General features: G+C 45.4%; 2 protein-coding genes across 2 annotated transcripts; one reads left to right on the forward strand and one right to left on the reverse strand.

Annotated features, from left to right (window-relative positions):
• The first annotated feature begins 29,677 nt into the window (after positions 1-29,677).
• Positions 29,678-91,774, forward strand: MYO7A (myosin VIIA). The gene is made up of 48 exons (XM_066175562.1): positions 29,678-30,227; positions 33,339-33,452; positions 34,456-34,608; positions 41,093-41,277; positions 42,744-42,865; positions 44,623-44,765; positions 44,855-44,968; positions 45,790-45,943; positions 46,602-46,678; positions 47,895-48,014; positions 49,237-49,379; positions 49,751-49,961; positions 50,446-50,581; positions 50,988-51,094; positions 59,666-59,803; positions 61,877-62,035; positions 62,384-62,476; positions 63,820-63,914; positions 65,034-65,118; positions 65,987-66,205; positions 66,359-66,466; positions 67,015-67,224; positions 67,766-67,969; positions 68,775-68,951; positions 70,599-70,688; positions 71,919-72,046; positions 72,554-72,680; positions 75,980-76,099; positions 76,811-76,984; positions 78,173-78,400; positions 78,825-78,995; positions 79,997-80,114; positions 80,396-80,522; positions 80,638-80,807; positions 80,911-81,101; positions 81,653-81,777; positions 82,499-82,656; positions 83,154-83,307; positions 83,422-83,577; positions 83,936-84,041; positions 85,732-85,845; positions 86,898-86,985; positions 87,749-87,855; positions 88,048-88,233; positions 89,109-89,225; positions 89,701-89,784; positions 90,317-90,436; positions 91,143-91,774. Exons 1-48 carry the CDS (start codon positions 30,096-30,098, stop codon positions 91,230-91,232), a joined length of 6,648 nt encoding a protein of 2,215 aa, XP_066031659.1. The 5' UTR covers positions 29,678-30,095; the 3' UTR covers positions 91,233-91,774.
• A 2,830-nt stretch (positions 91,775-94,604) lies between these two features.
• Positions 94,605-121,390, reverse strand: GDPD4 (glycerophosphodiester phosphodiesterase domain containing 4). Its single transcript, XM_066177384.1, has 16 exons — positions 121,354-121,390; positions 117,405-117,613; positions 116,701-116,804; positions 115,847-115,940; positions 110,286-110,345; positions 108,445-108,543; positions 106,266-106,359; positions 104,588-104,733; positions 104,019-104,101; positions 102,999-103,149; positions 102,138-102,362; positions 101,172-101,329; positions 98,927-99,074; positions 97,736-97,818; positions 96,056-96,138; positions 94,605-95,570 (listed from the first exon to the last, which is right to left on the reverse strand). The coding sequence occupies exons 2-16, from the start codon at positions 117,585-117,587 to the stop codon at positions 95,539-95,541; spliced, it is 1,743 nt and encodes a 580-aa protein (XP_066033481.1). The 5' UTR covers positions 117,588-117,613; positions 121,354-121,390; the 3' UTR covers positions 94,605-95,538.
• Between the last annotated feature and the right edge of the window lie 14,465 nt (positions 121,391-135,855).

Consider the following 135,855-nt stretch of genomic DNA (forward strand, 5'->3'; position numbering starts at 1 on the left):
TTTGGGTTGAAAGAGACTTTTTAGATTATCTCATTCCACCCTCCCTGCCATGGGGACAGGACATGAACACCTTCCACTAGACCAAGTTGTTCAAAGCCCCATCCAACCTGACCTTGAACACTTTCAGGGATGGGGCATCCACAGCTTCTCTGGGCAACCAGTGTCTCACCACCCTCACAGTAAAATGTTTCCTCCTAACATCTAATCTAAATCTACCTTTTTATATGCCCTTTAGCCTAACTCTGCTTTGACCTATATGGGTGACTTCAGCTCAGCCAGAGGATGCCCTTTAAAGCAGAGTATCTCATGCACTGAACAATACCCAGCAAGGAGAGCAGTAGATCAGCAGCAAACAGCCCCTCTGACTCAGAATCCCCAGCTGAAAAATTAATATAACTTTTTGCATGTGCAGCCAATGAGTCAGGGAGTGTCTGTCCTCCTCTCGTCCGGACTATTACAGGGCTGATGTCTTCCAGCACTGCCTGATACTGCCCTGAGGGGTGTGATGGTGATTGCACCAAAGCCACCCTGAAAGGGCAGAGCAGAGTCTCCACTTAATTTTACAGTCCCAGTCCAAGCAAAACAACCTCAGGAGTCAGCAGGAGTCTCAGCAGAAAAAACAGGGTTGGTATCTTATGATTTGAACCCACTTCATCCTAACAGCCCTTACATTTGGTGGCTGACCCGAGCCTCTTGAAGGGCCACCCTGAATTTCTCCAGGACCATGAGAAGTGAGAGGATAGTGTTAGGGCAGGCGGAAGGAGGATTTCACAGAAAAGCCCAGCAAAAGGGTTCCTGCTGAGACAAAAACCCTCACAGGATTACAAGAGCTTGCAGAAGTCCTGCTCCAGCCAGCATTAGTAGCACCAAAAGGATAGAACCAAGGCCAGATCATTAGGGACCAACAAGAGTAGAGGTGGGACAGCTGGGTATTATGCCGATTTAAGGATAGAGAAGAGTAGAGGAGCTGCCTTTATTAAAGTCATTCTGATCTGGAGTCTTAGGCACAGACTTAAGTGCCCTGGTTGGTTCTACTGCATGACCTGGGGGAAAGTGACATCCTCCCTCCATGCCTCAGTTTCCTTCTGAGGATAGCATTAGCCCCTCCTCCATAAATAGACTGGGCTTCAAGAAGGAATAACACTGGATAATATATTGTTAGAGTGGTTGCTGGAACAGTGGCTGTGGTAAAGACTCCCTTTAGAGAACATTTCTATGGAAAAAAAAAAAAAAACCAAACCAGAAGTGGGTTAGTAATTAATTTACTGAGCTAAGTTCAGTAAATCATCTCTGCCATATATTGTCTGGGCAGTGGAGGGTCATCTAGAGACTATTGTAAAATGGAGCACCTTTACTTAGATTTCTGGTTCCCAAGCCTTTGCAACAGGCTGCCCAGATAAGCTGTGGATGCCCTATCCCTGTTGGCTCTTTGAGCAACCTGGTCAAGTGGAAATGCTCCCTGTCCACAGCAGAGGGGTTGGAATAAGATAATGTTTAAGGTCCCTCACAAGCCAGATCTTTCTAGGAGTCTATGACCTTTACAGAGTTGTTTTCAGATTACAGACAGAGTCTTTGTAGGTGCCTGAGCAATACAGCCAAAGGGTTATACCTGCATCTAAGCTAAGGGCTAATGTCTGTGGTTCCACTGCGGGGCTGGCAGAGCCTGTGTGGCTCAGAAGGTTCCAACCTCCCAAACCTGGCCCAAAACAGGAGGTACCACACATGGATCTCCTCCCAAATCCAAGCATTCAGTGTAAAACACATCAGGCTGAAGTCAACCACCACATCTGTGTGAATCGTTTGCTCTATAAACAGCAGGGATTTACCAGCCCATGAAGGAGCAAGCCCACAGTGACCATGGTAGTACATGGTGGCACTTGCTGGTCTGCTCAGTCCAGGCTAGTTGGGCTTCTCCGAATCACAGGTAGGCAGGTTCTGAGCTCCGACCTTGGCACAGTGCTGTCCAGACATCCCAATTTGCTCAGGGCAGGCAAGAAGGCTTCCAGTACAGCCCAGCACTGTGCTACTCCAAGGAGGAGAATCTTGAGAGCATTTTCATGTCTCAAATCACCCTCAGTTTCAAACAAAGGCTCTACTCCTAATTTGTTCTTGTCATGTGCTGGGCCCTGTGTGTAGGGGCAAGACTTAGGAGTTCACATACAGGTAAAGAGGAGATGAAAACAGTTGCAAACACCATTCAGCAAACCTGCAAGTGCAGCATTTTCCCTAGCTCAGCTCAGCCTGCTGCGTCTGGATTATGCTGAAATTACACCTGACCACCTTGCAAAAGAATACTTTATTTGATTAATTATTGTGGCAGTTGAAAAATACTCCATGGCTGGCAGAGGTTGGTGCACAAAAGGAAATTGCCCTCCTCGGGAGGCTGTGCTGAGTGCTCTGCAGAGAGCTGGGATCGGATGCCACCGCGGTCCATTGTTCTGCTTGGGCTGTGTGAAAGCTCAGTGAGGGAGAAAAGGTCAGGTCTTTTGTTCAGCTCCTCTACCTGCCAGACTTTTTGAGGTGATTGAATGCAGAGCAGATCTATTGAACTTCCTGCTGAAGGCTTAAAATATTGATGCCTGTTTCCTGACCACTCTCAGATGAACAGAGGCTACTACGTATCGATTCTCTGACTTTCCAGAGGGTGGAGTTTTCTGTGATTTCTTGCTTTAATGTAATATTTTGGTGGGGACTCATTCAGCTGAGGTGTCTCTTTCCATGGCGCTACTACCAAAACCCTCCAGAGAGAGGTTTGGGGACGCCTCAGAGTCAGCTAAGTGCTCTTTTTTGGTATTCATAGCTGCTCAGGGATGGGAGAAAGGAGGGGACATAAAAATGAAACCAGTCACCTCAGGCTTCTTCTGTAGTCTGTGGAGATAAATAATCCTGACAGATGGTATGAATTGGGCCTTGGAAGTACTAGTGTGTCCCCATCATCATGGAGGTGATCTTAGGGAATCATAGAAAAGTTCAGATTGGAAAACATCTCTAAGATCATCAGTTCCAACCATTAACCCAGCACTGCTACATTCACCACTAAGCCATGTCCCTAAATGCTCTATCCACATACCTCTTGAACGCTTCTAGGGATGCTAATTCCACCACTGCCCTGGGAAGCCTGTTCCAATCCTTAAAAAGCCTTTCAATGAAAAAAAAAAAATCCAAATATTCAATTTAAAACTCCCCTGGCACAACTTGAGGCCATTTCCCCTTGTCCTATTGCTTGTTACTAGGAAGAAATGACCGACCCTGCACCTGGCTGTAGCCCCCTTTCAGGGAGCTGTAGGAAGAGATAAGGTCACCCCTGAGCCTCCTTTCCTCCAGGCTAAATACTCCCAGCTCCCTTGGCTGCTCCTCTTCAGACTTGTGCCCCAGACCCTTCACCCTTCCAGTCTTTGTTGACTTGGTCAAACCCAGTGTCTGCATATAAACAGCTCAATCCCACTTTGGGTGCCAGGTGGGACTTGGAGCATGAAAAGAAAAGGTTGGGAACCACAAAGACACCTAAACAACAGCACTGTCACGGGAGAGGGAAAGATGCATGCTGATGTGAGGCATAAAGCCACAACAGAGAGATACACTAATGGACTCCCATTCTAGGATTTGCATGCTTCTGTCTTACTCCATGACCCCCAGGCTTGTGTGGATAAACATAGTGACAGGTATTCGCTCCCAGATGTTCTCTGATCTGTAGCATGGCCAAGAGGAGGCAAGGACATGTTCAGGCATCGCTTTGCACCATCCCTAGGTAGTGAGTGCATCGCAAATCAGGCTCTTGGATTTGTGGACACTTTGGTTCTGTCTTTAGTTCTGTTTAAAATCACATCCTGAGGGCCACAGTGTTTTGGGGTTAGTTTTTGGAGTTAGCTAGTTTATCACCTTTTGGGACGTGGTGTCAACTCAGAGTGTTGCACTCTTGCACAGAATAACAGAATCAATTTGGTTGGAAAAACCTCTGAGACCCAGTCCAACCTGTGACTGAACACCGCCATGTCAATAGACCATGGCACTAAATGCCATATCCAGTCTTTCCTTAAAAACCTTCAGGGGTGGTGACTCCACCAACCCCTTGGGCAGCCCATTCCAATGTTTAATCATCCTTTCAGTGAAGAAATTCTTCCTGATATCCAACCTGAACCTTCCCTGGCACAGCTTAAGACTATGTCCCCTTGTCCTGTCGCTGGTTGCCTGGGAGGAGAAACTGACATCTGCCTGGCTGCATCTGAGGTAGTTCTAGACTATAGCTCACAATGCACCCCCAACATAGCTAAACACGCAGGGGATGTCAGCCCCTTTGGAGAACTGTCTATATTTTCCTCACCTGAAACATGAAAGAGTTTGGATGAGTTTGGTCTCTGTTAGAAGATTGGTAGTGACAAAGCAGAGGATCAAATGGGCAGAGCAGAGGTCCGTGAAGACACTCGGAGGACTGGAGCACTTCTCTGTTGAAGACAGGCTGAGAGGAGAAATTTGGGGTTGTTCAGTCTGGGGAAAAGAAGGTTCTTGGGAGATGTTAGAGCCCTTTTCAGTAATGAAAGAGGCTACAAAAGAGCTGGAGAGGGACTTTGTACGAGGGAATGTAGTGATAGGACAAGGGGGAATAGCTTTAAGCTGAAGGAGAGTTTTTTTAGACTAGATATAAGAGATTTCTTAAAATGAGGATGATAAGGCACTGGAACAGGCTGCCCAGAGAAGTGATCAATGCCTCATTGATGGAAGTATTTGAGGTCAAGTTGGATGGAGCTTTTAGCAGCCTGATGTAGTGGAAGGTGTCTCTGCCTGTGGCAAGGGGTTTGGACCAGATGACCTTTAAAGGTCCCTTCCAAATCAAACTATTTTATGATTCTAGAAAAGCTCTGAGACCCTGCAGCTGGAGAATGAGTCTCCATGGTCCTTTCACTGACCAGTGCAGTGCTTTGAAAAAGCAAACAGTGTAGCACAGCCTGGAGCTGTCATCACAGGCTCTGATTAGTGCTGCACATCTTGGTGGAGGAAGGCACAGAGGATTACATTCCTTCCCTTTGCTGTCTTTTCAAACCCTTCACAGTCTCAACAGAGATCACCACCTCAGCATTTCATGGTGCCATGGTGCCACAGCTTGTGGAAATCAGTACAGTTTAAACCAAAGTCATTTTATCTCAGTCACTCGATACTGCTGGGGATCTGGTTGTTGAGATTTTTAGCTGGGTCAAAAGAAACTACACTGTTTGCATTTTTAGCTGATCCCCAGTCAGCCTGACCAATGAGGAGAGCTCAGCACATGGTTTATAAGTGCTTGGTTTTCAGAGAGAAGCCATATTTTTCATATTGTTCTTCTCTACCCAAGGTCTGTTGAAAATCATACCCTATTTTTGGGTAATGAAATCTTTGGCTGGAAAGGCTGCACAGCTCCTGACGCTCATCTGTCACTCATGCTGTGTAGATGACACCCTGTTTATTGGTGGTTTCAGTTAACAAGCATCATTTCCCCAGGTTTCAGTTGCACTTGCAGTATGACAGATTGCAGTGTGCATTAGCGCTGCGCTTTCTTCCTGGTGCTACTTGCATGGAAAAAAAAAACCCAACAAGCTCTAATGTACAGAAATACAAAGTATCTGTGTATGTATTGCAGCAAGGCTGCTCCCGTGCTGGGCTGTTTTACTACAGAAAACCACCTTGGTCCCTGTGGTCTTTTCATCCTGTAGTTATTTGGATAATTGATTAGCAGGTTCACTGTGTTCTTTTGTGTAGAAAAGGTTGTTTTTACCCCAAGTAGTGGGAATTTTATGGGTTTGAGGAGTCCAGATCTGTATGGCTGGAGAATCTCTTTTTGTAAATAAAACCAAAACCAAACCAGCCAAACAAAACCCCACCACAATAAAAAAACTACCAGGTCTTCCCTGCAAACAGCATCCGCCCCCGAGAAGGAGAAGCCTGACAGGAGTACCCTCAAATCTAATTAGCACCTAATCCTGTGCCTTTCATCACTGTAAGGCTGAGTGTTGGAGGAACAGATAGAGAAAAAGCTGCACATCTCCAAAAGAGCCCTTGCAGGCTGGTGTTTAGTTGCACAGTATTGCACACCAAGGAGCCCTTCTGAGGATCCAGGGCTTCCCAATGGCTCTTTACCCACCCTGCTATCAGGTATACCTTTACATGTCAGTTTGCAGCTCGGCTTGAATTTGTCTTTTTCCCTCAGTTGGGAAGTTCCCAGTCCGGGAAGTTGGATTTGCAGCTGACAGGGAGGTAATTCTTTACACCAAAATACACCTCTTGTTCAAGCAGCTATTCCTCTCCTGAGACCAGCATTCACTGAAAATCTGATAATCACTCAAGTTCTGATCCAAAAGCTGTAGGAAAGGCTGTTCTTGACCTTTAGTGAATTTGGGTCAGAGCTTTTCCAGGAAGTCAGGCTCTGTGCTGATCAGGGTGCAGGCAGAGCCCGCAGGCAGGCTGTGTCATGGATGCGCCGCTCACATGAGCAAAGGTAATTCCAATGTTTTCTGCAGCTTATTGCTATTGTGACCTGCCTTGCTGAGGTGAGAGCTCCCTCGCATTCCTCACGTCATTTGTCAGCATGACCTCAAGCTGATCTGTCTGTGCGGAGGCGGCAATTAAGGCATAAATAAGGGAACTTTCTCAGCAACATGTGGCCCGGTGGTGCTTGCCGTGTCCCCACATCCCCGCCACGAGAGTCTTGTACTGTTTCCTCACTTGCAAAAACTCAGGGTGTGCTGTCCTGTGTGTAAAAAAAAAAACAGCAAATACTCTGGGTGAATTCCCCTTGCTATTTATTGCACTCCAGGCAATACTATTGCTTTCCATGGGAATGCATCTTTTCTCCGCGTTAAAGGAGATAATGGCTAACAAAACCAGAAGGCTGGGTTTTGCTTTTCTGGAGAAGTTAGAAATGACCATTTCTTCTTGCAAGGATGAAGATACTTGTGCCATGGGAAGGGAAGGTGTAAGTGAATGGTCACTACTCTAAGACTTCAGTCCAAAACTCAGATGGGAGAAATGCAGGAGATCAGAGTCCTGGAATGGGTTGGGTTGAAAAGGACCTCAAAGATCATCTATTTTCAACCCTTTTGCCATGGGCAGGGACACCTTCCACTAGACCAGTCAAAACCCTCCATGTGGGCCTATCTATGCAGTCAATTGTAGTTGGTAAGTTGTGACTGCCTCAGGTGAGAAGCTGAAGGCAAATACAGAGGATGAGAAGATACTTATATAATTTTTAACAATAAGAATTGTTTGAGCTGAATCTAATTACCTAGAGGAGTAGTGCGTTGTCTCTGTTGAGAGCTTGCTCACTGATCAAGCTAGCAGGGAAGATTCCTGTTAGTCAAGGAGAAGATGAATGGCTGCCATATTCAGACTGATACCTTCTGACCTGAAATCCCTGCTTCCCATTCAGGGCTCTAGGAAAGTGCAAAAAGCTGACAAGCTGTCATAGCTTCACAAGCATGCCAGCTTCCACATGGACAAAGTCTAGGTGACGTAGTACGTAGGGAGTGACATTGCATTCCTCCTTTCTGCTCACTGTCACCCACAGTCTGTGGTTACAGATCCCAAAGACTGGTGGGGTTTGTCAGCTTAACCACATTCAAGAGCCATTGTTTTCCTTCCTGATTGTAACCCTGGTTTTGGTAAGGACAAAGGTATCAGAGGGTGTAGGTCTGACCTTTTTATTTACTGTTTCTCAGATGAACAGTAAAATACACTGGAAAACCCTTAATCCTTCTCAGATCCGTTGTAGGAGGGCAGGAGGTGAAAGCAGTAGTGTGCAGAGAGCGCTGACGTGTTAAATCTCTTTGCTCAGCTAAGGTGACACATGTTTCAGCCAGTCAAGTGAAGTGGACACAAGCTGAATGAAATTCCGGGCTTTTTACAATTTAAAGTGCACCAGGTATTCTCAAAAGACAAGCTCTACACCAAGATGGGTACAGCTGGGGACAGGCGTTGAATTTGAATGCACCCCATAAATTATTCTTTTTTTTCACTGCACTTGCATTCAGGAAAATCATTTAGGGTGTAGAACTCCAGGAGAAAGAAATAGATTTTACATTTAGAGCGAAATACCTGAATTTCTTCTGATGAATGCTTAATAAGCATGTGCTCTGGAGGATTAACACTGTGGAGTGATCCCTCAGGTCATGTGGTTGGTCATTCTGGACCTGTAGTGCCAACAAGGGGCACAGAAGTGCCAGTTAAAGAGATTAGAGTAGCAACCCCTTTCTTTGCAATTGCAGGGTAATGGCTTTGTCCAGGTTTCTCAGACTTTCTCCCTCCAGAGCCGAACTCTGTCGGGTTCCTTTTGTATTGAGGATCTCTTCAGAACCAGGAAAGCCCTTGTGGAGATCACTCACTGTGGTGCAGACCTCATACTGAAGCACTCCTTGGCTACTGTTGACCACAGCTTGCAAGCAAGTGGCATGTATAGTTCCATGTCACACATCACTCTACATGCAGATGTAGTTAAAGCCCCTTCAGCCTCACCCCACTGCCTCCCTCAGATGATGCTCAAACAGTGATGGCCAGAAAGTTGCAAAATGAGCCACATTTACAAAAAGTCCACTTTCCAGAGGGTCGTCTCTGTGCCATTGTGCTACAATATGAGTGATTTGGGAGAGGTGCTGGGTATGTTTTGTTTAGCCTAGCTCATTTCCCAGACCATCTGTAGAGCTTCTCCCAGAATTGGGATTGAAGTACCCTACACTCACCTGCCAGTGAGGGTCAGAGGGTCCAGATGGCTGTTTTGTTCCACCAGGGCCCTCATGAATTAGTAGGCAGCTGATCTCTCTGGTGCTCAGACAAGCCCAATCCTTCTTACTGATCCCTGTGGGAAGAACAGGCAGGGGAGTTTGCTGCTTCCCATTTGGGGTGTTCCCTGCCAAGCAAGCCATGGGGAAATCTGGCTCTCTGTTGTGTACAACCTCTCTTGCAAAGGCTTCATGAAGGGACTTACAATGCACTGTACAAGATCAAGCCTGGTGGCTTGGGCTGAGGCTAGACTTTCAGAAAATAAAAATAAAACCAACCCACAAAAGATTCTGGGCACCAAAGCCCTGTTTAAAACCAAACTGGATTTCGTATGTAAATACTCTTCCAAACCTGGCGCAAGTTTTGAAAGAGTATTCAGCATCATCACAGGCCAAGCTGAGCAGGATGTCCACTCACTAGGTAGTTTCAATGCTGGGAACCTAGATAACCATAGAAAAGTGCTTTGCTTCAGCAGCAGCAGGACAAAAACTGAAGGAGCAGTTCTGAGATGTGGACTTGTGGGTTAGCCCAGCCTGTTGGAATAGATGTCCCATGCACGGTTTTTTTGCAATATGGACCCCCAATGGGGCCAGCTCACCTAGGTCACTTAGCTAATTAGCATAAAATTTATGCTTGGGATACTTAGGAGCTCCCTTGTTGGGCAAGATCTGTTTTTCAGAGAGAAAAAGGGAGGAAAGGAACTGCTAGATGACTTGTCCATAGCAGATGTCCTTCTGCCAGGGAACTCCAACTGCTATCCAGCTACCCACCCTAGTGTCCAACACTGACCCCATGATCATCATGTTCAGACCTCTGAAGAACCTCCCCCAGTGCCTGCTCTGAGCCTGGCTAAGATTTCACTGACTATTCCCAGTGGAATAGACTCCTCAGCATCCCTAGGCAGTCTGCCTCAGGGCTCGCTACTTGGCAGGGTTAGAAAGTTATTTTCAATCCATGTGAATTAAAGAGAAGAGTAATCATTGAACGTGCTACAGAGAAGGTTCAATCTTAGAATTAGGAGAAGTGCCTGACAGCCTTTCAATTATTAAAGTGTACATGTGATTTTCCACCATTCATCTACCTTCTAGGAAAAGTAAAATTAATTCATTAAATATGGCCTGTGGCCAGAGTTTGCCTAGTGAGTATTTCCTAATGAACAGTGATGCCCTGGCTGCTCTTAGGACACCAGTTCCTTTCCTAGGCAACGCCAAGGGTTTGTGGATCATGTAGATGGTTTTAGCAGATGGATATTTTCATTAAGGTGGTTGAAGGCACTTTGATGGCAAAAGCCTGAAAATTTCAGTGGAGTAGTTGTCTACTTTGTATATGTGGTCTGTGAAAATGTAGAGGTGGTGCAGGCAGCCTGGTGAGGAAGAGGGAATAACTGGAAATTCTGTTTAGCCTTTAGAGTCTCTGCAGGAGCTAATAGAGATAAATCCTGCCTTTCTAGCTAGCACGGGAACACCTCTGTTTTCCACTGCAGCTGAGAGGCTACAGAAAATTCAGCCAGCAGGATCAGCACCAAAGGCCAAGTCCCTGCTTTGCTGAATGGGATGCAAGCAGTTGCTGCTGGTGGGGAAGAGAGATCATATACCTTGCCATGAGGAAAGTGTGCAGGGACACTGGCATGGGACTTTATTGTACCTTTTTTTTTCACGAGACTGTCTCTTTGGGACATCACATCTGGAGACGATTGTGGGAAGGCTGGAAAGACTTCTCCCTCCCATCCCCCTGAGATATGTTTGCTTTTTAGTGGGGGGAGCATAAAAATGAAAATTATGGCTAAAATTTGAAACACAGTATTTAGGTTTTTATGATGAGTGCAGATTACTTTGCTGCTGTGAACGGAAATATCTTGTGTCCTACAAGATTATCCTTCACCAGCCTTCAATGTCTAGTGTCCTGTGGGAATTGTGTCTCTGAGATCGAGAGCCTTTCCCCCTGCTTCTCAAGACATGAGTATTTTTATTATGCTGGAGAACATTCCACACCATAAATACAGCCATTATTGATTGCCATGTAGCAAGGATGACTCAGGGATTAAAAGCTGCAGAAATTCAATTCTTTGAAAGCATTTTTCATTCATACAAACCCAACACTTTTAATTTTGGGAGCCATGAAATGGCACCAGAGCAGCAAGCACAAACTCAGGAGCAGCATGGGACCTTCCCATGTAAATCCCACAAAGATACAATTTGCACAACAGCTGAAGCAGAGAGTGGAAATACTCCATCCAGTCCAGGTCTTAGTTTCAGGCTGTGCTAGGGGACTTGATATTTTCTTTCCTTTCTTGAAAGCAGTTTGGATAGAAAGATGAAAATCCATCCAGCCTTGTGATCTGCTAAGGACAGTACTGTGTCCATCTGCTTTAGTTCATACCACAGGATCCAAAGACACATGTAATAAATCAGTATCAGTGTGTTTGCTAGGTTAATCCTTGGATAACTTTCTAGGACTCAGTTTACAAAATATTACTTGCATAAGCGACCTCCAGTCCCAGTCTCATTCACCACAGTGCCAGCATTAATCTGGATGTATTTAGAGGATTGTCTCTCGCTGTCTGGAATTAATATTATGAAAGCATTGGGAGTTTCAGTGCTACTAGCTCTCTTCCACACCTAGGGCTGTGGAAATACTGTAGGGTTGGGACAGTCCCTGAGCTGGGTCTCTTGAGCCAGAAAGAGGGTCATTAATTGCTGGCTTCTTTTGATTTAGGTCCATTCCTGGTGATTGCTGATGTGTTTATACAGGAACCATGGTCATCCTACGACAGGTAAGTGAATCATTCCTGTCTTCAGCTTCTCCAGTTTTTTACTCCATCAGCACAGGCACTAATAAAAATATTTTTTTGGAGGGGAAGGGTCAAGTCAGGTTATTTTTGTCCTGTCTTGTTTCCCTAAAAGGACTGTTACAAGATGCAGAGATACTCATTAGCCTTAATCCTTGATTGGCTTAGAGGAAATCATTGCTCTGTGTGTAGTCCAGATTAACCTCACACAATGTTCCGCTTCTATTTTCTCATCTGGGATGGCCCTAAAGCTGTACATGAATCCTGGACATGCCAAAGAACAAAACAACTTACTGCCTAACTTAAAATAGGATCTGGTCAAAAATTGATTTTCAGTTTCCAGGAATAATTCTGCTTTGGTTGTGTAAAAATGGACTCTTTTTGCACATTTAAAAGAAATTGAGGGATATGAAGACAGTCTGAGAGGGTTGGGTTGAGAAGAAGTTGGAGAAGAGAAGGCTCCAGAGAGAGCTTTTGTCACCTCACAGGACCTAAAGGGCGCTTGTAAAAAAGGAGGAGAGCAACTTTTACATTGGCCTGCAGTGATGGGACCTGACCAGAGAAAGGGAAGTGCTTTTAAACTAAGAGAAGACAGGTTTAGATTAGATATTAGGAAGAAATTCTTGTGAGAGTGGAGAGGCACTGGCACAGGTTGCCCGGAGAAGCTACCTCATCCCTGGAAGTGTTCACAGTCAGGTTGGATGGGGTTTTGAACAATACGGTGTAGTGGAAGGCATCCCTGCCTGTGGCAGGGGCTTTGGAACAAGAAGATCCTTTAAGTCCCTTCAGACACAAAGCATTCTATGATTCTATCAACTGGAGAAATAAGTTGTGTAGCAGGTCTCATGTAGGTTCTGCAATAATTTAGGGCTTCATGTTGTGGTGTTTTCCCTTTGTCTAGGTATAACATGTCTCACTCTCAGCTTCTCATTACCATGTCTCACCTGGGGAGGACTGACAGTCCCACCACATGTCCTGGGTTGGGGCTGCAGAGACTCAAGTGTATTTGTCAACACAGTCAAGCATTGATGCAATGGAGCAAATCTGCCCAACAATTTCAATTGAATTCTGTGTCTTGCTTGGTAAATCTGCTTTTGTTGAGCAGAAAGCACTGGACCTTTAAAGGAACTCACATAGTTCCAGTTTACAGCAGTGACAGAAAGAGCTGAGGATAGCTTTGAGTGGAAGGAATGCCAGAGATCTCGTGGAGCAACTGAAATGCTTTTTACAGCATTTCCTCAACCTGCCAGAACCTGAGCCCAACAAAAGCAGGCTGTACTTTGGTAGGGGTGTGTAGGAACTTGGTCTTCCTTCCAAAGGCTCCAAGGCGTTGGCCCCTTAAACAAACTGACTGATGCAGTTTGTGATGCCAAGGAAAATGGGTGTGGAAATTGAAACAAATTAGGCAAAAGGGTCAGAATAGCAGTGGAGAAATAGCCTGTTACAGCTCTGTCTAGGATGGTATCACTCCAGGCTGCCTTTCATGTCTCTTTCTGGGGGCTACTCCTCTGTGGTTCAGCTACTGGATCATAGTCTTCTGTACCAGTCTGAATTCACCCTTTGCAGAGCTGTTACCAAATTGAGCACCTTGCTCATTATCTAAAAACAAAGTGTCTTGTCTAGGCAAGGCTGCATCATGCTTCTGAGTAATTCTGGGCACTCTCCCTGTGGGTTCAGATGCCAAGCAGTTGCTGGTCAAAATCAGGGAAATAGGTTTGTGTTGAATTTGTTGCTTACTGCAGACATCTCTGCAGCATGGATGAGGTGAACAAGGACCCCTCCATAATGAAGTAAGGTTACCCACTTGTTAGCAGGCACAGTCCCTTTCTGAAGTCACTTTATACCAGTTTGTCCCATCTACAGGTCCTTTATAAGTCACGTAGGAAACACTCTGCTCTCTGTTGCCCTAAAGACTGCTGTTTATGTGATGCCTAATGCAAACAGCAACAATATTTGTATTTTGCCTCCTTCAGTTTTAAAGTAAGATTTTGGAAATGCATCTGTGTTGTTCATGACCTGTATTACATTCCAAGGAGCTTTCTCAGTCTCTTTTTTTTTCTCTCTATTTGTTTTTTTTCTTCTTCTTCTTTTTATTTTTTTTTTCCATTCTTGAATCTGCACAACATGCTTACAATCCTGCCATCCTACCCCTTTTTTCCTGAAAACTTTCTCCAGCGAAGTCAAACATAACCCCAAATCATCACCTGGGACAGATGAGCACAGAGTATTTGGCCCCTACTGCTTGGTTTCCACACAGCTATAAATCCAGGATTCTTGAAGATGAGCCTGTAACATTGCTTCTCTTCCATTCTCCCATCAGAACAATTCATACCAGGGTCTCCCTTAGGGAGAAGTGAGCACTGAGGCCAGCAACAGCTCCACCGAGGAGGAGAAAGCACACAGAGCTTTCTGCCTGCCCTGTGCCTTCCACCCAGTAATCCAAAAGAAAAGCCAATATTGTTCCCCAGCAGGGGCCTGCAGGGAGCCAAACATATCAGCTTTAGTCGCTAGCAAATTACTAGTGGCAAGTCCGTTTCCATGCACAAAGAAAGGGAAGATGGAAAAGGAGGCCTTCCCGAATTCCTGCCTTGGCAGCCTGACAAGTTTGTTTGGCTCCACGGCACAGCAGCGTTTCGTTCATGCACCTTCTGACTGTTACTGAAAGCAGAGACATTTTTGGAGCTGGAGTGGAGACAGGGAGGGTGTGGTGGTCCTGCCCACAGCTGACCGCACAGCCTGGCCAGGCAGAGGGCTTTCCTGGCAAATGGTGACAGGCTGCTGCTTGCTGCAGGGCTCTTTTTGCCAGATCCACCTTCTCTCTCTTGCAGGCAGCCCTCAGATAACCCAGTCTTAAATCCAACGTGCTGCAAATTTGCTCTTGCTGGGCCAGCCCAATAGAAATCAAACCCACTTATCTCCTGGAGAATAAAACATGCTTCAAAATTTAAGTATTTCGTGGAGGACTGAGTTCTGCATCAGGAGTTGGACTGGATGATCCTTATGCATCCCTTCCAACCCAGGATATTCTGTGATCCTGCAAATCTCATCCATTAAGCTAGACTTTTCAGATTATTGTATCTGTGTTACTATGTCCAGACCACATGAAGAGCATCACTGCTGTTGCAGTTTTCTCCCATTCTTAGTGTCCCCCTAACCTGCTCCTGCAGTTACAGGGAGAAAAGTGGAAATAAGAGCTAAAAGAAAGAGAGGAGACCTAATCCAAGCAGATAAAGAAAACCAAAGTTCAGTCCAATATTAAGGTCCCGAGGAATCAAGCACAGTGGATGCCTCACACTGTAAAGTTCTTTTTAGCTCAACAGCAAAACAAAGAAGTTTTTCCAACTACTCTAAAACTTTGCAGGAGCCAAGGCTTGGTCAGAGACTTCAGCTCTGCTCTCCTGGCTTGTCAGAGCTGCTGGGGAGGTGACTCTTGGGGGCAATGCCAAAATCTCACAGTTTCCTTGCTGCTATCCACTCTGTGTCACCTCTGGCATTTCTTTGCATGTAATGTCTGTGGTACAGCTCCAGCTTTAAACTCCACAAGGCCTACACAAACAAGATGGTCCTTCATGTCCTTTGTACCTTCATGTCTCTGGTTTTTGAGGATATTTGTGGCTTCCTGCTCTCCTATCAAGAAAGGCCTTTACACAAAATTGTCCTTTCTCCTTCTTGCCATTTCTCAGTGTTTATGTACAGAGTTATAGTTTACCTCTGTACCCTTGGAATTAACCAAAATTCTACAAAACCTTTTCCCCCCCGCCTTGTAAAACAAGCTCTGCAGTCCTCCTGTGATGGCAGCAGCCCTTTCTTCACTATTCTTCACAGTTAATTTCTTCTTGTTAAGACCAGAATTGCCATTGCAGTGCAGGTGACGGGGATCTGTGCAGTTTGTAAATGAGCAGAAATAGATGTTGTGACTGCCAGAGTTTACAGAGTGTGTCTTATGCTCCAGGAGATGTTTTTGCGTGCTGGGGGTAAGAATAGCAGAGACCAGGTTTTGAAATCTTTCACAGACATCTTCCACTTGGGCTGTGTGAGCACTGGCTTTACCTGGAGCTCACATACACTGTTTTGAGCACGCATTCAGCTTTGCCAAGTGATTCACTGTGCTGTATATTTTGCTAGCAAGGAGGAAGGAGCGGAGGAGAAAAACAATGCTATTGTAGGTCTGCTTGGGGCTCATCTGTAATCATGTTATTATAAAAAGCAAAGTGTAACTCTGCTGTTTGGATTCTCTTTCTCATAAACACTGAATAATTTAAGTCTTCTCCCATTTATGCCTTGTATCTGTCTGATCTATGAGTCTGAGGCTTCCCTGGATAGCTGTAATGCAGCAGTGAAAAGTCCAGCACAAGCCAACCAAAGGGCACATTTGCATATAGATTGAAACATGAATCGTTGGGAGCCATTCATTAGTTGCAGTGCTCAAGACATTTGGCATTTTAACAGCTCTTTGCATCAAATCCTTTCCATCACGTTTATGGGACAATTAAAGTGCTGGAGTTGCTGTGTGCAGAAAATGAAGCTGCAGGCTAGGGAGATGTTCTTGCAGTGCTGTGGCTGTGGAATATAAATTGTGTGATGTCAAATAAAGGTAGAGCAAGCAATCTCAGCCCTGCCATGGAGATACCTTCTGAGAGAGCCTGTCTGAAATGCACTCATTCCTGCTTCTTGATACCTCAGGCAAACCCCCAGGATCCATCTTCCCTGAAGTGTATGCCCTGAAACCTTCATCTATTTGAATTCAAGACAGAGAAGGCTTGGAGTATGTGCGGCTGCATTTAGTATTGCTTTTCTAAGAGGCAGTAACAAAACACCCAGGCAAAAGGACATTCATTCGAGGGTATAGGAAACTTCAAAGGACTCAATCACAAATTTTACCTTGACTCAATCTTGGAGCCACATGTTTCCCCAGGGAGAGCTCTTGCAGAACAGCCCATATATCATCTTGATTTTAACTTCTCCATGACTGTCAGAGCCCATAAAGATGCATTTAAGTTGCTGAGACCTGTTATCTGGAGCAAAAAGAGAGGAATTCAGCTCCTCAAACTTTGTCTTTCTCTTAAACCCTCCCACTCATCACAACCTCAGGTTGTGCCAGGGGAGTTGAGATCAGGTATTAGGAAAAAAAATTCCTCACCATAAGGATGGTCAGGCACTGGAATAGGCTACCCAGGGCAGTGGTGGGGTCATCACCCCTGGAGGTATTTAAAAGATGTGGCACTTGGGAATGTGGTTTAGATCGTTAGGGTAACAGTTGGAGTTGATGATCTTAAGGGTGCTCTCCAACCTAAATGATCATTCTATGATTCTGTAACCTGACCCTGAAGAAGTCTTATTGTATTTACATGCTTTCTGTAAGAAAAGAATGAAATCCTGTCATGAATCTTGAACCTCAACTGGCCACTCTGCACCAGCTGGTGGAGCTGGGGTCTGCCAGCCCATCTATCAACATCTTTTTCAGGAGTGAGCACTGGGGAGGGAGATCAGAAATCCTTCACTCTCATCCACCCTACATCTTATCCTGCTGCTAGGGACCAACACCAGCATTGATTTCCCTTGGTCATCCAGCTGTGGAGTCTCTGATTACTGTTCCTAATGGGAGGAGGCATCTTCATCCCAGCTGTGCAAGCAGCAGAGCAAAGGAGCTCCCATCCCATCCCCATGCCCTCATACCCACCTCTCTCTTTCTGCCCTCCACTCTATCCCAGATGTGTGAAACAGCTGTTAGCTGCACCACCTTGTCCATAATTTTGCCAAAATCATATGATTCCCATGTACTTATAAAAATCTTTTATGTAAGTTATAATTTCTTTTTTTTCCTGTTATTTTTACTCAGGTCAGTTCTCAGGTGGGATATATAGGGACTGACAACTGGAGGGATTTGAGTAAAAGGTAGACATTTAGGCCAACATATCTGCTGTAAGGAGTGCTTGTGATGTGACATCCTCAGTTTGGGACCACGTTTGCTGTCTTCTCCTTGTACAAAAGGCTGTGCAGCAGGCCGGTCTCTCTCCCTGTTCAAGGTGACCTTCCTCTTCATCAAATTCCTCTTGCAAGGTTGAAAAATATTTGACAGCAAGGCATTAAAAAAGGAACCCTCAACATTTCATGGATTTGGTGTTACAGACACTTCTGTGGAATGACTCTGATGTACACCAGTGAAAGACTTAGCTCTTACGGTGTAAACTCAATTCCCTTTTCAAGACACAGCATCCTTTGCTAGCACAGAGTAGACTTGACAGCAGTTTTCCTAAAGAAACCCACTTAGCTCTGGCTTTTGCAATCAGGTTCAAGAGGCTGAGCACATCTCCTGGGGCCCAGGGGAAGAAAAGCAATAACAGACCTTTTCCAACAGCACAAATTGAAAAATGGCATTTCTTTCACAGGGGAAAGTTGAGATGGGGATATAGAGAATATCTGTCAGGATGTACTTTCCTAGTCAATAAATAAAATAGTTCTATTGAAATGAAAAGCTGAATTTGGAGACAGAATTCCAATAAGCACATCAAAATTATACTCTCCATGTCAGACTTCAGTGAAATGCAAATGTTTTCCCTAAAAGCTTTTGTTTATATGTTTTTCCTGTTGCTTTACAGGTTTTGGTGAAATGGCAATCTCTAAGGAAAATTTATAGTGAGAATTTTTGGAGAGTAAATCTATTTTGGATTGGCTCATAAATGTAGCCAAAATAGTCAGACAATTTAGATGTCTGTTTGAATTCACATAAGGATACTTCTGAAAAAGAATTCAAAATCTATTTAAGAACAAAGAAAATTCAGTACTGGGAGTGAAATAACATGAGATAGGCCAGTGAGCCAGCTGCCACTTTAGACAATTCTCCTGGGGCTTTTGACAATGGGGGAATGAGATGAGTAAGTGTGGACTGGGACTTGGGAATTTGTATTCTGATACTTTAGCATTTCCGTTTTGCTACTCTTGGGTATATTTACAGATACTGCTCTAGTGGTCAGCAGTACTGCCCAGCTGGTGCAGGGGTTGTGCATCAATGTTGCAGTGTAAGGGATGTTGCCCTTTCCCTGTTGGCCACATCCACATGGATAAATTTTACAAGCATGGGAAGGTGATAGGACGGTGGATCAGTCCTCTCCTTCTCTGCTTCACAAACCAGCCCCGTCTGGGAGGTGGCTCAAGGGAGATGGCATTGACAAAGGAAACCAGCTGCTTTCTTGCATTGGGCAAAGGTCAGTCTTAAAAGTTTACAAGGATTTCATCCTGCTTAAGGCAATTTTTGTGAAAGGAGAAAACTTCACCAGCTGTAAATTATAAGGACTTCTGTTCCTGAACAGAAACTATTTTAAAATTCTTAGGAGAGTTTCAGTGGCCTGAAGTTGGGAATGTATATCAAATGTTCAGATTTGTTTAGATCCAGTTCTGTCCCACTTGGCATTCTGTATCCGAAATGACTGTTGTTGAACACCAAGGGACTAGTAAGCGTACACTGTTATTTCCCCAAAATATTTTCCTATCCTGCTAATTTTCTTGCCTTCACCTCTGACTTTTCAGCTTGGTTATTTCCCTAGCCTGATACGACTTACTTAGTTAGCAGTCCCTAATGCATCTCCTTTCCAAACACTTGTACAATGTCTTTACTTCTCATCCACCTCCACGGCTCTTTTCTGAACCTACCCACCACTGAGTTTGATATCCCCTTAATTTTGGACCAAAGGAGTATTTATAAGAAGTATCTCATCTGACCTGTGGTGCTCTGCCCTAGGCAACCCCATGAGCCACTGGAGAAAGCAAGATGCTACCTACCATAGATAGTCCTTTGGTGTGCCTTAACCTTGCACACCCATTTGCATGTCCTCCCTGAGGCAATCCCACTTGCATCCTCATAGTGCTGTTCCCTCCTAACTCTTCTACCAAGAAGCAGATGTCCTCCATCCTTTCCTCAAAGCCACTGTAGCAGAACCCAGGAGAAGAAGAGGTTGACTTATCCTGCGTGCTGAAGAAAGAACCAAATGATGCTTGGTTTTAAGGTTAGGAAAAACACCTTTCTGGGACATTGATTTGCCCACCATGACTCAGAAGCCTTTTGTGCAGCCAATGTGAATGCAACGTGAGCAATTTTTGTGCCTCCCCTACCACCCAGCCAGGCGTTTTATTGCGAGCACCGTTGCCGGCAAATTACTCTTAAGGTCACACACCACATGTTCATGACCTACAGATCACTTTGTGAGGGCATTTTACTGCCCCTTTGCGCCATTAAATTGCCAGATTTAGTGTGAGTGGAACAGGCAGTCTTTCCAATTATACAGATGCTGGAAATTAAACAACATTTGCATCCAGCAAAATGCAGCGGCGGCATTAACGGTATTTCCATGCTGATACTGTCAGCTAATTCCTGAAACGTAGGCTTAATTGGTGTATCTATATGATAATATTCTTGGCAGTCTCAAAATTAAAGCTGTATGGCAGTTATTGAGTTTCTCAAAGCAAGTATAAAATTGATGAGTATTATTCACATGAATTAATTTCCCTTCACATGATTTTGATGCCTTGGGAAGCCTGACCTGTAACAGAGACTGGACAGAGCTAGAGAATAAAGCAGATATTTATTGAAAGGCCTCTAGGATACCCCTTGGGCAGCAGAAGAGTCTGGCCAGGGCTACACCCAAGGTGGACTTGAAATGGTCACAAAAATGGATGACTGGTCCTGAGGTCTTACACTTTTGTAAGTTTTGGTCCATTTGCATATTGGGGTTTAATCGTCTAATTACAGCTTCAGGTTTTGAAGCCTCATCCCTCTTGTTGTCTCTCTTCAGTCCACCATTGTTTATGCTTTTGGCCTGATACTTGTACTCATTGTCCTTGGCCTTCAGCAGGAAAAGGATTTGTTTTGTCTACCTACTCTGTGAAGAGAGCTTACCGGCACTTAGTATGAGGCTCAGAACTGCACCCCTAGGCAGCACAGAATCTGAAAAACATGAAAGTTAAAACTTAAGGCATCAGTTTGGGTTTGCATATGAGTACCCATTAGCTGCCAGTTTCTGAACAAGCCTCTATGCCATGCTAGGCTCCCTGTAAACTCCCCAGCCAAACCAAAATTTTGGTTTCATGGGTAACATTTAAGAAAACTTATTTGTAATGCAACCTTTCTCAAAATGGGATTTGGAGACCATATCCCCCTTGTGCAGTATATGCAGAATGGACTGTCCATGTAATAAAATATCCATGAGGAATATAAGAAGTAGCAAAACTAAAGGAATTATTTGCTGTGCCAAGATGCCGAGCTTATTTCTTTTATGGTTTTATTCTTCTAGCTAGTAGAGTTCAGGATGCCCAAATGAGTCTTATCCCACTGACAATCTTACCATCCACCATTCCTTAAAAATTTCATGTAAGAAATAGGTCCAACTTCCTTTTCCAAGCTGTGACTATTGCTTTGTTTGCAGTAGCTGGCAATTATTTCGTGGCACTTGGATTTTGAAACAGCTTTCTGGGCTCATGTGTGTAAAAAGGACTGATGTCTGGTTCATGGTCACTTTCTGAAGGCCAGGTTTCTTCAGTGTGTGCCCAACAAGCTCTAAACTATTAGTGGTAAAGCTGTTCCAAGCTCACAGTTTGAAGGCATCCACAGTGCACATCTGTGTGTGTCCTGATCCAACAAGTCGACTGTTTCTGCTGGGTCTGGCAACTGCAGGTGTGATTTGAACAGTGATGTTTGTCCCAACCTCTAGTGTCTTGTGCCAGCCTAAGAACTCCACTCCACCTCTGTTTGCAACCTCTAGGGTTTGTCTAGCTGAACTTGCCAACTGGTCCCTTCAGACCCTTAATAAGCCAGGTTGTCCTCTGGAGTCTCTGCATTGTTCCAGAGCCTTCTGGAATTTCATATACTATTAGCATCAAAGTTTAATTAAAACCCATGGAGGAATCATCAGAAACAAATCTCCTGATGCATTTGGTAATTCCAGAGAGTTACAGTAGATGGGGCTGGTATTGTGCTGCGCAGGTCTGCTGCTAGTCCACCTCCTCCCTCAGAGGGACCCACCAATGGCACTTTGGTAGAGTTTTTCCAGTTCTGCAGACAGAGGGATTGAAGAATCCAGGCAAGAGGTTGCACTTAGCAACCTGCTCTGAGTTTGCTTTTCAAGGTGATCTTGTATGGAGACAACTCTGGAGTCTTCAAAACCACAAAGCAAGCAATGAAATATGGATTATTTTTCTGAGTTTTGATAAGTACTTGCAAGATTCTTTTGTTTTCTATTTCATTATGAAAAAAGAACCATGTGCTTCACATTCTCAAGACTTTTTTCATAGAACCATAGTATCATAGAATGGTTTGGCTTGCAAGGGACCCCAAAGATCATCTCATTTCAATCCCCTTCAATGGACAGGGACACCTTCCACTGGATTAGGTGGCTCAAAGCCTCACCCAACCTGGCCTTCGACACTTCTGTGTTTGGGACTGCCACACCTTCACTGGGCAACCTCTTCCAGTGCCTCACCACCCTCACTGTCGAGATTTTTTTTCCTGATACCTAACCTAAACCTAATCTAAACTGAAGTTTTTTATGTCTTGGAGTGTCTTTTTCCCTTTTGAAAGGATGCTACTTGTATTGCAGCATCTCTGCAATTTTGTTGTTGGCACCTAAGGAACAAAGACCAGTACTGAGATCTCCTTTTGAATTGCATCACAAGCATTGCCAGCACAGTTTGTTTCTAGTTATGATTTCTCCTGCCATCCATTCCTCTCGGAATGGCTTGCAGGGGCTGGCTTTTCAAACACACCCCTGAAGTAGTCAGCTTCTCTCTTCAACAGTCATATCACAAACTCCTTTAGGATGCTACTCTCTGAGGTGCAAAATAATCTCCCTCCAGAACCCCTCACTCTCCTCAGTAATCATCACAACCCTTGTTGGGTAAGCATAGATGGTGTGCAAAAAGGACAGATCTGCTCAGATCTGGTGTGGCAATCAAGGAAAAGTAGCATTACTCCCTTTTCATTCAACATTTACAAAGATGAGATATTCTGTTTAAGTAGTAGGGTTTATCTGGACATATCAGTGTGACTTTGGCTAATGCAGACCCTTAGCACAGACACATTTCTGCTGGGAAAATTGCATTTACACCAGTATAGACTACTACTATATAGGAAAATAATATATTTGCAGTATGATTGAGTACTCCTTTGTACTAAGTGTACACCTTTGTTTATGCAGGAATTGCTGTGCAAATTACAATTAGTCCCGCATCTATTTGGTACACAGGAACTAATTGCAGACTAGGTCTCAGTGAGGTGGTGAAAAGGCAGGGAGGAGCAAAGGAGAGCCTGAAGTAAAGAAATTAGGCAGAAAGCATCTTTCCACAGCGTGGAAAATAAAGCTAAAACTCTGAAAGGCATTTTGACAGGTTGCGTGTGAAAAATAAAAGATATTTTTATCGCAGATGGTGGAAAAATATTATGTGTTTCCAAAGGAATAAAATCAGCCAAAACAATTAAATTCATGTGGTTGTTTTTAGGCTTCTTTGAACAGTCTGCATGAGCCAGGATTAGAAACATCCCTTCCAATTTACATTTCTGTGTATCATCTTTTTTTTTTATTATTTTCCCCCTTAATCAGTACTGTACAGTGTAATTCAAACTGTCCTTTGTGTGAATCATTGTGATCTTGAAAAGGCTGTATGCCTCTGAGGCAGAGCAATGTTTTGTAGACATACCTATTTACCTCCATCTGTTACATAGCTCTGTAGCTCTCATGCTTATCAGCTGGGATTCTGCTTTTGTGAATCAAATCAAACAGTCCTCTCTGCCTTCATCCAGGGAATAAAGCTCATCCGGGAGTGTGGCGGAGCCTCCAGCAGCATTGCTCTGTGTTCTTGCTGCTCTCCCTGCTCCTGCACTGGGCCTTTGCTTTTTGCCTGGCGGGGGGTCAGTTCAGGGACTAAACCAGCAAAACACTTTGCAGAAACACAAGAAAATGATGCTGCTGGTGATGCCTTGGGAAGCCTGACCTGGAGCAGAGACTGGGCAGAGGTAGAGAATAAAGTAGAAATTTATTGAAAGGCCTCTAGGATACCCCTTGGGCAGGACAAGAGCCTGGCCAGGGCTACACCCAAGGTGGACTTAAAATGGTCACAAAATGCCTCACCAGTCACAAGGTCTTACTTTTTTATAAGTTTTGGTCCATTTGCATATTGGGGTTTAATTGTCCAATTACAGCGTCAGGTTGTGAGGTCTCATCCTTCTTGTTTTCTCTCTTCAGTCCACCACTGTTTATGCTTTTGGGGCTGGGACTTGTACTCATTGTCCTTGGTCTTCAGCAGGAAAAGGATTTGTTTTGTCTACCTACTCTGTGAAGAGAGCTTACTAGCACTTAATATGAGGCTCAGAACTACACCCCTAGGCAGCACAGAATCTGAAAAACATGGAAGTTAAAACTTAAGGCATCAGTTTGGGTTTATGCCCTCAGCTGGTCCACTGGGGATCAAATGAAAGAAAAAATCACAGATTCTCTAAGGCTGATCTAGTCCAGAGCCTTTACAATGGGCCCAGTCAATTCCTACTTCAATTGCCCCTTGTCATATCATTATGTGCCCTTATCAAAAGTTCCTTTCCAGCTTTCTCTTGGATCTTCTTTAGGTACTGTAGAGGCTCCAAGGTCTTCCTGGAACCTTCTCTTCTCCAGACTGAACACCCTGACTCTCTCAGTTTGTCTGCATAGCAGAGGTTCTCCAGCCTTCTGAGCATTGTCATGGTCTCCTCTGGTCTTACTCTGACAGGTCCATGTCCTTCTTATGTTGGGGGCCCCAGAGCAGGCGGGTGAATAGAGGTGAGGGGAAAGAACCCCCTCCCTTGGCCTGCTGACCACACTGCTGGGGATGCAGTCCAGGATGCAATTGGAATTCTGGGCTGCCAGTGCACATTGTTGGGTAATGTTCAGTTTCTCGTCCATCCTGTCCCTCTCAGCGTTGCTCTCAATCCCTTTATCTCCCAGCCTCTATGGGCACTGGGGATTACTCTGACCCAGGTGCAGGACCTTGCAGTTGGCCTTGTTGAACCTCATGAGGTTCCTATGGATGCACTACTTGAGCTTGTCCCTCTGGTGGCATCTCATCCTTAGGGATCTTATCCTTAGAGCTTGGTAGCATCAAAGGGATGGGAACAGATACCTAAGTGGTATTGTCCAACCTTAGGGACCTGTTGGAACCAGCATCCCTCCCAAACTATGCTTGAAGAAGGAGATGGCATTCCCTTAATACCATCTTCCTAAAACTTGACCTATAGAACAACATTCATTTATAGAAAAATATCCAAAGTATTTAATTCATGATGGGTAAGGGCAAGGAGTTTCTGTCATCCCTGCTGTTGCAAAATAAGGAAGATTTAGCTGCACCCTTGGTTCTCTGGGGCTATGGGGCTGACTGTTCCTGGAAGATTTTGAGTGGATCTGAAAGTTCCCAGAGTGGTACCGGGCAACCTCTTACTCCTAGGACCTGAAGGAATATGTCTTGGTGAAACAGTACTAAATTATGTGCTCCCATCCTAAAGTGCTCCTCTTCTGATTCCTCCTGTTTTTATTTTCCCTCAATCCAGTTTTCTAGATTTGTACTTCTTATGATTGCTCTGTTTTTTTCATTTGGATTTCGTCCATTTGCATTTAGGACAGGACCCGGCCATGAGGCTAAAAGGCTCAGTCCTAATTTCCTGTTCCACTTCTGCATCTTAGCAGATTTTTCAATCACATCCCAAGCAGCATCCATCAGCTTTTTGTATGAGACCTGATAGGCAGAGCTGTGGCATGGCTTTTGGGTGGGTGACACCCAAGGACAGCCTAATCTGCTTGTAGCATCAAGGGATTGCCGGATTCTCCACCCATGACAGTAATGCCATAGGAGTCACGGATTAAATCTTCTATCTCCGTGTTTGTCTGCATGCTTAAACTCCTCTACTGAGCCAAGAGGTCCCAAACAGTCAACAACAAGCTCCTTGCCAAAAGCCAGGGAAGAGGTCAAGCATCACTGGGAGCTGAGCCTCATTACACCACATTAGGTTGCACCCTGGTAAATCCAACTAAATCCATCATTTTTGCTCCCAGAGCCTTTGACTATCCCTCAGCACCAAATGGGAAAATGTTGGGATGGCTGCCACATTTGTGGGAGGTTTTTTTCACTCCTGTCAGTATTGGAGTTACAGGGTGAGTAAGCAGTTCATCAGTTATTGAATTATTTAGCAACTCCTCTTGTATCTCTCCCCTTGCTTCAGGAAGCCTTTGTGTGTAGCTCATTACCTTGACTGAAGGCTGGTGCCTGATGTGCTACAAGAAATTGTGAATGGAATCTACTTTGAAACAGGAAAATTATTAGTGTTCCCAGCTACCAGCATGTGCACTTCTGCTCTATGTTATCATTTGTTATCAAGCAGAAATGCAAGCTTTTTCTTCCTCTTCCACCTCTTCTTGATGATAGTGGCAAATGTGCAACTAAAGATGAGTGTAAAGAATAGAGCCGAGCGGTCCTGATTCTCCCTTGGGTCACACAGCTGTGAATCCGGGAGGAGCTCCATTAAACTGAGCAGGGTACACCTGTGTAATTGAGAGCTGAACTGAATCAGACTGGTGATATCTAGGGGTGATGATATGTGTTTTTAGTACAGCATAGGCATTCTACTGCCTGGAGGATTCAGGTAGCTGCTGCAAGTCCTAATTGGCATAATCGGCTGCAGTGCACCAGTACATTTGGATTTCAGTCTGCTCTCTAAATCACACAGAAATTTGGAGCTGGGGGAATACCCTATGTTTGCACTGGTGTCATGTGCATTAAGGATTTTCTTTCTTTAAAGATGAGCAGGAAGGGAGTGAAGGACTCAGCTCTGGAAGCCTGACTATGTGATTGTGTCTGTTTTCATAAGAAAAAAAAAAAAACCAGCCAAACAACAGCACAAACACACAGACAGGTTGGTATACAACAGTTGTCAGAGGTATGGCCCACAGATAACATTTGGCCCTCGCAGTGCATCAACAGTCGTTCTGCAGGGTATCATCTTTCTTATTTTAGAAAAGCAAGTTTTAGAGCTGCAGAGAGTAGCTGCTGGCCTGAGTCCATAGACAGCCTCTGCTTACCACTGATTTTTCCATATCCTTCAGCAATTTACCTGATTATCAGCCCTTAGGGTTTTTCAGTATCCATGCAATGGGTAGGAGCCACCTTAGCTAGCCTTGGACACATGTACTGCAGTTTTGTAGCTCCAAACTGTCCTCTTCACACACTCCTTTAGGTCAGCATCGTCTGACCTAGTTTAATTACCTGCTTTGGCGACCGTAGAAGTTCCTCTTTTTTGCCCTTGAATGTGGAATAGGGTATGCTAGGCTAGGATATTTCATTTGAAAGGGATGATCATCTAGGAAAGGTCTGGATGTCTTGCTGAGAGGTGAACACCGGGTTAGTTGAGTTTACATGACCTTTTGTCACTGAATAACTTAGCTTTTCAGTGCTAGCTGCAAAATAATTAATTCGAGAACACTTCTTCAGCCCTGGTAGTGTCTGATGCATATTCTTTGGGACTGAAAAACAGTCTGGGACCAAGAAACCCAAGCTTTCATTAAATTAGGTGTTTCGCCTGCTGTGAGGGTGCTTCCTGCAGGTGGAATTTCCCTTTTTTCTCCAGAAGTAAGGTCCATGCCATTGCAATAGCACTTAATGGGAGCTCAGGCCTCAGCAGCAGCGTAAACTTATTGCCTGTGTCACATCAATTATTTAGGATAAACATTTACCCCTTACTATGAATATGCACAAAGCATGTCACAGCAGGACCTTGATCTCAGCTGTGCCTGCTGCTGCAGAGGTGTACTAAATCATCAGAGCAGGGTCCAGCATGGCTCTTTTGGCTCATACTTCTGTCTCTGCAGGGGAGGGTCTAATGTTACCCTAGGGAGCTGTAATCTAAACCGGATGGCATTGCTGACAGGCTGCCAGCCAGCTAGAGGTTTATTTTCCTCCACCGTGGCCCTCCCCTTATTGTACTAAGTGTGTTTATTTGTTTCCCACATAAGGCATAGCACATCCCCTCAGAAAACACAGGCTGACCGGGAGGTTTAGTGTCGTTGCTCTGCCTCTTGATGCATAGAGAAGGGAGGCTGGTTTCCAAGCCGGGTCATCCCTTCCAAGGAATGGGGTTTCCCGTTTCCAGGAGGCAGCACACTCAGGTCATCCAGGCAGACCTCACTGTAAATGCCAGGTGTCTCTGGCTGACACAGGTGACTCTGCCTAAGTGTCCCCAGAAAATCTGTTGCTAGCAGAGGAGTAATGCAAAAATATAGTGGTAGTGTGTGAAATTACAGATCTTAAGCAGCCCCATTGCCAGAGAAAAATAAGGACATTCATATAATAGGACTGCAGAGGCAGGATTCAGCGCCCTAGGGTCCCATCTGTCCTTTGGATTCTATTCCAAGGATGACCTAGGGCAAATCATTGCAGTCCTCTGCTCCTTAGCTGACTCTTTGGCAGCACACTGGGAAATGCAGCCTCAGAAATATGGTGCAGGGTATGGCTGAGCAATGATGGCATTGTCTGCTCCAGTGCAAGGTGAGATAAATACTCCAGCTTCTCTCTTGGATCTGCTGCTCCCACACCGCTCCAGTTTCTGTGGCACAGCAGTGAGGAAAAGTGTTTTGGTGAATAAAGAGCTTCTGTAGGACCCCACTCAAATCCAAAGAGCCGGTCCTGTGGGTCCCTTTATATATATTTAATCAGTCTTTTTCTTCCACATGGATCTTCTCATTGTTTTCAGCTTTGATTTGACATCTGTCTTCTACTTTCTAGGGGAGCAAAACTGCAGTCATTTACAGCACTGTGTGTTCAGGTTGTGCTGGAGGTAGACATCTCCCTTGGGATTGCTGCGTTCACTCTGTCCTCTTCTCCCTGCATTGTTGTCATGCTTCATGTACATTTTTACTTGCTTCTTTGGTGCGCATCCATCTAGTTAATCTTCACCTGGCTTCTTATCCATGAGACATGATCTCTTCCTTACTTTCCCTGCACAGCTACAAGAAGTATACACCTTATTGTTCCAGGGCTGTGTAATACAGCTTAAACCTGCAACGTCACCTGCCTTTTGGGTAAGGGTTGCCTCACTGTTGTTGCTGCTGCTCATGGATGAGCAGAACTAGCTCATTCTGAGTTTAATGTACCCATCACCTGCTGTTGTCCTTGGAGACTGTGTCCTATGAAGGGTACTTATGAAGTCCTCCTTCATCTAAAAAGCTTTCTTCCAAGCATATAAAATCACAGAATCATTATGGTTGGAAAAGACCTCTAAGATCATTGAATCCAACCATTAACCTAATGCTGCCAGGCATACCAATCAGTTGTGTTCGTATAATACCAAAACCATGTCCCTATGCCCTATTCTTTATGACCAAATAGATTCAAAACCCCATGGAACCAAGGCATCAGTAGAGCTTTGCGTCAAAACAGTGATAAATGAGAATGTCTTAGCAGCTGCACTGTTTTATCTAGTCATGCATTGCTCTGGTCTCTGTGAATGGCACTGCCTTAGATTCAAAGTTTTAATGGAAGAAATTGGGGAAGAAAAATGTCTGAAATTCTCCAAATGACCAGAAAAGCCTTCCGTAGATTAAAATGAAAAATTTCAAGTGCATCTAATATAGGAGAAGAGAAAAGCAAATCTGAAGTGACTTTAAAATGCCTTGTGCTTTTCTGGTTTGGCCAGTGGTCCTGATTAGTCCTTACTAGAACAGTCCTCCCTATATAGAAGGAGCGATCGCAGAAATGGGTCTGTGGAGCTAGCAGGTGTAGAGTCAGAGCAACCTCATTATCTCTGTGGTCCTTGTATTGAGCCCATTTTCACCCACAGCACAGACTCTCCTCTCACCTATAGGCACAGAGGCTGTGCTGCACTGAACACCTTCCACTCAATTATTTAAAATTCAGTTGCTATGGATCTACTCAAGGCGATCAGTTTAAAGAAAATGCAGATGGCCTCTGGTTTTGAGTTCCCACTACGCTTTGGTTAATTTGGTATGTAAAGGTATTAGGTTAATTAAATGCCATGTGTTGCATGGGGACTGACTGCATTTGTGGATTAATAAGTATCCCGGAGTGTTCTGTGCTGAAAGTCCTCAAGCTGGCAGACAGTTATTTCACTAAGAAAGGAAGGTAACAGAGAGAAGTCCTGGGGAAATGAAGAGGTTTTCTGTTAATCCTGCAGTTGTTTTTTGGGTAGTTGCAGTGTCCTTCAGGTACCTGACCGAATATCAGCCCTTGCTGGAGAGACTGGAAGAATTTAAGTGAAGAGAAGCAAAGTTGTACGGTTTGTTTTGAGGTTCCCACAGGGCTTGTCATATACCGTGATCATGTCAGCTGGCCAGAGGAGGACCATGGCTGGTGCGTGGAAATTTTCCTGCTAGGAGAAGATCTTTACCAAGAGCCATATTGTGAATCAGGTCAGAGGGTGTCCTGTGAGCAGCAGGCATGGTTGCGCCGCAGGTCTAGAGCAAACCGGCCACTGTGCTTGGGCATTCATGGTGGAATACACGTAGAAAGCAGAGAGAGGGACAAATACCACCGCAGAGTTCTGGAGATGTTGAAGAAGAAGAAAGTCGTTTTCGTGCAGCCATGCCCTGAGGTGGTGGAAGATCAGGAGAGAGACCAGGGCAGATGGACACTACTTCGCAATGTCAACCAGGTCCTGAAGCCCACAACCATGTTAGCGGTAAGATAGGGGGTCCCAAGCCCTGAGCATGGCTGGAAGCTTTCAGGCTGCTTTGAAATCTCTCTTGCTGTTGGTGGGATCCTTGTACTGCTTGTGTCAGCTTCTCTCACCTTACTCCTTTGTCTCCCCCCCAAGCACTGTAGCTCCCCTGCAGTGCAACCTCCTTGCTCTTCACATTTGGAAGCTCCTCCTAAAGATCCTCTTTGTGAATTGTGTGGATCTGTGTGTGGTATTTCCTCCTCTTGCACCACTGTTTGGTTGTCATTGCCCCCAGTTTGTGAGGTCCTGAGGGTCTTCCCCAGAGCAATTTGGAAGATTTTTCTAGTTTGGAAGGGTACTAAAACCCACTGGCTGCATTGAGGAGGAAGAGGGTGACCATGTTGATACTGTAAAGGGTCTGGTGGCATTCTCACTTCTCCAGTACTGTCATGTATTTTGGGAAATAAACTGCACCAGTGTAGGCATGAGGCAGGTTATGCAACTCACAAGCCACAGCTGGTAAATGCATGAATCACCCAGATTTGCCCTGAAATCCCCAATATATCTGCTAGGTTTGGGGCTGATCTGAAGGTGATTGCTTCAGCAGAAGGAATGTAACTGGCTTCCATGGGGTTTATATGAAATTGATTAAAGTCAGAAAAGGAAATAGGTCGGCACTCTTAATAAGTGATGTTATTTTATAACCCCCCCTGACCTTCCTGAGCTTACCAGCTTAGCCCATCCCATAAGACTTTTTTCACCAGTATTAAGAACTGCACTTTAATGGGTTTAAAAAGAGCAGTTTGAGGGGATGAGCACTCTGTGCATTAGGCAGACAAAGCACAGAAGTTGTCTTAGTGGTAGCAGAATATCAATTTACCTTGGAGAGGGCAGACTGCCTTTTATCTGAGCTGTGCGGTAATACACCATATGAAGCAGGCTGCTTTTACAGCTACTTGATATTAGAGGGTTTAAAAAAAAAAAAAAAAACCAAACAAACCCAAAACCAGCATTACAATTCTTGGATTTTTGATCAAGAGCAATTTTTACAGAGCTGCTACAGTGTTGGAAAGGTTTTCTGCTGAGCAGAAACTGAGCAAGCCGGCTCGACTCTTGCTGACACCTTGATCAGGTTACCCACTGTGTGCATGAATTTGCCCAGTGATGCAGAGAGGATAACAGTGATGAACATTCTGAAATGCCTTCAGAGTCTTGGATCAAAGGAGCTAAAAAATAAATATTAATATAAATGGATTTATAACATATCTGCTCCTGACACTGCCTTCATTGCTTGTGATTTTTTTTTTTGCCTTTTTAACTGTTATGAGATGTGAGGATAAGACAGTTAATGAGAAAAATATATTAATATTATATTTTTATGAGCTGGATAAAGATACTTAGAGCTGTAGCACAACCCTGTGAGGAAATGAAAACCCAAACTAAGGACTTGATCCTGAGCTCCATAAAAGCAGGATGACTTTGTTGATATCCTAGTGGAAACCTAACAAGCAGCTGCCAAGGGTAGAGTCTGCCACAAAATGGTTGTGAATTCCTGGTGTGTAGTTTCTCCATGTGTGGATCCCTGAGTGTAACCTTGCATCCAGATGGTACTCACAGGTTTGTGTCTCTTGGAAATCTTAGTGAATGATGACTTGGATGATGATGTCTCCCGTTCCCACCGTCCAGCACAGAGATGAACGTTGTTTGGCAGCCTGTTGGGCCAAACCAAATCTATAAATATGCCCTGTCCAGAGAAATGGTTGATAGTGGATACACAGGAAAGGGGTTATATCAGAGCACATGCAAAGTGATACATGCTGATTCTCCCTCTCTCAGCAGTTTTTCAGGACTTCAAAAGGAAGATACAGCATTTGCATCACGCTTAATAGGTACAAGTGGAGCTGGTCCCCAAGAATGTGGTGTCAGGTGGGGCTACAAGTCCACAGTATTAATCTCAGCTGCATGAATGAAAACACACCTGACAACTAGATTGCTCCCAATTTCAATACCTTTTCACCTTGAGAATAGGGGTGGGACACAATTCTGCTTTGTTCCAGTGTGGGTCCTGCTTGGGGCTTTAGTTTGTAGTTATTTTGGAGTTTGCTTTTGTATTGAGGAAAACAGCTTCTTTAAAAGGTTTTTTTGCATTTGAGTAATTTAATATCCACAGATCTGATGAGCAGATAGTCCCTGCCCAGCAGGACTGACAAAGGTGTGTAGGATCAGTAGTGACATGAAGTGAATGGATAGGGGTCAGCTGCTTGCTGTGTCTTTCAAAATGAAAACACAGAGGTCTGAAATGAAAGAGGTAAAACGTTTGAAACATGTAAAAGGACACAGCCTTTTGCGATTATGGATGCTAAAACTTTGCACAGCTTCAGGACTCAAATGAAAGTGCTCACAGCAGATAAAATCCACTGAGAAGTATTAAATACAAACAGCCCACCTACACATTTCTGAAGCTGGAAGAACTCCTGAAGAAGAACATATATCTGCCTCTCTGTTTATGTTCTTAACCCATCTTCAGTCATTCCCTTTTCAGCAGTCTCCGAGGAATATTTGATAGTGGTTATCTGCAAGTAAGAAAGGTGCCACAAGCGTCCAGATAAGGCTTAGCAGAGCTCAAAATCATCTCCTAAATGTGACTTCCTAGGTTTGTACATTACACAGAGAAAAAGCTCTACCTGGGTGGGTTTTTCTCCCTGTATCACTGTTCTGTAACCACTCTGCCCAATAACCACTCATGAGCTTGAGAAGCTCATGAGAGTTAGGGCAGTGGGACAGCAGAGAGTCAGGTCCATATGCTGTGTGAACCATGTCCTGCTTCCGGCACCTTGCAGGGGATTTCACAGAGTCATGGAATCATTAAGATTGGAAAAGATTTCTAAGATCTTGGAGCCCAACCATTTACCCAGCACAAGCATGTTCACCGCTAAACCACATCCCCAAATGCCACATGAAAAGCATCTGCTTTCCTGAGCCTCTCTGTAGGAAAAGGGGTGGTTTGAGGTTTGTGAGGAAAGTCATTTAACTTGTGCTAATGACTTGGGTACAAAACATCAACAACTTGTATCCCAAGGGATGCTGAACTCCCTGCAGCACTGAGTGTAACTATGCTGTCTTTGGTTCCAGGGGGATTATGTGTGGATGGACCTCAAAACCGGACGGGAATTCGACGTCCCCATTGGAGCGGTGGTTAAACTGTGTGACTCTGGACAGATCCAGGTTGTGGATGATGAAGGCAATGTACGTTCAAAGGCTTGTGATGTCCCTTCTTCAGCTCTGTGGCCTTACTAGGCCAGGGGTTCCAGGGCCACGATAATTAACTTTGTTACGGACTTCCCATATGTCCTCGGAAATCAACTGTACCATAGTTTTTCTATTTGTGAAGACAAGACACTGTTGTGTCCCTGTTTTTGTGGCTGTACTGGGAGTGCAAAATTGAGGACCTTCTTGAGAACAGTGATAGCAGAAACCCCCAAAATACATTTAGGTACTTATTTGAGCAAACCCGCCTGAACCTGAGGTTCCTCTGTTGTTATCCAGTCCATCATGTCCTTCCACCTATACCTGATGTGCCCAAACACTGGTTGTCCTTCAATTTGCCACCTCTATTTTTGTGCAGTGTTGGCTTTTTTAGAGTAAGGTCTGTCTCAAGGTGGTTCTCTGTTCTTTTTTTTTTTTTTTGTCTTGCACTCCCTTAAAGGGTAATAGAGATTTGGTTTGGCAGAGTCCTTGTGGGAAATTTGTAGTGGCTTTTGAAGCCTTTAGAAGTGGTATATCTAAATAACACTGCCAATAAAAGTATGATTTTGCCCCCCCATCCATCCCTTTCTCCTTTTCTAAATCATCTTCTCTCTGTTCAACATTATTTTGTGTCAGAGGTTTAATCAGTAATGTGAAAATGCATTTGTGAAGAGGAAAGCAAATCTGCTATTTGCTATAAACTCCCCTGATGTGCTGGATGACCATGTTGCCAGGGGAGGAGGCCCCTGGCAGGATGGCTTGTGTCTCCTGTCTCTTGCGGCTCTGATAGGACTCCAATAAAAAGATGTTTTCCTTCTTCTGTTACAAATCTTTGAAATCCATCGCTGCCTTGCCCCAGCAGTAGAAGCTGTGGCACATGTGCTGATGATCTCTTGTGTATGTTCTTCTGTCTGGTCCTTCTCTTTGGGGTGGGCTGTTTGTGTCTTTCATCCAAGTGGTCTCTCATTTGACTTACCTTTCTCTGGTCTTGCTCTTTTCCCAGGAGCACTGGATTTCCCCACAGAATGCCAGCCACATCAAACCCATGCACCCCACCTCCATCCATGGAGTGGAGGACATGATCCGCCTCGGGGACCTGAATGAGGCTGGAATTCTCAGGAACCTGCTGATTCGCTATCGGGAGCACCTCATTTATGTGAGTGTCCACCTCACCTCCACCTCTTGTTCTGCACTCCACCCCCTGCTCTCCTTAGCTCTGAGGAGCCTGTGTTGGGGGGAACCCTGATTGAACTGAGTATCTGGGTGTCTTAGTTTAGATAGACAGGTATGTGCCAGGGAGGGTTGGAGTCTCCTTTGAAATGTAAGCTCCTCCCCCCCTTTTCCAAATTATCATAACTTTGCAATTAAAAGTCTGTCAGGCAAAGATTTTGGGAATAGGTATAGCAGTTCTTTACTAGGGATATAAAAATACAGATGTTGTAGTACAGAAGAATAAGCAAACAAATAAACAAACAAGAAATCCTAGAAAACCCTGACAGAGTCAGAAATACGACCTGACGCCCTGTTGGTCAGGGTGTTGGAAGCAGTCCAAAGTAAGCTCTCCTGGAGTGGCAGATGTAGTTTTGTTGGAGTAGAGATGGTCCCGTTGTAGAAAAAGGGTCCAGCAATGGTGAGATGGGTCCGGTCTTTCTCTAGGGATCCGGTGGAAAAACTGGATACCTAGTGGGACTGTGGCTCCTTTTTATCTAGGTGAAGATGATTTGGCTCCTCCTCCCTGTGTGGAGCAGCTTACAATAGTACAATGTAATGTGTCATGTCGTTGATGAGCTCTTAATGGTCCATTAGCAGAAGACATTCCCATGGAAGTAGTGAAACAATGAAGAGAGATAAGTAGCACTCCACCATCTGATAAGTGACACTGACCCTTTTGGGCAAAGATAAGCAATTCTGCTCCACCCAGATGGAATAGAATAATATGCTGTTTACAAAACCCATGACACTGGGTTTCTACCTTGTCCCAGATGGTGAAGAGCTTCTGACTTTGGAAGACATTGCAGAGCTTCTAGATGCCCCAGTGAAAGACCCCATAAGTTAGGTGATGGGCAAAGTCCATGCCATCTTGCTGTCCCATCCCTGTAGAAGTTTGGGGCATGTGCATTAGCTTTCTGCACACAGAATAACCAATTCAACCCAGGCCATGGGCATGTTGTAGCCATCCTAAAGCAAAAACTTCTGTGGTGGTGTAAACTACATGCTCAATGAGACCCTCCTGCCCTCTCCCCCTGAACTATTAACTTATTTAACCCAAGGGAGTGAAGACAACCATTGCTGAAGATGGAAGCAGTGGAGAAAGGATGGAGGGGCATGCATGAAATAACAGGGAGCAAAGAAGAGAACAACTCCCAGAACACTTCTAAAAAACCTTCCCAGTCTGTGTTCATGGCTTACTACCCCTGGGTTGCCTGGAATCCTGGCAGTTGCTCTCTGAGGACAGCCATGTCCTTCCTTAGGTCAGCTCAGTCATGTCATGCCCAGTGGACCCAATGCAGCCTTGCCAACCCAAAGAGACATTCACAGGTTGAGGGGTTTTCAGGGAGCCAGTCAGAATAGCCAACAGGCCATCCCCTGCCCCCCCCCAGGCAGGAAAGGAGTCAGCATTCAAGTTTCTGTGCTTGTTTTATCAGTGTTCTCTATGTTGTGTAGTCTTCTGCACATTCTTCAGACAGAAATTCAGAGTGCACATGTGTTTGCTGCTAGATAGATAATGTACTCAAACATCCTCTGCAAATACAGAAAATTTGCTATTACTCTTAAATCCTACAGTTTTCAGATATTCAAGTAAGTGTCTGCTGTGCCTTTGAAGGCCTTGTCAGAACCTCCTGGTCATCTAATTTCTAAAAGGCTCTAGAAACTACTTGATTTTCAGGCCAGAGGGAATTGCAAGACAGACTTCACAGATAAAATAAGCTAACAAAGTATGGGTGGGATTTTATCTCTCAAGTCTGTTTGTTCATCACTGCTTGATGTCCAGCGCTTTTTGATGAAATGGTTTTGGATTAGGGCTGAGCAGTGATGGAGAAGACACGTCTCTGCTGCACAGGCTGTTAATATGATTGACAGCTCCTTTTTGGGAGATACCCATCTCTTCTTTCAGAGATGGAGTCCAATCCTGGAGGAAGGAAACATGGGTGCTGAAAAGGCACCCTTAAGTCCCCAAATCTTGGAGGAGAATAGAGAACGAACTCCAAATGAATCTCTCACTCAGACACTTTATTTGTTGTGCCTGATGCCCAAGTCCCCTGTACTGTCAGTTATGACAAAAAGAGTATAACCAGGAAATTGTTCCCACATTAGATGAACTGAATTTCTCCCTTTATAATTAAAATTTCTTGCCATTCATAATGATAAATTAGCAAGTTAACAGCCCAAATTCATACTTGAGGTGGAGTCTCCATGAGCCTCCATGGCAGTCACTAGTGGTGTGAATAGAGCCAACAGAGACAAGATTGCCTTCCAGCTATGCAAACCGAAGTGCCTCTCAGATGCTTTAGAGCTGACTGGAACTTGAATATCATAGAGGAGTTTATGTTGGAAGAAGATTTTAGGCTGGAGGTCTACAGCCCAATGTCCCCCAGCTCAGAGCACATCAATCTTCAAGGTTAGGTGCAGTACTCATGTGGATAACTGAATTCAAGCAACCTGAATGCCACCCAAGAAGTACAGATGGCCAATACTTTGTAGCTGATTGGCTCATTCAAGGAACTTGAATTTACCCATTGAGCATTGCCCCTTTTTCCCCTGCTTATGGGCACCCTGCAGTGGCACAAAGTGGATTCCTGCCACTCTCTCTGAGAAAGTTTGGATTGTGTTGGAAATTTTTTCAGTGGTGTCCATGTGTCTATTTTGGGGTGCCTATGTTATACAGCAAGTGCCTGTTGCCTCTCCTAGTGACCAGAGGTCCTCAGATACAACCCTGTGTATACAGTATCATCAGATTTCCTGTGAATTCACCAAGGTCCTTCGAAAAAGCTCTGTCTCTGAGTTCCCTTGCCAAGCTATTCACAGGCATCCAGGAAGATTAGGAACACAAACAAGCACTGGGCAAAGTGTTGTTTGGCAACATCATCCTAATAAGGGCTGAAGCAAAGGGCAGCTTTTAGCCTGGAGGTGAGTGTGGGTGGTGATTTGGGCTGAAGTGATGCAATAACCACATCAGTTTCTCTACAAGTTCTTCTGGTCCGATGGTGACAGTGCAGTGTGTCCTGCAGAGTTCCTGCCTAAGGGAAGGCCACATCCCACAGAGACATTTGCATCACAGAGGTTCCAGGTTGCTGTGTCTTGATTGCTCCACACCACTAATGGCTTTAGAGTGCCAGCCCAGGAACTGGGCACAGCACAGCAATGAGTGCAGTCTCAAAATCAGAATGACACTCTTAAAATGACAGTGTGCATAGCTTGATAAAGAGGTATGGAAACCACTTCTGTCTACAGGTGTGTAGTTGGAGGCTCAGGAACCCAACCTTAGATCTCAGCTATTAGGGGTGATGGCACTAGGAGGAGTGATTTGTGTCAGATGTGCTGAATATTGATGACATTTTTTGCAAAGCCAAGGTACCATAAGGATGCCATGTATTCAAGGGACACCTACTCCTCTGAGGTATTTTTTTCTGTGGTATAATTAGCACTGTCTTAAAGGTAGTGAAGTTTCACTGCTTAAAAGGATTTCTGAGTCTGTTGAGTAAATGATTACTTTTCCAATGGGACTTCAATTCCTCTTGTTTCCTTGTGTCCTTAGCTTTGTAATTCTTCTCTAATAAAATATAATTTCCCTTTTTCTTCTCCCTCACATTTTACTCATAAGACAAACTGCGGCGGGAGGGTAAGTATGATGCTGGGCAATGTCATTTGCAATTGCTGTCACGCCTTCCACTGGATCACCTTTTTCTGTTCACCATTATGGCCTTCTCATTTACTTTGCACCACCATTGCTGCTGCTTCATAAATGCACTGAGAGCATCCATCTGCTTTGGTGCAGAGCTTGACCCACATGGTGAAGTTGTGACACTTTCCCAGAGCTGGAAAATTCCCAACCTGTGAATGGGGTTAAAGCTTTAAGTGCTTCTCAGTAATGACCTTAACTTGAAGGGAAGAAACGTCTGCAACAAAATCTGAAAAACTTCAACAAGGGTTTCTTGCCCTTCGTTTGGCTTGTACACAGCAAGAGAAACTATGCTGAATAGCAAGAGAGTCTGGTGAGGAGTTTGGACTTGTGAGTAAGGTTGTATTTCTTTATCTGCAGATGAAACCAGTGCCTGCTGCTGCTCTCTAAGGGCTGCCAAAATGCAGCAGTGTTTGGTAGAGCTTTAACCCCATAACAATCCAGATGAAGTCAGCCATGGTGTTCTGGGTAGTGAGGGAAGCAGGCTCAGAAAGGATTTGTTTGGGGCTAATTAAAATGTAGGTCATGCAGGCAGTAATGAATTTGCTGTGAGATGCGGTTCCTGTGGTCAGCTACGGCAGAGTCCCTGCTCTCAGTAAAGCTTTATTTTTCCAATAGAAAAGGGCTTTGACATCACCCAGCAATAGAAACCAGTGAGCTACTATTTCCTTGGAAGTGCCCTTTGGCCCCTCATCAACTGAGTGAACAAAGTTTTGCCTGCTGTCAGCTGTGAGAATTGGGCAAATTGTGATTATTTATCAACTAGGAATGACCTACGAAAACAAGCAATAGGACAACAGTTCATGCTGACAAAGTGTTTTGTCGATCACAAGGGAAGGGTCAGTGAGAGCATCCCGAAAGCATTCCTAATGGTTAACACCTTTGAAAGCCTCTCTGTTTGCATTTGTGGCAGGGCAGACCAGTGTGACTGAAATGCAGGAGTTTTAGAAACTTCTGAAAGAAGTTACTTAAAAAAAAAAAAAAAAGGCTCAAAGAAGGTGAGAAACGTCCCTAAAATTAACCTGGAATAAATTTTAAAGAGGAAAAGAGTTTTCCAAATATCTCAGCTAGGGCTCAAAGGTGTCTTCATCAGGGATCTTGGTGTCATAATCCCATTCAGAAACTGAGCTCCCTCCTTCTCTGAGCACTGAGGTAACCGGTTCTGTCGCCTTTGAAGGCTTCTCTGAAATATCTCTGCTCCCTTATTTCAATGCTTTCTTCTTTTAAAATCCAGTCTACCTGATTTCACAGCCAATTTCTACCCTTTGAAGTTGTGACAACATTGTTCTGGAGCTCAAAGAGCTTTTCTCCCTTACTGTCACATAATCCCCTGTTACAGAGAAGAGTATTGTGTCCTTTCTCAGTTACCACTGTAAAGTCAAACCTCGCATTGGACTGAACTGAAAGTTGCTCTCTTGTGTTGGCCGTGAGTCTGGAAGGTGAGGAACCCCTGATAGCTTTCATCATTCCTGCTACGGGACACAGTTGCCACCTACTGGCTGCCTTCAGGAAGCCCGAGCTGGTGGCAAGTTTTGCCTAGATGGTGGCAAATTATTTCTTCTGTCTCACAAGCATCCTTGGCTGTGCCACTTTGCTGCTTTGTGCCAAAGCCTTACTGAGTTTAGGCCATACAGTTGAAAACCCATAAGGATTATATGAATGTTGAAATTATTTTGTTTCCTAAAAAAATATATGCAGTAATGGGAGCACTTCTCACAGCTGGTTCCACCAGGAAGGTAAGGTAAGAGTGATTCTTGTAACTTCAGTTGTTAAAAATTGACCTAGAGAAAGTGACTTGAATTCTTTGAAGCCACAGAGTGAAAGTATCCTTCATCTCATGCCCCTTGGCTAACCCAAGGTGGAGGCCCATTGACTCACCTGCTCTAGACACTGACTTTTGGACAGATGAAACAGGGGAAGGAGATCCTTTTTATTTGCTTTGAGCTTGGGATGCAGCCAAACCTCATAACCTCAGCACTGCATCTGAGGAAGATAACAAAGTTCATGAGTCCTTTGATGAGAGGCTTGAGAGAAACAGCTTCTGGAAGGGCAGAAATGAATGAGCAAGATATTACAGAGGAGTTTGCTACCCAAGGCCTAGGACAGCTGGACCAAAGGCCATTTACAAAATTTCAGAAATTGATGAAAAGGGAGGGAAATGTCAGGACTTTGTGGGCAATATCCATCTGCACAGGACAAGGTTTAAACTGAAGTATGGAGAGATTTGGTTAGGCAGATATGGTGGAGAAGAATGCATTGCAGTGGGAAATTTAGCAGCTGCTCTGGATTGATAAAAACAGGTTAGATATTCAGAATGGTTTGGATCCAGCTGGTCCTGCCTTGAGATATGGGAATGGTTGTCAGGTTTCTTTCATCCATGGTTTCTCATTGTACATGCAACGCAGTAGATGTGTATGGATATATGCTGGCTCTGGTGTTATTTTTGCAAGCATGAGCTTCTCTTAGGACTCTGAATCTTAACTGAGCATACAAAATATGTATTAAGGCTTGAAACCATGCTGTGCATGAGCAAGGCTGATGAACTGTTTTGGGTATTTTGGGACTTCTGTTCCCATTTTACTCTAGGCTCCCCCTGCAAGCATCTGACTCGAGCATCGTCTTTCATCTAGCTTTTAAAAAGCCTTGATTTTTCTGGCCTCCATCCACATCCCATCCAAGCTCCAAAGTCTCTCAGCTGCACCTCACTATCCCCATAAACCTTCATGTGCTTCTCCTCCAGACATACACTGGTTCAATACTGGTGGCAGTGAATCCCTACCAGCTCCTACCCATCTACTCACCTGAGCAGATACGCCTCTACACCAACAAAAAGATTGGTGAGATGCCGCCACACATCTTTGCAATTGCTGACAACTGCTACTTCAACATGCAGCGCAACAACAAAGACCAGTGTTGTATCATAAGGTGAGTTGCTGAGTTTCCAAATGTGCCATATCCTGAAAGCAGATGCTGAGCAGATGCAACATGCTTGATTTGGAACAACTTGTCAGGTAGAACCAGATATTGAATGACTGACCATGTCTTCCATCCACATATTCCCAGTGCAGAGGTGATCTCTGTTCACAGTCACCCTGTTTCTAGTAAAGGTGCTTTATCAATACTTTGGTATTTACCCTTACAACCCAATGGATCTCATATTCTTTTTTAACCTCCACTTTTAAATTCAAGCTCAGTATCCCTATAGACATCAAAAATGCAAATATGGATACTTTCTGCACAAGGAAGGGTCAGGGACAAGCTTGGTCACTGGGCCTGTGGTCATTCACACTCCCGAGCAGTGTCTCCCTGCATAGCTCTTGTCTGGACCAATCAACCTTGGGCACCAAGAAGTGCCTTGTCACAGTTATGGGTATAGTTCCCTCCAGTATCTGTTCTAGATGGTGGTATGATCCAGATTTGATGTCCTCAGCTCTCCAACATGATCCTATAAATTCTGAACCCAGTCTTTTTCATTTGAGGCACTCTTTTCCCCAAGGCATGCCTACCCTAAGTTTCATTGAATAAAAAACCATAAGTCTGGAACATCCCATGTGCAGTCTTTCAGATACATGAGTCTGAAAAGGCCATTCAGTATGGCTTTTTTTGCTGGTCTAAAAAAGCATCAGGTAGGGCCCATAGGAGAGTCAATGCAGTGTGCCAATGGCCTGAAAAGTGAAACAATTTGCCCATGAGGCCAGGGTTGGATACTCAGTGTCAGGAAGGTCTGTTTCGGTCACTTATTTTGGCTGCCCCCTGTATCAGACATGCCATAGACTCACCCAAATATTTCTGCCCAGCCCCTTCACAAGATGACAAAGTTATCTTTCGGTGAAGAGAAAAGTTTGAGGAATAACTCTGGCTCCCTGCCCCATAAGCTTCTCATCTTCCATCTTCTCCCTGTTAGAACAAGCCTAGAAGCCCTGTGGAAGTCCCTGCTGTTAAAAGGCTGTATTTCCCAGTCTGCCTTATCGCAGCTCAAGACTGGTGATGAAAATGTTCCATGGGAACCTCTAGACCCTGCACCACAGGGTCATGGTCTGGTGATCATACCAGAGCACTGGTATGAAAAGCACTGACTGAAAGTACTTCATGACCTTCTTAGTGCTGATTGAATGATGTCATTTGCTGGCCATACCCAAACTCAGGCAACAGCTTGGGCCAAATGAAACAGAGCAAATCTGGATCTTGGCTGGAAGCTGTCTGGTACCATATCCTACCATTTGTCCCACAGCCAGTCCTTGGGATGCTGGAAACCCATCCTTAGTGGTCTCATCCTGCCTTCACTAATGAAAGAGACACAGAGACAGAAGTTCCTTTGGAGACGGAGGGACACTGACAGGGAAGGGGTGAATCATGGCTTTCACTGACCTCCCCTCCTGTTGTCTTTACAGTGGAGAATCCGGAGCAGGGAAGACAGAAAGCACAAAACTGATTCTGCAGTTCCTGGCAGCAATCAGTGGTCAGCACTCCTGGATTGAGCAGCAGGTCCTGGAGGCAAATCCCATCTTGGAAGGTGAGGCCTCAGATAATAAAGAATTCTTTTGCTGGAAAAAATGAAAAACTGATTCAGGAACCGTAAAATATAACCAAATGTAAATCCCTTTTGTCACACTTTGAGTTTCCAAAAAAGTGACAAAACTTTTTTTTGAAGTCCACTTTTGCTAAGCAACATGTTCAGATTCTTTCAATTTGAATTTATTTTTCACAAGACTAATATTCTCTGATTTGAGCCCTCAGTGTTTCCTTTAATATTTTTGACAACTATTGTTGAAAGCTAAGCATTTCAGCTCACCTGAATTATTTTTGCAACTGTTTTGTTACTTTAAAAAATTGAAAAAAAAAAGTACTTAAAACAGTACTTTTTTCCCCCAAAAAAATCTATACAAACCCCTGAATTTTACCTAATTCTCTGTGTAGTATGTAAAAATGCTGATCAATACTTTTTTGAATATTTGGTATCCAGTCAAAGCTCTTTTGAAAAATCTCACCATCTCTTCCAGTGCTGGACTGCATGCAGAGCATCAATATCCCATCTGTGCTGCACTCAGCTAATTATTTGCATTTTTTGGCCATAGTTTCAAAAATCCTATTCCTATTCTTTGATGGTTCCATAAAACATCAGTTTAATAGGACCTGAGCTTTACGACACCTGGTGCTGGATCTATACAATAGCAAATCCCATCTTTTCCTTCCAAGATAAGAATGGCAGCAAAACACAGGAGAAGAAATAGAGTTCTTCCAAGAAAGAACCAGATAATGAGAATCAGCTTGTGGCCTTAATAGGTTCATTGGCAAGCTGTTACTCTGATCAACCCCACTACTTTAATTGGATACCTTTAAATTAAATAGGTTATCTGACCCTCTTGACCCAACATGATGCCAGATGTACCTTTTATGCTTATGCAGAAAAATTGCGTTTTCCTTAAAGAATAACACTGGGGTTGTTCTCTAAAGATTGAGGTTTGATCAGCCTGGTCTAGTGGGAAGTGTCTCTGCCCTTGGCAGAGGGGTTGGAACTAGATGATCTTGAAGGTCCCTTCCAACCCAAACCATTCTACGATTTTTACCTCCTCTGCTCGGTAAATAACCCTCTAGGAACCAACTGAAATGTGACAAGCACACAGGGCATTATTGAATATGCACTTGGTCACTGCTGAGATTCAGGAAAGTGGGACTCTGTAATTCAAGCTCATGTCCATCACCTGCCAGAAATCCTGGAGCAGAAATTGAAGGATATGCTGGCTTAGGGCATTCATCCACACCCAACAGAGGATGGACACGGGTACCTTTCTTGGCACAGTCTGTTTGCAGGGAGAAGTCTCCTGCTGGAGGTTGGCTTAGTTGTCTGTATTTCCCTTTTGGATGTATTTTCCCTTTTCTTTCCCTCTCAGTCACTGAATCACTCACCAGCATCTCTGTCATTTTCTGCACAGTGTTACCTTTCACACTGCAGCCACTCTTGCTCAACTCTCTTCTATTCCATTGGCTGCCACCAAAATCCTGCTGTCCTAGCCCTTCTTCCTGGATAAGGTCGCCCCATTCCCAAGCTTCCTCCTCTGTGCTCCTCTCTGTATTTCCAGGGACAGTCATCTAATTTACATCTTGTTTCCTCATATTGAGATGAAATTGATCCAGCCAAACTTAAGCGAAGGCTTTGGGGCTGCTTTTAACCCTCTCAGCCTCACTCTTTTGACTTTTTCCCTGCCATGAGACCAGATCCATCATCCTTCCCTGCGTCAGATCCTCTCTAACACATCATAATTCTTGCAGCTTTTGGGAATGCTAAGACCATCCGTAATGACAATTCCAGCCGATTTGGGAAGTACATCGACATCCACTTCAACAAAAGGGGAGCCATAGAGGGGGCAAAGATTGAGCAGTACCTTCTGGAGAAGTCCAGGGTATGCAGGCAGGTAAGGTGATACACCTGCAAGGCACGGGAGCTGGTGACCTTTGCTGTGCCATTCTCCTCACAGAGCTGACACTTGCTCTTCCCCTGCAGGCCCAGGATGAGAGGAATTACCACGTGTTCTACTGCATGCTGAGAGGAATGACCCTGGAGCAGAAGAAGAAGCTGGGTCTTGGGAAAGCCACGGACTACAACTACCTTGCCATGGTGAGAGAGCAGTGAAACAGAGGTTTGGTGGGGTGATGTGGTGAAAGGTTCTAAGCAAGGGAGAAGGAAAAGAGAGGTGCTTCTGCAGCCAAGAGCTGCTTTGCTGGTTAAGACCTTCCTGAGCCTTAGCCACAGGGTTTGACAGATCTCTTTGTCTCACGACCACAAGGCTCATAGTCTTAGTGGAAATCCTTAATCCCTGCGTCTAGACCAGGCTATTTCCACACTTTCTGTGAAGTAGGACACAGTGTTAGATGGGATGGTGTACGGTGCCCGTGCCTCGTGTTTGGAAGTAACCAGGGTGTTAGATAAGACCTGCTGCTCTCGAGGCAGTGATGGGTATAGAGGAGTGCTTGTCTGGATGGCACATTCTCAGCAGAATATGGGGCTGAGCTGTGTGTGCTCCAAGTGTCTGACTGAGCCAGCAGTCTCCACCCCCATTTCCTACATACCAGTGTTGATGTCCAGGCAAGCTGTTGGAAGCAGATGTAATTAAGGCTGGTGCATCATCAGCAAGGCTGGGACCCAGCTTTCTGATTGGACCAGTGGGAGCCTCCAGCTCCCTATCCCCATCTCAGAGAGCTTTTTCTCTTCTGCTGATGGCAGTCGGACACAGGGTACCTGGGGACTACTGGTTAAGTGTAGGTTACAAGGCTGAGCACTGAATCATAGAACATGACAAAGGGCAGAGCCAGATCCACAAGTTCAGCATCATCCCTTAAACAAAACATTGCTGGTTATGAGGGAAGCCCAGCTTAGGGTTACACCCCAGTGCTCCCTGGCTTTGCCCCATGCAGTGTATGCCCTGTTTGCCTCCCCAGGGTAACTGCACGACCTGTGATGGCAGAGATGATAGCAAGGAGTACGCCAATATCCGCTCTGCTATGAAGGTCCTCATGTTCACCGACACCGAGAACTGGGAGATCTCCAAGCTGCTGGCTGCCATCCTGCACATGGGCAACCTGCAGTATGAAGGTAAAAGGACAAAATACAGGGACATGGCCCAGTGCACTGCTGCTCTTTATTCCGCATGCTGACAGAGAGCCAAGCTTAGGGATGGAGGGCTGTATCCAGAACACCTGCCATGGTGCCATGCCAGGGACTCTAAGAGTTTATTGTGGCATTGTAAGGACAAGGAATAAGGAGTAATTACACCTCCCCTCAGCAGGGTACCCGGCTGCAGTGTTCTCAATGACATCCACATTTTCTGAATGTTGTGAGGTTGGCCACAGTCCATTCAGTACACTCAGGTTTTACAAAATAAGATTAATGGAGTGTTTGACAGGTGCCTGTGTGATTGGATATGCCTTTGTAAATGTACCAAACAGCTCTGCTGTCAGAAATGACACAGTGATTCAAAAAGCCTCTTCCAAAGACAGAAGCCTGAAGCACCTAGATGCTAGAAACAGTACTACATTCTTTACTGTCTGGTCCGGCAGAGCAGAGTACAGGTCCTTTGCAGCCAGCAGCAGGACTCCAGCAGATGCATGAACTTTTCTCTTCCTTCGGATGGCCAGATTTTGCCAAGACATCACACAGAGGCAGTGGAGAAAGACCCTTTCCCTCACTCCATCTACTTTCTGGAGCGACACGTCCCTTGCTGATGGCTTTCCCTCTGCCTTTCTTTCCCCAGCTCGGACCTATGACAACCTGGATGCCTGTGAGGTTGTTCAGTCAGCGTCACTCATCACTGCGGCAACATTGCTGGAGGTCAGTGGCCCTGCAGTGCTGCTGTTCCCCCCTTGGTATTCTAATCCCAAGTTTTTAGAATTGTGGCAAAGCTTTGTCTGAGCCAGCCTCTCCTTGCACCACCAGCTCTAGGAGGCTGAAGAGGTCTGCATAAGCCATATTGTGTCCTGCATTGGCAGCATGAAAGTGAAAGTCTACATCTGGGCTGAGTAGCCAGAGGAGACTACAAAGGTGCTCAGAGGGCTGGAGCACCTCTTTTATGGAGACAGGGATTTGGAGTATTTCAGCCTGGAGAAGGCTCTGGGGACAGCTTAGAGCCCCTTTCAGTACCTAGAGGGGCTACAAGAGTGCTGGAGGAGGGACTTTTGACAAGGGCATAGAAGGGTAGGACAAGGGGGAATGGCTTCAAACTGAAAGAGGACAGGTTTAAATTAGATATTAAGAAATTCTTCACTGAGGGTGGTGAGGCACTGGAACAGATTGCTCAGGGATTTTGTGGCTGCTCCACTTGTGGGAATGTTTAAGACCAGGTATGATGAGACTTTGAGCAACCTGGTCTAACAGAAACTGTTCCTGTTGGGGGGTTGGAACTAGAGGATCTTTAAAGATCCTTTCCAACCCTTCCAACCCAATCTATCCTATGATTCCATGATCTGTTTATCTGAGCTTCTCTTCATACCAACCTCTGGAGGCACATCGTCCTAGAAAAGGCACCCAAAATACCTTAGCCCCTAAAGCAGGTGCTTCCCTCACTGATACAAAGAGAGTTCATAACTGTACTTGAGATAGATGCAATATATATTCTGTGTATCTGAAGTGAGGTGAGATGACCCTCACTGAAACCATCCATGCAGTGACTAGAGCATTCTTCAGTGGCCTTCCAAAAGCTAACGGATCCCTCAGAGACAGCATCTTGTCTCTATGGGTACTGCTGGTCCCAGAGTGTGATCCACAGTTCTCTGTCCACTTAGGGAGTTGACATTTCCCTGAAAAGGTATAAAATGGGTCAAGGTGATGCAAAGCTTTGACCCATGCTGGTTGCATACAGCTTTGCAGGCTTTGCTTTGCTTTCTCATCCTGTCTTCCTACACCTCATTAACATCATGCTAAGTCCCAAGAACACCTTCCAGATTAAAATACAATATAAAAACTGTGATTTTTCTCTCCGAAAATGCCTGAGTCTTCATTTGAGGCACCTCCCCTGTACAGCAGCTGTGTTTGGTGTTTCCTGTGCCAGGTTGAGCCTCAGGATGTGATGAACTGCCTCACCAGCCGGACTATAATCACGAGGGGCGAAACTGTCTCCACCCCTCTCAGCATGGAGCAAGCACTGGATGTGAGGGACGCTTTTGTAAAGGTAAGTCTTAGAGCATTTCCTTATGCCTTCTGTTTATAAGCTGAAGAAATCTGCCCCTTCTGAGACTGGAGCATCCGCTACGCAGGAAAAGGTTCTTGCTTGGTGCCTGTGTGAGCTCCGATCAGCAAACGCCCTTGAAACTATGTTCTAACTGGGATATACATAGAGTTGACATGAAAGGAGTCTAGGTAACCTGCTCTGCAAGGGATTTGCAATCTGGACTGGAGGTTGTCTGTACTCAAAGGGGACCTGCAGAAGGACCCAGCATTCTGAAATGACTTTACCTCAGCTTCAGGAAAGATCCTCAGCTGTTGTAAATCAGAGCAGCTCTACCAACGTCTCTAGCACCCACACCTAAATTTCAGGATTTGGGAACATAAACAACAATAAATTCAACTGAATGACAGAGGGTCAAGGGATAGAGCAGTCCAGAAGCCATCAGAGCACTGAGAACATCTTGAGGCTTTGGAGTGATGAAGGTTGGTGGGGTGGGGGTGTGCATCACTGCTGTACTGTTTGCAGCCCCATATAAAACCGTGAGACAAGCATTATTGGCATGCTTTGGCCAGCTTGGGTCCTCATTTCATCTGTGGGGAGTTAGTAGATCAAGCTGATTTGATAGTTAACTAGCTGGCAAATCCTGGCAGTGTCTTCTCTAGTGGTGACAGACCTTTGAATTTGGCTCCCCTCTCGGTTGCACTGCTGTAGTTTATAAAATAAAAATTAATAACAGTTTAAAACATGAAGTTCTGGAATTACTGAAGCAGCAATATCTGTGTCATTAGATGATCAGACTGTTCAGCCAGTGCTGCAATGTTTCAGTGAGCACCTTGTTCAAGTGATCAGGACATTCTTGCAGTGTAACATGTCTCTGCTCTGCTGATCTGTAGACAGAAATGTGTGCGAACCAAGGAAAGGACTGTCTGGCTTCACAGCAAGCCCACAAATCCCAAGTTTAGCACTATCCAAATCTGGGGGTTTGCTCTCAGTTGTCTTTTAGCTAGGCTTTCAGGTCTGTTTTCCTTGATCTACATAATGGTTCTTGAAGCTTTAAACCATGCCAAGAGTCTGTCACAAAGGTTGGTGAGCACATCCTCAGGGGCTGCCTGGTTGTTGGCCATGCTTTAGAAGAACCTGTGCCATCAAGGATGAAGTGGTGACGCAGACTAGTGGGACAAACTGCTGAACTGTCTCAGTGAACTCCAACTTTGGGATGTTGCAGGGAATATATGGGCGACTTTTTGTGTGGATCGTGGAGAAGATCAACGCTGCAATTTACAGACCTCCTTCCCAGGAACTCAAAAGTATCAGGAGATCCATCGGCCTTCTTGACATCTTTGGCTTTGAGAACTTCACTGTGAACAGGTATGGAGCCTGCAAAAGGAGAACCAGGTCTTAATCCTCCTTCACAAGCCCAAGCTCAAGGTCTTCCAGTCCTTTCACCTCTCCTGAAGTGAACTGGACTGGGTTGGACCAAGCCTTTTTCTATATGAGAAATTATCAGAGCTAATCAATTACAGCAGACAGTGGAGTTCCTAAACTGATTTAGACCATACACATAACATTGTTTTGGGAGAAAAACTGAATGTCTGAACCAATAAGAAAATTCTCAACCAACAGCAGCCTTATTGAGTAGTTGACAAGGTCTGAGAGTAATGAACCAAGTGTGGAGAGAGATGTAGAAAAATTAACCAGGGTGGATCTACAGTGACCTTTTCTTGACTTTTCCTCCACAGTTTTGAACAGCTTTGCATTAACTTTGCGAATGAAAACCTGCAACAGTTCTTTGTGCGCCACGTCTTCAAACTAGAGCAGGAGGAATACAACCTGGAGAACATCAACTGGCAGCACATTGAGTTCACTGATAACCAGGATGCCTTGGACATGATTGCCATCAAGCCTATGAACATCATCTCACTCATTGACGAGGAGAGCAAGTTCCCCAAGGTGTGTTTTGGGCTCAGCCTTACTGCCAGTGACTCTCCTGATTTTATCCTCTTTGCACTTGCATACTGGCACCCTGTGAGAGATCTGCTCAGCCCCAAACACACATTCACTGGTGGCCTCCCTATTTATAGTGTTTGTTGCTCTCTTAAATTTTCTTCTGTCAGTGTCACAGCCATGCTAAAACAAGTGTTTCTGATGGGAAAATATGCCTGCAGGATGCTCAAAAATATCTATTGGCAGAGTTTAAGAGAAAATAATGTTAAATATACTCCTTTTGGAGCATTATTTTGAATACAGCACTGCATACCAGTGATATTTAATCAGCTTCAGTTATTTCTGCACTTCACATATCTTCTCCAACATACCACTTCTCAACATAAATGCACGTCATCACAAAGACAAGAAAGAAATGTGCTATTGACTGGAAAATTATTTCAGTGGGAATAGCTTTGGTTAAATGTCAGGTCTTTTCATGCACGTACAGGGTACAGATGCCACCATGTTGCACAAGCTGAACTCCCAGCACAAGCTTAACACCAACTATATTCCTCCGAAGAACAACTACGAAACCCAGTTTGGCATTAACCATTTTGCTGGAATTGTTTACTACGAAACAAAAGGTATGGGGCAGCTCCCTGGGCACTGCAGGGGGTGAGGGGATGTTCACAGGCAGACAAGCTGCTGCTGTGTTGGAGCAGGGTAGGGTGGTAGTCCACAGAGTGTCAATATATTCCTTTTCTGTCTGCAATGACTTGACCTTCCAGCTGTGCCCATGAGCTGCAGAGTTTGGTGCTGTTTCATCTGTGTGTGCCTGTGACAGAATGGCAGTGCTTTGCACCACTGCATCTTCAATCCAGTGTGAAGATGCGCCTCTGTCTTCCTTCTCATGATCCCTCTCTCTCTATTCATTGCTCCCATTACCTCACCAAGAATGTCCAGTAATCCAAAAACCCAGAAGCTGCTTGCAGCTCACATGCTGACCATGTTGCACTGTGTCATCTATGTGTTGTCCCATTATTTCTCTAGGTTTCTTGGAGAAAAACAGGGACACGCTGCATGGAGACATCATTCAGCTGGTGCATTCCTCAAAAAACAAATTCATCAAGCAGATCTTCCAAGCAGATGTGGCAATGGTAATGCAGGCGGGAGAAGATCTTTATTCACGAGGAGGGGTGTTCCTGGAAGGGGTGAAAGATTTGCAGAGTCATATTGCTCTGATGCTCTTTGGGATGTTTCAAACCTGTTAGTGAGAGCCAACCATCAGGAAGTGTTAATGCAGTGTCACGGGTGCATCCACACATTTAGTTCATCAAATATTATTTTTTTTCTGTGATTGCCCCTCTGAATTGTGTAGGGATCAGAACAATAAGGTTTGTGATTGTAGAAATCTGAGAGAAAACTAACTGTGCCTTCCAGTAAGGTCATCCAGATGTGTGTATAATAGAATAAGAAGTAAACCAACAGAGGGCAGGTTTAGATTAGGTGTTAGGAAGAAGTTCTTATCTGTGAGAGTGGTGAGGCACTGGCACAGGTTGCCCAGAGAAGCTGTGGATGCCCCATCCCTGGAAGTGTTCAAGTGTTCAAGCAATCTGGTCTACTGGAAGGTGCCTCTGCCTATGGCAGGAGGGTTGGAGCTATGTGATCTTGAAGGTTCCTTCAAACCCAAACCTTTCTTTGAGTCCAAGTAAAAGCTAAAAGCTTTTCTACCAGAGTAGAACAAAAGGACAGTCTTGTTGGTCCTTAAGCGCTGCAAGAGGACTTGGAGGGAACAGTTGTTTTTTACTGTCACAACAGCAGAGAGAGGGAACACCAGTTATGAAAGCTGAACTTCAAAGCTCCTCTTTTCACATCCCAGGCCTCCAGGAGGTTATGTGCTTACTCCATGCTCAGTGTGAGACCCCATCTGAGCATTTATTACTGAGATACCAGCTTAAATGCTGAGATTAGTGACCATTTCACATTTAATAACACAACAGCATGATATTTTCTTCAGGAAATTGAACACCTAAATCTCTCTACTCAGCCCTGCTCCCAAAATTAAAGTAGGAGGTGTTTTAAAATATCAGTCTTGCAGAATCTGAAGGTCTATACAGATCAGTCACTATGGCCAAATCCCCCTGTCTTTCCCAAGGCAAAAGCCGTAGGACTGCAGAGGGTGCAGGGATAACGTTTTTCAAAGCAAACAAATTTTTTGTCAGTCGGAGTCCCATTTCCAAATGCCAGCCAATGCCACTGATGGACCAAGGGACTTAGGGACTTTCAGGAGTGCCAAGTTGTAAGTCCTGAATTCTTTTACTTGCCAAGGGAAAGAAATACTTACATTCCCAAGACATTTCTTTGAATATGCTATGTGCTGTTTTGCAAGCCTTTTTCATAACCCTTAGCCATTCAGTTTTGCTCCTGCTGAAATTAATGATCATTATCCTTTTGTCTTCATTAGGAATAAGAGAACATTTATCAATTACTAATCAAAGTACCAATTGGCATTGGTACAACACTCCTTGTTGGGTTCAGAGCTGTCCTCAGAAGTGGATACTCCTGTTGAAGTAGACACTAACTCCCTTAGCATCAGTGCTGCTGCTTACTTTGCTTTTTATTGCTTATTCCTTGCTGCTTTTTATTTTTGGTGTAAGCTTTGCAGTTGACCTTGGAAGTGATTTATTTCTTCTTTGGGCAGAGCAGAGATGCACTCTGGGGCATCAATGAAAGGGTTTACACAGTCACACAAGCTTTCTCACAGGGATCCCTACCAAAGCATCTTTAAAAGATGCTGGAAGTATATAATAGGAAAGTTGAGATGTCTGCCTGGATGTTGTCTAGGATCTGAGAACTGAACCCTTCAAAAGCATCGGAACCTTTTTTTTTTTTTTTTGTAAGAGTAAACCGTTTGGGGTTTTTTTTTATAATTTCACTAGACATCTTCAAAATCTGTCCCAATTGGTGGTCTCTGTGCTTTGATACTTTAATGATCTCTGGTTTTCTTTTTGGAATGAGAGAATATTCAGCCTGATGTGACAGTTCTGGCATAAGCCTGACGCCGTGGAACTGGAAGAAGAGCCAACACTGTGTACCAGCTCCCCTAGTCATGCACAGTGTCACTGTGAACCTGGAGAGCACTAATTCCCTGAACACCACCACACAAAAATTCTCAGACAAGCAGGATCCAACATGGGGCTGAGACACTTTTGCCATTGCTTTCCATCAATGCTCAGTAATGTTTGTAGCCCCTTTCTTAGGACATGTGCCCCAAAAGAAGGAGCAAGTGAGCCTGAGTCACAGAAATTGACTGCCTGTAGCAAGGATCTGTGGTGAAGTGTCCTTGGAATGTCTTGGAACTGTGCATGCCTTCCCCAAGCTTCAGTGTGGAGGAGCTTCCCAGAGACACTCAGGCTTGGTCAATCAAATATAACATCTCCTCTTAAAAAGAGATAAGTGTCTGCTCTGCTAAGGGCTAAATCAAATCGTGAGACATTTTGCTCAACACCTTCCAATCTTTGGTCCTCAGGATCTTACTGATGAGTTGGTAAGATTTTGTGAGTCACTTACAAAAAAGTCCACATCTGCTTTACATTCAGTCTTTCAAATGGGGTCCTTATATTCCAGAAACTTGAGAAAGCCACAGATCAGAGAAATTTGAAAACTGATTGAGATTGTATATTTGAACATTGTAGTAACTGTTTTGTCCCTGAAAGACCTAATATTTCGACACAATGAAAGCTGTATGATGAACTGGGTATTTCTGGAACACATGGGGATGTAAAGTCTCTTTTATTCATGGTCATCACAGAGAAGGCTTATCTGCATGTGTTTGCTGTTTGCTGAACAGCGATGTTCCTGTTCAGCAGAGTGGTGCCAGGTGAAATTATGGATTGAGTGGGAGTTGTACACTGCTCCTCTGAGGAATCGGCTGATATGGTCTGGCAGCACTGCTTGCTCAAGGAACAGGTAGAAGGAGCAGTGGAGGATGGAACCCTGTAAAGTGAAAAACAAATGAGAAACTGGAGGGGTGGGCTTTCCCCTTGGCGAAAGTTTAAATTCTATCAAAAATACCTGATTTTTGGAATTAAAATTAGGGAGGAAGGGAGGGATTTTTTTTGGAATTTTTGTGTTTTGTTCCTGGCACCTTCCCAACCACTGTATATTGAGAGCAGAGATGTGTGAGGAAGACGAGTGGGAATGGCTGAAATTGTATGGATAAAGAGTGAGGTTAAGAAATGTACAAAATTTGTTTCCAAGAAGCAAGAGCTGAACACTGGCAGTTCCCTCAGATTCAGAGAAGTAAACATCAAGACAAAGGAGAAAAGCCAGGAGAGGTTTAGACAAAAATCTAAGAATTAATGCATTTTGTTCATGAGATATATAACAGCTGGACTTCCAAGATTAAAAATGTCAGGCTCCCATTTCGGTTATTCTTTCTTTTCACTATTTGCTCTTCTCTGTCTCTGTTTTGTGTTTTGTTTTGTTTTGTTTTGTTTTTTTACCTGTGCTTCGTGTAGTTTCTCTGTGGCTATGCATCCAGCACATTTGGCCAGTCGCCCACACCCACACCAAAGGTAAACTGAATACATGAGTTCCTGTTTTATACTCACCTCTCTTTGGCAAGGATTGTGCTTTACTCCTGTTGGTTTATTCCTCTTCCTGCCCTATCCATAGAGGACCCATTTCAAATGACCAATGTGTTGGAGAGCACTTTTACAGCTTGTTGAATAGGTACAGGTATATGACTGTGTCACTTAACTCTAGGACTCAACTCAGAAGAACTTTGTAATGATGGAAATTTTGTTTGGATGAAATCAGAACCAGGCTCAGTGAAAGTTTTGAGGATTTTTTTCCTGACATTTGAAGCATTTTAAATAAGTTCAGATGGATCATCTGAGATTTGGCTGTTGTTTACCATGGTGCTACCATTGCCTTCAGTAGGAAATTATTCCTTGAAACAATGGCAAATCTGACCCTCTTTTGCACTTTTTGAGGCAAGACAGCTCACGAGCAAAGAGAGACCACTGGACTGCACTTCTGGGTTGTCTGGAAATGCTATCATTTTTCAAGGTGGAGGGTTAGTTCTTGTTCAGGGGGCACCTCCGATTCAAGCCTTCAGAGACAAGATAATATGAAATTTTGGCATGGTCATTGAAACAGGGTTTTGGCAGCTTTTTTAGGTCTTTGCTACTGCATCTCATCTGCTGACTGGTTCTGATAACTTCTCAAACCTTGCTTGCTAGTTATTTGGCCATAAGGTAGCGTATTGTGTGCTAAAGATTTTATGATATAAGCTTTGTGATTCTGCTCGCATTTCCACAACCCCTTGATAACCAGAGGATTAGCCTGCTTTTCAAAATTCAGCTCTTTGCATGGGGCTGAATTTCATCCCTTTTTACTTCTGCAGTATCTTGGATGTTTGGATTTGGAATTCCAATGAGGGGGATCTGACCCAAAATGACTGAAAGCCATTAATTGCAGAGGTGGAGTCCTTCCCCTCTGTATCATGGTTTAAACTATTTCAATTTGAGCATATCACTGGGCCTTGCTCTAGAATTGTACCAAAAATAATAGTATTTCCTGAGTAAGGATACAAGAGAGACAGAGAGGGTTTTTTGACAAGGGCCTTGAGTGATAGGACAAGGGGAACGGCTTTAAACTGAAAAACATTTTGTTGAGGTATTAGGAAGAAATTCTTTCATGTAAGGGTGGTGAGACACTGGCACAAGTTGCCCAGAGAAGCTGTGGATGCTCCATCCCTGGCAGTGTTCAAAGCCAGGTTGGATGTGGCTCTGAGAAACCTGGTCTAGTGGAAGGTATCCCTGCCCATGGCAGCAGGGTTGGAACTAAATGAACTTTGAGATTCCCTCCAACCCAAACCATTAATAATTCTGTGATTCTATGGTGGGATTAAATCCAGGAGAAAAACATGCCAAGTCTGCCAGAAATGTTTAGACCAGTTTTTCCCTCTGATGATGACAACAGGTGATACAAGGAAATGGGAGTTTTGTTGTTGTCATAGTTGATCTTACAACTAAACTTCATGTTTTGTAGGTTTTCTAATGAATAATAATTGTTCATATTTGTTAGACACTGAGGTAAAGGTGGAACAGGCAAGATAAAAATGATTTTTCATATATATATATATATATATATATATATATATATATATATATGTATACACATGTCAATAAGCTTGTAGTTCAAAATAGGGATACTTGGCACTGTTATGTAGCCCATGTCAACTCTGCATTGGAAGGCACTTTCCAGACTGCACAACCTTTAGGAGAAAGACTCTCTTCACTATATGACGCTGCTGAATGAGGTGGCCTCAGCTTTCAGTGGTCACCCGAAGGCCACCCCAGTGGCATTTCATATAAAAATGTATCAAAGAAAAAGCATAATTTTGCCCAGAAACTGCATGTCACTTTGGCATGGCTCAATTTAGTGACCTGATAATCCTAACGAGATGGGAGGATAGTCCTTTGTCCAGAACCTTTCCCCAAAGTATTGCTGGTGTCACATGCTTTGCCTTCCTTCCCTAACTCTCCTCAAGTATTTAATCTTCCTGCATTTCCACTGAAGCAGGCTGCCATCTCCTGATGGTGTTTCTGGTGCACCAGCAGCCTTGTCCTTCAAGGAGAGAAAGGTGCAGAGGGACAGAAGGAATAATCTCTACCATTTTTGGCTCAGTGACATTTCTCCTTGTAGCTGCCATTCTCCTTGCCTTTTGTCTTGGTGTTGCTGCAAACAGCCATGTATGAGTTTGCACTTCCAAAGTTCAGACTGGCTTGAGATTGCAGAAAGAAGCGGAATTGAAACATGTCCAGACATCATGCTGGTCTGCACATAATTCTAAACTCTCTTCTGCATGCTCCCTCTCTGTAAATCATCTAAATCTCTTATTTTTCTTGGTTTTCTCTTCTGTTTTTGAGTCTTTTCCTTCTTTGATGTTGGGTACAGGCTGAGTGCTCCAGTCTGGGGTACAGCACCTGTGAATCCTGCTCATCCCTCCCCATGTTGCACAGGTCTCATCCTCCCTTCTGCTGGGCTTTGTATGGACACAAGTGAAGAGATAGTCTGAGTCCCAAGGATGTTACAGTCTCAGAATTTGAAAGCTAGGAAGGGACAGGGAAAAGTAGAATGCACCAGTTCTTTCTCCATCAGGGTATGGGGACTGGGTCTGGTTTTAGCTTAAAAATGCTTCTCCTCTGCAGTAAATCCTGTATTTTCAGTGCCTTGCTAGGCTGTGTTGAGTGGCTGCTTCTCTCCTTTTTTGGGGTTGTTTTGTTGAAGTAATGGAAGAGGTGGGATTCTCTCCAAGCTGGTGTTGAGGTGAGGCAGAAAAAACCACAATTACTTGAGTGGTGTCACCCATCCCTGAAGGATGAAGCTGATGCAAAACACTTGTCAGAGTATTTATTGTGTATCTGAGAGCTCAAAAAAGTGCCCACAGGGGTGGTGCCCACCATTGAGAGGGGTCTGTGCACAAATGTCAGACCCTGAAATGTCCTGAATGGGATGATGTGGTCTTGACAGGGGGAACCCAGCTCACTCTGACTATTTGGACAAGAAGACAAGCTGCTGTCTGGTCACTGCCCCTTCCTTCCAACCCCTCCCAGCAAAAAGCTCTCAGATGTAAGGGTGGAGATGGCACCACTGCTTTTTGCCAGATCTGGATGCATGCAGGAAAGAAATGCAAGGCACCAGCAAGCTGGAGAGGCATTTCTTGCTGTCTGGGAGCAAACCACTCGTGCATTCCCTTGTAGACCCTTGTAAAAAGTTTTGCTCCATTCCTAACACTATGGCTTTAAAATGATCTCTCCCAGCCAAGCCCAAACTGACTAAAATTCAGCTAATATGCAATTGCTTCTGACTGGCAGCCCTGCTCCTGCATCTGTTGCTGCTTCTAACCCCTGTGGCTATCCTTCCACATCTCACAGAGGTGACCTCATGTGCATAATTGGCAATGTGATAAGAGAACATTCATCAAAGCCTTTCAAACCAGGATTCTTGCTGAAACAGCCTTTTCCTTAGAAAATCTGCAACAAAATATGAAGATCAGACTCTACAGTGTTCTGCAGGTAGCAGCTGTATCTGTTAATTACTCTAGATTTGTTAGCAGTTTGTCCTTCCAGGGAGGATTTTGCTGGGAGAGATCACTGGTAGCTCCCTGTGCTTTTCTTGACAAGCAGGCCAGGTTTTTGTGGTGTTTGCATGAGCTGGGTTTTCTCTTGTTGGAATTCCATGACAGCTTTGTGTTTGTCTTGATTGGGTTTGTCTCAACATCACGTCCAACCTGAGCTGGATAAACGCCCTGTTTGTGGCAAAGGGGTTGGACTAGAGGGAATTTGTCATCCCTTCCAATCCAAACTATTCTGTGATTCTATGGAATTCATCAGTTTTGAGGGGTGGGAATGTTAAAGGTTACTAGTGCTATGTGATGAAGCGCGTGTAAAGATTTTAGCAAAAGTAGAAATAAACGTGGCAACAAAAATGTGTAAATATGCACTGCAAAACATGGCAGCAAGGCCAGTGCAGATGAGGGTTTTGTGACTCCACATGTGGCTTAACCACCTGCAAGTAAGTGGATGTTTGGAGGAAAAAATGCATTAAAATCCTTCCAGAATTCTCCCTTTGGGAATTCTCTAGTCATCAGGTCACGTCACAGGTCATTTTATACCTTCACCCTACCTTCACCCTGTTTTTAATTGAGAGGGGGTTGCCTCCTGGTGCCCAACTCTTCCTCCAACCCTCCAGCAATACCTGCTGCCCCACAAAGGCTCCCTGAACACCAGACCCCACTAGACACACAGCACCACTGTGACTGATGTGTAATGAACTTAGGTAATAGTGGCTGGCACATGAAATGAGCTAGGGACTTCATTTGGAGGTGGTTTAACAAGGTTTTCCCAGAGCAGGGAGAAGGGACTCTTAAGGGAAACATACACATTCTCATTTAGAAACACTTGCCCCAAAACAGAGATTGAATTATTAATTTGATCAAGGGAGCTAAACCAAGACAAATATTCCAAATCATCCTGATTCCCCCTAAATACTCACCTCTTTTAGTCTACTTAATGTTCTTTTCCAAAAGCAGCTTGAATCTGTGGTAGTACAGGCTGAGCAATCTCAGCAGAAGTTTCTGAAACTGTTACAGAAACGCATTCTTCTGGATTTTTTTTTTTTTTTTTTTTTTTTTTACCCCAAGTGAGTCTCTGGTTCTTGTTCCAGGGAGCAGGAGAAGCCCTGCCTGATACAAGGAACTGTGACAGAGGGTTTGGCATGCCCATGCTGCACTGCATGGGGAGAGGGAAGCCCACACTCCTCCTGAGAGCATCCCTGGGCAGGTGCATTGCCCCACGCTGTAATACAGAGAATTTTGATGGCCAGAAGACGCTGTTTGCTCTTTTGGGCAGATCTTCCTCATGGCTCTGCGTAGGGAAGATGGGTTTTCCAGTCATACAGGGAGGTTCAAGCAGGAGAAATTAAATCGCGGCACTTTTCCTGCCTGAACAGAGCCGTATGGAGTCGGCTGCCGGTGCCCGGCCATTGCAAGTTCACAGGCTCTGCCCTTCCCCTCTCCTGCCACAAGTTTCAGCCACCTCTGGCCCCACTCCCCGCTCCAGCCCCGGCTGTTGCAGGAGGTTCCTGGGGACGCAGCCAGAGGGGAAAGGCAGTGTTATCCTTTCATTTCCTGAGTGTGCTGCACTGCGGTTTTGCAGGGAGCAGAGACGAGGAAGCGCTCGCCGACACTCAGCAGCCAGTTCAAGCGCTCCCTGGAGCTGTTGATGAGGACTCTCAGCGTGTGCCAGCCCTTTTTTGTCCGCTGCATCAAGCCCAATGAGTACAAGAAGCCCATGGTAAGCCCTGCTTTTCTCTCCTGGTTGCTTTTTATAAGGGACTGCCCGTAGGGTCATTGTGCCCTGGAGCTACTGTCAAAACTCCTTTGGGCATCAGTGGAGTCAGGATTAACCCTGCACACTTAGAAAACCAACCCACAGCCTGCTGTGCAAGCAACAGAGTCACAGAAGGGTTGGCAAAATCAGGCACTTGCTTTGCAGTCCAACAGCACCCCAAAACTTTTTGCAGGGGGTAGTTTCTGACCCGGTCTTTCTTCCCAAGGACGATCTCAAGGAATTCGTCCTGCAGCCCTTTATCCTATAGGAAATGCCTCTCTGTTTCCATAGGGGGTAGGCTCCTTCCTGCCAGAGACTTCAGCTGAGCCATGGGTTTAGTTCTGTGACAGAGTTCAGTGCTTTCTAAAAAGCACCTTCCCGTGGGTGTTCTCCTGAAAATCTTTGCTCCCAATGGATCTCCTTCTTTTTAAATCCTGTTTGGTCCTTTCCACTGCCTTTTTATTTTCTTCACCAATTACAAAAGCTTGGTTCTAAAAGCAGAGGAGAAAAAGGCAAAATAGCACAGAGGAAATGTGAGAGGAGTTACCTTGCTCCAAATCACAGTGATTTGCTTCAAAAGCAGTGAACACTATGGAGGCAAACTTTTAGGAGCAAATGGAAAGTCAGGAGAGGGCTCTCAACCCCCCTCACCACAAACTGCTCGTGGAAGGGACTCAGAGTTTTGCAGCAGAAGGCAGGTGATAAGGTGGGTGCTGCACGCCCTGATCCCACTCCCCACACCTTGCAGGATCAGACACTGATGCTGGGAGCAATCACTGTTTCTTGCTCGCCACACTTAATAGTGACACTGCTTGGAAAGGAAGAGCTTTATTTAATAAACAATCTAGCCAAGCCTGGAGCTTCATCTAAAGTCAGTGTCTGTTAGCAAAGCTCAGCTGAGTGCAAAAAGCATAAAATACTGAATTTCAGAGCTGTTATGCACAAGCAGTGTTTGTTTAAAACTTATTTTTGATGTTCAGTGAACCTAATATGATGCAGAGTAAAAGGTTTGGTGGGTCTCTCAGATCATTCTACTCTTCTCTCATCCTGGTTTTGGTGAGAGTAAAAAGGCACCTATTAGCCTGTTAATGGAATATATTGGGTAAATTTTTAACAGTATGTCTGATCTGTGATTATCATCTGAGCAGAGAATAGATCAAGACCTTCTTTTTGAACATAGGTGATGTTGAGAAATAGGTGTACATCCTAAACTGACATTAGCAAATTATTCTAAATGCCCCGATTCTGAGCTGTTTTTACACCTGGATGTCTGGAATTCAGTCTGGTATTTTGTGTCCTGCATAGGAAGTATGTATTTCATCAAGTCTTGCAAGTGCTAGGCCAGAAGTCTCTGTTCAGCCTATTTGTCTACAAAACTTCCAGTGGGACAGGAAAACAGTTTCAAGTTTGAAAGAATTAGACAAAGAGAAATTAATCTTTCCATTAAAGAAATGAGTGGGTGAGCTAACACTGAATCAGAGACTGCAGTGTGATATGGAATGTGATTTCTTGCTAAGTTTAATTTTGGCCTTGGTTTAATAATCCAAAGGAAAAGAAATCCCAGATAAAGGCACACAGAGCTGTTCAGGGTGACTGCAAAAGAGCACGTTGTCTGAGAGATCATTTTCTGTCCCTGCTTTTGAAGGAAAACGTACTGATAGTGATAGGAAATGAGATAGCGGAAGTGAAAGGCCAGTGGAAAGTCCTGGCTGTTTGTTACTTTATGTTATTCTAAAACTTTTACTTCCTTCTGAAATATGCTTTAGGGTGGAAAAATTGCTTGTATTGGGACGCTGGCTGGAGTTCTCTGGGTCTGTACATCATCCCATGCTTCTGCTTCTGAGTATTGTTCTGGTTAGTCCAAGAGAAAGGCGTAGGATGAATTAGATAACAAAACCATGCACAGAAAATCAAAACCGTCTCCAGCAGTCTGTGCCTTATCAGGCCCATGTGGAGGAGAGCATAGTTGCCCATAAGTACAACAAACTAGCCCAAAAAGATTTGCAATCAAACCCCCATGTCCTGTAACCTCCCCAGCTTTTTGACCGGGAGCTGTGCGTCCGTCAGCTGAGGTACTCGGGGATGATGGAGACCATCCGCATCCGCCGGGCCGGATACCCCATCCGCTACACCTTTGTGGAGTTCGTGGACCGGTACCGCGTGCTCATGCCTGGGGTGAAGCCAGCCTACAAGCAGGTGAGAACCCTCTTTCACAGGTAACGAGTGCTCTCTGCTGGGCAGTCTCCAGAGATATTTATGGGGTGTGCCTCCTTTACAAAAACAATGACGCAACATTTGATCCCCAGGTGTCACAGTGGTGCTCTGGGTTTTCCAAGGGACGGAAGAATGGTGACTGGGCTGGCAGGGAGGGGTAGCCATATTCAGCCTGTCCGTCTCACTCATCTTAAACAAAGTGACAGTAAAGACATAAGAACCTTATTAACAGAAAACTGCAGGATTTGGGGCCAGAAAAGATTTACACTGGGCTTGGGAGGAGCGGTGGGTGAGTCCGGTCCTGGTGAATCCCAACCCCTTTTCTGTCAGGGTGACCTGCGTGGGACATGCCAGCGCATTGCTGAAGCAGTGCTGGGGAAGGATGATGACTGGCAGATTGGCAAGACAAAGATATTTCTAAAGGTGGGTGGTTCTCCACGTTCCCCTGCCATCTTGGATCCTCGCCTCTGGGGGCATGTCCTACCATTTCCTTTCCATTACAAGATATGACCCTTTTCCATGGTCTCTGGGCTGGCATGTCAGTGGGTAGAACCTGACTTAAGGCAGAACATTTGGGGCCAGTTTAGGAGCAGCAGGCAGGAGGAAGTCCTGACACAGTGCCAGCACTGGTGGATTCACATATCCATACCGACCCACAAGTGATCACATCCAGTCCACAACCTTTTCCCTCCTGGGCTGAGTTGTTCAGCTTCCTCTCCTGCCTTCACCCAAAAGGCACAACAGGAGGGATGGCCATGCAGAACCCTGCAGAGAGAGGGACATGAGGACAACAGGTTTGTTTTGCTTTCTGCGCATCCTTGTGCAACCCAAGATGTGCCTACAACCTCCTTTTCTGCATTAGTCCAGCTGACATGGAGCACTCCAACACTGCAGGTCCCCTGCAGACCTGTGCATGCTCATCTTTCCTTACAAACCCATTCCTGTGCTGTTCTGGGAAGGTGAGGCTTCTCGTGAGCAAAAATCACAGCAATAAACCCTGACTGCTTACACCTAAATTCACCCCCAAATCCCACTGTCAGCACAAACACCCCCATCTCTTCCCCAGAACTTATTCCCTCTAGTTGCTCTTTCCAGAGCCTGTTATCAAGATTCCACAGCTGTCAGGACAGGAAACAGAAATTGGGAGGCCCTGAGGGGCTGTGGGAGGTCAAGCAAAGCAGGAAACGTGTGGAACTGCCTCCGCTGCATCCAATGCTGCATGGCTCAGCTTGCCATGACTGGGAAAGAAGGCTGAATCACGCACAACACAGGAGGAATCAGAATAAAGCTTGGATTGGTGCATCTGAAAGCCTCAGGGCAAAGGAAATTCAGTGTTTTGAGGAGCTTTTTTTTCCTTAGGTTAGGGAGGCATTGCAGTCTTAACTGGAAGAAGTAATGGGACCCAGGCAACCTGGAGTTTGTTTACAAACCTCTTCAGTGCTCCTAGAAGCTGCTTCCATGTCTGAGAGCACTAGGAAGGAGCTCTGCAGGGAAGAACCATGTAATTTGGTTGTTTTCACACTGTGAAGTATTGCATTTGCAGCTTCTGGATGATCTGGTTCATTTGGGAATGAAGACTATAGATCATTAAGGTTTATGTTAGGACTTCCCCAGTGTGCAGGTGGGGTTACACTTGGGATGTAAAATGACCCAAGAGTTTATTTTGAACAACTGTCCTGGAGAAGGGTCTTGTACCACCCACTCTGGCCACATGTCAGGCAGAGGGAGAGCTTGAGACATTGGTGCTGTGTTGCTTCCTCCCACAGGACCACCACGACATGCTGCTGGAGATTGAGAGAGACAAGGCAATCACGGACAAAGTCATCCTCATCCAGAAGGTGGTCCGTGGGTACAAGGACAGGTAGGTATGAACCCCACAGCCAAATGGGAGGTGGGCTATGTGGAATGTTTCATCCAGCAAGTCGCTCCTGGAGGCTGCGTCACTCCTTTGGTGCCCAGATGACCAAAGGGGACCCATAATGTATTGGCACTCAGGTGCAGCAAGTACTAGAGGAAAACAATAGAGGAAACAAGAGGATACCTTTGTTATCTGCCTCAAACCTGGACAGAATAGGACCTTCTGTCCCTGTTCAGTGACACCTTCAGGGGATGTATCTGCTGTGACAGTGCAGCAGTGGACTCTGAGCCAGCTGAAGGCAACACTGAGACTCCAATCTATGGAGATCCCCACAAGAGTGCAGAGGGAATGCTGGATCGCTTACTGCTATTAAAGTTGCTTTCCCCAAGGGGTTCAGAACTCTTCCCTTTGCAACCCAGTTTCCAGACATGGGAAGAGAACAGGTAGCTCACGGCACTGTTGTGGATGAAGAGGGGCAGCCACAGCCAAGGACAAGCTTCACCTATGGAGGAGGGACAGTTCTTGGGGTTTTATGCAGTTTGAATGTCCAAGCCATGGCTGTGACTCACGTTGTACTTTGCAGAAAGGGCACATGCTAAATGACTCATGAATCTTTCACACACTGATCATAGTGAGACCTCCCAAGGTCTCCCAACACAATTGTCTCCATGTTGTCTGCAGTTAGAATCAGATCAGGCTGAGAAGGACTGGAGGAGCAGATAGGGATAGCAGCATGGTGTTGGTGAGGTTTGCTCTTGATCATTTGGGTGGGATGCAATCTGTCTTCAGGTGCTAAAACTAAATGGGAAAGACACACAGGGAAGAGATTTTAGGTGTGAGAAGAGGATGCAGGGCTGGGGGAAGGAGGGAACCATTCCTAACATCTCCTGTTCTTCTCATTGCCATAATATGGCATAATCTCCCTGCAGAGACCTCTCAGAGAGTGTCTACAGATGTTTTTATGCAAGCTAGGAGAGCTGGAGAAGGAGATATTTTCAAGCCAAAAATGCAGTGTTTATTCCATCTGGACACTCAGGTTCAAATCTCCAAGAAGTGAGGCCCAGGAGATGATGATAACTTGTGGCAAAACCACAGAGGCAAATGATTGAAATGCTTTTGCAGGTCCAATTTCCTGAAAGTGAGAAATTCAGTCCTGATGATTCAGAGATACTGGCGGGGACATAACTGCAGGAAGAACTATGGTGCTGTAAGTACAGGGATGCTTCCTCACACCTCTGCCTTCCTGCCTCTTTCACCTGGGACATACATAAGGGTTTCCTGGTTCAAAATGTCCCATTTTTAATGTCAGAAGTGGTGAGGTTGGCTTTTATTAGTTGGAGTGATGAATGGAAGTTTGCTATTTTGCTTTGTCTTCTCATTGAGGAGACCGCCTCCTAACTGTTCTTTTCCTTGTGACTTGTATGTTCATTGCACCAACTGGATATTTGGGGTTTTCTAAGTCTTCCCTTAGTTTCCCAATGACTGAAAATTCAAGAGCAGCTTCCTCTAAAAAATTGATTCCATCTCCATGTGGGACCATATTTGGGTTTGTCACCATCCCAGTCCATAGTCCTCTTCTCTCCCTATTCCAGCTAGTTTTGAGCCAACAGCAAGGTCTTTTGGAAAGTGTGTTAAGGTCTAAAGTGTCTCAATATAATCTTCCAAGTCTGCAACTTCATAGAAATAGCCACTTCCAGGCTGGCTAGGATGCTGCCTCCTGCCATCAAACAGCACCTTGACTGTCAGGCAGGAGTTCTGCAGATGCTGGACCTCTGTAGGAGCAACCCTCATGGCTTGTGGCTACCTTGGCCAGACAGATATCCTGAGGCCTCTCAAAGGCTCAGTGGGGAAGAAACCGTGTTTGTCCTTCCTGGGCTTTGAATCAATGCAGCAGGCAGATAGCTTCATTTCTCCACCCTCTTGGAGAACCTCCCTCCAGAAGGTTTGCTGTCGTGGGGACTGATTTCAGTGGCTCTTGTTGACAGCCATGCAAGCAGGAGATTAGCAGTGGAAATCTGCTTAGGGTGGGTGAGGCCCTGGCTGGCGGGGTGGTTTCATCGTGCTCCCCCTTGCAGATGCGGATTGGCTTCTTGAGGCTGCAGGCCCTGTACCGATCCCGCAAGCTCCACAAGCAGTACCACATGGCCCGCCGGCGGATCATTGAGTTCCAGGCACGATGCCGGGGCTACCTGGTCCGCCGGGCTTTCCGCCACCGCCTCTGGGCCGTCCTCACCGTCCAGGCCTACGCCCGCGGCATGATCGCCCGAAGGCTCTACAAGCGCCTCCGTGGGGAGGTAAGTACCGTGGAGGAGAAACGGAGATGAGGAGAGGGGAGAAATACATGCTTCTGCATCACCTGGTCTTGGGATACATTTTTAAAGGGAAAAAAAAAATTCCAAAAATAATTAGACACCTATTCAGAAAGGTTCTTGTGTTTATTCCCTCAGTATTATCGACGCCTGGAAGCAGAGAAACTTCGGCTGGCAGAAGAGGAACGACTTCGAAAGGAGATGAGTGCCAAGAAAGCCAAAGAAGAAGCAGAAAAGAAACACCAAGTACATGGGGACTGATCTCTTTCTGGGGTTCTGTCTGTTCTCCAGGAACTAGTTTTGCTCCTTTGAGGGGCAATGACAAAAATATCTAAGGGATTTTTGCCCTTTCAGTGGTTTGTATTTAATTCTCTAAGGTACTTTGTGCTCTACTGGTTTGAATCTGCTCCAGAATTTCTGATTTGCTGCACAGGAATGTCAGAGATTATAGTTATTATTCACTTTTGCTATTGTATAAAGGGGAAACTGAGACACTCTGTTTGTGTGTGGACATGCCGGGCTGTTGTATAAAAGAAAAAAATGAGGTCAGTGAGAGTTTCTGTGCATGGACCAACACCCCTTAACAGGCACTAAGGAATGGGGGAAATGCATTGCTTTGTCCTTCTGCAGTTGGGAAACTGAGACATGGACATGTCACCGATTTGCCCCAAGTTATGATCTGGGTATAGTGCCCTAAGCACCAGGCAGCCTGCCTTCTTAAAGCCAGGCCCTGCAGAATTTACTGCCAGCTCTTTGGAAGGAGCAGTTCAGTCATTGCACTTCTCCTTTTGCAGGTACGCCTGGCCCAGCTGGCACGGGAAGATGCAGAGAGAGAAGTAAAGGAGAAAGAGGAAGCACGTCGGAAGAAAGAGCTCTTAGAAAAAATGGAGAGAGCTCGCAATGAGCCAGTGAATGACTCAGAAATGGTGGACAAAATGTTCGGATTCCTGGGGACAACCTCCTCCCTTCCTGGCCAGGAGGGACAGGCACCCAATGGCTTCGAGGTACTGGAGATGTACAGGAGCCCGGCTATCACATGACAGGCATCAGCAAAACATTAATAGATCAAGAAGGAGTAGAGTAATAAAAAAGTGTGTCTCTGAATGCTTCCTTCAGGGCCACGCTCTTCTATGTGGCCCCAGAGGGTTACTGTGCTGTGGCTAGAGATGGCAGGCAGCCTGGCAGCTTTCCCTGGAACTAGCAAATGGAGGAGAGCAGAATCACTATAGGGTCATCAAGGACTTGTGGCCTTTGAGATCTTTCCTTTTAGGTTCATGGCATTTTTCTCTTAGACATCTTTCCCCATGCTACGATTGGGGCCATGCTCGTTGCTTCTTCTACTGCTCTGGAGACATGCCTGGGCACAGGCATGTCCTTTGGAGCTTGGGCTTTGCATAGGCTCTAAAGCTATATTCCATGTTTTTCCTGAAGATGAGTTTTCCTTTTGGGATGAAAATCAGTCTGGCAGAAAAGTCAGTCTCAAAAGGAAATGGTAGTTTGATATCCAAAGCCAGAGTGAGTGTCTGACATGTCCTTCCACAACAGGATCTTGAGCAAGTCCAGAAGGAGCTGGAGGAAGAGGACCTGGATGCAGCATTACCTCTCCCTGAGGAGGAGGAAGAAGACCTCTCAGAGTATAAATTTGCCAAGTTTGCTGCCACGTATTTCCAGGGCACAACAACACACACGTACATCCGCCGGCCCCTCAAGCAGCCTCTCTTGTACCATGAAGATGAAGGAGACCAGTTGGTGAGGCAGGGGATGAAAAACCTTGAGCAGGGCTGGGTGGGTTGGAGCAAGTATGGGTGACCCTCCAGCTAAAGAGCAGCAGGAGTTTCCATTTTGGGATACACTCACCTACTGCACAAGTGTCCATGGCCACTTTCTCACCAGTATTCTTTGTGTGTTGGTAAGACAGTGAATATTAGAGGGATGGAGCATTAGAGAGGAGGGTCCATCTCTGTACCTTGGTATTTGTGTTAAGACAATGAGGTGCTCTGGACTCAGGGCAGAGGCAATGGAAATTGTTGGTTCAGTACCATTTGTAAAGCTTCTAGGGAGCTGGAAAAGTTGCTTCTTACCTTGTCATCCACACCAGTGCAGAGCTAGAAGAGAGCTGCTTGTCCCATAGCCAGCAGGACAAGAGCAGAAATGAATTGAATCTGCATGGCTATAATGCATATTACATTATCCATGAACTTGCCTTCACTGTGGTTCTTCTCCTCCTCTGTATTGGGTTAGGAGCTGCCAGTCCTTGCCCCTTGATAAGGTTGGCATCTCCTGTCAAGAGGCAAACCCCTTGTAGGGTTCACAAACACATTCATGGTGGCACAAACACAGAGCCTGAATGGTGGTCCCAGCCAGCAGCCTGCCCAGCACTCAGAGAGGATGTGTGCTGCAGGCAAAACTGTTACCTGTGGCACAGGGAAGTATTTTATCTCCTGCAGATGTACAGAGAGACCACAGTGGGGATCCTGATGGACTCAGCGTGGCTTGACCACCCCCTCCACTGCCCTGGTGTGAGCTAACGGGGTGTAACTTCCCTTTCAAATAGGCGGCACTTGCTGTATGGATCACTATCCTGCGTTTCATGGGAGACCTCCCTGAGCCAAAATATCACACAGCCATGAGTGATGGTGGTGAGAAGATACCAGTAATGACCAAAATCTATGAGACTCTTGGGAAGAAGACCTATAAGAAAGAACTGCAGGCTCTGCAGGGAGAAGGAGAGGTAACTGCTGTGGCTGTAAAAGAGATGTTGTTATTATTAGGTGTTGGGTATTGAAATGTGTTGGAAAGCAACAACTTGCAGGGTTTGTTGCAGGCAGTCAGTTTGTTGATTTTATTTGCACTTATGCTGTGAAGGGAGAATTGCCTGTGGTCCTGTCCCTTCCTCACAAGGAGAACTGAATGTCCACCAGCTGAATGTTCCCCAGTGAAGGAAGTGCCCTGTTATCTCTCATGGGACTTTGATCTCTCTCCTCCACCCTGCAGGGCTAAAGTACTGGGGGGGAATGCAATGTCCTATGTTTCTTATTTGGGGATTTCCTTGTGATCTGCCCTGAGTCAGAAGAGACTAAATTAAAAATGTGCCCTTAATCTTGGAGCAGGAAGTAATTAGTTACCAGGAGATTAAGCTGTGGAAATAAAAATTTAAAAAAAAAAAAAAACCCTATTGCATCCTGAGTGCCTTCTGGATGTCACTGGAGGACTTCATCTTCGTATCCTTCCCATACAAAACATTATTCTGGATAAATCAATGTCCACAGTGCTGATACATTTTCGTCTTTGGCAATTTGCTTTATTCAATAGGACAAGATATAATCTGCTGTTGGCATCTTCTGGATGCCACTGTTTAATTTTCAAGTTTTCTTCCCAAATCTCTGCAGTATTTGCAGAGGTAAATTAACAAATCTCCTCGTTCTTAGAAATGACAATATCATAATATCTGGTGAATTACCTGACAAGAGTAGCCTCAGAATCATGATTCTGTAAAAAATATACACCAAGAATCACCTTTCATTCCTTCTACCCATAATTTCTTGCTTGTTTATTACAAAAAGGCGTATTTGGCCAACTGAGATATCAGGTAGTACAGAAGAGAAGGAAATTTAAGCTGTCCTTTTTCTCTGTGGTTACATCATCTTTTCACAGTACAGAAAGATGTCTGAGTGAAATGATATCCACATCCAGGTTTACATCACCAACTCATGTTTGTAATGGATATAAACCATTTCAGCCACAGGACTCAAAGTGTTGATTGGGTGTGAAGTCATGGTCTTTTCAAAGCTGTTTAAATGGGTAGAGGTTAACTGGGTCCAAAAGTTTGCTGTAAGCGTAGAAAGCCAGCAAGTAATTTGATGATATATAGTCAGTGCCTGGAGCTGTCACACATCAAAGGTGTTCTGGGAAACTTGGTAGAGCATTGGGCTCGTTAAAAGTTATGAAACCACAGTGGGTAACTACCTGTCCATGAATCCCTGGCTAAAAGACTTCCAGCTAAAAACCTGCCATGCAAATGTCTTGTCTCAGAGAGTGGTCTTGCTCATCACGTTTCCACTGTCGTACAGCAGAACTGGGTGGACCTGAGTTAAGCACAAATCAGCCATGTGTTCAACATAAGTTTCTTTATATGCTCCCAATATATAATTTTCATCTGAGGGACACTTACTGATTAGAGAGTATCTACACAATTCAGAGCCAGCCCTGGGTTATCAAGGGGCCCAGGAATATGGGTCCAGACTTCTGGTTCCCACTAGAAACACCTTACTCTCTGCTCAGGATTAATGGTCTTTTGCAGGAGCTTGGACGAAGCAGAGAGAGTGCTTGTTCAGCATTTGCATCTCACCACTTTGCATCCACTCCTCTTGCTTTGCAGAGTACTCACATTGATGGGCACAAGAAGAATAGTGTGCGGCACAAACTAGTCTCCTTAACACTTAAGAAGAAATCCAAACTGACGGAGGAGGTGAGGGGAGACGCTTGGCCGCCTGGCAGCACAAGTGCCGTTGGATTGTCTGCAGCCCTCTCTGACTCTCTTCTGCTTTTCCCTAGACAACATAGAACCAGCCCTCCTCTGGGTTTGGCGCTACCTGTCTCTCTGCCTGAAAGATTTAAGGAGTGTTTAAGGGGAAAGGTTGGCTTCCCGTGTCTCCTTGAGTCATTCTGCACCTCGCGCCGGCCTCCCCTCGGCTCCTGTTCTCCATCCATCCAGCACCTTCCCTCCCCTCTCTCACAGCCCTCCATCCAGCTGCTGATACCTCTCACCACTCTGTGATGGTCTGATTGTTATCCCTGCTTTTAGTTTCCAGCCCTCTACCATAGAGAGCAGAGGTGGGATCTTCAACAGCACTCACCCATCCTCTGCTCCACTCCCATGCCAGGGACAAAACTCCCCATGGGAGCAGTTACCCTAAGCTGAGAGCTTTTGAGAAATGCCATCTCTAAAGAGTGAGGAATGATAAATCTTTCAGGTAGGGGTGATGGAAACTATTGGTAGACTGCCCATTCCCAGAGCAGGCACCATCTTACCTGGCTATAGCTGCTTGAGAGCTTGAAGATTGCTCTGTGAGATATTCCCTCAGGGGTCAGTGGGGAGAAACAGGACCCAATCCAGCTCATCCTGATTGGCTCTGAAGATGCTCTAGAAATGTCCATCTCTCTAAATGGAGATGGGGTTCACTAGCTGAGACAGTGGGCTGCCAAGCAGACAACTGCCATCCTTGTTTTCACAAACAGCACCATGCTTGTGCATTTTCAGCTGCATCATTAGCATGGAGAATGGGTCCATTTTGCCAGTGAAAACACTGATGATTACCTTAATATGATTAAGTTAAAGGGACAGGTCCTCCTTGGCAATTAGCTGGTTTATTCCAAAGACCCTTGGTGGCCCTCTCCCAACATCAGGACCAGCTCAGAGCTGCAATGCAGAGGGGGTGCCATTGTAGAAACCCTGGGAAAGGACCAAGCAGGTGAAAGTGTGACTAGACAGGACCATTTTTAATTTCATCCAGTCATGATTAAAGCCAACACAGTCAAACCCTCCCATTGCTGTTAAAATCCTAAACTGAAGAATTTCTGAGAGCCTTCCTGGCTGGTGGAGGAGTCCTCCTGGGGGAGCACAACACACTTGGGATGGGGGTGGGGGGGGACACAGTGACTGGCTGTCCTCAAAGAGACCAATATGTCTGGTTGGCAGGTGACAAAGAGACTTCACGATGGTGAGTCTACGCTGCAGGGTAATAGCATGCTCGAAGACCGACCCACTTCCAATCTGGAGAAACTCCATTTCATTATTGGTAATGGCATCCTCAGGCCAGCCTTAAGGTTAGAAATCAAAACAAAGGCATGAATATGCCATTCTTTCCATTCCTTCTTCCTTGAGCTTTTCTTGAGCTATTCAAACAAGTTTGATATTTGCAGCTTTACAAAGCTCTCGTTTTATAATTTTTGTGGTTATGTTGTATAATGCAAGCTGGGCTGAATCATGTTCCTTACTGTCCATACCAGGCCCAGTGGAAAGACCATACAAAGGGATTCAAATATTTCTGAACGACCTAATGACATTGGATTGTTTATTTAAATGTCCACTCTTGTTCCTCGCTACTCTGTTTTCCATTTGTATCTCTATTTTTAATGGCCTGCTAACAAAAAACTCAAACTCATTTCAGCTGCTAAATGAAGCATTCAAAAATTGGAAAGTGTCAAATGAAGACCACTTGCACATCTCTGGTTTAGCCAATTTATGTGTTTATGTTTATTAATAGAAATTAATGATAAACAATTCCTCTCTTTTTTGTTTAACTTTTAATTATTTTTTTACTCCTATTTTAGGGATGAAATCTACTGTCAAATCTGCAAGCAGCTGACTCAGAACCCATCCAAAAGCAGCCATGCTAGGGGTTGGATCCTGATGTCTCTTTGTGTGGGATGTTTTGCTCCTTCTGAGAAGTTTGTGAAGGTAAATTGTATCTGACAATTGTCTAATGAAATATCTACCAATGTGTTTTCTTTTCCACTCATGGAATCAGCTTTTCTCTTGGGTTTCACAGTAGAGGGAATCCCAGTCTTTGCCAGAAATGAAGATGACAGAGTTCCTAAGATAATTGTTCATGATACCAAGTTCAATGTCTAATGCAAATCAGACAAGTCACTCCTGAGAAGTGACTGTCTCTTTCTTGTGACTCTAAAGGTAATGTAGACAACCAAATTAGATGATATCTCCTGCATGTAGATGTGTGAAGATGTGATTAAGGACTTCTGGTAAGAAATTTGTTTGTGGGAGGCTGCAAGTGGAATTTACACAATCAGAATAGCCCACATTTGTCCTGTTTCTTATATGCAAAGGTCTGTGCATTCAGCATCTACTGGCTTTGACAGTATGACCTCAGGCATCTACTCTACCAAAACTAGCAAGGAATAGAACATAGCCAATTACAAATATAAATTTATGCTAAAAAATGCACATAGAATGGAAAGGACTTCATTTATGTGGAAGTACATTTGCAAAGGTATTCTCTGAATGATCCTGTGTTCCCCATCATGTGTCATATTGAAAACATCCAATTCCAAACAGCCATATGAGATGACCTGTAACCCATCTTCAGCAGCATTGTGGATCAGCAGGACTAAAGTCAGTGAGAGATGCCAAGTGGCTGACATTTCTGAAAAACAGGTGGTTCTCAAGGATTTTCTTTTTCTCTTTTCTGGGCAAAGTTCTGTTGCATAGATTTGAACAGTGCTTTCCAAATGAATTATAGAGTCATGGAATTGTTTGGGTTGGAAAAGACATCTAAGATCAAGTCCAGCCACTGCCAAGCCCACCACTAAAGCATGTCCACAGGTGCCATATCTGCATTTTTTTAAACACTTCCAGGGATAGTGCTTCCACCACTTCCCTGGACAATTTGTTCCAGCGCCTGACTGGAAATAAAGATGTTCCATTAATTTCTGTAGATATCAGATTAGGTACTGGATGTTCAGCACTGAAAGAGCTGAAGCCAAGAATAGAAATGTCTTCTTCGTCCCTAGGCCTTGTCAGTGTGAAATCTAATAAAGAAGATAAATCACTGGCAAAGTCACAGAAAATTAAATTATGTGTGGAAATGAGATCTGAGAAGTATGGCACAGGAAGCTGTGTTCATTTAAATCTTTAATAACAGAAGATTACTTTAGGATGGTGAAGCACTTGTCAAAAATAATTTATAAGTAGTTCTGGAGACTCAGACATAGAATCGTAAAATCACAGGATCATAGAATCACAGAGGCATAGAATGGTTTGGGTTGGAGGGGATCTTTATAAGTCATCTAGTTCAACCCTGCCGCCACGAGGGCATTCCTTCCACTAGACCAGATTGCTCAGAGTCCCATTCAGCCTGGCATTGAATGTTTCCAGGGATGAGGCAGGCACAGTTTTTCTGGGCAAGCTGTTCCAGTGCCTTACCCCACCCTCACAGAAAATAATTTCTTCCTTATGCCCAATCTAAACCTGCTCTCTTTTGGTTTAAAGCAACATCCCCTTGTCCTGTCATTCCATGCCCTTATCAAAAGTCCCTCTCCAGCTCTCTTGTATCCCTCTAAGTTCTGGAAGGTGCTCTAAAGCCTCCCTGGAGCCTTCTCTTCTCCAGGTTGACCAATCCCAACTCTCTCAACCTGTCTCTATAGCACAGATGCTCCAACCATCTGAGCATCTCTGTGGCCTCCTCTGGACTTGCTCCAACAGCTCAACATCTTTCTTGTGTTGGGGGCCCCAGAGCTGGATGCAGCACTCCAGGTGGGATCTGGTTAGGGCAGAGCGGGGGGACAGAATCTTCTCCCTCGCCCTGCTGCCCACGCTGCTGGTGATGCAACCCAGGACATGTTTGGCTTTCTGGGCTGTGAGTGCACACTGGTGGGTCCTGTTGAGCTTCTTGTGCATGAACACCCTCAAAACCCTCTCCCCAGGATTAGTCTCAGTCAATTCTCTTCCCAGCCTGTGTTTGTGTTTGGGATTTCCCTAGCCCAGGTGCAGGAAATGGCTCTTGTCCTTGTTGCACTTCATGTGGTTCACACAGGCCCAGCTCTAAAGCATGTCCAAGCCTCTCTGGATGGCATCCATTTCCTTCTATGACTCTGTCACTCAAAAGTGTCAATTGGAGCTGAACATTTTGGGACAGATTTCACTGGTAATGAGACAGGTCTTCAATATATATTCCAACTCCCAAATATTCAAGTTATGCTTTGGATCCTATTAGACACCTTTATCGCATCAAATGTTAAACATTGGCCAAGACACATTAGCACTCCTGTTCTTTGCACCTTTCTTTCAACCAACAGTGGGCCTAGGTGGGAAGGTTCAGTCACAAGGAAGTAGGAATGTGAAAAAATATATAATTGCATAGTTCATTATTAGCAATAGCCTAATTAAAACTACATTTTTGCATTGCATCAACTGCTTACGATCATTTGCAGCAGATCTGATCCCTGTAACCTGGCTGTATTACTTAGGTACTTCATAGTGTCTCTGTAAGTTACGATTGACAGAGATATCTGTCTCTCTAGTCATGTTATTTATGGCTGCCAGTGTTATAAAGCAGTCTGTGCTTCTGAAGGAATAGCTGTGTGTTATCGTTCAGAGAAGTCTTTATATAAAAGTCTCTCATAAAAATTTGATTTACAGATTTATTCATCTTAGCTAACATTTTGGCCAAGATGTTTGTGTAATATTTTTAAGTGTGTTATCTTTCATGTTGTAGAAATCACTGGATTTAATTTTCTCTACAATAGTATGATTGTATTTTAAACATACACTGAAGTGCTTCAAATTCTGGTTTAGGCCAAAATGCAATTTAAAATCTAAGGAGATATCTGTTTAATGTCATGTGAAAGATCTTTTGTGCTGTCAGTTAAATGTTCTGAGTGGCATTCACTTACAATTCCCCTGAATCATTACTTACATATCTTTTTCATTCACTCCCATCTTTTTGGCCAACACTCAATAACGTTTTATAAGACATCTTTAAAATACAAAGATAAAAATCGCTGGCAGCAATAGCAAGAACCGAAAATCTGCTGCTGTGCCTTCAACCAAAGGTCTATCTAGTCTGGTATCTTATCTCCTCTGAGGCCAGAAATGCGCAGTAGAGGAGCAAGGCAGGAGTGCACACTGTCCTACTCTCTCTCAGCTTCCAGTGATGTAATGTAGAATAAAACATTACTTTTTTGCAAATGCTTTTCCTCTTAAGACAGAGTTCTAAACAATGTGTTCCCTGCTGCCAACAGTATTTAAGGAACTTTATCAACGGAGGCCCCCCAGGTTATGCTCCCTATTGTGAAGAGAGGCTGAGACGGACGTTTGCCAATGGCACAAGGACACAGCCACCCAGCTGGCTGGAGCTGCAGGTATGAGCCCCTCCATGTCCTCCCCAGGCTCAGGGTTTAAGCCTTTCACTGTCACAAGAACCACATCTCTATCAGGACAGAATGTGGGACAACAAAATGCCTATTTCTGGCAGGAATTTTCCCGCAATTCCAGAATATTGTAGTCCCTGTGCATCCTGGATTTGCTTCAGAGTATGTTGAAGATCAATCCTTTTGGCTGCATCAGTATTTGTAAATTAAATGTGCCCTGTTGGCATTGAGGCCAGTTGGCACAGAGCAAGCCCCCATGTGTTCAAAGAAACTGTCTTCCAGATGAAGGTGGCTGCAGGCAAACTGCCTCCTAGGAGTGGTCCCTGGGACTTGTCTGGGGATAATTATAGCTGGAACAGGCAGTTTGTGCAAAAATGCAAAAATTGCTCATTTTCTAAACTGGTTCGCAAGCATTTACAGCTGTGCTCCAGTGTCCATGGGCATTCCCAAGTTTGTTTGTATTTACTGGATTAGGCACCTTGATGACTGAATGTATTAAACAAAATATCTGTGACTTCCAAGTGCTTCCAGTGACTGACTGTACATTATTCTGTTGGTTGTTATATGATGTTGTAGCACTGAAAAGCAGCCAGTCAGTGAGATCAGGAATTAGTAAATGGTTACCAAAATGGGGTGAAGAGTATGCAGGTAAATGGTATTGAAATACACGTGACATTAGAAAGTTTGACTTTAATCCTTTAGGCTACCAAGTCCAAGAAACCAATCATGCTGCCTGTCACATTTATGGATGGGACAACAAAGACACTGTTGACAGACTCTGCAACAACTGCTAAAGAGCTCTGTAATTCTTTGGCTGACAAAATCAGCCTGAAGGACCGATTCGGCTTTTCGCTCTACATTGCGCTTTTTGACAAGGTATATCTTCTGTTCCTGAATAGTTCTGGGAAGGAAGGGGGAGGTTCTCCTTGCTGTCACGTAACTTCCAGAAATCAGAGGGATTATTTCTACAGTACAAGTGTCAGCATGATTTTCACAAAAAGAATAGTCAAACTCCGCAGCTGGGTTGTAGGAAAATCTCCTTGGAGATATTCAGAATTTAACAGGAAAATACACAGAGAAACCCATTCAAAGACGCAGCTGTTCTGACCAGTGTGATGGACCAGAAACCTTTAGAAATTCCTTTCCTCCGACATACTTATGTTATGCTATTCTCCTACTCTCAGTTAAGCTTATTAGAGATGAATTTCCAGTAAAACATCCTACATGGATTTTTATCCAAGGGAGCCAATTAAATTTAATTGGAAAGCTAACAGTTGAAATTAAGCTTCTGAAATGAGCTAAAATCCAAACTGTCATACCTGCATTGGCATTTAACCTGATTTATTCAAACTAAAAGCGTATCTTTTTCAGAAACTCTGTTAAAATAAAGGTGAGCATAAATGAGAGTGGTAAAGCTTCATCAGCTGAGAGAACAGCTGCAAGTCAGTGAAACTCAGGTATTCCAAGAGCTGCTGTGTAAGAGAATTAAGTATATTCTCTGCTATGGATGTGGCCACCTCTGCCTCTAGGTGGAGAATAAAATGGTTTATGCTCTGTCTTCTTCATTTTGAGGACATATTCAGCAAGGGTTGCTAAGTCTGAGGAGATGTAGTGCTTTGGGGGCTTCATGGCAGACTCCAATGAGAAGACGGGTAAATTTCTGTAATAGGACAGGCTTTTTTATTCTGTTTTTTTTTTTTTCTGATGCTTAGCTAGTTTGGATCCAAGCCCATGACTTTGAAGCAGTGTGTTTCAAAGCACAGTATGAATCAACAATAGTTTAAAATGGGACGATTGGCTTTGCTGATTCATTTTGATGCTCTCCTTTCACTCTGGATGGGAAACTGGAGGTCAAAATGGAATGGCTCACCCAGCCATGCTGCAGAACGTGGCTGGTTGATGACATAGAACCATTGGTTATTTAGATTATTTGAATTATTTGGATTATTTATTTGGATTATTTGGGTTATAAAGGTAGTCTGAGTGACTCAAAAATAGATCTCTATACCTAAAAGGGTCTGCATTTGGTCAGGTGAATGCCACATTTCTCTCTGCCCTGCCCAGGTGTCTTCGCTGGGGAGTGGCAATGACCACGTGATGGACGCTGTGTCCCAGTGCGAGCAGTACGCCAAGGAGCAGGGAGCGCAGGAGAGGAACGCGCCGTGGCGGCTCTTCTTCAGGAAGGAGATCTTCACTCCCTGGCACAACCCCAGTGAGGACAACGTGGCCACCAATCTCATCTACCAACAGATCGTGCGAGGGGTGAAGTTTGGGGAGTACCGGTGTGACAAGGTGTGTGTGACCTCAGCCGCTCCCAGTCTGGTCCGACAAGTATCTTTGAGATGGTGAAATAGGTTACAACAAAGGGGATGATAAATATTCCTCCCTGGATACCCATTAGCTTGGGCATTGTGGTATTCATGTGGAAAACAGGAGATACAGCAATCAGAACCAATTGACTGGTCTTAGATGCTTCCATGTGCTGCATGAGCACTCTTAACAATGAACATGTTATGGCTTAAATCATAGCCTTTAATGGTCAATGTCCTGAACTTCAGATGTGCAAAAAGCTGCCAAAAGATGTTCTGCCAAAAGGAAGCATCTACACACAATTCTGTAGTACACCCAGCCTCCACAAGAGGCTCCTTGAGTGGTGGAGGATGGATGTTATGATGACTTGATGACAGCATTAACTTGGTTTGTTTGGCTCCCACAGGAGGAAGATCTGGCAGAACTGGCTTCTCAGCAGTATTATGTGGACTATGGGTCAGAGATGGTACTGGAAAGGCTGCTGAATCTAATTCCATCCTACATTCCGGACAGAGAGATCACAGCTTCAAAAACAGTGGAAAAATGGGCTCAGCTCATTATAGCTGCACATAAAAAGGTGGGGACAATAGATCACCTGTCAAGAATCACATCGTGCTTCAATAGCTTCATGTGCCTTTTAAATATATGTCAGACATCATAGCTCAGCCCTTAGCCTGGCCTGAAGCTGAAACAGTGAGAAAGGGCAGGGCTTGTACTAACCATATTCAGCTTTTATCACTGGTTGTTATGTCAGATCTGACAGAGACATCCTGTAAAGATTTACTGTAAGATGCAAAACGCCATCTCTGGGGTGGCATTCCTGTTACACGAGATTGTGGTTTTACCGGTTGTATTACAGAGGTGGTTCATGTCTCTGGGTAATGTCAGGACCTTATTGTGCCAAGCATTGTATAAAACCTCCCTGACTTCAATTAGAACATTTGTGACACTCCCACACGGCAACACTTTTCATAACTCATTACCCAGTGCTCATGACCACTCATGAGAGGTGATGTTCCTGGCATGAGGATTGGCATTCATTTAACATCAGGAGCCTGCTTCAGATTAGGATCCCTGCTGTGTAAACATCTCCATGTGCATTAGGAGTCTCACCTCAACTTAACTGTCAGTGGAAACACAGGGATTCACTTGGATCTTGCACATCCCCCATCAGCCTGTCAGCTTTGTACAGAAGTGTCGGGTGTCTAAGGATGCCCTAAATAAGGGGCTTAAGGGCTGCTTAGTGTCCACTTCCAGCTGAAGGAATGTCAAGCTGAAAAGTACACACTTACTTTAGGGAAACCCACAGTCAGCTGAGACAAACCTCACTGAGACTGGTCACTCCAGATGCTTGTCCAGCCTTCTCCAAGTCAAATTATTCCATAAAGTGGGAACTGAAGGCCAAGACTTCACTCAAACTGTCACTTGTTCCTGTAGTAGTTTGGCCCTTAGCCACACTGAAACTGCCATTAATATTTGTTCCAAGATCTTCAGGTTACATGGATTGATTTTCCTTTCTCTCTTCCCGGATATAACGGTGTTTTGCTTCATGTTAGTTGTGGTTTGTTTTATCTGTAGGGAATTTATACTCAGAAGAGGACAGACCCAAAAAAGGTCAAGGAAGAAGTAGTGGATTTTGCACGTTTCAAGTGGCCTTTGCTGTTTTCTCGGTTTTATGAAGCCTTCAAATTCTCAGGTGAGTCAGTACAGCACATGCCCAGAGCACAAGATGCTCTAAAGCAAAAGGAAGGAGAGGTGGGGATTCCACAGACAAGAAAGGGACCATCTAGCCGGTCTTTTTTGGATGCATTATTTTTTGTTGCATGCTGTTTAGCAATACCTCAGGCTATTGGTCTGCCATTATTTCTCTCCCTTAAAAAAAAGCACAGAGTTTTTGATCATTGCCTTCTCCTTTGAAACATTTTCTGTATCCTAAGACTCTTCATGAGCTGATCAAATGTCTTGTCTTCAACCCAGGGCCAAGCCTGCCTAAAAATGATGTGATTGTAGCTGTCAACTGGACAGGGGTGTATTTTGTTGATGAACAGGAGCAGGTTCTTTTGGAGCTCTCTTTCCCAGAGATCACAGCTGTGTCGAGCAGCAGGTACGGAGGAATAGACTTGGCTGGCAATCTCACCATAGATCAGTCTTTTTTCCAGGCTTTGCTTTTGAATTTCATTATGTTTCATGTTTATGTCTCCTATAAAAATGTATCCCAGAGGAGGAAAGCTGCAAGGGCAGAGTTTCACCCTGGCCACCATTAAAGGTGATGAATACACTTTCACCTCCAACAATGCAGAGGATATCCGGGACCTGGTGGTGACCTTCCTTGAAGGACTAAGGAAACGATCCAAGTATGTGGTCACTCTCCAAGACAACCCAAATCCAGGCAAGTAAATAGCTTGGCTCAGTGGTGAACATATAGGTAGATTTAATATTCCTGAGGAGTTTGGAAAAAAACCAATTCAAACCAATGGTTGGTTTTTTTGCAGTGGGAGAAGAATCTGGGTTCCTCAGTTTCCTTAAAGGAGACCTGATAGTTCTGGACCAGGACACAGGAGAACAAGTGATGAACTCGGGGTGGGCTAATGGGTTCAATGAACGGACCAAGCAGAGAGGGGATTTCCCAACTGATTGCGTCTATGTCTTGCCTACCGTCACCATGCCTCCGTTGGAGATCGTGGTAAGCAGTCCTGTGGAATTACTCAACTTGGTACAATGTCCAGCGAGGTCAAAGCCTTCGAGAAGTGCTTAGACATGGCCAGAGTCTCCCTGAACATAAGACAGAAACCATAGTGGATGAGAGAGGTGACGAGCTGTCCAAGCAAAAGTGATCTCAGCCTTTCTTCTGATCTTGGCACTCAGGACGCCACAAACTTGTGACTTGGAATATCCATGTATTGTGCTAAATCCTGCCAGCTGGCCTGATTGCTTAAAGGTGTATTTTTGGTTGGAGGGAACTGCTACATTCACATATGGAGCTGTAGGTTCCAGAGCACATTATCTTCCATAGGAAATGACCCTCACTATGGAAATATTTGTTATTCCTTGCATTAGTGACTGAGAATGGCACAGAGAAATGACAACTGCACAGTTCTAACTGACTGTTAACGGGAATTGATGGATTATTCTCATTTTCACTGTTCTTGTTTTGTATCTGCTTCCTCTTCTTGAATACATCAGATATATTTTCTTTCAAGTATACCAGGTAACAGAGAGCTTTTCATCCCACAGGCCCTGGTCACAATGACCCCTGACCAACGACAAGATGTTATCAGAACCTCTCAGATGACAGTTTCAGACAGTGAAGAAAGAGTAAAGCCATACACCTTGGAGGAATTTTCCTATGATTATTTTAGGTGATTTTTTTCAAACCATTCTCCAAAATTATAGGAATCCATGTGCCGGTAGCTTGGGAATCAGGAAAATTTTGCTACTGGAAAAGACTAGGAGTACCCATTGTGTGACTGTACAACTGCAACCTCTGGTTTAGGTCATGGCATTTGAACTGCAGATTTTCCCCAGACAAGGTTTTATGAAGGATTTCTCCTCAGCAGAGGAGTAGCAATTTAAAATTTAATATTATGTGGGAGGATGTGCTTAGGCTATATAGACATTTTCATCTCAGCTCCAAAAGTTTAAATGTGCACCACTGCTGAATGCAGCTGACCAAAGCTCCTGCTTCTGTTTGGATGGGCTGGCAATCCAAACAGGTAGATCAGATCCTCTGGGATGTCTTCCCCTTGTTAAGCTTACACTGCTATGTGGTATTCTTTCAGTGTGGCTGCCCTGACCATTCAATGCCATCATCCTTCCTGTGGTTAGAAGCTTTTTGGAATAGGGTTGGTGATTGTGGTGTCTTTACTAGGGTAGTGTCTGTAAGAGACTCTTCTGAGCCATAGGAAAGTACCAGTGATTATCTTTGAGCAGAACTGGGGCTGGATACTTGCTAAATTCCCATTTGGTGTAAGAATTCAGTAGCCAGGTGCTGTGAGCAACTGCCCTAGGTGAAACATTGGCCATGAGCTGTTCCTATTGTCCCTGTAATCTCTCCACCTCTTGCTTTGCATTTGCCACCAGACCACCTCCAAAGCACACCCTCAGCCGGGTCATGATCACCAAGAGCCGTGGAAAGGACAAGCTGTGGTGTTACACCCGTGAGCCCATCAAACAGCCACTGCTGAAGAAGATCCTGGGCAGTGAGGAGCTGTCCCAAGAAGCCTGTATGGCCTTTATTGATATCCTTCCTCTGCTTGGGAGTGCCCTTGGGCAACAGGTCTGACAGGCAAAGGGCTGAACAGGCTCTTTAGGGCCCCAAGCAAAGCCCAAAGAAAGGTTTGTGGTCTCTCTTAAGGGCTGTAGGACCATGTCACAGGCTTGGTGATGGTCTGAGCCACAAATCTGTACTTAAGCATCCTTGAAATCTGAGGTGTGTCTACTTCCTAATCAATGAGGATTCTGGGACCAGTTATTGGGTTCTGCTGGTCCACACTCACTAGTGCTGTTCTGTCTGGGTTCAGCTGACTCTCTGCCCAGTGCCTCTGTTGTGGATGGCCGCAGCCCTAATGAGTTTGAATGCAGACCAGTCCACATGGCCTTGGGGACAGATTTTGATGCCTGAATATCCCTTTGCAGCCACTTCTGTATTCATGTGTAGGACATCTTTAACAACATCATCAACAGAGGGGCTTCACCACATATCCCAGTTAGCTCATCCTTGACTCCTACCTCCCACCTGTGCTGAAATATATGGGTGACTACCCATCCAAAAGGACCCGCTCAGTCAATGAGCTGACAGACCAAATATTTGAAGGTGCCTTGAAAGCTGAACCCCTAAAGGATGAAATCTACTGCCAGACCCTCAAGCAGCTCACAGACAACCACATCAAGTAAGAGTTGTTCGTTCCCCTTGGCCCAAATGCATTAGACTGTGTTGGGCAAAGCAGATCTGAAGTGTCCATGCCACGATTGATTTTTTTCCTTTTGGGTCTTTTCTTGTGCAGATATAGTGAAGAGAAAGGCTGGGAGCTGTTGTGGTTGTGTACAGGCCTTTTCCCTCCGAGTAACATCCTCCTGCCCCACGTCCAGAGGTTCCTGCAATCCCGAAAACATCACCCCTTGGCAGCAGACTGCATCCAGAGACTCCAGAAAGCCTTGAGGTATGGCACTGAAAGACCTCCTAGAACTGACTGTACCACAACATCCAAATATGTGTGAAAAAACTCAGAGATATTTTGGTGGCTGGGGGTACAGTGAAACCTCACAGCCTCTCTCTATTCCACCAAACTGATTGACAGGGACATTGGATTGCTGATAAGCAGTGCAGAAGAATAGAAATGAATCAACTTCATCCAGGTCCATTTAAGTCACTTTTTTCTTTTTAGGAGGAAAAAAAAATCTTAATATTAAGAAAGTAGCTGAAGTTACTCAAAAAGAATATGCATTAAAAAGGGAAGATTTAAACAAAGTATTCTTGCTATGATGATGATGTGACACTTACCAGCTCCTGTTTTGCAGGAATGGATCCAGAAAATACCCGCCTCATCTGGTAGAAGTGGAAGCCATTCAACACAAAACAACCCAAATTTTCCACAAGGTTTACTTTCCTGATGACACTGATGAGGTAAATGGGGGAGAAGGAAATTCTTTTCTGTCACGATGGCTGTCAGTTTTCTTATTAAAATCTCAGAAGAGCTAATATTGGTTCTGATTCAGAAAAGTTCAGCCTTTCCAGAAGCCTCTGGGCCAAAGCGTTACAAGGAAAATCCATCCTTGTCTACTCAGATTTGTTGCAAGTTGTGTTTTTCAAGATATGGGTGCTTTGCTGGTGTTCACTGGAGCTTTAGAGTATGACTGCAGAAAGAGGGAAGCTGGATGGGTTCATCCATTCACTCACAGTAGCTCACAGGCCTTGGCTCTCAGTTATTTGGAGCCTAAACCAACAGATAATGTCCACCCAATGATACCCAGAGGGGTACCATGATGGGCCCCCCTGGGAACTGGGCAGACTACTGCAGCACTGGCAGGTAGGTGACTGGAATTACCCCTTCTGACCTGAGATGGCACAGAAATCATACCTGCACACAGGAAGCTCTCACTAAGCATCTTACATGCTGCTAAGGCAGCTAGTCATATTGATGCCAGAGCAGATAGGCATGTCCTTGCAGATACTGCTCTCTCACCTACTGATTAGTCTTCCTGTGAGGCTCCCATCTCTCTCTTCCCTCATACCCTCGGGTACAACTAAATTTCTGTGTTTCCAAATGCGTTTATTTGTGAAACAGTCCACACCCATGGAAGGAAAAGGATGATTCCTCTGCAGCATGCTGTGAGTGCCCTTGTTTATCTGTAATGGAGAGTTGAAAGAACTCTTGGGGTTTCTCATCACTTTGAGTATTTTTTCCTACATGACCAGCAATGAGCATGACACTGCTTCATACACATGCATCTGGGTGAGAGCCAGTAGGAGGCAGTGGGGACTTCTACACTTGGATGGGGTTTTTGTGACCCATTTGGCCATGGGAGTCACCAGGTGGAGGGGCAGAGTAGCATTATTCCAGTACAACGTGCATCTGCACTGAAGTGCTGCTGAGCATTAGCAGCACTGAACCCCAGATAAAACTCTCATGGGATGTGGAACTTGGGTCCTGGTAGTTTGGTGGTTCAGTTGTGCATGTGGTGGTCAGAAGCTTGAGTTCCTTAAACTGCTATGAGCTTAATCTCATTAAATGGGCAGAGCAAAACTGAGGCAATGTAAATGCTGAGCACAGCTCAAAAGGCAAAACCAGAACTGGGATGTGCATATAAATGGGAGAGACCTTAATCATCTCTTCCTTTAGATATCCATAAAACAGGAATAATTTCCCTCTATTCAGGCAGCTAGACACCAGACATCTGGCTTAGACCTGTTCTAAGCCAGGCATCTGACTTCCTTATCATCACTGGAGAGGCAGTTGGGACAAATCAGCCTGGAGGTCTCTCACTCTGTCTTTCCCATTCCTCTTCTCTCAAACAAATAGTTCTGACTCTTCACTGTTAGATCAGAAAAATCTCTTGCATTGCTTGGAGAGCTCTGGATAAGCCAGCACAGGATATAGATACAGCATCACAAAGCACAATGGCTAGAGCAGTAGCATGACAGAGCTTCTGCAGACATCCCTTCCAATGCCTGAAGCCCCAGTCCACAATGTCACAGATTTCACTGGTGGTGGGCATCTAAACTTCTCTGTGTATGTGCACCTGGAGCTCCTCAAAGAGACCACAAAGTGGAAATTAGCCCTTAGATAGCAGTGGTGATCTTCATCTCTTTGTAGGCATTTGAGGTGGAATCCAGCACAAAAGCCAAGGACTTCTGCCAGAACATCTCCAACAGGCTGCTCCTGAAGTCCTCTGAAGGCTTCAGCCTCTTTGTCAAAATCTCTGACAAGGTGAGTGACCCACCCAGAGGCTGAGGTACCTGGGACAAACTGCTTGCCAGTGGCTACACATTAGTGGAGCCAGAGCCATGTGAAAGCATTTCTCTAAAAGAAGAATTTGTAAGTCATATCTGACCTGATAGAGGTGAGGTTTGCAGTCCCACAGTCCTGGCTTACAGCAGTCACCCCAAAGGACATAAAACACAGACAGACAAACTTAGCTTGTTGCTGAGTTGGGTTTATAAGAAAGGACTAAGTAAGAAAAATGTACAGCTTAGAGCTGCTTCTGGCAACTGAGAGAAATCCATGGAGATAGTCATCAGGAAGGGAAAGGATGTGTTGTGGTGAAACAAGTTGCAATAAGGAGTAATGGGTGAAATTAGAGACAGAGCCTGAAGCAAGGTGCTGGCATTGGCTTTCTCACATCAGCAGTTTATATCACATCAGTGTAAGAAGTACAAAGCAGTGAGCAATAGCTACAGGAGATGGGCTGGGCAATGGCCAACCCTGCCTGTGGAGTCTTGCCACTTGTTTGGGACACCACAATATAAGAAGGAAACAAAGCTGTTAGAGAGGGCTGTGACAATGGTTAAGGTCCTTGAGGGGAAGCCATGTGAGGAGCAGCTGAGGTCACTTGGCTTCTTCAGCCTGGAGAAGAGAAGACTGAGAGGAGACCTCATTGCAGTCTGCAACTTCCTCAGGAGGGGAAGAGGAGGGGAAGACACTGATCTCTTCTCTGGAGTCACCAGAGATGGGACTCAAGGGAATGACATGAAGCTGTGCCAGGGGACATGTAGGTTGGATACTAGGAAAAGATTCTTCACATAAGGGGTGGTTTGGTACTGTACCACGCTCCCCAGGGAGGTGGTCGTGGCACCAAACCTGACAGAGTTCAAGGATTATTTGTACGATGCTGTCAGGCACATGGTGTGATATCCTATGCAGGGTCATAAGATTGACTTTGATGATATTTCTGGGTCCCTTCCAACTCAGGATATTCTGTGATCCTATTGTATGATTCAATTGCTCAGCCTTCGTGACTATGTGCTGTGTCGCCCCCGCAGGTCATCAGTGTGCCAGAGGGAGATTTTTTCTTTGACTTTGTGAGACACCTGACAGACTGGATAAAGAAAGCAAGACCAGCAAAAGATGGTAATGATGACTTTTTTTCTCAATATGGGTCACACATAGCCTTCCTACAGCCCTTCAGCCCTTTCAAACAAGATTGACCACATAGTCTGCCACAAGCATCAGAACAGGCTGTTCATGGAAGTGGTGGAATCACTGTCCTCTAGTGTTCAAAACCATGTAGATGTGGTGCCTAGGGGCAATGGTTTAGTGGTTCTCCTGGTAGTGTAAGGTTAATGGTTGGACTCAATCTTAGAGGTCTTTTCCAACCTCAGTGATTCTGTGATCTCTTGGGCCACACTGATTGGGGGTGTTGCTCTCTGCACCATCCCTGGGGACATCACCTGGGAGGTGGTCCATCCAGGAACAGCAAAACCTCTGTTCCAAGGCTAGTCATAGCCCCTGTGAGAAGTGCCTGCAGGAAGGTTTCATTGGTGGGATTCATGTCACCTCACTGACCACATCCAAAGTGGAACTGGCTGCAGCCCTGCTGAATTTACCAGTGGCTGCAAGGCACAGGTGCCTCCAGAGTACAACTCCTCTGTCCTGTGTTAGGCATGGGTATTATCAATGAAGTACAGTTGTATAAGTGAACTCAGACACTTTTCCACTTTGTTAAAGCTTTGCACAGCAGTGACGTGGTTTGTTCTGCAAATTCAGAGCCCAGCTGGCCTTGTGAATGCCCTGTCCCTGCAGGTCGTGATGGCACTTGGGCACTGCTGGATGCAGACACCGATTGTCAGCTGATGCTCACACCATCGCTTTTATATTTGCTTCACTTGCACAGGTATAGTGCCTTCCCTCACCTACCAAGTGTTCTTCATGAAAAAACTGTGGACCAACACAATGCCTGGAAAAGACTCGATGGCAGACTCAATCTTCCACTATTACCAGGTGCGCCAGGACTCTGCAATAGCAGTGAAGACTTGGGAGGGATTAGGAGTAGATTGCGAAGACTTGTCCATCTGCAGATGTTCCCAGCCTCTTAGCCAGGGGCTGGATACCTCCACAAACTCCATTTAACATCAGGAGGTGAAGGTCCACAGACATCCTCCCTATCTTTCTGTTGTTCTTTCCTCCATGCAGGAGTTACCAAAGTACCTGCGTGGCTACCACAAGTGCTCACGGGAAGAGGTCCTGCAGCTGGCGGCACTCATCTACCGGGTCAAGTTTGAGGATGACAAGTCCTATTTCCCCAGCATCCCCAAACTCCTGAAGGAGCTGGTGCCTCAGGACCTCATCCGGCAACTCTCTCCAGATGACTGGAAAAGGGTAAATCAGCAGCTTGATTCATATGCCAGACCTGGATGGGAGAAGCCCAGTTTCTCAGGTGACTTGTCTGACATTCAGTGTTGAGGTTGGACTGCCAGAATCAGTGAGACCTGGTCCTTCCTGAGCCTTACCAGAGCTTCAGCTTCCCTGGCACCACTAAGAGGAGAAATTGGACATGCATGTTCACATATACATGCCTTGCCCTGGGTTTTCTTTGTCCTTAGACTGTGGCTGTAGTGATGGATGCAAAGCCAGAAGGAAACATGCTAAGAGATGGCCTCATGAAGAGGTGGTCTGTCATTTAATGCAGACCACTGAATAAAGGGGTAATTCTTCCTGCTTTACACAGGGAGAACTGTGACACAGGTACAAACAGATCTAGCCTTAAAATATTAGGTGTGTCTCACAATTAGAGGTGTCTCACTGTCAAGAAATAGTCTGATAAGTCCTTTCTGTTTCCTGACTGATATGAGCATCTCTGGGTTGAAGGTCTCTCAGTCTCGTCTGCTGCATAAATTGGATAATCAAAATTTATAATCTCTTTAATGGAGTCACCAGCTCAGCTTACCTAAAAAGGACCTGACTTGGTTCCAGGCCCTGCTCCAGTGACCAACCAGTACTTTTCTGAAGTGTTATTGGAACAGAGGCTAGAACCAAACATCAAAGTCAGGTTGGACAGGACCCAGAGCAACCTGCTCAAGTGGAAGGCAGCCCTGCCCACTGCAGGAGAGTTGGATTAGATGACTTTTCAAGGGTCCCTTCCAACCCAAGCTCTTCTATGAGTCTATCATTGTGGAACTGATGCTCCTTCTCTGCAAACATCCCTGGTGTCAGGTACTGCAAACCCTCCATCTCTGTTGTGTTCTCTGTTGCAGTCCATCGTGGCATACTACAACAAACATGCGGGCAAAACAAGAGAAGAAGCCAAGCTTGCCTTTCTAAAGATTATCTTCAAGTGGCCTACATTTGGATCAGCATTCTTTGAAGTGAAGGTAACTGCCCTGGGGGTTCTCTGGCAGCTTTTAGCCAAGATCAGGAGCCCTGTAGCACAGAGGGGTTCCAGATCTGAACCAGACTGGGACAATCCTGATGAAACAGGGAAAAATGTAATACTCTTCATCAGTAGAGGACAAATACACTTGTTCATTGCTGCCCTGCCTCTTTACACAGACAGAAACATTGCAGAGCTTCAGCATATCTCAGTTGTTGGGGCTGTTCCCACATCTGTGCTGCTGAGCACACAAGAGCTCTTTTCTGTTTTGCCAAGGCAAAGGGAAACCTGTGGTTTTCCAAGGGATGTGTCTGTACCCACCACAAACCGAATCCAAGCCATCCACCATGGCACTAAGAGTTCCATCAAGGACAGTAGAAGCAAGTGCTGTCAGGAGAAGACAGGGAGAGAGGAAATAGGAAGGGGTCTGGTTTTGCTTCACACATCTCCTAACTAGTTCATCTCATTTCCAACAGCAAACTACAGAGCCAAATTATCCAGAAATCCTTCTAATTGCCATCAATAAGCATGGAGTCAGCCTCATTGATCCCAAAACCAAGGTAAGCAAAACCTGGGTATTCACCAGATGCTCCTGAGCCCAGTCCCCAAGCCCTCATGGAAGACATTCCAAAGAGTGTGTTGTTCAGTACTTAGTGAGTTCTCTTTAAGCCAGATTAGAAAGGTTGGATACAGAGAAAATTTTCTGGAGGCAGAAATTCACTGTTGCAGAGAACCAGCCCAGACTTACTCAACAAAATGTGGATTGAGAGCATCAACTATTAGGGCCCTGTACCTGGAGAATGCACACATTCCTTCCTTAATCCTTTCACAGGCAATAGGACAGGAGTTGGAGTAAATGAGATCTTACTAGTTACTTTCACTACCTGCATGGTCATTCTAGTGTAGCAGTCCTTCACAAGCTGTGGAGGATCTGGAGTCTTGATCTCACTGCCATTCCCATGCGTCTCATCACAGTAAACATCTTTGGCCTGCTGTGATGGAAAGTGAACAGGGACATGAGAAGTGTCCACAGCCCCTCATGGAAGTTGAGGCTCTCTTGCATGTTGAATGCCAGTTTTGTGTTCCCACCAGGATATTCTCATCACTCACCCCTTCACCAAGATCTCCAACTGGAGCAGTGGCAACACCTATTTCCACATAACCATTGGCAACTTGGTGAGAGGAAGCAAGCTGCTCTGTGAGACCTCCTTGGTAAGAAGCATTAAAGATTAGATCAAATCCTGACTTCAGCAGCCAATTTTGTCCCAGGGGTTCTCTGGGCTGAAAGTGGTCTCTCAGAAGAGCCGCTGATACAGTTTTATCCTTCTTAATTTCCTGTGGCTCTGCTCAATGAATCAGGGCTCTCACTTTGTCCATCATCCAACGAACAAGCAAGTCTAAGGTGCTTGGGATGTTGCTGTGTCAGGAGCATGGGTACTGCTCCCTATCACTGGACTGAAATACACATTAAAGCTGATATGGGCTCAAGGGATACTCTTGAGCCCTTTAACCAATATCATTTACCTAACTTGACCCTAGTAACAATCACAGCAATAAACCTCCTCCTAGACTATCTCAAACCCAATGCCCAAAAATTCCTTCTGGATTAATTGTTACTAATCTGAGGCATTCAGTATTTTGTGAGCCATTTGAAAATTTGTCCTATCCAAAGCTCCCTATGTCCTTAGCCTCAGTGGCATCCTGAGATAGGGAGTTCCTCCATCTCAACATTGCAAATTATGTTTGGACAGTGTTCCTTGTGGTGGTGACATTTCACCCAAGGAGAATGGTGGAATAGGTCAAAATGAACCTGAAAATTTGAAAGTCAAGAGCTGGTAGCCAATCTGTTCAGGAGGCACAAGCTAGAGACCGTAAGCTGTGCTCTTGAGGCTGGTAACATCTTCCCTCTCCTCCTCAGGGGTACAAGATGGATGATCTTTTGACCTCATACATCAGCCAGATGCTGACAGCCATGAGCAAACAGAGGAGTGCAAAGGGTAGCAAGTGAACTGCAAGAAGCCACTGGCACGTGGTCATGGGGCTAATTCACCAGCTGAGGGCTGTGGGATACCCATGCAGCTGGGCAAGAACCTTTGCCTCCCAGATGTGGAAGATGAGCCGAACACCATCAGGGAGTTCACTGGACTCTGACCTTGAGGGCTCTAATCCCACTTCCCCTTCCAGCGAAGATGACTATCTCTGACCTCCTACTCACCTTCCTCACCTTGCATCCCAACTCAATCCTACACCTCAAAGATTTCCAGGGGACACCACTGCTCTCAGAGAGTGACCAAGGCAAAGACACTCCAGCAAGAGGTTTGCCTGAACCCATTGGTTGGCATCACAAAGGCTCTTGGAAGAGGATTTGTTTGTGTGTGTGTGTGTGTGTGCGTGTGGCTTGCTTTGTTTTCATTTGTTGTTTTTTTTTTTCTTAAATATGAGAGCTGTTAAGATGCTAACAGGTTTTTGGTGAAGTCCTGGGAATTTCAGGCTTGAAGAGGAATAAAACAGCCGTGACCCATGCTGGAAAGATGTCCAGTGAACAGTGAAGGGCTTGTTTTTCTGTCATTACAAAAGAATACTCTGTTCTTAAGATGTACAGAAAGAAAAAGCAGGCTGGGAAGAGCACATTTTAACTAGGAATCAGAATAAACAAACTACTGATTGAACAGGCTAGAGTACTAAAGTGCTATCCGTGCAATGCTGGAAATATTTAAAGAACAAATTTTAAAGTTTTGTTTCTTCTTCTATTTATTTTTTAAAATATTAAAAAGGAAAAAAAAAATCCTGTATTTCATGCCGGTATCTGGATGCTGACTCGGGGCTGAGGGCAACCTTCAGAACAATTCCTTGCCCAGAGATTCCCCAAGAGCCATGACTGCCAGAGGCTGAGTAAGGCACATCTTTCCCAAGCTAAGGGCTCAGCTGAAAGCAAAGCTTGGAAAATGAATTATCTCCTTTTGCTCCCTGTGTCCAGAAAAATTAACCTTGGGAGGACTTTTACAGCAAATTTCAACATGGATATAGAGGTTTTGAACACCCCATGCTTGGAAGACTGAAGCCGAGCCTATGTTGGGCTGTAATTCAAACGTGAACTTGGCCGTCGGGTTTGTACCAGCTGATTATTTTATTGCGCTTTGTGTGTGTTTCTGTATAAAGCAGCTCTTCTTGAGTCCTATCTGGATCTGAACCGCTCACAGCAAGGGTAGACCCTTGATTTTGGTGGGCTTTTCTCTACCTTTGATTGGCTGTACTCATCTGCTGGCTGTTTGTCTCAGCTGCCACCTAATGCCGCACAGTGCGGACCCTACTTTGGAGCAGAGGTGGGACCTGCTGGCAGACAGAAGGCTGAAACCACATTGTGTCTGAGAGGATGCAGGAAGAGAAGCCTGGGGGGGTGCCTTCCAAAATCCAGGCTTCAAAGGAATATGGCTGGGTGTGGGATATCAAGAGAGGGGAAATTGTCCACCAAGATTTGGTGTTGGTGTAACTAACACTGCATGGATATCAGTTGATGTTGAGGCCTCTCGGTCCTGTGCATTGGGCTGGGTTTGACTGCTTTAGTAGAGGTCCATATTGTGGGGTGTCATGTGCTGCTCTATTAAGCTCAGCTGGGCTCAGGTCTCCACCACCATTGTGTGCCAGGCAGAATTGGCAGCACTGCCTACCAGACCTCCAGGAGTGTGACGTTCAAGTGGGACGCAGCAGAGACTTACGACTTTGGTTGCTCCATCAAAGCGAATGAGATGCTGCACAGAGGCATCCACCAGCCAGACAGGGCTGCTATGAGATCTCTTTCCTCCATCATCCCCTACCCAAAGCACTCTGGTTACACCAACCAAGGCTACATTGGGAGCCCAGCTGCCTTCTCACCATTCATCTCTGACATTTCTCTCCCTTCCCCAGCTGCCATGATCCAGCTGTCCCAGGGATCCCACCTGTCCTTAGACACATGCCTATCATCACCACACCATCACTGCTTTTTCTGAGTCTCTAGCCATCCCTGGCACCCACTGCATACTCGACAGACGATGCAGCACGGCAGTGTTTTCCAGAGCTGTCCTGGGTCGTCTTTCCCCTGCCACCACGCTTATCCCTCCACTTACAGCTCTGTTGGCATCCCATGCACCCCCATAATTTTGGGCAGGACTGGGACTCTGTGTGTGTACCTGTGTGTCTTATGTATTGGCATCTGCTGGCCTCTTTGTATTCACACCAAGCAATGTAACATTAAAAAACATATGTCCAAGTGAAATACTCCAATTAAAAAGCATCAAGTGGCTTGTGGGAGGCTGTTCTGCATTGTGCAGTTGTGGTGACATCTCCAGGGAGAAGGGTGAGATCAGGGCTCCTGGGTTCTTACTGTGGACAAGACTTCTCCTTGCACTGTGCAACTCCTGATGAGAGCGTCCAGAAAGGGGGAACAAACCATCATTGTACTCAGACTGGAAATTAATTGAAATCTTTTCTTTTGGGGTAAAAAACACTGGACTCTGGGAGTTTCCATTGCTTGTCCTCTATGACAAGGGCTGAATCTTCCAGTCAGTTTTGAGCTTAATCACTGCATGTAGGAAGTGTTGGGTGAGGGAGTCAGATAACCAGCCATGTGCTTAACAAGGTTGCCAGACCTTGCTAGCTGTGAAGCAACGAAAATTGCAGCTGAGATGTGACAGAGTGTAAGGCATTAAAGGAAATCACAGATCTAACTGGCCAGGCTCTCCCTAGGCAAGGCTTCTGAGAATGAGGAGGGTGAGTACAGGGAGTTACCAGAGCATGCTGGCCAAGCAGCAGCTAGATACATGGATCAAAGAGCATTGAGGTGGCTTTTCCCAATGGATATTATAGGCGGGGGCTGGGGAACCACAGCCAAGTCCCTCACTTGAACACCAAGGCACAGGCTGAGGAACCCATGGTGCACACCACGCTTAACCCACATGCTCCCCACCACCTACTTTTGCTGCTCACATACCCTGCTTGAATGGTACCCATGAAAAGTTATCAACCACCTATGTATGCAAGGCATGGGGACCGGGATTTAACACCATCCACTCCTCATATTTCATAGATCTGGAGCTGCATTACAACAATTCATCAGTCCTCTAGCCTTTCTCCAAAGGAGGATCTTCATTTTTTGCATTTCTAGCCTCCAAAATACTCCAAAATTGCAACTTGGAAAAGTTTGAGTGCTTCTCAGCACAGATAACTCTGAAACTTAATGTTGCTCTCTCCCTCGGGAATCACTTCATTTAACAAAAGTCTCATGTATAAGAAATGTCTATAATCTGGATCAGGTAAAGACTATTGTATTCTTTCCCAGTTTGCTGAAATAAGAACAAAAACAGGATAGGAGAGATAAAATGTATTTAAAACATCACTTGCAATTTACAAAAAACATATTATTTCTTCAAGTAGAAAGATATGGCTTAAACCTGAGAGATGTTTACATCTCCCTTATAGAGCATAGGCCCCCCTCCCCACTGTGTGCCAGCAGCCACTGGGAGAAAATGAAAATTGGAATAAATCCCAGGCTGCAGTACAGGTGTACAGATCTTCCCAAGGAAAAAGCAAACACTTGGTGGGACCAATTTACACACAGCTCCATCCTTCTGAAGAAAAGTGGTTGTTACTGGTCATAGTCCCAGTAGATGGCCAAGACATGAAAAAGTCCTTCAGCCCCCATGGGAATGGCATGCCCTCACCCACAGAACAAGGGGAGGAGATTGTCCTGTTAGGCTATGGCAGGGCAAGAGTGGGGAAAAGGAAAACCAAACTTGCCCCTGCCTCTGTTATAGAAAGGTACCGATTGTAATGATCCAGTCAGCAGCACCTGACCATCGTGGTGGGGATAGTGTGCCCTTGGGGATGGAGGACACCTGCAAGGGGGGAGGACAGGAGGTAGTGTGTGGTGAAGAGGCTGGTCTGATAGGAGGAATCTGGGCACCTGAGAATGAGGAGGACTGGAGGATGCTCAGATGTTTGCAGCATGTGTGGAAACGGGGCTTATACACAACAGGAATGAATGCCCTGTGGGATGCCAGTGGTCTCAGGTAAATGGTGGCTCCCATGTGGTTGCTGCATCTCACCAAAAATGCCCAGTTTCTTCATGGCTGCAACTCCATCTGCACTCTCCTACACCCCAAGGATCCTTGACAGGCATGGGAATGTGAGAAAAGCTGTAGGAGAGGAAGGTTGGTGCTCATCTCCAGCAGGGCCACAAAGACAAATGGCTCCTCCTCACCAGGTAGATCTGAGCCCCCACCAGCTGATCTCCCCAGCCTCATCGAGATGGCAGGTCCACATCCCCTCTCTGCCCGTCAGGCCAGGACAGCAGGCATGTCACTGAGCTCTGGAAAAGGAGACACACGGTTGAGGTACCAAACATCTGCATCTATTCTGACAGCCACTGTGAGCAAACAGAACCTGTTTGAAAATGCATGCAGCCCAGGTTTGGTCATTTTGTCTGGATAATAGCTCCACGGGTGCAGAAATGTGCATGGGAGGGAGAAATGTGCATGGGAGGATCCTCAGCCAATCCCACCCTGCCTGGCAGAACCAAGAGTGCTCAGTGCCTCCAGAGTCTCTTCACAGAATTGCAGAGTAAATGAGTATTGGAGGGGATATCTGGGGGTATCTGCCCCAGCCTCTGCTTGAAGCAGGGCCAGTTGCATTGAGTTGCTATGGGGTCTGGGGCTGAGATAACCCAGACTGCATCCTTCCTCATAAGCTTCCTTAAAAGTGTGGACACCCATCACCAACCCACCCATCAGGATCTTGGTACTCCCACAGAGACCACCCTGAGCAGGATGCAGCTGCTCTCCATGCCCTGCTCACCTGTCTTGAATTTGTTGTAGCTGCCACTCTCTACCACGGGGTTACTGTCCTGGGCACAGCAGGAGAAATTCTTCTCTCGCCACCTGCATGAAGCAAAGCACCTGGGTCAGGCTGCTGTCTGATGTGGTGTTCCTCACAGCCCCCTGCTGCCTTGGACAGCTTTTTCCTACTTTGTGAGGGCAGGTATTTTGGGATTTGCTCAGGTCCTTACCAAGAAAAGACTGAAGTGCATGGCTGATGTCTAAGCATCCACACTTCATGTGTGCAACAGCATTTTGAAGGCAACTTTTCTGACTAAGCCCTGTTTTCTAAGCAAGATTTAAGAGCTCCAAAGCCTCCAAAATGTTTACAGACACTGGTTCTAAAGCAGCCAGAGAAATTTAAAAATTGTGATTTTGGTGGGTTCATAAACCTGACAAGACCACACAGGGCACTGAGGCACTGCTGATGGCCCTTTGGTCCCAGGAGGGCTGGGGATGCCCTTGCTCCAAGGCCAGCCCAGAGCAGTCTGTTGCTTGGTTGGACCAGAAGCTTCCACAGGACCCTGGGAAATGCACACAACAGGAACATGACCCTGGAGGAGTTGGGCATGGCAACGTCTGATGGTACTGGTGATGCTTTACAGGGATGATTGTGTACCACCCCAAAGCCTGCAGCCTTGAAAATTGAAAACAAGGGGAAAGCAGAACCTGAGGAGAACAAAGCAGGATAAGAAGGGAAGGAAGGGAAGGAACCACCTTTCCTTGGGAAAAGCCTGGATGCCCAGCAAAAATGCGTGTCCACCTGCTAGCTCATCACTGTCAAGCTGCTACTAATTAATTTTTTCACCATCCCAAAGCAATATTAGCACTCCAACCTTTTTCTATGCCAAAGCAAGTCACAGTTAACAGCAGTCCAGAGTGCTCATCCAGGGACTTCCCAAATTTTCTTCTTGCTGCCACCAGCAGCATCACTGGACTGCCAGCACCCTGCAAAAATACTCCCCTGGGCTGGCTGCTCTGATCCTCCCACCCACCCACAGTCAGCCAGCTGAAGAGCTGAGCCCAGCACATCCTGCTTTTCTTGGGCACTAGTGGGATGAGAGCACAGGCATATTCCTCATACAGCTGTGGCAGAGCAGAACATCCAGCAGCCAAACATGACCAGCTGAGGTGAGCCTGTTCCATGAACCCCAGATTTCCCAATATTCTTTGACAGAGTGGAAGGAAACAAAATGTGGCGTCTGTGACACGATCAGACATTTTTGCATGGGAAGATGGATTTCCTGTGGGGCTCTGGCATGCGCAGAGAGACATGGGATGCTCAAATATTAACACTGAGAGCTTTCCTAACAGATCAGTCCAATGAAACATTATCAAATACTAGAAAAAAATCAGTTCCTTTCTCAGCCCACCAGCTTTGATAATTGGTTTATATTGCTACTATAAATCTACCAAATCTCCACTTAATCCTGAGGGCAGGCAATGCCTGAGCTGCCAAAATGGAAAGGGAAAATGAGAGCAAGCAGGAGAAACAGAGAGGTTCTGGGGAGACTTTTGGGGCTTTTTTCCCTTTCCAGAAGGGAAAGCTGATGTTCTCAAGTGTAGTTTTAACCCTTCAGGTCACCTGAAAGCATTCCTCCTTCCCTCTACCTGGAGCAAAAGAGTGGGTTACGATGGCCATTAACAACTTGGTAGTTACCAGTGCAGAGCAAAGATGAGTGAGATGAGGAATGCAGAGGTCAGATCTGTCAGGATCCACATGATGTTGTACTGCTGTGGAGTCTGGAAGAAAACAACAGAGGTTGTGTCCACCACCAAGGACCACAAGATTTGCAAAAAAAGTTACTCAAGCTCTTTCTGCCTGATTGAAAATGACTGTTCAGCTGCCTTGTTGGCATCTGCAGTAACATCCCTCAGGTGTTAAAAGCATTTGGTGGCATTTCAAAGTGGCCACTCACTACTGGGTGTTGGTGCCAAATCATTCTCCTTCATAAAAGCAGATCTGTGGTATAGCCAAGAAGATTTTACAGTATCACAGTGAATGCCATGGAGACCTCTTGTTTGTACAGGCAGGCTTGCACTTCTCTGCTTCACCCCAGCAATAATATCAGCTGGTGGCATCTCATTTTCTCTGGCAACACTGCCCTTTACTGAACACCACGGAGAGCCTGGGGTGGGCTCCCACTTTAAGTCTAAGAGCATTTGAAGATTCATCCTTAGACTGGACCTCCACCCGAATTTAGAATTGACTGAAACACTCCAGTTCTCTGGAGGGGAGCATTGTGAAATCTAATTCAAGACTGTGAAGCCAACTACCTAAAGTCCTTACAGAGACTCTGGAGGGACCAATGCCCCAGGTGCTTCTTGGCCCTACAGGTTGTTCGAAGCAGAATAATAGAGAAATTATGTGAAAATTCCTCCCAGAAGAAAGGCTTATTTCTGCAGTTGTTTCCCTTGGACTTGTGGAACAAGACCAAGTTTGACAAGGGCAGTGGGTCGCTCTGGGAAAAGGGAAACTTCTGACATCAATAAGGTGCTTCAAAAACTTAGAAATGGAAATCCTCATGCATCAGCTTGTGCCCCCGAAGGCCCTTCCTTTCTTCCTGCACAAGTCTCAATTCGACTTCTTTTCCCTTATCTCAAGGCCTAAGGTGATAATCTAAACAAGTCGGGTGCTTCATCCTGAGCCAGGAGAAGAGAGAAGGGTATGGTAATACCTGTAGTGGCTTTGAGGTTCCAGGTAAGCCAGGTTTCAACTCGGGTCCTTCTTATGCAAAGGATCGTTAAAGGATCCTTTATCCATGTGTGAACTGGCCCATCGTCTCCAAAGGTAATCATGAACATCCCAACCCTGTTTCCCACTCCTGAGAGAGAGAAGACTTCCACTTACCATGAGGAAGAGTGGCTGGCTGAGATCCTTCAGCAAGTGGACGGCATTGGTGGTCACAGAGTGTGCCCCAGAGCACCATGCCAGGGAATAGAGCCATGGCTCGTTGACCACATAGAAGTTGGTGGTGATGTTTGCCTCAGCATATTTCCTTTAAAAGACCAAAAGGCAACAACCTTCATTGAGCAAGGAGATTAGTACTTCCTTCAGGCTTACTCAAGGAGATTCGGGAAGATCATGGGAAATGGTTGTAATCTTCTGTAGGAAGTGCTTACTTTAGGACCTAGATAAGGAACATAAAGGAAAGCCAACCAGCCAATAATTAATCATTAACAATTGGTCAATACAGAATAACTGAACAACTGGAAACAAATGCAGATAAAATGCCAAAAGGCCAAAACTTTTCTCATTCTTCTGCCACATGAATCAATGTAGCAATGCGTTTGTAAAGGAGGATGTAGCCAGGTGGGGGTCAGCCTCTTCTTCCAAGTAACTAGCAACAGAACAAGAAGAAATGGCCTCAAGCTTCCCCAGGGAAGGTTTAGATTGGATATTAGGAAAAAAATCTTAATGGAAAGGGTTGTCAAGCTTTGGAATCAGCTGCCCAGGGAAGTGCTGAAATCATCATCTCTGGAGGTATTTAAAACATGTGGAGGTGGCACTTGGGGACATGGTTTAGTGGTGGGTTTGGCAGTGCTGAGATAATTGTTGGCCTTGATGATCTTAGAGATTTTTTAAATCTAAACCATTCATCTCATTATACAATCTTCCCACAGTGTGTTCCAAACCACCACAAAATCACAGAACAGCCAGAGTTGGAAGGGCCACAGAAGGCCCCAGAGTCCAGCTCTTCAGTTAATGGCTCATGTAGGGAATGAACCCACAGTATTGGTGTTGGTTACAGCACCTGAGCTCATCTTCAAAGCTGGCCACCCAAGTTTGTTATGGTCGCTCCATCAATCCATCATTTCTCAAGTTATTATGAACTATTGAAACTTAATATGAAGCAAGTTCATTCTTTATATAAAGGTCAAGTAATGTATCATCAATATCAGCATTTATAAATCTACCTAGGACCTATACAAGGTTTACCCAAATGGATCTGTCTATGATCTTTTATAGCCTTTCAGTCTGAGAAAAGAAGGCTCTGAGGACACCTTAGAGTACCTTCCAGTACTGAGATGGGCAACAAGAGAACTGGAGAGGGACTTTTTACAAGGGCATTGAGTGACAGGACAAGGGGTAATGGCCTTAAACTGAAGGAGGGAAGGTTTAGATCAGATTAGGAAAAAATTCTTAACTGTGAGGGTGGTTGAGACACTGGTACAGATTGCCCAGAGAGGTTGTGGATTCCCCATCCTTGGATGTGTTCAAGGCCAGGCTATGGGGCTCTGAGAAACCCAGTCCAGTGGGAGCTTCCCTGCCCATGGCAGGGAGGTTGTAACTAGATGGTACTGAAAGTCCCTTACAACCCAAAGCATTCTGTGATTCTATGATTTCACATCCTGTGGCAATTATAATTGAGAATACATGAACATTACTCTTGTCCAAAGGATTAAATTTTTTTCCTTTCTTTTTCCTTTCAACTAGACTTCAATTGTTTTATGCATTGGAAAGAGCAAAAAATCCAATTTACAAAAGGAGAGCTGGACAGGTAAAGCTGGTTTTTCTTGGTGGTTTGTTGGGCTATTTTGCCATGTGAGAGTAGCATTTTGAGAACTCCTGCAATGAATGTGGAGTCTTTCACCATAGAAATGACATTTTCAGTGTGTCACATGTAACTGGTAGTAACAGACAAGAAATGATATCTCCAAAACACTGGCTACAAGAGGGTGATGGTCTCTCACCACAGCATTATGCACTCCCACAGACGTTTGTGGAAGAGCTATGGGAGGTTAAACAGCTGTTCATTCTACTTGATTCAGTCTTGGCGGGACTAGGGATGGCACAAATAAAAGACAAGAAATCAGGATACAGCTCTGTTGTTCTTAGCAGAAGATCCTCAGATCCTGGTCAATATGGAATTGAGGACAGACGGATTTAATTACATGTGCCACCTCTTAACAGTAGGAGTGAACTTGCAGTCTGTCACCCCTAAATACATCAGGGAGGGCTACTTGATCTGAACAACCTATTCCCAAAATATTATAGTCTCTGGAACTGGTCACTGGAGGGAGACATTGTCCCACGCATGAGGCAAACACAGTCCAGATGCACCCCAAAGGCTGTACCTGGGTCTGAAACCTACCGGATATCTTCACTGGACATGTCAGTGTAGACCAGATTGAGTTTGACAATATTGTGCTTTAATAGGTCTTCTATTGGTGCCTTTTTGCCCATCGTGTGCTGAAACCCGGGAGCGACAGACTGAACAAAGGACCTCACACCGTTATGCAGCCACAAGACCTGCAGGCAGCAAGAGGAACCAGTGAATTTTCAGCAGAAGAATTCATGCCCCTAATATGCCCTGCTGTTTACACAAGCCTAGTAAAGTTGACATCTTGAGAGACTTAACCCAGCCTGTCAATTGGTGTTTCTCCCAGTGAAAAAATAATATCTAGATGCAGGGCTAGAACTTGTGAGTGACTTTTATCAAGAAATAAGTCTCCACTGTTCCTTGCTTATCCACTGGAAATCAGTGAGTACGTTTCACACAGCCCAACAAAAGATGCAGTGTTGAAAATGAATGAAAAGACAGCTTTGGTTTATGGAAAAGGCAACCAAAAATACTCTGTTCTAACATTCTTCCAGCATGGAAGAAAAGGTCTTCAGCAGATACAGATCAGCTTAACTCCCCAGACATCAATGGGTACATAACCTGACTCCCATGAATTTAGCATTCATCCACTGCCAGGGGAGGAAGGCAATAAAGACACACAACTTATTTTATTTTAAGCCAGGAATTTTTATGCAATATATAAAACAAGCATGGGTAGCAGGGAATAGACTGACAATTATTATATCTATTAAGGGGTGCTGTTTAGGGGCTAAGGCATCAGCTGGTATAGACACTGCCTTTTTTCCTGTGCTGCTGAAGGATTACACTATTGTGAACCTTCTGAGGAACTAATATTAGGAATATACTCCAAATGATGCCTTTTAAATCAAGTGAAATGCAATGGGCCAATTTTATGGAGGTGAAATCATGCAGTATACACCCCAAAGTCCCAATGAGACAAGCAAGAAAAAGGGATATGGAGTGAGGCCACCCTACCAGATGGCGTTTAATCTTCGACTCCTTGAGGATGACGTCCAGGATTTTGCGGATCCACAAGTTCCTGTAAGGATGTTTCTCTGGAGGGCGGTAGAGATCAAATATCACAAGTTTATTGTGACTGTCTGCGAGGCGCAAAAAACTACTTAGCGTGTAAATGGACTGATTCATTGCCTGGTTTTGATCTGCCTTTGACAGCGAGCCCATCCCTACAAACGGTTTGTTCTAGAAATAAACAGATACAAAGAAAAGGAAATCAATCAGACAGTTTGCTCTGGGAGTCAGCTGTATCTCTAAGAGGGAAAAAGTTTGATGTCTGTGCTCAACAGATATTTGATTTTACTTTGCTTATTTCTTGTACATAAAAAATGAGGGAAGTTAACCCAGGCTGTGAGGACATTGCTTCTGGGACCTAAATTGCATAGTTCAAAGCTAGGTCTGCTGTGCTTCTCTGACCCACCTTGTTAGCTTTTTCTACTTCCCCCCACCCATGAGCTCTGCTGCTGCCATGATAAGGTGACACAAGAACACCCACCAGCCAATTGCTACAGATCTCCTTAGCCTAAAGGAAAACTGGACAAAGCAGAGGCCCAAACTGTTTACACTGACTTATTTAAGTTTTGACTCAACCAGCAGTTCCTCTTCTAATACTGATGCTGTTAAGTAATAGACAGCTGGTGTCCCTTTTACATCCAGTTGGTGATAGTCATGAAATTATATAAAAGCTTGGATTGGAAGAGACCTTTAAAGCTCATCTAATGCAAGCCCCCTGCAATACACAGGGATGTGTCCAACTGGATCAGGTTGCCTAGAGTCCAATCCAACTGATCTTGAATGCTTCTAGCCTTTTATGATGCTTACCTTGAGGAACCATGTTCCAGCATTCAATTTCTGCAGGGCATCCCAGGAGAAAAATGAAGCAGCTTTACTAGTGTCATTAGGGTAGACCTCTTGGATGTTAGTTGTCCTTCTCAAGGTGTCATCATGCATGAGGAAAGGAACCCCATCATAGCTGCCAGAGAGCAAGAGTTCAGGTCACCTGGGGAGCAGGTTCATTCACAGCATGAGCAGACTCAAGCCAGGTCAGAAGAACATGTGGGCCACTGCGAATGCAGCAATACAGCCTTCCTTAGTGCAGAGAGTGCAATATGGAGGATTGCTGAGGCTCAAGACACCAGGTTGTTTCCAGCTTAAATACTTCTAGGAGCTCTCACAGAAGTCATGCTTGTCTATGCCTCAGTTTCTCTAGGGGCAATGTGAAGGAGGTGACCTTTTTGCTTGTCAACTCCCTCAAAAACGGTTAGTAACTTCTGTTGAAATCTTTTTTTTTTGGTGACATCAAAGTATTTCTGTGGTTTTCAGAGGACTGAATTCTGAATGGACAGTGATGAACACAAAATTTTCTTCTATAGAAGGGTCTAGTTTAGTAGAACATCTAAATGTTAGTGTCTTTTTTCATTCAGTGCCTGGAAACAGCTCATCCTGTACAGAACTTTAGCATTTCATGGCAATGGGTTCACTAAAGGCAAATAAAGATATAATTATTAGGGTGATGCTGTTGCAAATCTGAACACAATTTTCAGTTGGTTTGTAGACCTGATTTAACCCTCACTGTGACCTGGATGTTATACTAGAGTGGAGACTTGTTTTTATACTCTGCCAAGCATTTAAAACACACTGTAGAAATAATGATTGTTAAATCAATAGCTGCAGCTCATTGACTTGCCTGAGAACAACCATGCCCTACAGCCCCTGTCATCACATGACAGCTGAGGGATCCTGTCCCTCAGTAAAACCCAGTTGCCTAGAGCTGCATGTCTCCAAAGACAGCTCTTGGATGAAGCAGCATATATTCTGTGAGTGGTGATGTTTTGCCCTCACCTTATGGCGACATCTGTTTCAAGACCATCCCCACCATGCTCAATCGTCTTCTGAAATGACATCTCAGTGTTTTCTGGTGCCAGCTGAAAGAAAAGGCACATGAGCAGATAATTTTCAAACACACTCTGGAAGCCTCTGCAAGTACTTTCTGCCTCTTTGTAAAATCTCTGTTTTTTTCTTAAGGAAACATTATTATATTGTTAAAGCTACTTTAGCCAAACCCATCGTGTAGAACAATAACAGAACCATAGAATGGTTTGGGTTGGAAGGGACCTTGAAGATCACCCTATTCCAATCCCCCTGTCAGACCAGAGACACCTTTCACTAGTCCAGGTTGCTCAGGGTCCTTTCCAGCCTGGTCTTGTCCCTCAGGAACAGTGTTTTCCTTGTAAGTAAACCCATGCAGTGATGCCTTTGGCACGCAGTCCCAATGACCAGAAATGCCTCCCACCCTCCACAGATTTCATGGGGGGGAGGGAAAAAACCAACAAAGAAACAACAGAAGATAATGATGAAAGTAGCAACAGACAGGATGAAGAAATGACATAAAATAATTTCTTCAGACCTACCATTGGTGCTCCTCGGTGTCCAATAAGGGCTGGCTTTGGTCCAAGTGTTCCCATCTCTCTGATGCAAGGAGAGTACATCCCCAGAGGTATCAAGAAAAGAAAGAGAAGGATAGCCAGGTATGGACCAACAATTATCACCTGAGTAACTGCAAGAATTTGAAGGAGGAAGGCTAGAGTTAATCCACATAATAATGTACAACTCTGCCTTGCCACTTAACTTTTAATACAGTCCTCCAGCTAAGTAACTTTCAGGCTTTGTCCCATCCTTTTTTCCTTTCCTTTTTCCCCCAATTTTCACTTTCTCTCCAAACAGTGCAACCCAGGAAGACAAATTGGTCAAAGCAAGGATGCAGGCTGTCTAAGTCAGGACCGCAGGTTTTATGCTTTAATTACATCTCACTACACCTGGCAGCAAGATATGGCTTTATTTCTTTTTATTCTTTATACATGGTGCACTGAAATCTCCATATGTAGAAAAACAATCCTCAGCAGAAGGATGCTAAATTTTTCTTACTCAGATGAGAACAAGCACCATTTTCAAGTTTCATTCACAATGAAGAAGAGTAGGTATCTCTCCTTCAACTATGTTGCATCCCATTACTTTGAATGGTTCCTACTGACTTTCTGTGTGTGACCTAGATAATCCTACAGACCCTGAGAGCATGGATATTGCACCTCAGAAACTTGGCAACTCATTATCTATGGTCTTCTCTGAGTCTGTTGACACATTGCCCAAGAGCCCCAAGAGTCCTTCTCCTCAGGGACCAAAGCAGTTCTTCTGAGAAATGAGCACCCATGCACTAACACCTCTTTCTTGAATGAGTACCACCATCCCTCTGTGCCAGTGGCTCTGAAGGAATTTGGGTTTATGCTAAGATGATGCTGTACTAAGCTAGGCGTACCTCAGGCATGGTGGTATATAATGTCTAGGGTCCCTGTGTATTCTTCCCCAACCTCCCCAGCTCCAGTTCAACAAGAAAAGCCTTGGACAGGAAAAAAAATGCTTTCCCCAGTCCATTCCGTCTGTGATTTTTATTGCAAACCACTACCTGAAGATGGGTGTCAGGTAAATAATTTTGGCTATATGGAGAGACAAGAAGAGAAAAAGAGACACTCCCAGTCAGGTTTTTCTGCAGCTGTTCCTGGTATCTGGCTTTTTCCTTACAACATTTGTTCATTCTTCCTAGAGGTGGGCAGGAACTTCCCACGAGATAACACCAGGAACAGATCAAAAAACTCCTTTCCCTGTCTCGGCTGGCTTCTTCTGAGATATGCTAGTCTGAAGTGGCTTGTCTGACTGGACTGCAGATCCCTTCAGTACACAGCAAACAATAATCAGCTGCCACTGGCTGCTTTCTCCTGCAGAGGGCTGAACAAATTTTCACTCACAGCTCAGAACATGGGTGCTTCTGCTTGTCTCCTCCATCTCAAAGCAGATGACTCCTCAGTATAGGGCAAAACAGTGCAAGGTAGCATGCAAACCAGTAACACACTGGGACAGCAACAGGGCAGTGCACAGCCCAAGCCCCAGCCCCACTAATCTCCCTGGGAGATTCAGAATTTGAAAGTCTCCTCCCGTTGGAGTGCAGGTGTGGAGGAAAGGGCTCCTGCATGTCTCTTTTCCCATGCTCTCATGTATCTTTTATCATACAGGAAGCAGGAAGCAGAGCTGCTATACCTTTCTTATCTGCTCTGATGGCATGAAGAGCCACAGGCCAGGCAAGAAGGACCATGATGGCAATTGCCCCTATGTGGAGATAAGGAGCTGTGACCTGGCAAGGAGAAAAAAAAAGGTTTTTAGTCAAAGGATGAACTGTGGAGACAGATGGCAACAATCCCCATCAGAGCTGCAGCCCGTACGCCTGGATGGGCTCCTGCTGCAGATACCAGCAGTTAGCCACTCTGCCTCACCTGTGTTAGAGCCAAACCAAACACCTCAGGACTCAGACGAGAGATGTGGCCCTGGCCAGGCCAGGGAGGAGTGTGCCTTGCCTAAGGAGTGCTCCTCACTTCTTTACTTTCTCCTAAATCAGCTGAGGGGACACAGCAACACTCTTTCAAGAGGATATGATTGCCACTACTGATATGCCATAATCTGTGAGCATCTTTCAGTTTAACCCAATATAAACAACTCCAATCCAATCCCATCCAGGCAATAGCTATCTCCACACCACACCACACTGCAGTTAAATCATTAAACTGATGCAAACAAAGCTGAGTGATAAAATGTGGTATTTACTAGCTGTGGGATGAAACTAACTACTGTGGTATACCAGAAGTAGATGTATTAGATAATATTGATGGACAGATGTAGTTAATAGATTTGATTTCTTTAATTCTAATGATTAAACAAGAAGATCATAAAACAAGAATCACTGCTATGCTTAGCACGAATGCATGAATACAGTTGGAAACCAAGCAGAAATACAGAATCTGAATGGTTGTTGGTCTAACACATTTTTCCTAAAACTGGGCAAATCTGAGCTAGAGAACAGTCCATCGTCTTCTCGTGATCATCAGAGCCCTGTAGTGAACATTCCAGCTAGAACTGACAGTTATTAAGGTATGTGCTAGGAAAAAACCCAGCTCTCCAGATGCAAGCCTTTCCTATTCCTTAGTCCTGATTCTCAACTCTCTAAGCTGGCATGGTTGAAGAAAGCAGCAGTCACTAGGAGATGTTACTGCATGTGACACTGTCTGCCCTGGACACTTGATACCAACATCTCCTGCCCAGAAGCAGGATTCATTGTGCAAGCAGAGGTGCCATCTGAGATGTCCAAAATACCTGAGATAGATTTGCAGGGTTAATGGACATGACACAGTATCTACAAGAGATACGTGTCCTTTGGGAACAGCAATGGGAGGCCATCTCAAAGGGCATGGGCACCTGAAGTAAACAGCACCTATGGGGAATCCAAAGGTTCTTGTGTCTCCCTCTCCTCGTCCACATTCCCTGGTGTCTGTCAGGGGGAGGAGAAGCTGATGGTTTCTCATTACCTTTGCCAGTGCATAACCCAGTGGTTAGTGAACTGTAGAACAAGAATGTGCAATTAACCACACCCTACAAAGACATCTTCAATTCCTCATCCAGTCCACCTGCATTGCTCTCCTAGCCTTCACAAGCACTGAGCCACGTAGGGGAGGGGTAATAGACCCAAATAGTATAGAATCATAGAACTGTAGAGTGGTTTGGATCCTGCAAAGCAGCTGTGTACAAAGGCTACAAGCTTCTTCCTTCCCAGTACAAGTGGGGACCTGGATGCTCAGACACTGAACAGCACTGGACAGCTCTTGCTTCCACCATCACATCTGGTGAGAGTTGAGGAGGCCAGCAACCATGAACTCTGACCTCCTGCATCCAGCATTTTGTCCCACCTGACACCAGTGATCTCCAAATGTTCCCCAAAAACCCAGTGCACTTGTGTCCTCAGGAGATTAAGCTCTTCTGAGTCACAAAAGACTGAAACTGTGCTGTACCAGCAGATTGGGATGAGGGAAAAAGTTCTTACTCCAGCAAACCTACCTAACCCTAAGGGGTCTGATTTACCTGCCCTGGACAGCTGAAATTTAACAGTACACCTGCATTTTTGGGGAAGGAACAAAAAAAGGGTTGTAACTTTCTATATCTTTCCAAACTGAGATGTGTTATATGACATAGTTTGAAACTCAAGCTTGGGCCTTGGCTTCCTTTCCCCCAACAGGAAGTGTTAAGTCATAATAAAAGTTTACTTGGAACATACTCTGCTAGCAAAGACCATATAAAAAACATCCACCATACTGAATATCTTCTGCCAATTGTCACAAAAAAATTCTACAAACAAACTGCTCTTTCAAATAGACCTCCTAACCCCTCTTACCTGGAATGACAGGCGGACAGTTTTCCGGTGATCTCGCCAGAGTATAGATAATGCAAAGAGTGATGAGATAGAGAAGCCCAGGACGAGAAAAGTACCAATCTGGGGACACAAGGAAGACATAAATCAGCACCAGCATTTCTGCATAGGGTATGCCATCCATCTTGGTCTCAGCCAATTTAAGCAGCTTGAAAAATTGTTTTGGATGCATGAGATTGACTGAGCCAGTTCAGAGCCAGAGAAATCCAATGGGACTAAAACCAAATCCACAAAGCTATCAGTATAGCAGGACTGATTTCAGGAGTTGGGTACTCAACTAAGTCAGCTCTCAGGATTCTCTCTGTAATCAGCGGAGAAAGAGGAATTTCAGAGGTGATCCATTCCTGCTTGCATTATTATGGAATGTATGCCTCTCTCTCTATTGATATAGATGGAGCCTAGGGGATCAGTTTACATTAAATCCCTAACCTGCAGATGGAATTCATCACTTCTAAACTCAGAAGTGACAAATTCCACCCAAAAGTGACAACAGCACTACTTCCTTGTTCTATGAGCTGCCTTTTAACAGGCTTCAGCAATAACAAACCCTCCCACAATTAGGAGACGAGACTTCACTTTTTAACCAAAAAAGGTGAGGCAGTGTCTCAGTCAATTCTTCAGCTTCTTGTTCAGTTTGGTGCCAGCACTGTGGTAATTGCAGACACTTCTTGGTATATCTTCTTTCTGCTGACAACTAAAGGCAATTGCACCAAGGTCCTAACCATTCTTCAGGTAGTCTTCTACAGATCAATACTTTAATAATCTATCCTTAATCCCTTGAACCCAAGAATGCCTCTTTTTTATAATATTTTTATTATAAATTTTTTTGTTTGGTTGGTTTTTACAAATTTTTCTACAACTTTCTGGTTCTTCTGGAACCCATTTTTCAATAGGAAAGATCATTCAGTTTCCATTACTTAAATAAGAAAAACAGGATCAAGCACCCACATGTTCAGCTACCCCCTCCCACTGCAGCATTTGGAATCACATTGCATCCTACCCTAAATTGCATAGATAGAGAAGCATTTTTAAATGCCTCACATAGCCTCAAAAATTACTTAAGGAAGATGATTCTAACCCATAATTTTACAGTAACAAGACCCTGATAATTTGTTTCTGTGTGTTCAAAACTCCAAAAGGCATTTCCCAAACCCTAGATTAGAATTAAAAATTATAGAACAGTATGGGTTGAAAGGTACTTTAAAGATTATCTAGTTCCAGCCTCCCTGACATGGGCAGGAATGCCATCCACTAGATAAGATTTCTCAGGGCCCCATCCAGCCTTGCCTTGAACAATCCCAGGGAACTATCCAAAGACCAAAAGGTATAAAGCACCAGGATGCCTTGGAAAAGCCACCTTTCTCTCCTGCAGAGAGAGCAGACACTTTTTTCACTGTTGCTGGGTCCTGATCCAGAAAATCCTGAAAACTTTGCTTTTGACTTCATGTTACCATATGCAGATGTGCCAAATATAGACATCTTCACCTGAATGAGTCACTGCAGGCACCTTTTGGAGTCAGTGGTTCTGGAAAAAAAGGTTCTTTGAGTGTGATTCATCTCATCTTAATTTAGAAGCCTATGACCAGCTGGATGAATTGCTTTCTCAGAGGATTCATTTCCCTCCACTGAGTGCAAAAGGAGTTTTAGTGATCATCTCAGGTGGAGATACTATTTTCATGGGTATCTCAATCTCTTCCCTCTCTTCTTTTTCTCCCACAGTCTAAGAGGTTTTCTGTGCAAAGAAACACCACAGACTCGATTGAAAGTGTAGATTAGAGTTACCAGAAAGCCCTGACTCTCCCCACCTTGTGACTCCAGTGCAGGTACAGCTGCTGACCTTCTGCAAGCAAACACATCGCGAGGACCTGGGAAATCAAGAAGAGATGGTATGCATCCTGGTGGAAGGTGATGACATGTGCCAGAAATGAGGCACTTCTGGAATTATTTTTGCATTGGGAAGTTACTTTACACTAGAGGTCTTCCTGCTCAATGTCAATGTTTGCAGGACGGGTGTATGGAGAGAAAAGTTTCGTGCTACAGTAAAAATGCTTCTGAAATGGCCAGGCACACAACAAGACTGCCCTTCAGGATCAAAGACATTTTCCTGGGTAACAGATAATTGGGCACTTTGGGGTACTCACAATGACTTTTGTGAGGAGAGATTCTGAAAGAGGAATGATGGCCAGGGTCAATTATTACTGTATACCAATACAGCATTAACCTTGACCATTTTCTAGTCATTTATTGTGATTAGAGGCACATCGACCATGGGAGAGAAGTCAGGGAATAAAAAATGGCCCAGAGGAGCACAAAAGTAAAGAGCAGACAGCAAAAAAGGCCTTTTTTTCCACATTAACCACAGGGAATGTAAGAGACAGGCACATCTCAGACCTATCTCAGAGAAAAGTGTCTTGGGGATTAAATTACTCCAGTTTTTGGTGGTTGGCACATCCTTTCCACCCGATGGCAAGTTGGAGCCCTTGGGGAGGGTTCTTGTGAATCATGCTACAAACCCCAGCCAGGACAGAGGACAACCCGAGATGCCTTGAACACCAAAAAGCCAAGAATGAGGGGAGCCAGTCCACAGTTCTCAAGCAGAGCTTCTTCACAGAGTTCCATACCTAAATAACCAGTGAGTCTGGAGATGAATTTCACCCCAAGAAGCACTTTGCTGCTGTGAAAATGCACAGGTCTATGCCCAGGAGTCTAAATGCCTGGGGAAACTTCCCAATCGCTGCAAAGGATCATTTTGGGACCAGTATCACCAGGGTATTATTAGGGCTCAGAGGAAAGTATCTGTTAGTAGATGTCAGTGCTCCACTGAGGAGGATCATTTATGATGCAAGTCCCTCCAGACTGTAGGATAGTGGGATTGTATGAAAACAAGATATATAGATTTCGGGGAAGAGGGGCTTCTCTCCTGAAACTCAACTGCAAGTGTATGTAAGTTGTTTCCTATCCATCTACAAGCACACTCTCTTCCCAAGATCATGCTGATTTGAAGAAAGATATAAGGCCAGGTAGGATGGGGCTTTGAGCAACATGGTCTAGTGGTAGATGTTCCTGTCCATGACAGGGGGGTGGGAATTAGATAACCTTGAAGGTCCCTTCCAACATAAACCTATGATAAAGTCAGCAGTGAATACAAGTGCTTCTTGACATGTTGGCTTTCTTTAACGGAATAAATGTACCCAGTACATTATGAGGAACACAGGAGCAGTTGAGAGAGAACTGAAATACTGCTAAAGATCTTAATCAGCCCCATTTAAATAAGCTATTTCCGGGTGGAAAAAATGAAAGCAAAAAGCCACTACGCTCCTTTGCTGCAAGTGATGTTACACAAAGATCCTGTCCTTGCGTACTGTAAAGCCAAACATTTGGAACATTCTGAGCCAGAAGGGACCCACAAGGATCATCAAAGTCCATCTTCTGGCCCTGCACAAAATCACACCAGGAATCACACCATGTTCCTGAGAGTGTAGTCTAAATACTTCTTGAACTCGGGGCACTCAGACAGACTTGGTCCTGTGACTACTTCCCTGGGGAGCCTGTTCCAGTGCCCAACAACCCTGTGGGTGAAAAACCTTCTCCTAATTTTTAACCTAAATCTCCATTGATACAATTTAATGATATTCCCTCGTGTCCTCTCACTGGTCTGTCTACTCCAAATTGCTTCCACACACTTTCTGAGATTATCTAATATAAGTACAGAGGCATGCAGGAGGGCTTAGGTGACCAGTATGTTTCTGACTAATACTCCCAAGGTTAGAGTCAAAAGTCCCTCTTGCCAATCCCATCATCTCCCAGAATCTTACAGCCTCCAGCTCTTGCATTCTTGTCTTCTTTAAAATGAAGAGTGGAAGTGTCTCCCCTCCACCATCTGCCTGCAAAGTGGTGATTAAGGGATGCTTCCTAGTGGCAAGAGAAATGGATTCACTGCAACGAGAATTTCATTTCTGTCTCCCTCTTTCTGAATGGCTGCATTGACCAGTAGGTTATGCAGCAAAGAGTGGACAGCAGATGCTTACCTCCACTCTATTGCAGCATGGGAACAATATTATAGTCACCTCAATACTTCTGGTAAGGTGTGGGCAGGCTGTGAACCTACACTACAAGGACATGCAGGCAGGCACTTGGACACTCAGCGCACGTGAAACATCTGCTCATTAGATGTCCACAGCTGCTGGATTCAGGTCCTCATATTCATTCACTTTATGGCAAAAAAAAACCTCAGAATTTGTCTGGTACCCCAATCTCTTAGGGATGGAGTTTTGAGGTCACATTTTGGATTTCAGTGTCAACGTACCATTTTAAGTCCTCTCCATCTACTAATGAAGAGGCCACAACACATCTGAACCTCTTTACTTTGTACAGTCACAAGTCACCTCCTCACAACCCTTAGAAAAAACATGGTTGAACTGCAGAGAGGCAAATGTTATTTGTTGGGGTTTGAAAGACTGAACAAGACAAGATTTTTCTTCTCCACTGAGCATAAAGTTCTGTAACTAGACCCCTCCGTTTAATCTTTTAGCCCTAATGGGGATGAGAAAATTGTCTTGGGGAGTGATTGAACAATTTAATTAATTGAAATTAATTGTGTGAAAAAAATGACAATGATGCATGTGGATGGAGAGCATCTTTGTCCAGACAGCTAATGCTTTCTTGTGCAGCATTTCCTTCAGCCACTTGTGGCTGGTGGGCAGAAGACTCTATGCTTCAGTCAGTCACAATAAGGTCATGGAAGCAGGCTTTCAGGTTCCCGTTGGGTGTCATCATTAAGAAAGAGGGTACGGCCAGACCAGCCACTGGTGATATAAACAACAAGGGCATCAGGGTTTTCACTTTTCTGATGTGATGGGCTGTTCAGGAAAAACACCCCCAGAAAACATGACTGAGGTGAAGGTACTCTCCATCCAACACTGTTCAACCAGAACTTGGAATGTAATTCATCATGGAAGAAACCTATCTGGCCATTAGTTGTCTGAAATGTATTAGAACAACCCACCCATCTTATAGTGTCCACACTGAATGACTTATTTAGATGTGGAAGGGCTGAGTTACTCTTACCAGCCTGTGAGGCTCCCAGTGTTTTGTTGGGTGGTCCATCAAATCCTTCAGTGAAAAGGAAGCTCTGCAAACAGTGGTGGAGGGGTGGATTCCTGGTAGAGTCCTTCTCTGAAAGAGCCCTGCTAGGATGAGCTTTGCTCAGCCATGGTTGTTACAATACCCTTCATGTTTTGAGATAGCAGGAGCATAAGTGGTGGCAGTGCTAACTTTCCTTGCTCCCCTTTCCCTCAAGACCAAATAAGATTTAAGCAGCAGCCTCAGGTCCCCAGCACCCACTGCTCAGCATGGATACATGTAGCAGTCTTGCTACAAAGGACATGATAGCATGGTGATGCAATCAAGCGGGACAAGTGTCCTCAGAAGTACCCAACAGCCCTGGCTGAGCCACTTAACAGCTTCATAAAAGCAAGAAGCAAATGGACCTTCACTGCAGGGACTGTTCCCAGAGCAGAGGAACCTCTGAAGTGTTTTTCCTGTTGTCTGATACCATCCAGACTACTGGCATTCTTTCAGGTTTATCCTTCTGAAGAAGGCAAATGCTCCTAGCCTCATTAGACAGAACCGAGAGGCTTGAGAGGAAGATGTAGCTGCACAATAAAGAGTGAGACCAGGACTGAACTAAACCGTGTAGGACACAAATTTCACCTTGTATCTTCCACCTTCCTTTCTGGCTTTACTGTGGCCATCACCTGCCCTGATCGCTTGCAGTCATCACATTCATGGTGACAAAAAAACTGAAAATGCTCTAAGAAAGTCCACTGCTTGGACACTGGCTGACATTTGGATCCAGACAGAGCATTACTGAGCTGACACATCAGCCCCAGGGGTCCTCAGGCTTCTCAAGCCCAGGAAATCCTGTAAAGCCTGTTTCTAGCATGGGCTATGGTGAGTTAGTCTGATCCTGAGGTTGACTCCAAGGCTGTGGCCCGAGGCACCATCTCAGATGTATCCATGCCATACGGGCATCTCTGGCAAAGCTCTGAGTTGGCCCAAGTAGTATCATAACCACCAAACTACCCACACTACTCCATGGCCCCTGGGAAAGCCAAGTAGGCTTTGCTGAATAACAGTCCATGAGCCCTGGAGCCACCACGGTGTTACAAAATCCTTGTAACTGATTATTGTCATTTGTCCCTTTCAGAGCTCACTCAGTCAACATCTCTTATGATGCTCTTGATTGCTGTGGGCATGAACAAGCACCTGTCCTATTTATCACTTTGGGGTTTTTATTGCTAGCACTAGAATAAAAGTACTATTTATTTGTACTTCATCAGGAAGAAAGGACCCCAGAAACCAATTGTGTTAGGTACTGAATGGACAAAGCCAAGAGAGGTTCCCTGTCATGAGGAATTTACAGACTGACTGTATGATGACACATCAGGGAATGGGTAAGAACAGCAGGAATGGATGATGAAAGCTGGTTGTCTTGGTCACAGAGGTGAGACAAAGTCACAGCCTCACCTTCAGCACCAGGCATTTCCAAATGAAAGTCAGAGCAGGCATGGGACTGATGTAGACTCCAGTGCCTGGGGCCAAAGTGAATTCTTGGCCTATAGTTCTGGATGAAGAAGGTGGGAAAACAGGTGCAAATCTGTATTTGAGAGCTTTCTTATGAGGGAAAGAACAGAGGAAAAAGGATGAGGAAGCAGAAATTTTAGAAAAATTTTGCCGTTGGTATGTTTCCCTAACTAAAGCAGACATCATACTAGAGAATTCCACAGGATTTGGAAAAGTGAAGATTTCAGGAACCTCTTTCAGCATGAACTTCAGCAGCATTTTGTGACCTCCTCTATAGCCTCTACCTGGAGAAAATCCTCCAGCAAAGGAGAGTGAGTCAAGTGATAAAGTTCTGTTCTCCTTCCCCTAGTTAAACTTTTTATCCAGGATTAGAAGAATAACTCAGCTGTGATGACGTATCACATGACTCAGAGCCTCATATTTTCCTGCTGCCAAAGCAACAGTGTTTAGTTCCCCCTAAATCTAAATCTAGCCACTGCTGGGTCAGCTTTCCTTGGGTTCAAGGAGAAATTGTACACATTTATCAAAGGGAAATCATTGAAAGAAATCATAGAAACAACATCTGGCTCAGAGACCCCTGAGCTGAAACTGGTCATTGGCAGATGGATATGGGGAGAAAGTATTGTAAACACTCATTGTGTTCCAGATCATCTCCCAACTTCCCCTGTCTAAGGATCATATGGGAGACTAGACTGAGCTTTGGTGTGACACATTAAAGCCAACCCTGTGTTTACCTTTCAGGACAATAAATCAAGGTCAGCTTACAAGGAGCATTACTTACCAGTAACAGTGAGACATATGTGAACAAGACTGCAGCCACAATTAGGATAACAAGAGACCAGAGAAACCAGAAGCCCAGGTTCCCATAGTTATACCTAAAAACAAACCAATAAAATACTGTAAGAATATTTTTGGTTAGCACATGGAGTAGAGAGGACCAACAGACCTGTTCCTTGAAATTCTGAAATGTTCTAAGCAATAAGACAGAGAAAGGCAGAGGAATAGCCTCCACTGTTACATGCAAAAGTGATTAAGAGCCTCCTTCCCAAAATCCCTGATTGCATAAACCATCAGACTAAAACACATTATTATACCTTTCCTTCCCATAATATCTGAGCAGCTTTAATTTAATTTCAGTGGGCAAATTTGCATAGCTGTTGCCTACGAACTACAGAAGGAAAAGATGTGCATAAACCCCTGATGGTTATTTCTTACTTTTGAATCTGGGAACATGGAATTTTGCACTATTGAGATAGTGCAACTCCTCCAATTCCAGCCACTACACTTCTTCATGTGGAATGGGGGAGAAAGGGAAGGGGGAAAAGAATGACTCAGAGATAGAAAAAGTTATTTAGTCCCTTCCATTCACAATTTTTGTGACGATGATCCTCCCCTTTCTCCTAAATTCACACTCACAGATCAAAATTGCACCCAAGAAAAGGCAGAGTCTCAGCACCACCAGAGTCACTCGACATTCTATTTGGATGCTGTAACCAAGAGTTTAAGGTTCCAAATCTCTGCTTCATGACTGAAGTTCCCTGTTGCCCCACAGCTGCTCTGGAGGGTATTCATCCTTTCCCAGTCATCCTAGTGACCTGCTGAAGGGGTGGGAGAGGAGGAAAGGACATTACTTACCAGTCAAAGCCGTTGTAGTCATTTTTACCTTCACCCCACGTGTACAGAAAGACCAGAGAAAAGCAGAAAGCTGCAACGAGCAATGGGAAAAACATGCATTCCCGCTGGAGAGGAAGAGGAAGGACAAGCAGTCAGAGCTATGGCCAGCCCAGAGCAATCAAAAAAATGGCAGGTACTTGTAGGCTGTCCCTAAAAATATGTAGCTTGGTGTTGGAATTCTAACTGAAGTAAATATGGAGAGGAGTTCCCATCCTGTCCCTTGTAACCAGGAAAATGTCCTCAAAAGTATACTCTGCACTACTTGTTCTTAGGGAAAACTCATGACTTCCCAAATGAACGGGATTTTAACTGCCTCACATGAGAGGAAATTGCACTGTAGAGCAACCTTCTTTGCAATTCTTAGTGCCCACCCAACTTTAATGTTACTTCGTTCATTTGATTCTACGGCTTTGAGATGTTTCACTGGCCAGGAGAGGCTGGTGCAAAGTCCACATTTATTAGCTGTGTGGTAGCACAGACAAATTGAGCCTGTCACAGAAGCAGCAATTCATCAGGCATTTAGAGCAAAATCTAACAGCCTAACAGATCCCAGTGGGCTCCAAATGATATTGGGCTGGGTTTCCATGACATCAACCCCTTGTCTCCTTAGACTGCCCTGCCTCAGTACAGATATCCAGGTCTGTGCTGATTTTGAGCTCCTTTACCATGCTGCAGCAGCATTTCCCAGGCTCGGTCCTTTCGCGCTGGTACCGCTTCCACCGGCAGCTGTAGAATCCAGCCAGGCAGGAGATGAAGGGTTGGTGCTCGTACCTCTGCAGCAGGCTCCGGCGGACCACCTTCAGCTTCCCAAACTTCAGCCTCTTGAGGCTGGTGGGACTGGCCTCCATCTGAGTGGCTTTATCTCATCTTCCTCCTGAAACAAGTACACAAGTTTTATGGGGAGACTGTTGGGTAAGCTTCCCATGTTTGAAAAAGGAGAGAAAGTTTTCCCAAGCAGATGCTGGGACCAGCAGGAAGTAATGCTGTGGACATTCCACCTAATTTTATATACCAAAGTGAGATGGCCAGCTGAGAAGGATGGTCACTGCAAATCCTCTTAGCAGTCAGTGGTGCTCCTGGTTGTAACTTAGGCACTCTGAATCACCTTTGATGATCACCTCTACAGCCAAAAGGAGGCAGATCACTTCTGCCTGCTTTTGGCTATAACAGGGAGTTCTGGGTAATTAATTCATTAACCTAAGCACATTTCAAATTATGTCATATGAACATGAATCTAGAATTAGCTATAGGAATTATTCAGCACCACTGTGACCTGTTTGAAACATGCTATCAGTTTAACTAGCTCATTTACAAAAGGCACTAAACCCCACCAGGTACACAGCTCTCTTTTCCTGGCAAAACTGCAGCACTGCGGAGATTGATCCCTTAAGAAATAATTATTACCTGGCTGAAAAAACTTTACTTGGAACAGATTTTCAAGTGTAGAAAGACCAGCTGCAAAGATGTACATGTGGGAGATCTATTCATAATCACAATTAAAAACAAAGAACTTGGTGGTAAATTGCAACCAGTGTAGTTAGAGTGAAGCAAACAGCACAGGGACTAGTGCTACTTGAAGAGTGGTTCACCCAGCAGGGCACCACCAAGACTTCAAGGAAAAATACAGGAAAACAGTTTTGTGTGGGCATGTAAAGAAGCCCCATTATACAGCTCTTCTTTGGAGTCAAGTTAGTCAGAAATGTTTTTCTGTCGCTTTAAAAGTGCCATCACATTCTTGAGTCCACATCAACCATGTCCAAATCCTGGAGTATCTGCTGCAAAATCCCAGCTTAGGACTCAAGATTTCCTTGATTTTTCAGATGTAATAACAGTAATTTAGGAGGAAGAATAAACAGTTTACTGCACTATACACATGGATGAAACACACGTATAAAGGGTTTGTGTTTGGAAAGAACGCAGATCCCAGAGTGACTTTGGAGAAATCAGTGCATAAACCCTTGCAGACTGACACATCCAAATAACAGTCCACAGAAAGCACAAATAAATCAGAGACATGACACACAAGTTAAAACAGAAAAGATGCTCCCCTCCTACCCCTTCCAAATGCCCCAGGCTATTGGCACCTGGAGTACAAGAAAGCGGATGGAAAGGAAACAAAAAGGGGGTTCACTTTGGACCAGTACTAACTATGCAGTGCTAAGAATGCCATGCCCTGAATGCCTTTCTGAGACAGATGTGTCTGTCCATCCAGGACACTCACAGGGAATCACACACACTTGGATGTGGTGGAATCAAGCCATCCCTAGAAGCTCAGCAGTACCAGATCCTGGTGGCACCACCAAGACACCCTTAGTAAAAAATTGATGCCAATCTCATGTGGCAAGATGGTGATCCTGCTCTAGAATTCCCAGAGCACAGCTGGGGGGATGTGGTGCAGATGACAGCTGATCCGGCTGGTTTCATCAGCTGGCCTAAAGTACACCTGGCATAAACCCAGCAATTACCAAGTTACAACAGTCACAGCTTCTGAATATATTTGAACCTTCAGAGCTCTTACCAGAAGGTTGTCACATGCCATGGGATTACAATATTTGTTACCTCCTACAAGGATCCCCAAAATATGAGTTCCTGTATCACCAAAGCACAGGGTCCATTCTTGCTCAGCCCTTCTCCTTCAGCAATAGGAATTCAGGACACTGGGCCAAACCCGTTAGTTTTGCTGTCAAAGGGCCATGAAGTTTGTTACTCCCATTCCCAAGTGTGGGCACGAGGCTCACACATCAATATTTGTCCATGAGCACACAGGATTTGACAGGAAAACAGATTATGGATATCCTGAAACACTGCCCACATCATCTGTCTGGCTACAGCAGCATGCCAGGTGTTAAACCTAGGTTTTAGTTTACTCCTCATGAAATTGCTAGTGATGGAGATCCCACCATCTCTTAAGACAGGCTGAACAAGTCCTAACTCACCTTATAATTAAAAGTTGGGGGTTTTTTTCCCAGTGTCTTAACCCCTGTATTACAGTTAAGGACATTACTTCATGCCTTGTTTATCATAGATGTAATGAATAGCTTAAACTCTTCCACTGTTAGGTATTACATGTATTCACAAATAGATGTCCCCCCTTAAACCTTCTCTGGCCTCAAGTATCCCAGCTTTTTCTAGTCTTTCCTTGCAGTTCATGTTTCCTCCTCCTCCTCCTCAGAGTATCTTTGTATGGAGTGCACAGTCACCTGCTATTTGGGGTTTCTGTGACATTTCCCATGGGTTTTGGCACACAGTAGGTTACACCTGTTCACCCATGGCACAGGCTACTCGATACCTGCAGCATCCAGTTTCTCTCATGTATCAAACATCATCTGGCCTTGAGCTTCTGAATGCTTAAATAATTCACCCTGGGCTCACCCCCAGCAGAAAGGGAAAAGTGTTTTCAGCTTCACCACACAATGATAGAATTGTTTGGATTGGAAGGAATCTTAAAGAACATTCCATTAGACCAGGTTGCTCAGAGTCCCATTCAATCTGGCCTTGGATATGTCCAAGGATGTGGCATCCAAAATTTCTCCAGGCAATATCAGAGCTTCATTTATGCATCAGAGTACTTATGACACCAGTGTAATTAAGAATTTCATGACCTCCTGCCTTAGCCTTTCCAATCAAGTCACCTCTCCAAGCTTATGGGTTATTGGGAAAGGGACACTACATTGCAGAGGAGGCTGGGGGACAAGGGAGAGACAAACACAACCTGCTGTCCACAACCCCCTCCACCAGCCTCTGGTTCTCCCAAGAACATCAGGCTGGCCTGATGAAAGAAGAGCAAAATGCCTTTCCCTCTGGCACCCCCTGAATCCCAATTGGCCCTGTATTCCAAGAAGTATTGCTATGGCAATAACACTTTTCAGTATCAAGAGACTCAAAAACCATAACTTGTCCCCTGCCTTAGGCTCTAGCTTCTGCTGGCTGGCATCCATCTGACCCTCTTTTCCTATCCTCTCCCTTTTTTCTTCCCAGAGACCTTTTCCCTCCTCTCCCAGCCCCCAAAAGACTGAGCTATCTGACTCAGCTGCACCTTTGAAGCCTGCAAAGGGCAAAAGAATCCTACAAAGGCGATAAACTCAGACTGAAGTTTTATCTCATCAAGTACAGAAGACAGATGTTCTCTAGCATATCAGCACTCAAGTAAATGGAGAAATAAAGGGAGACCCAATTGCACCTTCCAGTACCTAAAGGGTACTGGAACATGCAATAGGTTACTGGAAGGTTACTGTTGAGCTGGAGAGCGATTTCTGACAAGGGCATGGAGTAACAGGACAAGAGGGAATGGCTTCAGACTGAAAGGAGGTAGTTTGAGATCAGATCTTAGGAAGAAATATCAGTGAGCTCTAGTCCAAAGCAGAAACCATCCTGTCAATCCCTCAATCCCCAGACCACGATTTGATCCAAGCCTCCTGCTCCCTCTGGGCATGCAGGGCTCACCTAGCAAATGGGAGCCTTTGAGCAGCTCTGCCCCACAGCTTCAGGGACTGCTGGGTCCCTGCTGAGGAAGGAAGCACAAGGCATGCTTGAGGCACTAGACAAAAGGTGATGCTTGCATGGAGATGCAAAGGAAAGAATTGACAAGGAGAGGGAAGACCAAGGACAACTCACCAAATCTGAGGCTGCTTCACTCCAAAGGCAGTGACTCCTAAAAAGAGCCCATCTCCCTCTTCAGCTCTGCAAGGTTCATGTATTGCAATACATTTATACTGTGCTGTTGCTGCTAGCAGCAAACAGTCCAGCGGTAACTCCTAGGACAACTCCAGGAGAAATCCCTCTTAGATGTGCCAGGTCCCACGTGAGAATGAAGAAAACAAAGACACAAGGAGAGTCAGAAGGGTGCTTCTCAGTTAAAAGGTTCTCATATCTCCAGGCACTCCACTGTTCTCTTTATATATATCCTTCCAAACAGGCATCACTCCTCCCCTTTTACCTCTACATATGTTCCCCGGTTTCTGCCCTCAGGTTCATGTCCACGTTCCCAAGTAATTGTGTTCCATTTAACACAAGCTCCCTCCTTACCACTCAGTCACTCTTCAGGTTCTCCATGACCCTCTGTCCCACGGTTTCATCCTTTGTGATTTCATCCCTGGCAAGCAATTACCAGCTGTCACAGCTGCCACAGCTCGGACAAGCAATTAGAATCCGTAAAAACATTATAACTCCCAAGGTCTGGCTGAATCTGCAGTGGCTCAGACCACATCAAACACTGATAGATTTGAATTCACAAGCATCTGATCCTAAGAAAGATAATATCCCAGTAACTGGGCCCAACAACAACCTAAGGGGCAAACAACACCGAAACAAATGACAGATGCAGTAGCCAAAAAACCAGTCTTTGGCAGGACTTAGCAAGAGGCTTCACAGTCCTTGCATCTAGATTTGAAGCACAGTTCTCTTAAAATTCAGAGACTGTCAGAATTTACGACTCCTTAACAAGTGAGGCATGAAAGCAGTAACATATGTTTCTCTGCTCCGTAAACCCCCGGGACTTAGGTTTTTCCATGGCAAACAGAGACTTTGCACATAGATAAGACTCCCCATAATCGCAGGCAGTCAGACAGGGCTGCTGCTTTCCCACTGCTTGGCAGAGAGTGAGGAAAAGCATGGGAAATAGCCTGGGGGGATGAGAGAGGAAAGAGAAGGAGAGAAAAATCAGGAAACATATTCAGCCGCACAGCCTGAACGCTGAAAGCACTGAAAAGAGGAACCTGCTTGAGAAGTCAGTGCATAAGCAAGGATTAAAAACCTGTGTCTTTTTGAGTGCTGGGGCTGGAGCATTCATCTTCCAAGGGGCAAAGGTACGGCAGCCAAATCTGGCATTGCTCTATAGCTTTTTCCCTTGGGGTCTCTTGAACACTTCTTTCCTTTCCCCTGCACCGAGGTATCTCCCACACCGCACCTAACAACGCAGGGGGTTGTAAGGCACGGCCGGCGAGGCGGCAGCGGCGGCCGAGGTACGGCTTGGGGGTGAGGGTCAGGTTAGGCTGTCCAGGGGGAAACACCCGAGCGACAGCAGCAGCGGCAGCAGAGCCTCCCGCAGCACCGGGCAGCTCACGGCGGCGGAGCGGGCGAGGAGCGGGCGGAGCCGGGAGCACCGCGGCGGTTTCGAACGGGCCCGGGCAGCGCGAGCGGCGGGGCCGGACAACGGGGAGCGGCGCGGGGCCGGCGCGGGGATGGCGCGGGGATGGCGCGGGGATGGCGCGGGGATGGAGCGGGGATGGAGCGGGGATGGCGCGGGGATGGCGCGGGGATGGAGCGGGGATGGAGCGGGGATGGCGCGGGGATGGAGCGGGGATGGAGCGGGGATGGCGCGGGGATGGCGCGGGGATGGAGCGGGGATGGAGCGGGGATGGAGCGGGGATGGAGCGGGGATGGAGCGGGGATGGAGCGGGGATGGAGCGGGGATGGAGCGGGGATGGAGCGGGGATGGAGCGGGGGTTCTCTCGCGGGCAGCGGCTGGCGCGGACAGCTGTTGGCACGTGCAGTGGCTGTCCCAGCGGATGTCCCAGCGGTTGGCGCAGGGAGGGCGCTTGAGGCGCCCCAGCCCTGGCAGCAGAGTCAGTTGCCACAAATGCCTCGAGACGAGAATACCAAGAGGGGACCTCACCTCTAAGTGTCTGCGGGGAGGGTGACAAGAGGATAAAGGCAGGCTCTTTTCGGTGGTGCCGACCACAAGGACAAGAAACTGGTGCGCAGGAAGCTCCACCCTAAACACGAGGAAGAACTTCTTTACTGTGAAGGTGGCCAAGCACCGGAACAGGTTGCCCAGAGAGGCTGTGGAGTCTCCAATTGGAGATGCTCAAGAACCACCCCCTCCTGTGCAGTGTGCTCTAGGGTGACCCTGCTTGAGCCATGAGATTGGACCAGATGACCCACTGGGGTCCCTTCCAGCCTGACCTGTTTTGATTCCATGATTCTGTGGTTGCAGGCTTTTTTCCAGATCTTACAAATACATTTCCCAGTTTGCTGCAAGAAGAGAGTTGGGGAAGAAAAATTACATGGGCAACAGGAGTCATATGAGGGACATGGAGATGGTCATTTCTCAGCCCCTGAGCATGGCCAGGTTCTCCTAAGAATCTTGTTGTTGCAGAAAGACAGCAGAAAGGATTGATGCCCACTCTGCCCATTCCACTGCTTCCAAGGGGTTTGGAGAGCAAGTGAACCTCATGCCAGGACTAAGATATTCCTTGAACCTGAGCTGAGCCTCTCCAGCATCTGCAGCTCCTTAGCCTGGAGATTCCTGCCACCACTCTTCAGGGCATCACTTCCTGGCTTTTCTCCTGGGATTCTTTCACAGCATCACACCAAGAGAAGCAAAGGAATAAAATCTCCTGGCAAGTTGCTGGTTGATCACTATCACCATGAGCTGCACACAGATCTTGCCACTGGACAGGAAAGGTCAAAGCAAATAGCATCCCTTAAACCTGCATTTCTACCCTACAGTCTGCCCAAGGCTCTTGATCACAGTCTAGGATCCCTCTTATCTGACTGTCATCTGCCTTCAGTTTCTTTTCAGGAAATTAATGAGGTGTAACCCAGGAAATGAAAAACCCAGGAAATGAAAAAAAGATCAAATCAAATAAAGATAGTTGTAACCTCCCTATGATAAAGAATATAATCTATATCCTCTCCCTGGAAGATGATAATTATAATTTATCATTACGACCTTCAGCAGTTTCTTGATAAGCCCTGCTGTAGGATCTCAGGGGGTAGTACAGCCTGGGACAAACACGTGCAGGGCATGTCTCATGCACTGCTTTTCTGTTGGCTCCTGAGGTGGAAGAACACAGCCATTAGCAGAAAGAAACAACAGGGTTTAACATGGGAAACAACCAGCAGATGAAGGTGTAGAAGGAGTTAACAAGGAATTATAGCTCCTGGGACTGCAGGGACACTGCTTCTCCATTCCATTTGTTGTAGTACGCCTCTAACAGGCAGTGGCTGTGGTTTCCAAAGACATGGAGAGATTTCCACCAAGGTTCATGCCCTACCTTTTGGAACATCCCACCACATTTTGAACAGACAAAAATAAACAAGCCCATTTCAAACAAATACTGCCAAAATCCTCTATCTATTACACAGGGACTTACCCAATCACAGAGGACATCCAGCAGGAGCTGTGCTGGGAATGGGTGGTGTGCCCTGCTCAGCCATAAGTGTCTCAGCTGTGGGTACATGCTTTAAGGCAAGATCTTCTCAGGCAACCAATCCATTTTGTGGGGTCAATTTGAGAAGCCCTTGAGGAGCCCCCATGGCTAAGAATGAGTGATATGGGTTTGGAAACGCTGCTGCAGCCCCAAATTTCTAAACATACCTCTACATGGTGAAGCAAGCCTCACTCCAAGGTGAGATCTATTCACCTGGAAACAAAACCCAACATCAGCCATGAGAATTTAGCATACAAAAGGCATCTTAATCCCTGGCTTTATTCCAGAGTGATCACCATAGGAAATAAAGCTGTAAAGTTGAAACACATTTTTGCACAAGTCACATTTTTACTCCCCCAAAACCCTCCCCCAGGACTGTTTGGAGACTTTACTTCTTTACCTCTCTTAAGAGTTTTGCACCATCAGAGGACTGCAGCACCTCTCCTGTGAAGACAAGTTGAGAGAGTTGGGGCAGTTACTGACTTTAAACGGAAAGAGGGTAGGTTTAGATTAGATATTAGAAAGAAATTATTCACTGTTAGGGTGGTAAGGCACTGATTTCTCAGAGAAGTTGTGGCTGCTCCATCCCTGGAAGTGCCCAAGGCTACATTGGATGGGGCCCTGAGCAACTGGGTTAGTGGAAGGTGTCCCTGTCCATGGCAGGGGGTTTGGAATGAGATGACCTTAAGTTTCCTTTCAACCCAAACCATTTTATAATTCTATGTTTGGAGCATGTTTGTCCCCAGTGTCCAGTCTCCAGGGATGGCTCATTATTCACAACCACTTGCAGGAACCTTGTTTAATCATACTTACCGTCATTTGAAATTACAGCTGTTTTTCTTTATTTTCAAAGCTCTTTGCAGGCTACATTAACAAATGTGTGCCCAGGAAATTACTGGCCAAGTCTCAGAGCATTTACAATGGGTTTTATACAAATGCTTTCAGCTTCACGTGGAAACAGGCAAGGGGAAATCATCATGTTTGTAAAAGGGTCTCAAAGAGCTACAATAGATTTTCCCTCTCGCCTGCTAGGAGCAAAATGAGTGTTTTGAATAAAGCTGAATAGTTGCTTAAAAAAAAAAAAAAAAAAAAAAAAGAAAGAAAGAAAGAAAAAGAAGAGGTGGAGAAAGATTTTTTACAAATGCCATGTCTTTGGCTGGACTCATGCATAATCTGATCCAAGTGTTCTTGGGTACATGGGCACTTTTCCAGCATTGCAGAAATGAGCATGATGGACAGGTATCTTGGGCTCTGTTGGTGCCGGACCCCTCAGCAGAGTTTTTCCTCTGTTTTTGACCCGATAAGTGTTCATATACCTCATATATAACCCATTATCTTGGGTTATACAGCACAGGTTATCTCAGTCTTGGGTTCCCACCCCAAAAGGACAGAGCCCTTTGGGGAAGCCAGCGCCCTGCCCCTTGGCAATACAGGTAAGCAGCAGCAGAAATTAGCCCCAAAAGGGATCAGGAACAGCTACCTTCTATCTGTGATACACAGAGACCCTCCATCCCCCAGCCAGATGCTGGTTCCGGATGGCAGCAGCGAGATGTCCATGTCTGGGTGTCACTTTGCTCACCCAAAGAGGGAATCAGGAGCATTGTTGAAGTTATACCTCCTAGGTCAAGCCTGAAAATGGAGACTCAACATGACCAGTTTAGGGTGAGAGGCTGCTCCCCACACTTCAGAGTGGTCAACAGGAGAAGGGAAAAGTTTTGTTCTCACAGTGCTTGTGGTCATGCAGTGTCACCAGCAGCAGTGTGTGCAGTCGTTCTCAGCTAAGCCCTGTGCAGCACGTGGGCACAGCCTCAGGCTCTGCCCCTGGGTGGCCTACAGCTTTCTAAGAAGTCACTCTCCCACCATTGATAAGCCACTGTGGGGAGGCAAAAAGTGCTTCCACGCCTCAAAGCCTGCCTGGGCGGGAGCAGGAGGAGGAATAAATCCCTTGGAAAAAAAAAAAAAAAAAAAGAGCTCAGAAAGGAGGGAAATATTTCTTTGAAGATATAAATCCTACTTTGTGCCTTTCAGCATGCCCTGGCTTGGGTCCCTCTCTGCTCCTGGGAATGCCTAAGTGGCTCTTTGTGCCCTGCTGTTAAGGGGAGACAAGGAGATTGGGACGCAGTGTGGGCGACCCTCTCCAGCCCCGCAGCCCCACCGAGGGCTGTGCATTGCCCCAAGCATCATTTCCGGGGGAAGACTTTGTCCCTGAGCCAAGAGGGGAGAAGAAAAGTGGTTTCCAGATGGCATACCACTGCTCAGCAGCTCTGCAGAGTGCTATTCAGCCTGGACAAAGGACAGGGGCCTTGGACAGCCACTGCGCTGAAGACCCCAGCACTGGCCCTCCCCCAGGCTGTGGGTGTTAAAGTTCAAGCCTCAGAGCAAAACACCCTGCAAGGAGGGGAGGAAAAGGGTGGAAAGGATGCTTTCCATGTCACCAGACAGAAGTTTATCCATTTAGTTATTTACAGGATCCAAATGCATGGGGGGCTAGGCAGATTTTACACCATAAAAATGTGGTGCTGATGTTCTCAGAGAAAAACCCTTTTCTGGTAATTAAATGCTACTACAAGTCTGCATGAGCCAACTCAGAAAATTCTGAACTCATTTCAGAGCAACAGGATATTCTGACACACAAATCCCCTGACCTAACCTCCAACTACGGATGCAGCGGAGCCGTCACCCAGAGCCTCAGTTTCCCAGTTCAGGGTTGTGCCAACCGCGCCACAAGATCAGCAGGTGAGGATTGTATGGCTCATTTGATTTTCACCCATCTGCTAGTGTGAGACATGGAGTTCTCTTAGCAAAACAAGAAGATTAGCACAGATAACCCGTGGGCAGAGCCTTGATGGACCTCCTCAGGGCCAAGGACACACAGAACAGTCAGATCTGCTGGACCAGCACCCAGTGAGTGAATGTGAGTACATTCCATCATCCTGGAGGAAACAAGTGATTTCTTTAGCTGAAAGCTTGGGGTGGGTGTTTTCATTCTTCCCTTGGTCTTCCTGGAGGACTGGTTAGAATTGTAGAATCATTAGGATTGAAAAGCCCTCTAACATCAAGTCCAGCCACTAACCTAACATTTCCAAGCCTACCAACTAAATCATGTCCCCAAATGCCACACATACACATTTTTTTCCAGGTGACTCCATCACTTTCCTGGCCAATCTGTTCCAAAGCTTGAGCACCTTTTCAGTGAAGAATTTTTTCCTTGTATCTAATCTAAACCTCCCATAGTGCAACTTGAGGCCATTTTCTCTCATCTTGTTACCTAGGAGAAGAGACAGACACCCATCTGGCTACAGCCTCCTTTCAGGTGGTAGTAGAGAGTATTAAAGTGCCCCCTCAGTCTCCTTTTCTTGAGGCTAAACATTCCCAGCTCCCTCAGCTGCTCCTCATCAGACTTGTGCTCCATGTCCTCTGTGTTTGAGTGGTCACCCTGATCACCCAGAACAGCCAGCCAACAGAAATGGACACAACTCAGCTCCTGCAAGGGCAGATGTCTAAACAGGCCAGATGAATGGCCTCACACACATCCAGAGTGCCAGGGCACGAGCCCAGCCTAAAAGGAAAGGCCATTCATTGCTTCAACCCAGCAAACCCTGCCAGTTCACCTTCAAGGAACTTCTGCATCCTGGCACAGAGGACAAGGCCACAGCTGCCAGGGGCTTGTCATCCTGTTGCCATCCAAAGGGACAGCCACAGAAATTCTGCATGTGGGGTGACATGAAGCAGTCACGGGGACCACAGGTGGGCCCATGGGTAGGACCACACGTAAGGCACCAACAGGCTGACTGAGGGCAGTAGTACTTAACCCTACAGTGCCTCGTTCTTACCAGAGAAGGGCCAAAAAATCACCCCTCATTCCCCCAAACAGCATTCACCATGAATTGCAAAGGAATACAGAACAGGCCCAGCCTCGTAGCAGGTTGCCAACTGGCAGCAGGAAGGGAAGGAAGAGGTCACAGCAGCAAAGCACTAAGGTGAAGGCTGGAAAATCTGAGGGATGGAGAAGGTAAAAGGGTTGGCGTCATTCACCTGCATTTCTTGCAAGGATTGGTTTGTGCTCAATGAAAAACTTCTTAAAAGCTTTACAGGGAAAGAGAGCACTTAGGACAGAGGCACCATGACCCCACAGAACCTTTCTGACAGCTTTGAGGCATGAATCAATTAAAGCGATCACAGAGCAAAGGTTAATCAGTAGCAAGTACATCTTAAGAAATAAGTAGTCTTTTAAAAAGCAACTGCTTTTGCCAATTCCCCCCTCCCCGTTTTCTAAAGTGTCTTTTATTTCTCCAACTCTGGAGACCTTCCAAAGTAAGGTCAGCGATTAAGAGCAGCTGCCGAAAGGACCAGACTGGGTCGGTGGCGGCAGCCAGGGCTGCTGGAGCAGAGAGGACCGGACCCGTCATTGTCACTGAGGCTCAGTGCTGTAAAAGTGTCTCAGGGATTGAAAACCTTCCAGGGCCTTCCAGCCTAATTGGAGCAGATGGAAGCTGGAGAAACAAGGAATTGCTCACAGTTGTACTGGAGAACAGAGGAAATGAAGCAGGAGAGTAAGGAAGGGACTGACTCTAAAGCATTTCTGCACAAGCAGTGACACTCCAGCCTAGGACTCCAGCAGGCCCGTAGCGATGTTTTGAGCCGCTCCTGGCCCATGCCCTGCTTGCAGACATGTGCTTCTTTCTTCTTGCACCCAACACTGAAGCTGATGTCAGAACAGCCCCCCCAGGCAGCAGCCACAGCCTCATACACACGTGTCCTCATTCCCCCAGCCCTGCCCTCTTTCCCTCCCTGCTGCTATTCTCGTACTCCCTGCTGCTATTATAGCACAGCACCGTCACTGCTAACCTCTTACCCTGTCACCTTTCCTTGCAAGTGCTGATGAAAGAAAAGAGTTGGCACACTGTGGTGGCCCCAAGAGCTTCCCTTGGCACCAGACCTTCCAAGGATGACTCCCAGGACAGGATTTCTCTTCTCTCTCTCTTGCTACAGCATCATGTCCACTCACATAGGCTACAACTGCTCAGTCACCAGAAACGACCTGGGCCAGGAGCATGGAGAGTCCATCCTGACCCTGACAGCAGGTTTTCATCATGCTTAACACATCTTCCCCGGAGACACCTCAAAGACTGGCAAGGCAAACAATGACAGGAGAAAAGGGTCAATATGAGACCAGGACACAGGCATGTTCATAAAATTAATGTATCACAGAATGGCTTGGGTTGAAAAAGACCTTCAAGATGAGCTGGTTCCAACCCTCTGCCATGCGCAGGGACATCTTACTGTTCAAGCCTCTGAAATATCACTGTTTCTACCTCCCTCCTTTTTCCTGGAGAAAGCAAGAAATGTAGCAAATACAAATGTCCTGCTGGTGGGGAGAACAGGGAACATGACCAAAGATGCCCTGTGTTTACTGGGATTTTATAAAATGCCAAGAACTCAGCCACCAAAAAGCAGCCAACTGCGTGTCCTGGGATGCTGCTGGGACAGCAGTGTCCAGCACATGAAGAACAGGATGAGGACAAGATGTTGAAGAGAGGAGCACCTGCAGGCTGGTTGCTCAGCTTCCCTAGGCCACGTGTCTGTAGCTGGAGCAGAAGGTGCAATGTGGAGCTGAGCCTGTGCACCCTCAGGACCCATCCTGCCATGAAGGCACAGTCCAGGGTGCATCACAGGTCATGTGTCCAAGCTGCTCCACCCACACCTGCTCTTTTCTTTCCTTTCAGTAGGATCCGTAACGCAAAGGATCTTCTCCCAACTTTTTATGCTCTCTGCTCACCTAAAAGGGAGCCCAAGACCCTTGTTGGCTGCACACCACAGAGGTCTCTGGGGCAGCTCTATGGGCCAACACATGCCAGGTCACTTCAGGATGAGGCACAGATCTCTTCCTGCAAGGTATCCTGAGACATGGAGTCAGGTTTGGACCAAAGCCAGGCTGTTGCTGCAAATGTGCATGGTGTTGCAGTCTACAGGGAATGGCCACTGGAGAGCTCCCTGCAGCCTGTCCCCCATGCAAAGCCACCAATGGGCAGGATCTGCTCCACACTGGAGTATGTGTGTCTCAGCTGGTAAGTGGTAGCTTCTGAAAGTGTCTACATACAATCAGAAAGGTTTGCCTGAAGGAGGACCTCTGGGTTTGCAAAGAAAAGAAGGTCACACTGTCAAAGGGCCACAAAAAAAACTTCTAGAAAACAAAAATCCAACTTTCTCCTTTATTTTAGCTGATACTTTATCACACCAAGTGGAACTGTATAGTAACAACTTGCACAGAGGTACACTGTGAGCTGCAGGCATTCTCACAACAAAGCTGACACAACTAAATTTAGTGTGGTTCCGTCACCAGAAATGATACATAAAGACACTGTTTGCTCACCTCCTCGGTCCAATGTCACGGCATAAGGAAGTACCAGGACTCGTCATGAGAACAAGCTTTGTGTTAGTATTCTCTGCAAGGATTTCAAATTGCCCTGAAAATCTTGCATATCTTTTAGACATTTCAATAGTAAAGTTATAAAGGAAGTGACAGCTTTGTCTCCTTTCACATTCAGAACAATTTTTAATCAAAATCCAGCTGGTCTCATGGCACATTATGCCTTTTCTTGTTGATAAATGCAGCTTAAAATCTTCAAGCACCTATAGGAAATGATTTCTGTTCTCTCTTGTCCTTCCACCTGGTATAATCTCTCAGAATTTGTCAGGGGAGGTGCTACAATGTGAGGTCAGGATTCCCAGAAAAAGTGTAGAAGTGAAGGTGGTGGAAAGTCCATGGACTGGACCTCCAGCTAATTTTGCACTTTGCAACTTAAAGCTGTCCCAGTGCCGGTCCCCAGGTTCTCACCTGCTGAGTGCCTGCTACTGCGTTAGAGTTGACACCTTCCTAGAAGTGAAAATTCCCGTTTCATTGCTAATTGTGGTTATGCCTACAAATAATGTGGAAGCATTCGGACAACAACAGCAGCCTAAAGCCAGGGTCAAATCCTGTTTCAGCTGCTTTCCGAAGTTGCCCATCACAGCTCCCAGGCTGACTGCAGCATCAGGGCAGGTGGTGGATTGTAGTGTTGCTTCCAGCCTTTCTGACCAGGTGGTGATTATTTACAGCTGTTCCCAGATGTTACCCTTTCACGAGTTATTTGTTCCTGAGTCGACCTCCCCGTTCACACGCTAGGCAAGCTCAGGGGAAGAAAGAGAGAGGCTCCTTTCTCCCTTTTACTATGGAAACAGTCCTTTATCCCAAGGACTGCAAATGCTCGGCCGCCGTTTCCCTCCCACCACTGCCCCAGCTACAGCGACCCCATGAGCCGCCCGCCGCTCACGCCTCATCCCGGCTCCCGTTTTTCCGCTCAACAGGTCACAGCCAACTTACCCAGCACGGACCCCGGGTGAAGCAAAACTGCTGAGTACCTTCTCTTCCCCAGCAAGCTACCAGAGAGCCCCCTGCTCACAAATCACCCCCTTCCCTCCCCTTTTGTTAGGGTTTCTCCCTATTCTCCGGCTCTCTGGGCTTCGTTTCTCCCTTCAGCCCGGGCGGGAGCCGGGTCAATCGCCCGCTGTCGCATCCCAACCAACACACTCAAAAAATCCACAGATAACAAAGGAAAAGTGAAAAAAAAAAAGAAAAATCTCGCCACCTCGGTGCTAACTTTCAAAGCAATCAGGGAAGAGCAGGCAGGGGTGAAGTTCAGCAGGCGGGAGCATCTTCTGGAGTTAGGAGGGAGAAGGAAACTCACCGCGCCGTGACGCACATGGAGGGGTTATTTTTGCTTTCCGCTGCACTTGGGTTGCTGTGTCCTCTGCTTGTGACACTCCGGGACGCGAATGGTGACACCGCTGTGTGACACCCGGTATTAGACAGGCTGGTGGAGCCGTCCCTCCCACGGGAGGAGGGGCCATGAGAGGCTTAATAAATTCAGTCCCCAAGGCTAGAAAAATTAAAATCTCATCATGGGACGCAGACAGCTGCTCGTGGCGTGGCTCTGGGAGACACCCGGGACTTGGGGGCAAACCTGGGATCGATTCATTTATCCCTTGCCCACCCAGAAGAGGAAAGGTTGGTGTTCACATCCCACCTTGGCAGAATTATAAGTGTCCAAAGGATGGGGTTTGAGGAAATATCCCGAAGGAGATTTGGGAAAGATGTGTCATCATTGACCCTCAGAATTAAAACTCCTAAACCTCCTTCATGAAAATTTTTTTCCATGGCTGTAAGCCCCAGGCAGGAATCCACTGCACCAGATTTCTGAGCAACCCCGGATGCAAAACTGCTTGTTTTACATGGGGTTTTGGGCTTTAATATCTAAATCCTATTAGAGTTATAACTTCCTTTGAAGGGGGAGAGGGGACAGGTTTGTACAACAAAAGCAGGTCAGATTTTGTAACCTCCAATGCACCCTGGGCTTTCAGAGAGGCAAAATCCCATAATAAAGTTTCTCAGGATATGAAGCTGCACAACCTCATGCAGCTCCTCCTGCTCCATAGAAGCTCTTCACTTGCATTAGAAGCTAAACAAACATCCCCTCCAGCCCTGGAGGGCTCTCTGAAACACTACTGCTGCAGTTTTTCCTTCCCTGTAGTTTCTCACATTGGGATTTCTCTTGTTAGATGTAAAGACAGATCAGGGGATCCCTCAAAAGCACCATGGAAACAGAGAGTGCAAGAACAGGCAGAAAGGATGGTCCAGCAGTTTTTGTGCAGTTCACATTACAAAGGGAAACTTTTAATTAGGTGATCTATAGAGGTGACAGCCTGGTTCACTCCGAAACTTAACGATGAGCAGAAGGCATAGAAGGAACCCACTTTAAAGCAGCCTTGCTAATCCTTACTTAGCACTTGGTCCTAAAATAACATCACTCCTCCTGTGGAATTGGGAGAATTGGAATTAAATAAATGCAGGAACCACAAGACATGAAGGTAGAAGCAGCTGGTTCTATTGCTGCTGGTTCTCCAGCTAACACTTAACTGTCTGGAGTAAAAATGCATGGGACTGTGTGTGAGCCTCTAGAAAAATTAGTTGCTTTATGGTCTAATTCCTGGAAATCTGATAAACAGGGCAGGAAAGGGTGAGATTAAGAAGACTGGTGGCACTAATGAGATTTAGGAAGCAGCAGCTTTTCCAGGTACCCTGCAGTTTTAATCTCCTGAGTTGATCCACTGGATTTTTCTCCTTATGTATTTGGGCCATGTTGAGCCCAGCTTTGTCACGGGGCCACACTGAGGTCCTGAAGGTCCATGACCAGGGGAAGCATGGCATGGGGGTGGCCTGAAAGGCTTAAGGAGTAGTGGAGAGCACAGAGAGCCAGAGCACTTTGCTCTGCCTTTGAAGACAGTAGTAGGGTCAGCATCTCTCCTAAGTAAATTCTGAAGGGCCTTCACCATTATCCCTATTCAGGCTGCCATTCTTCCAGCAGCTGCATCCTCACAGTGTGGATGAACCCCAAGGGTTACGTAAAGATAAAGGGACAAGGTTGAGCAACATCATCAGCCCAAAAAGCGCTCCTTCAGTGGAGGGAAGAGCCTGAAAAATGAGAAAACTTATTAAAAGCACTACCATAGTCTTGCCTCCTAACAAGCAAAGAAAACCCCCAATACCTCTGTTCTCTGCTCTAAAATATTGCTGTGGTTTTGCTTCCTTCTGGGTATAGAGATGCAAAGCATTCAGCATCAGTTTGCTCTCCAAACATCTGGCAAAGGACTGATCAGCTGGGCAGGCACTGCTCTGGCTTCAGTATCTTCAGCTCAGAGTTCACCAGCTTGGCTCAAGCACAAAATCCTCACCCAGTGTTCCAGTCAATGTCCTAGACTTCCCAGAAACTGGGAAAAAAGGCAAACAAGGATCTGGTGGAGCCCTGCCACCAGCAAGTCCAGCCTTGGAGTATATGAGTCCATAAAGGAAATGCCTGCAAGGGACTGGTGCTGTACAAACCCTCTCCAAGGGGAGAGCAGGACAGGTCAGCCTTGAACCCTATGAGTTTTGCCTCCGTTTGTGTCAGGAGAAGATAAACCCGGGGCAAAAACGGCACAAACATTTTTTGTGGGGAGTAGGGATGGTGTCCCTGCGCAGCTGCCAGCCACATCATGGAGTATTTTTCTGAGAAATACATATGTTCACAGCCTCCTACCCTAAGTCCTCCCCACCATGGGACATTTGTCCTCTCACAACACACTGCCTTGGCAGCATGAGGGGCCAGGGTGTGTCCCCATCATGCCCCTCATCCCACACAGCACTTTTACCCAAGGAACAGCTGAACTTTCAGAGCAGGGACTCATGCAGGTAATGATGTCTCCATGAGATTTATGATAGAAATGTCACAGTTCATGGAAGTTGCAGGAATGATAGGGTGGGGAGAGAAGGAAGTGACCTGAACTGGTCCAAGCTTCAGATCCACAGTCAGGGGAGATGATGGGCTGAGGGGGAAGAAAGGGGAAAGGGACCCAGGGCAGCTCCACGCCCCATCAAAAGAGAGCAGAGAGTCCTCCATCTCCTCAATGCACAGCACGACCAAGAACAAAGATGTTCACTGTCAGCTTCACATCAAGCCCCAGAGGATGAGGCAGCAGGGGAAGGGGCAGGCTGGGAGGTCCTCTTGTCATCTCCAAGCCTGAACCCTTTGACACACATCTCTGACACACAAGAAACAGGGACAGCAGCTCCCCCCAAAGTGCTGGTGTGGGGAGACTCAGGGTAAAGTTGAGGCACAGTGAAAATGGGGAGCAGCAAGCTTTGCAGGATGCTGGGAAGCCTCCATGGAAAACTCGGCTTGGCCCTGCTCCTGCATCCTGGGACATGTCCTTCACTAACACTTCAGAGTTTTTTTCAAAGAGCTTGCTCCCAAGAAGTGCTGCTGTCCCTTCCCAAGGATGGCAGCGGCTGTGGATAATGGTGCAAAATCCAACCAGTGGAGTGCAAGACTTGGCAGTTTCTTCTGGAGTGTGCAACCCACCAGATACAAAACTTACACTAAGAGTC

Source organism: Chamaea fasciata, unplaced genomic scaffold, assembly GCF_029207755.1.
Source record: "Chamaea fasciata isolate MVZ Bird 193981 ecotype frontalis unplaced genomic scaffold, bChaFas1.0.hap1 SCAF_2, whole genome shotgun sequence".
NCBI lineage: Eukaryota > Metazoa > Chordata > Aves > Passeriformes > Sylviidae > Chamaea > Chamaea fasciata.

What these genes read in the sequence shown, in the direction of transcription:
- MYO7A (XM_066175562.1), top strand. Translation starts at nt 30,096, where the DNA reads ATGTTGAAGAAGAAGAAAGTCGTTTTCGTGCAGCCATGCCCTGAGGTG. An exon ending in AGCCCACAACCATGTTAGCG is followed by an intron (nt 30,228 to 33,338) that starts GTAAGATAGGGG and finishes CTTTGGTTCCAG; the next exon opens with GGGGATTATGTGTGGATGGA. An exon ending in GGGAGTACCGGTGTGACAAG is followed by an intron (nt 78,401 to 78,824) that starts GTGTGTGTGACC and finishes TGGCTCCCACAG; the next exon opens with GAGGAAGATCTGGCAGAACT.
- GDPD4 (XM_066177384.1), bottom strand. Translation starts at nt 117,587, where the DNA reads ATGGAGGCCAGTCCCACCAGCCTCAAGAGGCTGAAGTTTGGGAAGCTG. An exon ending in ACCTGCACTGGAGTCACAAG is followed by an intron (nt 108,544 to 110,285) that starts GTGGGGAGAGTC and finishes TTGTGTCCCCAG; the next exon opens with ATTGGTACTTTTCTCGTCCT. An exon ending in CATCAGAGCAGATAAGAAAG is followed by an intron (nt 104,734 to 106,265) that starts GTATAGCAGCTC and finishes AAATTCTTGCAG; the next exon opens with TTACTCAGGTGATAATTGTT.